Raw genomic sequence first — 143631 nt, 5'->3', positions numbered from 1 at the left:
GCGAGAGAAGGCCCCTGTGTCACGGGGACAGATATCAGAAACGAAGACACGAATTTCAGCCTTCTTGGGACTACCTGATCCCAGAAGTGGAGACGTCCTGCCAGGGGGGAGCGCTGCCAGCGCCAGCAAGTGTGGGGTTCCATGGTGTAATGGTTAGCACTCTGGACTCTGAATCCAGCGATCCGAGTTCAAATCTCGGTGGAACCTGAGTGTTCTCTCCTTTTCAAGTTTCCTTTTTACGGGTAGTTGGCAGTGGACCTCCAGTTCACGTGAACCCAGAGTGTAATCTTTTTTTTTTTTTTCCCCAGAGTGTAATCTTGAAGGGGAAGATGACACCGACTCTGTGTGGACCTGGACACTGACTCGCTGCCCTATTGTTCAGACAGAGTAGAGGACCATCCTCCCTCCTTCTCCCTGTTTTCCTCTCCCACCTAACAGATTTTCTGTGACACACAATTTTGAGTTGAGTTGAACTTTTTCCGAGTTATTGCTTTATAAAATGTAATGAGCTCACTTGGTGCAAAAGGATGCAACAGAATTGAAGGAGAAGAAAGATCCTTATGAATACAATATTTGCCCAGAGAAAATCTGACTTCATAATGTCTATTAGGTACAATGACCTGAATTTACACATCTTTCACTTTCCACTGAGAAACACAGATTTGGGAAAAATCTATTCATCTATTAAATAAAACATTTCTTGAACTGTCTCAGATATTTGAACACTGAACACTGCTGGATGCCCACAGATGTAAATTTGAAGTACTTATGGACAGAGCAAATAAAGATCCAGATACATTTTCTAAGTGTTTCCACAGTGTTCCTTTGGTTATTTTTATGACGTTGATCCACCACACAGAATTGCTATGATGAGTATGTTCCACAGAAATCAGAGCTTTTGAATTGTATCTGACAACATTTCTGTGATCATTTTATTGTCATAAAACTGTTCCAACAGCAAGTTAGTTCATTTTCTGGTAAATGTTAGTATGTGTCAGAACTTAAGGAAAGACAGTTCCTGAGATCCTCAAAAAATAATTCCAAAGTGTCTTCCTTAGTTTTATTTCATCTATTGCATTTCTAAAAATTGTATATTTTTATTTCAAGATACACAGTATCGGGCTATACATTATCTTATGGGTCTTTTTCACTTAAAACCTGAAATTGCTGAAATTGTTACTTTCACAGCAAGTAGCTGCCATTCATTCACTCCTTCATTCATGAATGATGCTCTACTGTGTCAATAAATTGCAGTTCATTCATCCACCTTTTGTCAATGGGAAATTCATGAATTTGGTTTTGGATTATGTCAGCTCTGGGGTTATGGGATATTGAAATTGTTTTAGGGCAGAGGAAATCTGGGATTCAGTAATGACACACTTAGCTGAGGATTTATAACTTTGATCTGTCATTTTTGCCCTCCAAATGCTTGGGCACAGTAATAATCACTCACCCTTTTATATTATACTATCTAATTCTCCAAATTATTCATAATCCTGTAATTCCTAGAGTTAACTGCCAGTTCTCTCTAGTTCTATATGTCCTCCAACATATATGCCATTGCAAGGCCCTATGCCACCACTATCTCTAAAGCTTACATAGCCACTTGAATTTACCTGACCAGGAAGCAATTCTGTGTGGGGCTTGTGCCACCTGTTTCTTCTGAAAGAAGAAATTTTGCTTTCACAGATTTGATTGGCAAAGCTTAGGGCACAGGCCTGCATTCTAGCTGTGCAGAAGGCTAGGAAATTGAGTTATGCCCTGAGCATGCACAATTCATAGCTAGCAACTTCTTCCTAATATATGAAGTCTTAGCCATATTAATCCACTATGTTCATCAATGTGATAATCATCTACAATTCTTTTTTCACATCTTCCCAAACTTTCGTTTCCACTGTTTTTCTCTTGCATTATGATTCACCTACAGAATATATTCTAATGGAAGATAATAAATTATACATATTAAATAGTAAATTAATACTAAAAGACACAGTAAACAAAAGAATTCTATCATTAAGGAGTAAAATATGAAAAAAGATCACTTTTAATAAATAATAACCATAAAAAGAAATAAAATCATAAAGGGGAAATTTATTCATTGACATTAAAAGCTCAAATATATAGTTTGAATAGTAGATACAACAGAAATGATGAATAGATTAATGAACAAGAAATTGGAACTAATGACCGAATGGTATACAAAATTATAAACAACAGGAACATTCAGAAACACACAGGAACATCTAAATAAACAGTGAATGCATAAAATAATGTCATTAGTAATTACTAACTTTTGAGATGTGGAAACAAGATGGAACAAAAATAATAGACAAGAGTAATATAAGAAATGGGATATTGTGATCAGGGTCAAATTATCCTAGAGTTATTAATTGTGAGAAAAGATTAAAAACAAAGTACAATGGAGTCATAATTCATGCAAATGATGAATGACTATAAAATCAGTGCTTGTCTGAGTTCATGGCCAAAGCCACATGATAACCATTGGCAAAGAGGAATATATAAATTCCAGGATATAAAAATAACCGAGAAATATTATTGAAAAATCAATTATTATTAGCAGTATATTTTAATGTATTCTATAACATATGAATATATTAGCATATTATAATTATACTGTAATTAAAATTTTAGTAGTCAGAAGTTAAAATAAGTATATTATTGTGCTTCATTATCATTTGCTAAATGTTTCTTCAGTCACTATACTGCATAGTTGGGCCCCCAAAATGCCCTCTGTCCTCTCTTAACTTAGATGGACCCATTTGTTTCTCACCATTTCTCCTTTTATTCATAGACTTTATTATATTTGAAAAAGTGAAGATTTATCATGATATAACACATAATTTTAAAGTCTTTCTTCCTTGTGAAGTTTAATACAGCAAAGTAAACATTTTACTTTTAAATTGTCTTGACCACATGGGCAGACTTCTCAAACAGAACTTTTTCTTTAAAGGCTTAAAACTAGGGGTGTCCAGGTGGCTCAGTTGGTTAAACCCCTGACTCTTGGTCTTACTGATGCCTTGATCTCAGAGTCTAGAGTTTAAGCCCTGCATTGGGCTCACGCTGGACAGATATTTATAAATATCTATTGGGAGTAAAAGTGTGAGATATTCTTACTGCTAACTATCTAGCTAAAGAATTCTCAATATTTAAATTATCCTTTTAGGAGCACCTGGGTGGCTCAGTAGTTGAGCATCTGCTTTGGCTCAGGTTGTGATCCTGAGGTCCTGGGATGGAGTCCCACATCAGGCTCCTCACAGGGAGCCTGATTCTCCCACTGCCTATGTCTCTGCCTCTCTCTGTGTTTCTCATGAATAAATAAATAAAATCTTAACAATAAAATAAATTATCTTTATACTTAATTTTAAATAATTCTTAATATTACATAAAATAAACAAAATTAGCCACTTTCACATTTATTAGTTATTGAAGCATTTTACCCCAGATAGTGAAAAATCCATTCATATTTCAACAAATTGGTAGTATTTTAATATACAAAGCATATAGGAGATTTTCATTCTGTTCTTAATAGCTAGAATTATTATTCTTGTTTTAAAATAACTTTTCAGGTAGCCACAGTAAACCTGGATGATATGCCTTGCTCATATCACTTGTAATCTCACACTGATTAGATATGACAGTAAATAATACAATCTCATGATTATTCATCAAACTTAAATTTAAGGGTTCCAAAAATGATGTGGAAATAGGCACCTGGCTATTTGGCTTAATAAAGGCAAAGGATGAAGCAAAACCAATCAACAAAGTATTGACTTCAAGGCTGAAATAAAGTTTCATTACATCTGATATTGATTACATTTAGATTTGTTAAGTATGCATGTTAAATCTTTAAGGGAAACTACAATAATAATAGAAGTGGCATATTTAAGTTGATTTTTAATGCATTTTAATTCAAATGCACTTCTTAAGAAATAATACAGAGAGATCTCCTGTACCTTTTATCCAGTTCCCCACTCCCCCCAGGCGGTGACAACTTGCAAGTTATCCTTCAATGTAACAGTAAGTATGTTGACACAAATACAGTGAAGAGAAAACATTTCCTTCAACACAGGATCCCTGATCTCCTTTCAGGCAGCCACACCTGTTCTCCTCCCATCCTCCACTCCTTCCTCCATCTCTGGCACTGATTGGTTCTCATCCCTCTGTGTTCTTATTCCCACCTGATAGTAACCAGGAGGTTTCCCCTTCCCCTGTCCAAAGCAGTGTTAGATGTTCGAGGGAACCACCTGAAACAAGGCAATATATTGGCAAGTGCTAGGGATTAGAACATGGACATTTGAGGATTCCATTATTCTGCCTATCACAACAGCTACTGTATCTTTCATTCAGTTTAAGATCATCCTGGTTCTTGGCATGACAAGGGATTTTCAATGGATTCCTGGACATTTTGGGTATTATGCTATGGGACTTTGGATGTTATTTAAACTTCTGTTTCAGGTGGTTCCCTCGAACATCTAACACTGCTTTGGACAGGAGAAGGGGAAACCTCCTGGTTATTATCAGGTGGAAATGGAATTCCAGGTTTCTCATTCAGCATCTCTCCATATCTAGGTGTAGGTTTCTTATTATTGTGCAAGAGAAGGAGTCCTGGCTCCCCACTAGACTCCCACTGGTACTTCCCTGGGTTGGAAGACTAGGAGAGCCTCATTATTGCTTCTCATGTGATCTCCACTGACAGGGAGTGTGTGGCCTCCTTACAGCTAAGCAATGATGAGAGTCTTGTGTCACCACTAGGCCTCTTCTGATGCCACCCTGGTGGGGAGGTAACAGACCCTCCATTCCTGCCAAGTAGGGGGTGGTTATACAAGATCCCCTACAGGGGCTCTGCCAATAGGGTATGGGAAAAGCCTCTTTAAAGTCTGAGCAATGAAAGTCTCAGCCTCTTGTTCTGCCTTCTCAGAGATACCATGTGTTGGGGGGCAGTGAACAGGGGTGGAGGGAGCACCTTGCTACAGCTTGGTGAGGATGGGGCTCTGGGCTCCCCACTCGGACTTGGCAGCTTGTGGGCGGAGGTGAGACTACAGTTGGTGTTTATGCCCATCTTCCTGCAAGTGAACAATCTCTAAAATAGAATGTTTAGCCTCACTGAATACACAAAGTTGACTAAAAAATCATGGCATGACATATGATTAGGCTAACCATATGATTTTTAGAATATACAGCTTTTGTTTATTTTTAAAAAGATTTTGACACAGAGAAAGAATCCGAGAACACAAGTGAGGGGAACAGCAGAGGCAGAGGGAGAAGCAGACTCCCTGCTGAGCAGGGAGCCCCATGTGGGGCTCGATCCAAGGTGGGGCTCCATCCCCGGACCCTGGAAGGCAGACACTTTAATGACTGAGACACCCAGGTGCCCCTAAAATATACAGCTTTTAGAAAAAGAGGCAAGCTTAGGTCCAGGAACTTGTCAGATTATCATGATTTCCTGCAGGGGAAGTGCTCTCTGTCTCCCATTCATTCTTGCTTATTTTGGTTATTTGAATTATGCAGCACATGTACCAACCATCTGTTTGATCCTTAAGGACACTCTGTTCACAGCTCTGGGTGTGAAGCCTCCTCAACTGAACCTCCGACCCAGTTGGTCATTGTGATAATTGCAAACCTCTGGCTTCTTGACCTTCACTACTTCCAAAGCAGTGTAGTGCTTTGGCATCCTCTCTTTCCCACTGCCATTAACAAGCCAAACTCTGTGACCACGTCCCCTTCAGTGAGCCCCAGCTTACACATAGAGCAACCCGTGAACTTCTCAGTAATCCTAGCGACCTTCTTACCAGCACACTTTGATGGCCTTGGTCATGGTGAGAAATGCCTGGGGTTGGGTGGGAGCTTCTGGGCTGTTGGCTGAGACCTACTTCCATCTGGATCACATGGGTATGTGGATTGTGAAAATCATAAATCCTGATGTTTAAGAGTTGTACATTATTTCTGTGTCCATTTGACTTCAGTAAAAACAAAAAAAAAAATCAGCTTCCTTTGATTGAGATATTTGTTTAGCAAAAGAAATAAAAGCCTAATTTGGCAACAGAGGTTGTTCTATGGATTTTTCTAAGCACATTGCAGCATATTAAACTATGACATCCTCACTTCAAATCATGAGAAACTGATATAAAGATCTTAAGATCACTGAAAATGACACAGGTAGTAAGTGACAGAATTGATGTCTGAGCCTTCCAGGGTTGGGCAGCAGAGTCTGGGTTTAAAGATTTTGATCTCTACAAAAGAAAACAGGAGCTTTGGATAGGATTCTTTCATAAAATAAATCCAAGGCTGAAGATAACGAACTTGGGAAAGAAGTCCTGCCTGTCTCTGGAAGAGGCTGCTGTACCTGACTTATTTTCCTTCAAGTCAAAATTCCAAAAGGTGAGGGTTTTTTTTTTTTTTTTAATTTGTTTGTTCGGCTTTAAAGTAAGTTTGACTCTGTACTAATGATGCTTATGAATGGATTCTTTGTCTCTCAAGACTAGGCCACAACAGACACACCAGGGAACGACTTGTTGATAACTAGAAGTGTGCCTTCTTCCTTTTATCAGCTACAGGATCTTCCACTATGTGGATGTTCCAAAAGTTACTTTGAAAATCGATGGTCATTTCGATATTTTCAAATCATCGCTAGCCTCTGGATTCTGCAGCGAATGCCCGAGCCTGGGCCGGAGTGTCGGGTGTCACACGGGTCCCCAGCAGAAGCTGCCCCAGCAGGAAGCTGGGCTCCCCCAGGTCTGCTCCGCCTCCCTCTGTCAGGCCCTCGGAGTAAGGGGTCCTTCCTTCACAGGCCACGGAGGAAGTGTGGCTTTGCCAACTCGCCATCACAGCTGCTCTCGGTCTGAACGAGGTCAAACAGCAAGAAACACGAAGGGCAAGTACACTTACTTTGTGGTGGGAAATGTGGCCCTTGAGGAGACCGGCGGCGCGGCGGCTATTTATGCTAATGAGGCCCCGGGCTCCCACGTAGTCGTGGCCGAGTGGTTAAGGCGATGGACTAGAAATCCATTGGGGTCTCCCCGCGCAGGTTCGAATCCTGCCGACTACGGCTCTCCCCGCTTCGGGGAGACAGCCTCTTGTCTCCCCGCCAGGGCCCGGCGCTGCTCTGGCCTCTCAGGAGGGACCCTGGCCCCTTCTTTATAGGTAGGGCCAGGGAAAGACTCGGCGTGCTTCCCCCACACAGCCAGACACCAGCGTTGTTTCTCTACTAGTTTTTTCCACAAGTAACTCGACCGCACTCCTCCAAGTGTTTTCTTTTCCGCGAAGAAGAGCCCAGGCTTTGTGATGCTTTCGTGTTTGCTGCAACCAGAGCACCCTTTCCCCAAGGAAATGTTGGCAGCAGTGTTTGCCTCTCCAAGGAATTCCACCTTTACCTGGGCTCTTCTCCAGCTCTGCACGTCCTTGCCACACAGAAAAGGAAATTCCAGGACCTTTTGGATCAAATGCAGGTGAAAGCCCTGACTCAGAGCGATGGTCGCCAAACCCCAATCCACATGTGTATTAATAGGAAACCACTACACAGCTAAAGAAATTAGATAAAGCCAATTTTGTCGTGGAACAGGATGGACGGCGTATCTCTGGGCTGGTTTGTCCCACGGTCCAGGACAGCAGTGATGAATTGAGGCTTTGACTCCATCTAGGCGCAAGCCAGGCCCCGTTCAGGTGCAGAATTGCACTGTATGCATAACAAGCAGGCGTTGGTGTCTTAAATCAATGCCTGAAAGGGACGCTAAGGCTGACTACCTCCCTAGACATTCTTCGAAAAATACAGCCCATCACTGCCCAAGAATGTCTCTAATAATTTTTCATTAACACGGTGCTCACTGCTTTTCTTTTCCTGCTTTCTGCTGTCGCCTTCCAGGCTGAGCTCGAGCCAGCGGCCTTCCGGCCTAGTACAGCTTTCGCCATGGCCCTCAGCGATGCCGACGTGCAGAAGCAGATTAAGCATATGATGGCTTTTATTGAACAAGAAGCCAACGAGAAAGCAGAGGAAATAGATGCGAAGGCAGAGGAAGAGTTCAACATTGAGAAAGGTCGTCTTGTGCAAACCCAAAGACTGAAGATTATGGAATACTATGAGAAGAAAGAAAAGCAGATTGAGCAGCAGAAGAAAATTCAGATGTCTAATTTGATGAATCAAGCAAGGCTCCAAGTCCTCAGAGCAAGAGATGACCTTATTACAGACCTACTAAATGAAGCAAAACAGAGACTCAGCAAAGTGGTAAAAGATACAACCAAGTACCAAGTGCTGCTGGATGGACTGGTCCTCCAGGGTTTGTACCAATTGTTGGAGCCCCGAATGATTGTTCGTTGCAGGAAACAGGATTTCCCTCTGGTAAAGGCTGCAGTGCAAAAAGCAATTCCTATGTATAAAATTGCCACCAAAAAAGATGTTGATGTCCAAATTGATCAGGAATCCTACCTGCCTGAGGAAATAGCTGGTGGAGTGGAGATCTATAATGGGGATCGTAAAATAAAGGTTTCCAATACTCTAGAAAGCCGGCTGGACCTCATAGCCCAGCAGATGATGCCAGAAGTACGGGGAGCCTTATTTGGTGCAAATGCCAACAGGAAGTTTTTGGACTAAACCTTTGGGAGAGGTAGAGTTCATCCACTGCTCTCCTGCTGTGGTGTGGAAGTTTCTGACATTTGAAGAAATGAGATATCTGTGTGGCTTCCTCTTCCCTGTTCTCATAGTCTGTATTTGTCAGTGGATACTCTGTGTAGCTAATGCCCTTATCCTAATTGTTAACAATAGAGAAAGTTTCACTTCATATAATCAGGAAAATTCCTTCTTAGCTTATCTAAAAGTAGCACAACTTTCATCGGCTTGTGTAGTGTGAAGGTGAGGGTATCAGATGGTGGTCACAGGAGCTTCGCCAAGTCTCTGCTCTTCCTCCAGTCTTCCAGTTCTTGAGCCTAGAGGGGATGTGTACGGTGATCTCTGACATGAAGTCTTTGCTCTTAGGCTTAAAGTGCATGGGGGCATGGGGGCCGTGCATTCCTCCCAGCAGTAGTCGCTTCACTGCTAACCTGTTTGGGCCTAGAAGTGTTCCTCATCTGTAAATGTGATTTAAAACCTAAGCCATGAATATGTCTTATTTATTAAAACAAAAGGTTTAAAAAAAAAAAAAACACGGTGCTCACTGTATTGGTGAAATATCAGATCCCTTCCTCTTTCATGTGGGCCTTTGAGGCAAGAAGTATAATTAAAAGCTTTGAGTTTCAAAGTCAAGTGGGGCATTGATACTAAGCTGTAACAAGCCCTCTTTGGTGAGCAGTGCTAGCAAAATGAACGTGACTTGGCTTTGTCTACAAAGGCAGGTTTCTGGAGGATGAATTTGATCCATTTTCACAAAAACTCTTCATCTTTCTCCTTTCCTGCTCTCATATCCAGCATACTGGTTGCTGAGACTCAGAAATTAACAGAATTCTAGAATGTCAAAGCTAATGGAAGGTTAACGTCCTCCTGTGCAAATAATTCTTAATTCTAGCATCAAGGGAATAGAGGGAAGAGAACCACATGAACTGTTTACAGAATTTTAAAATAAAAATGTGCTAAAAAAGGATTGCCTTTGTTTCATCTGTGGGACAGTTTCTGATTGGCTGAGTAGCTGCCTTAGAGCCAAGGTAGGGCTCCTCTGCTCTCAAAGTTGATAATTAGCTTCCTCCTGTGGGCACCTCTCACCCCCAGCTTTTTCACTTCTTAAATCCTGACCCATGTCTCCTACTTGAAGAAGCCTTCAAGTTCACCCCTCATTCACCTGCTTCTATGCCTCTTATGGTGTCTTTGCCAAAATATCCTGTAAGAAAACATATACCTATATACCTATATCTCATATCAAACTGGTTTTATATTTGTCATTTGTGATGCCTACAGAATGTGTGTGTGTGAGTGTGTGAGTATTTGAGGAAATGGATGATCATATTTTAATCCTCAAAGCCCAGGTGATTAATTATTCAATCACCTCAAATGATTTAGACTAAAATGTAGTAGAAACTAACCCCATCTATGAATCTAACTGGTGCTGTGTCCTTTCCAAGTAAGTTCCTTTAGAGTGTACTTTCATCTCTTTTGTTTATCTGGCACCATCTAAAAGTCTGCATGAAGTAGATCAATTAACCCATCATTTCTCCTTATATACTTTAGGAAATGTTTATGTTTCCTTGGCTACATTATCTGGTAGTCCTTCGGAAGCAACAGAGCATCCTAAATAAAATGCTGTTTATGAGGTTTCTAAGACTCCCAAGTAGAAAGTGCCACCTCTGAGTGGCAAATGCAATAAACACTCTGAAAACACAGAATTCAGAAAATTCATTAAGTTTTAAGAGAATTAATGTTGCCTAGCATCTATTTCCCTTTCTGTGCTTCCTTCTCCAATAAGAAATGGAGAATATTACAAAATTTTTAAAAAGATTTCATTTATTTACTCATGAGAGACATAGAGAGAGAGGCAGAGACATAGGCAGAGGGAGAAGCAGGCTCGCTCCCTGTGGGGAGCCCAATGTGGAACTTGATTCCAGGACCCCAGGATCACGACCTGAGCCAAAAGCAGATGTTCAACCACTGAGCCACCCAGACATCCCAGAATATTACAAATTAAGGGCTTCTTCTCAGTGGAGACTTAGGGTTGTGAAGGAGATGAAATAGAGGTTCCAATAATCTCTGGTTAAAAGAGGACAGGGTTCCATTTCACTCTGCTGTACCTACCTGCCTTATTTTAGTGTCACAGCCGTGTGCTCTGAGGAACCCACACCCATGAGCCCTCTGAAAAAGATGAGAGAATTCCAAGAACTGGTTTGACTAGAATCTTAGCTTCAGGCATGGGTGCACTTTGGCCTCCTTAATAAAATTGATGTAATGACTCACATAGACATATTTGAAAGATGATATTTCTTTAGCAACTTTGTATTTAATTCCAGTTTAGTAGGGTGAAGCCCATTGGTTACAATGAGGTTATGTGACATACAAGAGTTTCTAAAGTGCAGACAGTTCTCAGCCTTCCATCTCTGTCTCCAACAGTGTGTGTGAATTCCCTGACAGGGTTTCTACAGTTGTTGGTTTTGTCAGGGGCACCTCTTTGTGAGAGGATGAGTGTTATTTTACACACCATGAGATTTTGAACCAAAAATTAGTTAATCATTTCTTTCTTAATAACTTCACGACCACTAAATGAGAAGAAGAGTTTGTTCACTCTAGTTTGTTGTTTTGGAAAATACATAAAATGACTATGAGGAGATATGTGGGCTCCAAACAAATTCTAACTTATAATAGGTATGTCTGACCTGAGTCCAACATCTGTCCTCCCAGTGCTCCCAATGACAAACTCACACTTGCCCCCACACCAAGGAAGAAAGCTTTACTGGAATTCAAGACACCCACTGCCATGCCCATGTATATTTATGATGCTTACAGACCAAAACAGGCACCTGTTTGCCTAAGGCAAATGATTTTTGAGGACTTGCTTGATCTATGTTGCTAGGGGCATTGACAAATTGATTCTCTTTTTTTTCCCTCTTATATTACGTTATCACGTTGAGGACAAACAGGCTCTACTTTGAGGATCTAGTTCCACAAGCTGTCTCTTGTATATATGTATATAAAACCATGGACCAGTAATTTCTTCCAACCAGCATCTTCAAGTCCCATTCATCTAAAAATGACAGGTTTACATTTTTATTTATGCCTCCCACTTCATCTCTGCCAATATACTTTCAGTTTAAAAATTTTTTTTTCTAGTTTTTATTTTTAAGTAATCTCTACAAACAATGTGGGACTCAAACTCACAACCCTAAGGAAAAGATTCACCTGTTCTACTGGCTGAGCCAGCCAGGAGGCACCCCTGTACTTTCAATCTTAAGCAGTTTATTCATGACCTTCCTATGTGGGGTATATTAATTGTATGTGTATAGAGTATCCCTCCTAGTGGACTCAACTCGCAAGAGCAGGGGCATGTTCTTTGTCTTAACTGTGTTGCTATACCCCAGTCAATAAGATTAAATTCATTCGGAAATGGAATTTTATGACAGCATGAATCATATAAAAGGGAGCTTTTAACCAAAATTGTTCTATGGTATAATGGTTAGCACTCTGGCCTCTGAAGCCAGCCTTTTGAATTCAAAGGCAGTTTATTTCAGTTTGTTTTTCTGTTGTTGGATTTTTAAAATTTTTTTTTCTACATAAGCTATACTACACAATTTTATCCCTGACACCTCCCAGCACTTAATATATATATCTGAGAGGCTTCAGACAACTCATCATGTTTCATAGGAGTGGAACAAAAGTAAATTTTTCCATTTAAAACATCATCAAAAAGAACAAAATACTTGGGAATAAATTTAATAAAAGAAGTGCAAAACTTATACTCTGAAAACTACAAAAGACTGTTGAAATAAATGAAAATAGATAAAGAAACCTCATGTTTATGCATTGCATCTTAACATTGTTATGATGGCAATTCTCACTCAAATTGATCTTCCCTTTCATGATGCTAGCTGATTTCTTTGTAGAAACTGATGAGTTGATTCAGATTCACATGGAATTTCAAGAATTCCTAGAATATCCAGAACAATCTTGAAAAAGAAGAAAAAGTAGGAGGCCTCACTTGTCAAGTTTTAAAAGTAACTACAAGGCAGTGATTATCAAGCCAGTGAGATCAATGGATAGAATTGAGAGTCCAGAAATAAAGCCATATGTCTATGGTCAGCTGGATTTTTATTAGAAGTGCCAAGACTATTCAGTGGGGGAAAGAATCGTCTTTTCAACAAATGGTGGCAGGAAAACGAGATAACCACCTACAAAAGAATGAAATTGGACACTTACCTCACACAATTTACACAAATTAACTCAAAGTGAGTCAAAGACATAATATAAGGTCTAATATTATAAAACTTTTAGAAGGAAATACTGGGGAAATCATGACCTCAGATTTGACAGTGGATTCTTAGATATGACAAAATAGGCACAAGCAACAAAAAAGAGTAGATAAATTACACTTCATCAAGATCTTCTTTTTTTTTTTTTGAACTTTTGTGCCTCAAAAGACACTGTCAAGAAAATAAAAAATGACCAAAAGAATAGGAGAAAATATTTTCAAATCACATATCTGATAAGGGGCTTGCATCTAGAGTTTATAAAGAACTTTTACAACTCAAGGGAGAGAAGACCCATTGGAAATGAGCAAAGGACACAAATAGACTGTTCTCTAAGAAAGATACACAAATTGCCAGTAAGCACAGGAGAAAATGCTTGCTATCCTCGGTCATTTGGGAAATGCAAATCAAAACCTCAATAAGATACCACTTCACGCCCATTAGGATAGCTTTAATGACAATGTTGGGGAGGATAGGAGCAATCAAAACCAGCACCTACTGCAGGTGGGAATGAAAATGGTGCATTCATGTTTGGAAAACTGTGGCAGTTCAAAAAAGAAAAAAAACTCAGGTTATTTTGAAGTATATATGGTGAAAGCTAAGACCTCTCTGCAATCCATAAGCTCAGCTATTCAATTTCTACCCACACCAGCAACCTGAAGCCAGGTCTGGTAGAACCTTCCAGAGTTAAAATATATGCCTGTACATGACCTTTTCACTCTCGTTTTTTAAAATTGTACCTATTACATATAATTCTGGAGTGAATGTAAAGCTTGTTCCAGTTGTGGGATGTATCTCAGGATTCTTCGTGAGAGGCTGCCAGAGCAGGAAGCTGATCTCATTCCAGCAACCCACCAGAATACAAGTGCTTGCAGGTCTGAGGATAAAATGTTACTTGCCAATACAGTGCAACAATAGGATAATCATCCAAATGATGTTAAAGAATCGGAGAGATTGACTACAAATGTACTTTCTGGTATGCAACTTGATCCTATAGAGAGCTGAAATTCAGAATGGCTATTAACTTTAACAACAGGAGGTTTTGTTGTATAGTTGTGGCTGAGTGGTTAAGGTGATGGACTAGAAATCCATTAAGGTCTTCCCATGCAGGTTCAAATCCTGCCAACTATGTATGTTTTGACACCCTGAAGGTGACTTTGAAATTCTACATAGCTGCCAGTCCAAAGAGAAATAGGAGTCCTACCTAAATGGTAAGCGGTGCATCCTCATTTATTGAACATCCCTGTTTTGGTCTTGGGATCAACTGGCCACTCATGGAGTCTATCAATCGGGCCAGAAAAAAAGAAATAATTACTGTAATACCTAGGAGGTTTGAGTGGAGTTCTGATGTTTTATTTTCTCCCAAGAAGAGTCCAAATTTCAGAGATATCTGGGTGTTTCCTGCAATCAAAATCCTGCTTGAAGGCAATTCTTTCAAAAAGAATAAAAGTTAGTGGGAGTGCTTGCTTCTCCACCAGATTGTTAGTTTTTTTAGCAATTTCCTTTCTGGAATACCAACTGTATCCTCAATGTCTCGCAACAGACTCATATTGTCATCTATCTGTGTGAAGCCGATCTGGAATTCCGTGCTTGCCTAGCACAACTCCAGCCTTTTTATGAGGTAAGTAAAGAAATGTCAGAAATAAATGCTATCTGAACACAGCAAAATCATTTGTTTCCATGTAACTGGAAAACAAAGTCTAAAAGAAAGCTGTAATCAACTGACATAAAGTGTATTTTCATTGCCTATTAAGAATATTAATATTTAAATTATTTTAAAAATAATAATCATGATATGAAGCTCAAATGATATTGGGATACATGCAGTGAAAAAAATGTCTTTTTCTATCTATATGCTCTAACTTCAGTTTCCCTCCATAGTGGAAAGAGTTTTTGTATAGCTTTCCAGAGTTATATGTGTATATAATATTCAGGCCACTCTGTATTTTTTAATATTTAATTTATTTATTTGAAAGAGAGAGACAGAGTATGACTGGGGGAAGGAGCAGAGGGAGAGAGAGAAGAGACTCTCTGCTGAGCAGGGAGCCAGAGGTTTGACTCCCCTCCATCTGAGGACCCTGGGATAGGACCTGAGCAGACACTTAACCACTGAACCACCCTTTTAAATGAATGGTACACACTCATAAACAGTATTCATCTTGGTTATTTCTTTCCCTTAAAAATATAAACTGACCCACAGAAATAAGCCCAACTGATTTTTGACAATAGTGCAGAAAAAAAATTCAATGGAGGAATAATTGTCTTTTCAACCAACAGTGCTGGAGCAATTGGACATCCATAGGCAAAAAATGAAACAAAACAAAAAACCAAAAACAAAGCCCAACAAAACAAAAATAAAAACAAACACCCACATTGACCTAAACCTCATTCTGTATACACAAACTAAAATGAATCATAGAATGAAATGTAAAATTATAAAACTTTCAGAAAATAACAGTTGATCTTCAGTATCTAGGGTCAGGCAGATTCCTTTGACTTGATACCAAAAGCTCAATCCTTAAAAGGAAAAGAGATAAATTGGATCCCTTCAAAATTAAGAACTTTTACTTTGCAAAAGACACCATGAAGCAGTTGGAAAAAAACAAGCTACAAATTGGGGGGGGGGGGGGTGTAAACCGCATATGTGACAAAAGTTAGTATCTAGAACATGTACACAGAATTCTCAAAACTGAACAGATTAAAAAAGAAAGCTAACACTTCAGTTCGAAAATGGAGAAAAGACATGAAGAGACACTTTGACATTTCACCCATGATGATACACAGATGGCAAATAAACATGTGAGAAAATGTTCAACAATATTAGCCATTAGGGAAATAGAAATTAAAATCAGAACAAAATATCACCCTTCACCTATCAGAATGGCTAAAACAAAAGTAATGACAACATCCAGTTCTGGTGAGGATGTGAGGAAACTCAACTGCTGCTGGGGGGAAGGTAAAATGGTACAGTGAGTTAGGAAGATGGTTTAGCAGTTATTTACAAAACTGAACAGGAGATTATCAGACAATCCAATAATAAACAGAAACTCATGTCCCCACAAAAATCTATATGTAATTTTTCCTAGCATCTTTACCCCCAAACAGCCCAAACTGGAAACAATCTCTATCACCAGGTGAATGACTAAGCAACCTATGATATATCTATACTGTGGAACAGTATACTCAGCAATACAAAGGAATGGACTATAGGTACATGTGGCAACTTGGATGACTTTCTGGAGGAATTACATGGAAAAGAAGTCAGTCTCCAAATGTTATATTTTGTGTGATTCCACTTCTACAACATTCTGAAAATGACTAAATTAGACAAATGAAGAATCAGTTTCTGATGTCCTGGTGTTAAGGAGGGAGTGCTAGGAGATGGTGGGTATGGTTATTAAAAGGCAACAGGAGGGATGCTTGCTGTGAGAGGTGGACACATGAATCTGCACATGGAATAAAACCACACAGAACTAAATGCCCACCACCACACTAAAAATTGAGTACAGAGGCAGAAATCAGAATAAGACTGGAGGACTATATCAATGTCAATATCCTGCTTGTGATATTCTAACATGCAGAGATGTTACCATTGGGGGAAACTAGGGTCGAGTGTTCTCTATCATTTCTTACAACTGCATGTGAGTCTGCAGTTCATTCAAGTGTACATATATTTACATGTATATGTAATTCACATCAGTACATAGTAACATGCCTCATTCATATTATCAGCTGCAGCATATTCCATTATGTTCCACGGTTTATTTTAAAAATCGAGAACTATTGGTCATTTCGAGTTTTGAAATCTTTTTATTACATATAATCTCACGGCAAATGTCTGTTTCTGCCATCATTTCTCACTTGTGGAGTATTTATTTTTTTATTCAATCTGTCTCCCCACTTCCATCAGAGTTTGTCCTAGTCTGGAGTGTATAGCTCACTGATGGCCATCAGAGGCTGACAAAGTAGGAAGCTGGAAATTAAATCAAATTAAGGAGTCTTGCCAATTCTAGGACACAGTACAATATGCTAATTTTTCATAACACCATGATGGTCATCAATTATGTCAAAGAGTAAGAAATTTTGGCTTCAAATATACATTTTAATGTGTTATGTGTTATTTTACCTCATTGGGAGAGAGACAAAGTTCAAGAAATTGCTTCGTTCCAATAAGTTATCTTGCTGGATCTAAGTCTACTGTTTTGTTTTTTTTTTTTAAATCTAATCTACTTCTTATTTAATTACAGGAATTTCCATCTCCTGTGTTATATATAAAATAAGCCTATATAAGATATAGGCTTCCCCTAAAGCCTGATTTTCCCTGGATCGAGTTATGACTCCAAGTTTTTGTACCTGAAAAGATGAAGACCAAGACAGGAGATCATTGAGTAGAAGATGCACTCACCTCATTGCCAAAAGTGATAGCAGGACAGGGGGACAAATCTAAAGATGAAGAACGCTGCAGGAAGCAGAGAGCAAAGTTAAGAGAGCTTAAGATCAGGGAGAATTGGAGGACTTTAACTCATATTGCCAGTCCTGAGGGAGAAAGGGTGGACTTTTGAGATATAAATGTGTAGGTTGCAGGTCTTCTAGTGCGTTCCAGCTATAGAATCACAGGCAGGAGAAAACCACACTCCTAAATTAGAACTCTCAACAGAAAGCCCCCCCCCCCCAAACTGGGCTGTCAATCAAGCTAAGAACCCATGCAGGAGTTTGACTGAGCTGTATAGCATTGACTGGCAATGGCAAAGTCCCTGGTTGAATTCCCACAAAGCCGTTTTTGAAGGTCTTGGCTTGAAACTTGCTGTTTCCTAGGGCAGCATGGAGAGTCAAAGTGACAGATGCAGAGGCCACAAGTCCTCTCCTGGACGGAGGCCACCTGCCTGCAGGAGAACGTGGAAGCGCTCCCACCCCTCACTCCCCTGCAGCATTCTGAACAGGAGGTCGGCAGCTTCTGTGGCAGGCAGCAGGGAGGAGGATAGAAACACGAGAATCCACCGGGGAATGTGAGTGTCCTGCGGAATTCAGAGGGGAATCGAATAGGGAGGAAGGAAGAAGCCAGTCAGCACCCCCAGAAGTTTGAAGGTGCAATGAGCGGCTCCTGAGCGGCGCCTGTGTCACGGGAAACGTGCCCCAAGTTTGGGTAAAATGACCTCGGAGAAGAGCCTGTCTCTGCTCCGGGAACTTCATTTCCAGTTTCTGCAAGCGCCTGGAGCCTTGGCAACCTGCTGAGTGGCGAGGGCCTCCTACCTCAGTTCCTAAGTGTCTCGGGGTCCTAGGAATAGGACGAGGTAGGAAATCACGAACCCGCCAGACAAGCAGAGCTCTGGAAGCGGGGAGCGGGAGTGAGCGCCTCCAGGCCTGGGTGCAGGGAAACAGCGGTGACTCTGCAGCCTGCAGAGGGGAGGTGGAAATAGGGGGTTCATTTTGGCATCGCGAACAATCCAGAGCCTCAAAGCGTCTGAAGCCTCGCGGACAGTCCGGGAAGGGTCACTGAAGGTAAAACAGAGGCCCCCACGGATAAATGGGGGTGCGTGTTTAAGCAGGAAACGGGGATTGGCTGGAGGACCAAGAAGGAATCGCAAGGGAAGGGCTTTGGTTGAGAAAGGCGACTCGTGAGTGGGTTCAAAAGGCTTTGCCCGACCCTTAGTCTGGAGAGTTGACATCCCAGCCATAGTCGTCCCTAACCCAAAGGGGATGCTTAGCAACCTCGTAGGGAAAGGATCGGAGATCTGTGAAGACTGCGAGCTGGAGGCACTGTGACCAAAGCTGGAGGTGGGTGAGAGGTGAGAGGTGGAAGGAAGAATAGAGAGAGGACGGGGAAACAGCCTCATGAAGCAAGGTGAAAGGTGAGGGAAGAGGCTGACAACCAAACCTTAAAAGTAGAGCCTCTTCCTCGTGTGGAAGCAGAGTGGCGCAGCGGGAGCGTGCTGGGCCCATAACCCAGAGGTCGATGGATCGAAACCATCCTCTGCTAGGGCTTCATTATTGGTGCCCGTGGTCTCGGACCTCAGAGCCATTCAAGGCTACTCATCCACTTGCGGCACGATTGTCTCAGTCAACCTCGCTGCTCCCTGTTCAAAGCGCACAGAATAATGGAAAACGCTCCCGCACATTATCTATTTTGCATCTCCACTGCCAGCTCTCTGGCTGCCGGCTTGACTTGGGCTCCAGCGTAAGGATGAATCTGAGAAACCTTCCGTGACCCGGCGACGCGCTGCACCTGCTCCCCGGCCAAGTGCTTCCAGTCCTCGGACAGTATGAGGTCGCGACCTCCTGCGCAAAGGAAGCACCGGGGACCCAGCTGGAGAAGCGGGAAGGGAATCGGAGGCGCAGGTGTCGGTGGGGCGAGGCCAGAGGAGCGCTGCGGGGGGTGGGGAGGTAGGAGGGTCGGAGGGGGAGACGGCGACTAACAGGCGACAGGACCGGACCCGCGGAGCGGGCGGACGGAGGGGAGGCAGGACACAGTGCGGATTCACGGAGGTGAGCCTCGCCCCCTGGGACCTCCCACAGAAGGAGCTTCCATCTGTTTCTCTGCTTTCGGATAAGGGGCCAAAAGGGAACTGGTGGCTGGGGCCAGGACTTCCCGACCTGCAACCATAGGCCCAAAAGGCATCGCGTGGACTCCTGATCCTTATGTCCCCCATGCGGGGCAACTCTCAGTCCTCACAGGACAACCTGTTCCCTCCGCAGACGTCTGCCCCCTTTCGGCCGGTGCTTCTCTCCCGGCTCCGCTGCTGAACCAACCCCCTTCCTGGGATCGCTCATTCCAGGAACAACGCCCCCGAATCAGACCCGCCCTACTTAACCCAGCCCGACTTGCGTCTCCTCTGTCCCCGCAATTTGACTTATCTGTCGTCCATGACGCTGAGACAAACGATCTGTTCAGCAAGGAAGGCTCTGCTCCCCAAGACCTGGGATGGGATTAGGAATTACCAAGACTGGGGGAAGAGCCATGTATTTTTGTACATCCTGGACCACTGTCCACAGAGGGGCAGACGCTCAATCTGAAGGTCTAGGGTACAAATGCCTGTTTTCTCCTTTTAGTTTCTGACTCACCAGAGAGTGTCTATTCCCTAGAGGATGGCTGCCCATTGGACAATTTCTGGGGACCCAGTAAATAAGGAGTAAGAAAGAGTACCACTTAGATATCCATCTATGGTTTTACATCCTTTACTGCTTTGGGGCTTAAGTGATTTTCATTCCATACTCCCTGGAGGGAATGTCAATAAATTAACCCATCTTCCATTGCTTGGGAAGAGCAACAATGCAAACACTGCTGCCAACATTTCCTTGGGGAAAGGGTGCTCTGGTTGCAGCAAACACGAAAGCATCACAAAGCCTGGGCTCTTCTTCGCGGAAAAGAAAACACTTGGAGGAGTGCGGTCGAGTTACTTGTGGAAAAAACTAGTAGAGAAACAACGCTGGTGTCTGGCTGTGTGGGGGAAGCACGCCGAGTCTTTCCCTGGCCCTACCTATAAAGAAGGGGCCAGGGTCCCTCCTGAGAGGCCAGAGCAGCGCCGGGCCCTGGCGGGGAGACAAGAGGCTGTCTCCCCGAAGCGGGGAGAGCCGTAGTCGGCAGGATTCGAACCTGCGCGGGGAGACCCCAATGGATTTCTAGTCCATCGCCTTAACCACTCGGCCACGACTACGTGGGAGCCCGGGGCCTCATTAGCATAAATAGCCGCCGCGCCGCCGGTCTCCTCAAGGGCCACATTTCCCACCACAAAGTAAGTGTACTTGCCCTTCGTGTTTCTTGCTGTTTGACCTCGTTCAGACCGAGAGCAGCTGTGATGGCGAGTTGGCAAAGCCACACTTCCTCCGTGGCCTGTGAAGGAAGGACCCCTTACTCCGAGGGCCTGACAGAGGGAGGCGGAGCAGACCTGGGGGAGCCCAGCTTCCTGCTGGGGCAGCTTCTGCTGGGGACCCGTGTGACACCCGACACTCCGGCCCAGGCTCGGGCATTCGCTGCAGAATCCAGAGGCTAGCGATGATTTGAAAACCTCGAAATGACCATCGATTTTTAAAATAAGTTTTGGGTTGGATGGGGCTGGGTGGGGTAATGGGGTGATGGGCATTGAGGAGGGCACCTGATGTGATGAGCACTGGGTGTGATATGCAACAGATGAATCACTGAACTCTACCTCTGAAACTAGTAAGACACTATATGTTAACTAAGTTGAATTTAAATAAAAGCTTTACATTAAAAAAAGAAAAAAGTTTTGAGTTCTCCACATAGTGGAAGATCTTGTCTTTTAGAAAACTCGCAACCATTTAATTTAAAAGATTGTCCCACATATTTCAAAACTCCCTTTTTCTGCATCCATAACTATGGAACAGACCTCAAGTAAAACAGTTCCTCACACCAAAAATATGAAAATTTATATTACAAATGTAAAAAACTTATAAAACTGTGCTCTTAGTGTTTTTTCCAAATTAATTTTTGAAAATCCAGTTAAATATCAGAAAGCAAGAAGGGGTGTAAAAGTCCTCACTAATGTTGCCAATTTGCTAACTGACATTGATTATTTGAGAAACAAGTTCAAAGTAAATGCTTTCACTGTGGTGTGCACTGAACAAGACAGACATTAACCTAAGAACCATTTGAAGCAAATGTCAAGTCTTGGGTAACATCAAAAAATAGTATCAACAAATAATAAAATGTACTGTTCTGCTATTCACTTATAAGACTTGATTACTGTAGTAAGCAAACAAATTTGAGTCATTAAATTTGATGATTAAATTAAGTCATTAAACCCCACAACCCAGAACCAGCACTAGAAACATTTTGAAGTATTCCTCCCTTCCTCTCAGTATTCCACAGGCAAAAAGTGTGCCTAGTGGAAGTCATGTTTCATGTATAATATTTTGTCAGTGAATATTGTATCATAAACATCTTCCTAGAACAATTACAGAATCTTCCCAAATCTCGTTTTAGTGGCTTTTTAATGATCTATTACACAGACGTAGCAAAAATACTGAAACATTCAGAATTTTGATTGTATTATTTAAACTACCACAATAGGGCAGCCCGGGTGGCTCAGCGGTTTAGCGCCGCCTACAGTCCAGGGCCTGATCCTGCATACCCGGAATCGAATCCCACATCTGGCTCCTTGCATGGAGCCTGCTTCTCTCTCTGCCTGTGTCTCTGCCTCTCTCTCTCTCATGAATAAATAAACAAAATCTTAAAAAATAATAATAATAAACTACCACAATAGGAAATGGAAAGATTTTTGTGTGGTACATGGTTTTCTTTGTTAAAAATATTTCCCTGGGAGAGTGCTTCTCAAAAGTCACTGGGCATCAGAACCTCCTGGAGGACTTCCTGTTAAAACAAATTGCTGAAAAAAAAAAAAACAAAAAAAAAACAAAACAAATTGCTGGACCGCCCTGCCCCCACTCTCCCGGTTCTGATTCTGTAGGTCTGAACTGGACCTGAGAATATGCACTTCTCAAGAGACCCCAGGTGGTGCACACGCTGCTGATCCGGGACTATATTTTGATAACACTTCTCAAGGACAATACAGTTCAAAATAAATGTACCGTGTTAAATATTATAAACCCTTTGTGAGCCTAAATGGAGGTATACATAAGTGCCATGGTAGTAAGACCAAATAAAACGGACTAGAACACAGAGAAGGGAACATTATTCTTCTTCCTAAAAGGAAACAGATATGAGGGAGCTTTAACTCTCAGAGGAGCATATTCAGCCAGGATCATGGAGGTTACATTCCTTTTGTATCTGAGATTCTGTCTAAACCTACTTGTTTATGCCCTGGCAATGCACTTCCATTGCTAGAATTCAGAGAGGAGTCCGCGGTTTTAGAGGTTCCGATATTTCCATAACTCGGGTTCTGGTTCGAGCATCCCCCTCATCCTCCAACTCCGGTAAACCTTGGGTCTCTGACCCAAGAATCGACCCTATTAATTTGGCTAGATTGATTCCAACATTTGAGTGTTTTTTTTTTCTTTTTAAATTTAAATTCAATTTGACCACATAGAGAGAGTGTAACACCCAGGGCTCATCTCCTCAAGCATTTGCGTGTTTTGCTTGCCTGTCTGCGCTGCTCTGTGCTGGGCGAGGCGGAGCGCCGGGCCTGGGATGGCAGCGCGCGGAATCTGGGCATCCTTTTCCCGGGACCCCTGGTGTCCACCCCGCATCCCCGCAGGGACGCGCCGAGCTACCTCTTCCAGAGGCCCGCAGACCTGCTCGCCAGCTTCGGTCCGTCCACTCTGGACCGGTCCCCGCTTCCCTCTCCACCCCAGTGTGGCTTTATTCTTTTGCAAGGACCGGTAAGTTGATGCCACTGAAGAAGTACTGATTGAAACTCTAGCTCGGTAGGTCAACTCGACGACCCCCACCTCGCGTCCCCTCCTTTCCGTTCCTAGTCCTGCGGGCGTCTGCGCTCTGGGAGCGGTTCAGCGCTAATTTCCAGCGCGGTTCCCCTTCTACGTGACCGTGGTGTCGGCGGCCTGCCGGCGCCCAGGGTGGCTGACAGTCGAGCCTTCGGTCCAGGAGCCTTGAATGGCACCGCAGCACCGCAGCATCGCCGGCTGCTTCTCGCTTCGCTCCGGACGCGCTCCTCATTCTCCACGGAGAGGCCTGATTTAAGCAACTGCTGCCGGACCTACCACTCTCGACACTCCATGCATCCACCAGGGGTTCTCCCCAGTTCTTTGGGGGAGCAGCGAGCAGGTACTCGTGGCCGAGTGGTTAAGGCGATGGACTTGAAATCCATTGGAGTTTCCTCGCGCAGGTTCGAGTCCTGCCGGTTACGGTTTTACCAGGAACCAACCCAAGTTCCCACAATCCAGATTGTTCCCCAACGTGAATCCTCCACCTGCGGATCTGGAGAGGCGAAGCCTTTCCCTGTGCTCAAAACTGGCGCAAGCTATGCAGGGCAGGGCAGTGCATCTGACCTTATTAGATGGATGCCTCAGACCGCAGACTCTAGGAACACGCTGGGCTGGTACTCCCCTTGACCACTCTCTAGTCCAGGGATGTTAGGATTCATAAAAAGTAGTCACATTAACAGATAGTTTTATTGAACACATTGTGTCAAGACCATATGAGTTAAGCAGGAATCCCATAATTTATTTCCATTTAACAGATGAGGAAACGTCTCAATGCTGTGCAATGTCACGGTAACTGAGGGCTTCCAGAGAGGTTTATGAACCAAGGTTTTCACAAGTTCCTTAGGAGACACTCCTGAAATTGTCAAGTTGTTAGCAGATTCAGGGTTAGATTTGTTAATACCCCAAAATAATAGATAGCAAGTCCTATTTTTCAAGCCCTTACTATATACCACCATCTCAAAGACTTGACATGTCTTATTATTTGTAGATCTTTACAACATATTTATTTTTCAGACCACCAGGTCCACAGAGATCCGACCATACATGATTGAGTTTAAGAACCAGGAAGCGTGAGGAATGAGCTTAAAGGTTGATTGGTTTTGGCTCCACACCTTCCCCATTGGCCCATGGCCGTCTTGCTTCTGCCTTTGCTGGGCATTCCTGCCATCTCCCACCTCCATCACTATGTGGGCTCACTATTCTGGATTCATCCTCCGGTGATAAGGCCACAAAAGCGGTACGAAGTAAGATTCTGGATTTAGCCTGACATAGAATATTGCTGCCCGTTGAGTGTTTAGTGCTTGTGTTACCTTTCATGCAGGGAGTATCACTCATCCCTACATGGGCGTTTGCCTATTTTTGCGCGGGCATTGGGGGAGGCAGTGTTTCTTAACAGTTTATAGTTTCCTATATAGTAGACCTTTGCAGCCCCAGAACACCAGAGCTTGACACTAGAAAAGACTTTTTCAGCCGACAAGATTTGGATGTAGAGTCTAAGGCTGATTTGAGAGGAAGGTAAGAGCTATTTCAGCCCCAGAAATGGGGAGACATTGGGATTAAGCATATCTGCTGGAAGGGAGTGAGATTTTGAAAACTCTACAAAGCATCAAACCACATATTTCTTTTTTTTTTTTTAAATTTTTTTTTTTTTTATTTATGATAGTCACAGAGAGAGAGAGAGAGAGAGAGAGAGAGAGGGAGGCAGAGACACAGGCAGAGGGAGAAGCAGGCTCCATGCACCGGGAGCCTGATGTGGGATTCGATCCCGGGTCTCCAGGATCGCGCCCTGGGCCAAAGGCAGGCGCCAAACCACTGCGCCACCCAGGGATCCCAAAACCACATATTTCTTAGAAAGAACTAATGTTTCAATTATGCTGCATAGAGACCCCAGAACAGATTCTTTTGTCCCCACTCTCTACCTCCTATAGCACTTTCAGGGGATAAAAGTATTTCCGTAGGCTTCACAAGTGATTGGAAGAAACAAATTAATAGATGAGTTCTTGTTTAGAAGAACAAAAGATGGAGCAAACTTATGGGTGAGGGAGAAGAGATGGCAAGGAGGGGCCAGTGGGAAAAAAGGTGATTACAAACAGAGGGGGGGAAAAACACATGAATTTCCTTGTAAAATTATGTGACTTTGAAGATAAAGAAATAATTATTTAGAGAACCACTAAAAAATCACCTTGTTACCACAGGGAAGAATCATACTGGGAAACAGCATTCTCTAGAAAAATATTCAATGGTATGAAGAAGTAAGATGAACACCTAAAAGATACTTTGGGAAATGTAATGTAAGTTAAAGATTTTACATTTAGCTAAAACGTATTTTGTATAAGAAGGTGTATTTACAGCAGAAAGTATTAAGCTCACTTAAAAGGAGTATATCCACACATAACTATATAGATGCATCTAAAAAATAGTGAAAAATTCAGGAGCAGAATGAAATACATAGCAAAATATCCTATGGAAAGTTAAATACACTAAAAATACTGACATTTGCTTTGCAGAAACAAACTCTAGTAAAAATGTAAACATTAGGTAATTTTTTATGTTAGATGCTTTTAAAAAAAAAAAGATCTTACTTATTTGAGAGAGAGAGAGAGAGAGAGCATGAGCAGTGGGGAGGAGCAGAGAGAGCAGAGGGAGAAGCAGACTCCTTGCTAATCAGGGAACCAAGCAAGGGGCCTGGATCCCAGGAGCCTGAGATCATGACCCAAGCAGAAGACAAATGCTTAACCAACCCCAACTGAACCACTCAGGCACCCTATGTTAGGTACTTTTAAAGGTAATTTTATGGGAGAGATTAGAGGGAGATGATTATTGAGGTTAAGAAAAATCAGTCAACTAAGATATGGTCTTTATAGATACTGATTTACATCTGCGATTGTCTAAAAATCTGGCAGTGTTTAAAATCACTGTAATCCTTGAGACATAATTAAACAATCTATATCATTTGACCTCTTTTAAAAGGATAAAAGTTAGAATGACAGAATGTGTGCAATAAAGATTATTCTTATATTTTGTCACTTATGACTCCATAAAGTTCCCCACCCTCAAGTTAGTGGTCCTAATCTTTGTTTTCTTAGATCCTAGGGTCCTGAGATCAGGCTCCCTGCTCAGTGGGGAATCCGCTTCTCCCTCTGCCCTGCCTGTGCTCTCTATCAGATAAATAAATAAATAAATAATCTTTTAAAAAGGAAAGAAAGAAAGAAAGAAAGAAAGAAAGAAAGAAAGAAAGGAAAGAAAGAAAGAAAGAAAGAAAGAAAGAAAGAAAGAAAGAAAGAAAGAAAAAGAGTGAGCACTTGTTATACATAGCAGTCCTGGACTGAACGTCTTATATTCGTTGTATGATTTAATGTTCAAAACCTGGGTGAAGATATGGTTAGTTCCTATAATAACGGGGGTGGGGGGTAGGCTTGGGAATGTCTTATCTTTGATCTGCAATTCTGCTCAATTTTAGCCATCTGGTATTTTTCTCCACCTACTCTATTTAATTATCAGGTATTAATTATTGCTTCGAGGCAAACGAACTTGAATGTGTCCATTTCTGACACATTCCTGAAAGGAAACTTTCAAGAGGTGCTGGTTTTCGAGTAAACCGAGCAGGTGCGCTTGCAGGGAAAGGCGGAACGCACCGACACGCCGAGGTGGGCGAGGAGCTGGGGGAGTCGCAGCATTTCACCGTCTAGACCCGCGGTCCGAGCCGCCTTGCTCTTGAGGCGGATGCCCAGGGAGGGCTGCAGAACCATACCCGAGACGTTCTTTACAGCTGCTCCGTAGAGACTTTTTCTTCCATCCTGCGCGTGGTTACGGTCCAGGTTTCTGGGCGCGGAATCTGTTGGTGGGATTCCGGGGTGCAGGCTGCTTTCCCAGCGCGTCCCCCGGACCGCAGAACGGCTTCTTACCCACGGGAAGCAGTCTGTGCCCCGCAGTGCAGCTCAGTGGCTACCTACCCGCGAACCGGTCCTGCGAGGTCAACAATCTGGTCTCCCAGCCGCTGCACTCGCCATCGCCATCGGAGGAAGGCGGCCACAACCAAGTACCCTGAGGACTGGGGCGAAGAGGGTGGCAAAGGCCGTCCGCCTCCCCTTCCAGTGGTCTCAGTGATTAAAAAACCAAACAAACACAAGGACGTTGCAAAACATCAACTCCATGCAAAACACCAATCCCATGCAAAACCTTTATAGGGTCAGGACCTTGTACCAGAACCTAGATTCTGCTCACCCACACAACTGTGTGTCAGCTCCTGCGCGGGAAGAAGGTGTTACCCTGTAACTCTCAAGAGCAAGTGCAAAAAACACTGCCACAGAAAATAGTTTTAAAGGGAATGTAGAACTAGAGCTTGCAAAAAAGCAAGCTGAAGACTCTCCTCCTTTAGTGAATAAGCTATTTCAGGCTTGGGGATAGCCGATGTCCCCTGGAGAACCATTTCTCCATCTAGAGATGTATCTGTCAATCTATCTACATCTGAAAAGTACAAATAAGGAATTAGGAAAAGAAGAAATTAGAACCAAAACAAATCAAAGGATTTAAACAGAAATATATTTTTTAAAGTTCTTATTGTAGGAAAAAAGTCATTAGATTAGCACCTGCTTCAAAATCATTTAGGTAGTTTTTTTTTTCTTTTTTTTATGATAGTAACAGAGAGAGAGAGAGAGAGAGAGAGAGAGAGAGAGAGGCAGAGGGAGAAGCAGGCTCCATGCACTGGGAGCCCGCATGGGATTCAATTCCGGGTCTCCAGGATCACACCCTGGGCCAAAGGCAGGCGCTAAACCACTGCGCCACCCAGGGATCCCTCATTTAAGTAGTTTCATTGAATTCCTGGGGAAGGTCAGGTGCTGTGCAAGATGCTAGAGAGGTTAAGGTAAACAAGACAGAGGCACAATCCCTGTCCTCTAGATCAACATCTAGATCAACCAGGAAGGAAGAAGCTACATAAACACCAGCATAAAACAAAGCTCCTGGGCTGTGAACAGGACAGATCAATTAGGGCTCCCAGCCAGTCAGCACCAGAGCTTCCAAATGGGCTTCTGCCTTTAACATATTGGTGAGCACTGTTGTCATGGGGGAAAGAGATGTGGAGTCCATCTAGAGAAGCTCTCGTACTAGTCAAAAAAGAATTTGTCGGGGGTGTCTTGGTGGTTCAGTGGTTGAACGTCTGCCTTTGGCTCTGGCTTGGTCCCTGGGTCCTGGGGTCCGCATCCCACACTGGGCTCCCCACAAGGAGCCTGCTTCTCCCTCTCTGTGTGTCTGTCATGAATAAGTAAAGTCTTTTTTTTTTTTTTTAAGAATTTGTTGGACCTCATGGCCATTAAGAGGCATATTACGCATTTCTCAAAGCAAGAAAATAAAGACAATTTCTTCTATCTCTTTTTAATGGCTTCTGAAGTTATTGGAGAATACTTCTAAAACCTTTATTGGTGTAGCACCCCATGGCATAAGGAATGGAAGCATACACACCCTCTCACACAAACGTGAACCTAAACACAAACACATCACCTGCACAAACCACTCCAGGGAATTCACAAAATTATTAAAGACTCTGCCCCAGGCTAAGAATTCCCTGCATTTAGGTTTTTCCTTCATATCATGTAGCCTAATTATAACCATTAAATGAAATTATTCAAGTAAGATCAGATAAAACTGCCACCGAAACATCCTCCTTAAGGTTCAGGCTGCATGACTTACTAATCTCTACATGTACATTAAGAGGCAAAAGGGAACCAATGCCTAAAGCTGAGATTCTGATCAAACCAGTTCTGGTTGTCTGTTTCTTACTAGAGTTAGATCTGGGTCAGGCCCTGGGGGTAGAACCAGGCTCATTTTTTAAGCAGAGGAAGATCTGAATCTCTACTGCAACTTTTCTTCAGCCTTTATCTTGAGTTTCCCATGAGAACAATTATATTCGAATTACAGTTTCCTCAGTTCTTTTGAGGGAGGAAACATGTAGAAGTATTTCTAAGTAACAATACTTCTCTTAGGTCTCAATAGATAATGCTAAAGCTTCTATAAATTAAACATTTTTTTCTAGGCTTTTCTTGTTGCAGTTGTTCAGTTGGAGGAAACACTCTGTAGCTCCAAATCATAGTTCTTACATAAACCGTACTTTATCCAGAATGTCTTGCTTCTGAAAGATTAAAAAATGGAGAAAAAATTCCAGGCAGTGATGGAAGTGAAAAGAGACACAGATATAACCACAATCATAGAGGGATCATTTTACACAATATACCTCTCTAAAAACCTAATAGAAAACATAAATGGAGGGACACCTGGGTGGCTCAGCAGTTGAGTGTCTGCCTCCAGCTCAGAGTGTGATCCCAGAGTTCTGGGATCAAGCCCCACATTGGGCTCCCTGCAGCAAGCCTGTTTCTCCCTCTGCCTATGTCTCTGCCTCTCTCTCTGTGTCTCTCATGAGTAAATAAATAAAATCTTTAAAAAAAAAGAAAAAGAAAACATAAATGGAAAGATAACCATAAAACAAAATAATGCAATCCATATACATATAGAGAGAATAGTGCATGTATCGACTTCAGGATTCAAATCTTTTCTAAACACAGATGAAATTATCTCAAATTTGACATTTTACCAGGCCACAAAGCAAGGCTCTGAAAACAACAGGGCTGGATACATGCGATTATTTCATAGCAACACAATTATGCCAGATGTCGAATCATGAAAATGAAAAATTATCTTTGTTTACAAAATAATAAATATGCTTCTAAGTAATTTATGGTTCAAAGGATAGGTCACAATTTAAATTAAGAATTATTTTGAAATAGATAATAAAAATAATACATATCACTACTACACATGTACTGTGCAGCTAGAAGTGTACTTAGGGGGATAGTCTTACATACACATACACAAAATAAATGCCTAAGAATAATGATCTAAGCATTCATTATATGAAATTAGGAATTAACCACATTTTGCTTAACCATCCATCCACTGATGGACACTTGAGTTGTTTCTACCTTTTGGCTATTGTGAATAATGCTGCTATCAAAGTGAGTGTACAAATATCTGTTTAGACTATGTCTTTAATTCTTTTGGGATATACACAGAAGCGGAATTGTTGGGTCATATGGCAATTCTATTTTTTTTGGCAATTCTATTTTTAATTTCTTCCAGCCTTATTGGGATATAATTGACATCTAACACTGTGTAAGTTTAAGATATACAATGTAATAATTTGATATATGTATATATTACAAAATGATTACTGCAATAACGTTAGCCACCACATCCATCACCTCACATATTTTCAATAAACATGAGTTTGCATTTCTCTGGAAATGAAGGGTACAGTTGGTGAATCATAGAGTAGTTTCATGTTTGATTTTGTAAGAAACTGCCAAGCTATTTTCCAGAGTGGCCATGCCATTTTACATCCTCACCCATATAAAACCTGTATTCAATTTCTATAACATTCTCAGAAAGGCCAAACTATAGGGACTGAAAATGTATGTGGCCATCAGTTATTGCATATGATTGGGAGGTGTCTACCAATGGTAACAGAAGGAAAGTTTATGAACTGACACAGCTGTTCTGTATCCCGATTATGGCAGTTGGTTACATGAAAATATGTATATGCTTTCAAAACGCCAATTTTATTCTATGATAAATTTCTAAATTAAAATAAAAATAGTTTTCCTTTAATGGCATAAATAACCTCTACAATTTATCTGAGGGATACTTTCACCAAGTTGTCTCATTTCAAAATAGCTTACTTAGAGCAGCGTTCGGGGAAGAAAAAAACTCAGAGACATCCTAAGATTTTGCAAAATGTGGGCACAGGTGTCTTGGTGCAAACTTTTTGAGAAAGTGATTGTACTCACTCTGATTCCTGTGCAGCACAGCAGCAGTGGGGTTTTGCCAGGCAGAAGAACAGGAGACGTTTAGACAAGAAGCATACCCAGCCCCACACTGAGGAAGGTCAGGTTGGGAACAAAGGCGGCGTCTCCTCCAGGAACAGGAAGGACAAAAAGCTCAAACGTAGTTGGCAGGATTCGAACCTGCGCGGGGACACCCCAATGGATTTCTAGTCCATCGCCTTAACCACTCGGCCACAACTACAGCTGTGTGATGGTGTCTTAAAAGCACAGAAAGAAATTTGGTAGATTTACAGGTAAGATTACTGTGTGGACAAGATTCCTGGTGTTTAGTGAATCGGGCAAAAATCCGCAGGTTAATGAAGGCTTGGGGAGGGGAGTCAAACGCTCCGCGCACCCCCTGACATTTAGGAGCATGGAGACGAGAGTGCTCCCTACAAGCATCTTTGTTTCCAACAAGTTGAGCTAGATTTATAAACTACCGCCGCCTCCCATGCGGGTGACCTGGGAGCTAGCTGGGTGCTGGGGATTCGGAAACTGGGACCAAATTTACTCTGCCACCAGGGGGAGTAGGGTAACCACAGGTTACGGCCTGCCCGGGAGCAACCCTTCTGCTAGAACTCCCAGGCCAGCGTCCTCGCTGGAGGGTATTGCGCTTGATGGGTTTCACGGAAGGAAATACTGTCGCTGATTTGTCTCCACCGTGCAGGGAGAGAGACCCGATGCTGCAAACCATCTGGGTCTCCTCACTCGGTGTCCCCAAGCTCCGTCCGAGGCCAGTACCCAACCTATTCATCTCGCTGGGTTCAAGAAAGTACTTGGCAAATACCAACTCACATTCACTTTCTGCATGGATTAAAAGAAACCTATAGGTATAAAAGTTTCATTCCCTGTGAGATGCCAGCTGCTCCCTAAAACAAATGGATTACCTGATTTGGCTTTGTTTGGCTTTGGCCAATGCAAGGGCCCATTTTCTTTAAATGTAACCAACACAATGCATTCATTTTCTGTTCTCCTTTTTACATTTGTAACTTCCTGCTTCCTTCAGCAGAATTTTCAGAGGCTCTACAGGATTGATGTAGAACAAAATGGTTAAGTGTAGATGCCAGATAGATGGGTCCCCATTTTCTGACCGTCTAAGTGTCAACGGGCAAGAGGTGAAAGCTGATGGGTATGATGCTCCTGAGAAAGCTGAGATAATTGCTTGGATTTAACACATTAAATTTAGCCAGAAGTAACAAAAGTGTTCTTTAAATAGAATTCTATTCAATTCAGGTAACACTGGGAATGGGGTGGGGGCTAGATCTAATTAAAGATCAAATATTTTCCTTGTATTTATATTCAGAAAAGATAAACCTCACTTATAAACAGAAGGAATGTGGTCATGGAAAGTAAGCAGGCCTCGCTGACACTCTTTGGAAAATTTCCCACTATTTGCTTTAAAAGAGTGTATGACATATTCTAAATAATTACTTTCTGCCTCTCTCCATTGGAATATTTTTGGGGCACACCTTTGTCTTGAGCTTTCCCAAAACATTTTTTTTAAGTTGTAACTTTTTGTTATTAACACAATAATCCCCAAAGAGTTCTTCATCAGAGTATGAATGTAAAATAATTCTTAAGGTCTAATTAAGGGACACCTGGGTGGCTCAGCAGTTGAGCATCTGCCTTCAGCTTAGGGCATGATCCTGGTCCTGGGATGGAGTCCTGCATGGGGCTTCCTGCATGCAGCCTGCTTCTCCCTCTGTCTGCGTCTCTGTCTCTCTCTCTGAGTCTTTCATGAATAAATAAATAAAAATCTTTTTTTTTTAAAAAAGGTCTAATTAAATGTCAGCCGGTTAGTGGCATACAGAAGCCTCCATGAATTCTGCAAACCTCCAACTACCATCAATTAGTCAAGAAACAAACTCAAGGCCCATGTCATTGTGAAGGACATTGAAAAAGTCCATCTAACAGGGACTATTAAGGAACATTCAACACCAAAGTCCTTGAGTCTACGTGAAGAGAATTCATCTTTTTTGTGCCAAGTAAAGTAGGTATTTCTCCTTCTTGATTGGAAGAATCTTGGGTAATGAGGACTGTCTCATACTGGGATGGAGAGGGTTGGAGAAAACAAAGAACCCACAATCTACCTTCCAGAAACTAGCAGTAGCAGCACTTGGGTATATCTTCCTTTTCCCTCATCCCCCAGGATTTTTTTTTTTTTTTTGAGTAACAGAAGTGGGAAGTTTATTAAAGCAAAAAGTAAACTCTTGGGATATGAGAGTGGGTGAGCTTAAGAGAGAGACAGAGAGACAGAGAGTTGGGTCCCCTCCCCCCAGTATTTTGAGTGCAAAGGAAAAAATAGGAATAGTTGAGGTCATACAAAACATAAATTGTGCTAATATCTTCCAGACAAAAACCACCAGGAATACATAAGCAGCTGAACAAGATGGGTTATTACTCCTGTAGCAATCAAGAGCACACACCACGGGGACCCCTGGGTGAATCTCAGTAAGAGGGTGTTAGAAGGATTTTTTCTTGTGTTAGGTGATTTGGGGGATTCTAAGAAGCAGGGCTGTTCTGCAGTGGATACTGTCTGGAAGCAGGGAGATACTGTGATTGGGTAGCTTAATAAGTCCTATCCTGAAAGAAGGAAGAACAGAGCAATGCTAAAACTATTTTTGGTGGGGATCCCTGGTGGCTCAGCAGTTTAGTGCCTGCCTTTGGCCCAGGGCGCAATCCTGGAGACCTGGGATCGAGTCCCACATCGGGCTCCTGGCATGGAGCCTGCTTCTCCCTCCTATGTCTCTGCCCCCTCCTCCCCTCTATCATAAATAAATAAATCTTTAAAAAAAAATAAAATAAAACTATGATTGGTAAAGAAGCTGTCATCACTCATACTGGACAAAATGAGGAGAATTGGGGTCATTTTTGTGGCCTAACAGTATTTTTGTCTGTTTTTGTGTGTGTTTCATGTCTGTACTTATGTTCAGAAATGATGGCAGTGTGATCTTATTTTCATCTTGATCCATCATGATCACTGAATTGTCTTGTCTGACATCTGCATTCTGTGAAATTGTTCATGTTCAACAAAAGAACATCAAGTCCCAGCTAATAACACCAGGTCAGCTCCCACCTGGCAGGGGCTACTTTTATCTTTCTCAATTTTGTACTTTACTAATTTAATTGAATATTATATCATCAATGCTTTTTTTTCCCCAGGAACTTTCCAAATGTCATTTTAGTGGCTTTCTAATGTTCCATTGTTCAGATTAGTTAAATATTCCCCCTTGTTGGACATCTATGTTATTGTGGTCCATTTTTTAAAATACCATAACTGGTTTTGTACATGAAATGTTTTTCTATAGTTAGGATTAATTCCAAAGCACAGTGTTTTGCAAAATGAACTATCAATTCAAGTGTTTTCAAGCTTCAAATGAGCTGAAATATCTGTTTGTTAGGTTGTGGCAGGAGCAAAGAACCTCTTGTGAGAATATAAAGAAGAAAGTATTCCTGTCACCACAGAGGAAGACAGAAGCCAGTGACACTTAACTACAAATGAGAGTTTTTCAGATAAGGGCTTGAGAAAATATGTCCCTTGTAATCTGAACACGTGTCAGCTCTCCTCGTGTACATCCCTGCACGGGCACTTCTGTTCCCAGCACTGTGATCCAAAATCTAAGTTACAGTTAAAAGGAAGCAGGCTCAACATCCTTCCCCAGGAACCACAGGATCTCTAAGCCCAGAATCAACCCACTTGATAACAGGGCTCCACTGTGCCTGATACTTACGTGTTTCTACCTGTCCTTTTAGCTTTGCACAGGACAGAACGTCACTGGGTTGGGGACTTTGGAAAGCTCTTCTCTGGCATGGTGACCTTGAGGCAGTGGGCCAGAGACCAAGCAACCTGGTGTAACCTTCTAGGGAGTCCCAGCTACTATTCAGCTGTGAAAGTACCACAGGTGAGTGCCCTTCACGTAGGTTGCTTTCCCACCTGCAAGTTGGGGGCTGCAGGAGGCATGGCACAGCTCCAGTCCCACTTTCTGTGGTTTCCCTGATTTAGACATGAATCACCACATCCTCACAGATCAGTGGCTGCAGGGTGGACTATGGTCAAGGAAGCTCAAATCTCACCATCCTCGATTGGTTCTTGATTTACTAGATGTGCATTCTTTAAGCCAAGAAGCCTTAGATATGCCATGAAATTCTTCCCTGCAAAACTAAATGTGTGCAGATGCTCCATACACCAGGCATCTGTCACACTAACTAGTATCTCACCTTAGCCCATGTGGCCAGTGGTGCGCCTACCGTGCACTTTCATTAAAAGTTAATGTTCTGAGGATGCTCTGGTGGCTCATTTGCAACTCTTGATTTTGGCTCATGTCATGATTTCAGGGTTGTGAGGTCAAGAGCTGCTTGGGGCTCACGCTGGGCCTGGAACCTGTTTAAGATTCTCTCCTCACTCCACCCCCCAAAAGAGTCAACATTCTGTGGAAGGGCCCTGTAGGGTGGTTAAAGGATTTGAAATTCTTTGGGGTTTGCCTGCAGAGGTTCCAACCCTGCTGACTGGCTGTTAAGGGGTAAGACAGTGAGAGATTTAGGTAGTTTCAACATCAAATATGTTTATTTAGAGCGAAGAATCAATTATTCAGGAAAGTTAGTACATGGATCTGCTGTCAGAAAGGTCTGCGAATAAAGGTGCAGCAAATAGTATCCATATGACTGATAGTATCAACCTTTCAATATGCTCAGATTGGAGAGGATGAATCACCTATCACTGATATTGTCTATATGAGTAAAGGTGGATATACAGTCTGTGTGTACCAAGATTGGGGAAAAACAAACTCGATTCCTATATCATTTTTCCATTTTTTTAAATTTTACATTTCTTCCTTCTTTTCTGCTATTGTTTTTTTTAATATTTCATTTATTTATTCATGAAAGATACAGAGAGAGGGGCAGAGACACAGGCAGAGGGATAAGCAGGCTCCATGCAGGCAGCCTGATGTGGGACTCGATCCCAGGACCCCAGGATCACGCCCTGGGCTGAAGGCAGGTGCTAAACCGCTGAGCCACCTGGGGATGGGGGGGGGGAGTGGGGGGAGTGGGAGCGAAGCAAGAGGGACCCACAAAGTGTTAGGAATGTCTCCCCATGCCCGCTTCCTGTGAGCTCTCAAACCCCTTGTTTGCCAAGCCCAAGGGCCCAAGCCCAAACGGGCCCATTGGCCAGATGAACTGAGATGTGGTTTTTGATCTTTGATCAGACTACTCCTTATCTTGCAGAAAAGAATGGCAGTGGTCGCTGGAAGGACCAGAAACTCCCCCATCAGGTATTGTGTATCCTTGGCATTGTCTTGTTTCCCTATTTCTTGAACTTTTGCAGTAAGGGGAACAGAGTAAATTTCCAGAAATGGATTATATTGATAACCGAATAAATAATCAACAATCTTAGAGTTCGAGCAAAGCCTAGCTCCTCATAGGCTCTGTGGCACAATGGATAGTGCATTGGACTTCTAGTGCTGAGATGAAAAAATTCAAAGGTTGCAGTTTGAGTCCCACCAGAGTCATTAGTGTTTTGCCATCAAGCGGATTCCCTTTCAATCATTTCTCTGTTCCCGTAAGAACTGGAAGACTTGTCCACAGTCAGCTTTGTCACTACTGGTTATTTCAACTCCTTCATAAACAATTCCAGGTGTGCCTACAGGGGTTCAATGACCAAACAGAGGGAAAGGGAATGGATGCACATAGCGATGGTTAAGTATTGAAATAAATACTAGTAACTCTTCGTCATGAAAAATAATCTCCAACTTGCTGTTTTCCCGGCTTGACTGGAGGATCCCAGGTGGGTCTTCCACTCTATGCGCAAGAATCCTGCAGTGGCCCCTGGAAACCACCCCTGGGGCCTCCAGCTAGGGATACTCAGCGGGCCTGAAAGAGGCTGAAGCACTCTGCAGAGGTTTTGGCTCAGGAAACTTAACTAAAATTCAATTTGCTTTGAAATGAATGGTGGACAAGATCAGTAAAATTATCCCCACTCCCTCTTAACTGTAGAAATGGAGATCGAACTGAAAAATAAGTGTCCTTTCTATCCTAGAACACTAGTTTCTTAATTCTGTCCAGTGGTGCCTAATTGCAAGTATCCTTCAGAAATTATGTACATATATATAAACATATGCTGCCATAAGGGAAAGAAACAGAAGGACCACAGTCCCATTGTATTTCTAGCAGTGCTTGCATCTGGCATACTTCTATGGGCTATAAAGGGAGAATTGTTGACCTCTACCTCTGCTTGTTGAACATGGGCTCATAAATCTTCAATAAAGCCTTCTTCTTGAACCATATCATGTGATTTGGTGGGTTTTCTCCTCCTCAACTTGTACAACAATTTGGTAATGACACATCCTTTCACTGTGATCAGCTAATATGATGATTAACCTTCTTAGAATATCACCCAGTACACACTCCCCATTTAATGTATTATCACATGTTTAGCAAGTCAGGCAATGGAATGAGGTGATGGTTTCACAGCCTCTAACCCTATTTATTCCTGCATAGATTTCTCAGTAAATTACCATGTCTTACTGTAGCTGAAATGCCACTTTTGTCTAACACGAAATTTACACATATGTGGATGATTTCTGGATTCTCTATGCCATTGCATGTTTTCTTTGTTTATCCCTGCATCAACAATGGATGCACTTAATTGGATGAGTTTTCTAATAAGTCTTGGTAACTGGTATGGTTAACACCACTATCTTTTTCTTCTTCAAAATTCTCCTGACTAGCACAATCACAGACTCACCTTCACTGCTTACTTTCCCTCAAGGATCACAGTCCTGCACTGTCTCCTAAAGTCTGGTGGTTATTTTATACATTCTAGTGGTTATTTTATACATTTTTTTTTCTGATTTCCTCATTTTTGTATAGCCAGAGGACAACTCCCCTAGCTGTTAATCCTTCAGGGATGGAAATAGAATTTTCACTTAAAAAATAATGTGCCAGAGAGAACACCAATTATTTTCAACATTTTATAGTACTTTTGTTTGATTTTTAGATTGTCTGATCTATACATGGGTCTGTTTAAGGACCCTCTTAATCAAATCATTGATTTCTTTTTATCTACATATTCTACTCCCTATATCATTTTTCCTCATAGGGAACCATTCTAATCTATTGTTTACACTTTTATTACCTTCGAATATCACAAGTTTTCTTATAGGATATGTAATAATATTTTGTGCATATCCTTTTTGTATTACAAAAATTATACTTTATATACACGTCATTCTACTTCTGACTTTTTCCATAACCATCATTATTTTATTTATATATCACTTGAATGCTGAGCTGTTGCTTCCAAGTCTAGCTTGGAAGGATCAGGAACTGAAAGTGCAATGAGCCTGAGGATTAAAAGAAGAGACAGACACAAAGTAGTGTGGGGATCAGGGACCAATGCAAAGCCTCAAAGGTCCCTAGCTCATAAAGGCTGCTGTTTTTATTAGGTGCACTGCTTAACCCTGCATGTTCCAGAGAGACCTCTCTACATTAGATAAGTTGGGTAATACAAAGAGGCAGGCTGAAAATAACTTCTAACAAATATCCTTCCCATATAGAGTGCACAAAGAAGTTTCAAGTGAGATGAACAGTTGGTTGTATCCTGCATTCAGACTTACTGTTCTTCTATACGTAGAAACTTCTCTTTGTCACGCCATGGGATGAATTTCTTGGGATCATATATTAACAGCCTCTTTTCATGATCTATTTATGATTCAGCAGGCCTGTTTCCCACACTGAGCCACAGCTCCTCTGGTGCATCTACCATAATTTATCTTTTTAAATGATTCCAAGAAGGTGCCCTCTTAGTTCCTGACTCTACAAGTAACTCCATCCAAACATCCTCATACACATCCCTTCAGGGACTTGGGCAAAATCTTCCTTGGATATATCCCAATAGACATAGAAGTTAGAGACCATGTTACATATATCTTGATTGGGTTGACTGGCACCAGATTGCTATCCAGGAGGCATGCATTTTCCACAAAACTGAGTAGCCACAAAAACCTATCTGTGGCATTAGTAAGCTTAGCAACCTAAGAGTTGTAAAGTGATGCCACATTGAGCTCTAATCTCTCATATAATCAATGACTCTGAGCACTTCCTGGTTTTTAAGGTTATTAAGTTTTTCCTATAAACTGTTAACCTCAAATGCCTGCTCCATATTTGTATCTGCTACTTTTAATGGAAGGTTAACAGGCCATTCTCATGTATTGATACCTTACCAGTCTCGAATAATTTTCTCATGATTTAGCAATATCATTTTTTATTTTCAGACCTGATATGAAGATCAAAGGCTATTTTGCTAATGTTAAACTATTGACATCAAGATTAGACATCTTCAAAGATCAGCACAGGCACAGGACATGTGACAGAAACAAGAGCCAAAGGCACTGCCTAGATGTCCAGCTGGAAATTCATCCTTCTGTCTTCATGTCTCTCTTTGTGCATCCTCACCACCTTTATTGCCTTTTATATGCAAGAACATCGCCCTTTATAAGTCAGTACAGAAGTCCCATCCAGAAGGTCTCCAGCAACTGAGGTTGCGAGTGCTGTCTTCACCCCCCTGGTGGCCCCAGACCAGTAAGCCCTCCTCTTGCCAAATGGGGAGAGTCCTTTCAGGGCACATGCATAACAGAGTGGGGGGAATAACGCAGAGGATGGGGGAAAAATCTTTCCTCAAATTGCTTTCAGTCCAGTTTCCCTGCCCTCGCTGGAATGAAATCCAATTTTGACCAGTTTAGTTTAATATGTGTAGATGAGCTCTATTCCATAAACCACCATGGAGCAAATATGGCCACTTTTTTGGTTTCACCAAGCGGTTAGATTCACAAATGAAGGCATGGGATTTCTCTGTAGGACACCAGGCCTTGACTCTTTAGATGACAGCAGGAGAAGAAAGAATCAGATAGCCAGATATCAGGGAGAATTGGGGCTTAAATCATCCTTGGAAACCTGGGGTGGGGGACAAGTGGATTCTGTCACTCTCTAAGTTGAAGTGTCCCTCTCAGCCCTACAGTATGTACACGGAGCTGTTACTGGACCCCAGGATTTCCAGCTTAGAACTTTAAAGCAGGGGCACCTGGTGACTCAGTGGCTGAGCATCTGCCTTTGGCTCAAGTCATGATCCCAGGGTCTTAGATCAGGCTCCTTGCAAGGAGCCTGCTTCTCTCTCTGCCTGTGTCCCTCCCTCTCTCTCTGTATCTCTCATGAACAAATAAATAAAATCTTAAAAAAAGAAAGAACTTTAAAGCAACTGCAAATGGGTCAGTGGATAGACAGGTGTGCTGGTGCAGTGAGAATGCAAAAACATGCAGGCGTGGAAATGGAAATGTGCCTGCTCACCTCTGGGGTCCAAAGACAAATAGTCACAGAGGGGACAGCCACAAGAAATCTGGTCTATCACACTGAGAAAGAAAATGGCTTGAGGCTTTTGCTCACTTTTTGGGAGTTGGCCCTATTCATGCTGGGGTTCTAGGCCATAACTTCGTCTTATACCAGTTTCATGCCCTGCTTAGGAAAGTGAAATTATAGTAAAAGTGACTAATTGACAGGAGAAGGGTCTGGTGATACTTTCCTGGAGGGGAAGCGTGAGGTGCCTGGATTTGAATCCACTGTGGGAGAGATGGCCCCTGGCTTCCGCATCAGGAGAGCAACACAAAGTCCACACTTGTGTGGCAAAAAATGGGGAAAAGAATAGGATTCTCTTGGAGAAGAGCAGTACCCTGCAGAATTCAGTGGGAAATCACAAAGAGATCAAGGATGGCTTCCTAAGAAGTTCCATCGGCATCTTCTCAGTTTGGACAGGGGCAGGCACCCTGGGTGCTGGAACCTGCTCTAATGTCCCCATAACACCTCAGGACTTGGGGAGAAACACAATATTATATTACAATAAAGCTTGCTAAAAGACCAGAATTTAATTTTTCCAACTACTAAAAAGAAACAATAATTATGTAAAACGATAAAGGTACTAATTTATCACTACAATAGCAATCATATTGTAATATATAAATGTATCAAATCTTTTTAAAAACTTTTGATGAGCATCTACTATATGTTAGTCTCTAAACTATATTTTAAATATCTAGTAATAAGCGAAAGAGATATAGTCACTGCTTACATTCCCAACTTGATTTTCAATTATATTATTTTCGTGTATTTGCATATTCAAGGTAGATCCTAAATAAATAAATAATCACTGATAAACTTTAAGATGGGAAATTAAAAAACAATAAAATAAAAAATTTTACTATAGCTAGGACTAGGTGAAACAGATCCCTTGATATATTGCCTGACACATGTCATTGATACTGCCTCCAGGCTTCTCAGTGTCTTTCTTTTAAAATGTATATTCTATAAACAGCAAATGATTAGATCTCCTTTTTTTCGACCTAACAACTTCTTTTTTTAATATAAATTTATTTTTTATTGGTGTTCAATTTTTCAACATATAGAATAACACCCAGTGCTCATCCCGTCAAATGCCCACCTCAGTGTACCTGACAACTTCTTGATTTCAGGTTGGGATTTAAAACACAATAAGATATTTCAGAGGATGTTGTAGAAATATTTCTGGTACCTGTTGAATATGAGACTGTGTTCTGTGTATGCCTTTTGTGATATTTAGCTGTGATACTCTGTGATAAGGCAGAGACCAAGTCTAGAGGCAGCATTCTCAGATTCATGATATTTGGTCATTGATTTGTAGGTAGAAAGTCAATGGACACCCAGAGGAGTTTATCTCACTGTTATAGGCCAAAATAATACTTTAGGCTAAGGGAAGTTTAAGAATTTCTGAAGGTTTGGTAAGCTTATGTTTGATATTTGATAAATCAAATACCAATATATAGGTGATAGAAATGATCTGGTCTATCACACTGAGAAAGAACATGATAGAAAGATTTATTCTTTCTGTCTTACTTGAAGAACAAAGATGGTGCAGGCAATGAAGAATTTGAGTTAGCATTAATACTCTACGAAACTCTTTAGTAACAATTCTGGGTAGTAGAATATACATCACTAAATAAGTAATGCAGATTTCACCAGGTAGGGAAAGATGAGTCAAACAACATTTTTGCTATCACTAAAATTGTGGCTTTTTGACAAGAAAATGCTTTGATCCATACGAAAATTGTTTTTGTATGCATTTTATACACATTTTCATATACACAAATACACATTTTTATATGCATTGTTTTTATAAACATTTTTATATCTGTTTTTTGGTACAGTGGAGTAAAATTAATTTTAGAATATGTAAAGAGGTATTGAGGCTTGATTTTTAGTGTCTTTACAGTTTTGAGAGGATTACAGTGTCAGATAAGCATCAGAAACATCCTTGGCTTTACCTTTAATAATGTCTTACCAATTCTCATTTAAGATTGTAGTCCGCTTATCTTTGGAATAGTAGTAAGACTATAGCTCCAGCTAAGGTATTCAGTTAATCAGCACTAGAAGAATGGAAGATAGAGGTATCCTTTCCTGTGGTATAATAAATAATTTGTGGAGTGGAGTTAAAGTCTATCCTGTATGTAGAAACATACTGTAGACCCTGAGGGTGTTGACAAATCTCCAGGACCTCTGTTTTACACTACAAACTATACTATGATTGTCCTTGATTGACCATCACTTTATAGACAATTTTTATACCTCTTTATGCTTGACCATGAATATGTTTTCCATAAGATGAGAAGTAAAAGATCATTGAAGTGTATTTATATTAACATATTTTACTTTCTTGTTATGAAATTGAATTGTGCCTCACCACCCAAATTCATAGGTTGATGTCTAGTCCCAGCACCTAAGAATGTGACCTTATTAGGAAATAGGGTCATTGCAGGTGTAATTAATTAGATTAAGTTCAGGTCATTAGGATGACCCTTAATCCAATATGACTCATGTCTGTTTGAAATGGGGAAATTAGGATGCAGAGACATATATGCATAGAGGGAAGACGATATGAAGAGATAGACAGAAATAACCATATGAACATGAAAATGGCCATCTACAAGCCAAGGAGGGAGGTCTGGAACAAATTTCTCCCTCACAGTCCACAGAAGGAAACAACTCTGCCAACATCTTGATTTTGGACAACTAATCTCCAGAACTGTGAAATAAATTTCTGTTTTTTAAGCCATCAGTTTGTGTTGTTACAGCAGCCCAAGAAGGTTAATTCGCTTTTGAATTGCAGTCTTTTTTTTTAATCCTAAACTTGCTAAATAAAATAATTCTTATAATATTTCTGAGTTAAAGTCTGAAAAATGACAAAGCAAACCTAATTATTTCTATTATTCTTCCTTTTATCTAAAGCAGAAGAACAAATCTTGGTGTTATTTGGAGGCCATTCTAGGAAACCTAAAGAATTCAGTCATAAAAGACATCTTCATGGTTTTTACTATTCTGAATTTAGGGCCTAACTTGAGAAAATCAAGTCAAGATGAATTGCCATGAGAAACAAAACATAAACACAAGTCATAATTTTGTAAAAACAAGACATGTTAAACAGATAACATGCAAAAACCACAACAACACAATTACAGTGATTTTTATAAACTTAAAAATAAGTAAATTTTTAAAATTTTATTTATTTATTCATGAGAAAGAGAGAAAGAGAGACAGGCAGAGGGAGAAGCAGGCTCCATGCAGGAGCCTGATGTGGGACTCCTGGGTCTCCAGGATCAGGCCCTGGGCTGAAGGCAGCACTAAACTGCTGAGCCACCTGGGCTGCCCCAAAATAAGTAAATTTTCTTAAAATTATTTAAAAATATACCAGGAGTACAAAGAGGTAACAGAATGTTTTGGCAATTAGAAAAGAACTTCGATTAACTTGGTACAAATAACTCTAATTTTGCAAAAAAAAAAATTCAATTTTTCTATTTTACACATATTTTCATACAAGGATTTGTATGTTCTTTTCCTATAAATAAATTCAAAAAGACTATCTCATACTTTTTAAAATCGTTTGTACACTGCTTTTTAAATGAAGCTTACTCTGTCTATGTGTGTATTTAAATATACACAAATACAGAATCAGATGTAACTCCAGACTTTACCAAGTGTCCACGGAGGGTGGGACAGGTGCAAAATCGCCATGGTTGAGAACCACTATTCTAACCCTTCCACCTTTCACATGCCTCTAGATGATCCTGTGCCACAGAATAGATCACATCCAAACTCTTCACAGCCTACGCCCTCAGAAGTGATGGGGAAAGGTCTGCAAGAAGGGAAAGAAGAAAGTGGGTAGGAAAAGAAAAAAAGAGGATGAGGCAAGGATGCTGGAGAGTGAGGGACACATAGGAGACGGGTGGAATAATGCTCAGGACACCTGCCACTTGTTATCTCAAAACAGTTAAAATACTGGAAACAGGAGCTTAGAACCCTCATCTCCTCTATGGTAAGATCTACATTTTTTAAAAAAAGATTTATCTACTTATGATAGACAGAGAGAGTCAGAGACACAGGAGGAGGGAGAAGCAGGCTCCATGCCGGGAGCCTGACGTGGAACTCCATCCCGAAACTCCAGGATGCCCTGGGCAAAGGCAGGCGCTAAGCCGCTGAGCCATCCAGGGATCCCCAGATCTCCATTTTTAAAAAAAGATTTTATTTACTTATGAGAAACACAGAGAAAGAGGGAGAAACAGGCTCCCTGCAGGAAGCGAGAGGCAGGACTCGATCCTGAGTCTGCAGGATCATGCCCCGGGCTGAAGGTGGCACTAAACCGCTGAGCCACCGGAGCTGCCCGAGATGTACATTTTAATATTGATATATTGCTATTATTCCATATAGGTATTTATTAACATGATAAATATCTAAGGGAAGAGAGAAAGAAAAAGAAAGGAAGGAAGGAGGGAGAAAGGGCAGGCAGAGGCGGCTTAGAGACAGTGAAATGCAGGTAGTCATAGGGAGGCTGGATAAGATTCGGTGTTGCTGCCTAAAAGGAGGTTGTGATGTAATTTTAGAAAGTTGCAGGACCTGAACACGGCCAGGGTAAAGACACCAGCATGTCAGAAATGAGACTTGAACCCACGCCTAGCGCAGGAAGCAGGAAGCAGAAGGTTGAATCGGCCCTTAGCTCCCTGGGAGAGCTAGCCGCAGACAAGTTGTGATGCGCAGCCCGGGGACGCCTGCTCCGCCGCGGCGCCCTCAGCCTCGGAGCCTGCGGTCTGCGCCGCACGGGAGGTGGAGGGGTGGGTCTGCAGGGGGGCGGGGGCGGGGGCGCCGCGCGGAGCTGCGCCCGCCGGGCAGGTGGCGATCGCCCTGGTACCCCGGTCCCCCTAGCTTCCCTCTGCTCGGGCATAGGGCGGGGGCCAGGGGCTTTCACGCCCCTCTCACTCCCCTTCTACAGTGTTCCAGCTGGCTTCCTGAGAGCAAGCTGGCGGGCTGGCTTATTGTGTAGGTTAAGTCAAAGTGACTAAACGTCATATCCGCGGGAATGTGATTGTCTCATTTTTTTATTTTAAAAATTTTATTTAAATTCAAATTGCCAACATGATAAAACACTCAGCGCTCGTCTCATCATGTATCCTCCTTAATGCCCGTCGCTCCGTTACCCCATCCCCTCCCCTTCCTCCCCTTCTGCCACCTTTCGTTGTCCCATTTTTTTTTAATTCCTGAAATTCTGTGTGTCATTGATGTAATAAAATAGCACACATTATTATTTCGTGGTAGTTGGCACCATGGGTACTGCATGAGGTTTACGCATTATTTTCTTCGTATTTGGTCAACATTGCATTTGTCTTCATGCATAGAAAAACCAATAAATAACGTCTTAACTTAATGAAAAAACAATCACTGACTCGATAAGAACTCCTGGCTTGGACTGTGCAAGGCAGGTGCAACTCCCCAGGGACTAAACAGTGCTGCCTCCTTCGGAGTGGGATTTTGTCCCCATGGACTCTCCCTACTGGGCTCCAAAAATGTTTGATGAGCCACGAGCACTGTTTCCTTAACTGCAGGCCATTCCCGTCTCTGAATGAGTTGGATCACTTTGAAATGTGGAGGAGAAAGCAAAAGGCGACCTTGCACCCTCCCCCAGGCGCCCCCGTAGCCCTCAGGAACCCAGACACTCCATTTCTGGAACTACTGGGAAAATCCCCACGGAGACGTCCAAAGTTAATTCCCCGGCGGGGGCCAAGGTTATAACCTTCTCCTCTTTCTCCATCTCCTCTTGCATCCTCTTGGAGATGCTCTTCGGTGACCCCGGTCGTTCCTAAAAGTCATGGCCGGGCCGGGTTTCCCCCGCCTGCTGTGCGCGAGCCTGCTCCTCGGCTCTTCAGCCATCTGTCTCCGGGGGTGCTTCTGCCCAAACCCGCGAATCCCCCTCGGCAATCATTGACACTAGGAATAATCTGCCTTCTCCCTGGAGTCGTGCGTGGGAAGCCGCTGTTGGGTGAACATACACTGCGACGGTTACGCGATCCGCGTAATGATCAGATGACCCAGGTCATTGAGCCACACTTTTGGAAGACCCTCGAAGTTCCTGAAACCCTGGATCACTCCTGCCTTTCCTGGTAATCCACGTTGTTCACGGAATTTAGTTATTTATGAAATAAATTAAGCCCTCTTTGGTTAGGGCCTGGGTAGCTCAGTCGGTAGAGCATCAGACTTTTAATCTGAGGGTCCAGGGTTCAAGTCCCTGTTCAGGCGAGAAGTACTTTTCTTATTTGTTTATTTTACAGATTCTTTTTTAAATTGGAGTTCAATTTGCCAACATATAGCATAACATCCACTGCTCATCCCGTCAAGTGACCCCCTCAGTGCCCCTCACCCAGTCACCTCCACCCCCTGCCCACCTCCCTTTCCACCACCCCTTGTTGGTTTCCCAGAGTTAGGAGTCTCTCGTGTTCTATTTCCCTTTCTGATATTTCCCACTCATTTTTTCTCCTTTCCCCTTTATTCCCTTTCATTATTTTTTATATTCCCCAAATGAATGAGACCATATAATGTTTGTCCTTCTCCGATTGACTTACTTCACTCAGCATCATACCCTCCAGTTCCATCCACGTCGAAGCAAATGGTGGGTATTTCTCGTTTCTAATGGCTGAGTAATATTCCATTGTATACATAGACCACATCTTCTTTATCCATTCATCTTTCGAGGGACACCGAGGCTCCTTCCACAGTTTGGCTATTGTGGACATTGCTGCTGGAAACATCGGGGTGCAGGTGTCCTGACGTTTTACTCCATCTGTATCTTTCGGGTAAATCCCCAGCAGTGCAATTGCTGGGTCGTAGGGCAGGTCTATTTTTAACTCTTTGAGGAAACTCCACACAGTTTTCCAGAGTGGCTGCACCAGTTCACATTCCCACCAAAAGTGCAAGAGGGTTCCCCTTTCTCCGCATCCTCTCCAACATTTGTGGTTTCCTGCCTTGTTAATTTTCCCCATTCTCACTGGTGTGAGGTGGTATCTCAGTGTGGTTTTGATTTGTACGAAATGTGCTCTTCTTATTTCAGCCACTAGTATAAGAGGGACTCTGCACATGGCCCAGATAAACTCTGTTTTTACCGACTTTTTAAGAGCCTTTATTTCTTTGATTTCTGGGGTTCCCCAGCTCTTCCACCACATGGTAGTACATAAGTCCTGCCCACTCTGCAAAACATAGTTGATAAACTAAAGTCCAAACACACTTTGAAATTGTGTTAGCCAACCGCTTTGCATGTTCATTAAAAAGCTTCTCAGGGGCACCTGACTGGCTCAGTCGGTAGAGGATTTGACTCTGGATCTCTGGGTTGCAAATTCGAGTTCTTCATTGGGTGTGGAGATTACTTAAAAATAAAATCTTGGGAAAAAATAGCACCACTCTCTCTTTGGGATTTAAATGTGTTATAAAAGCTCTGGAAATGGGGTTCTCTGCATTTGTTCTGTAGACAGTACCATGGATTTTTGTAAGATTTTAACTGAGTTTTGGATAAAAAGTCAAGGTTTTCACCTGATTGGTACTATGTGTGCGAAGCATGACTGTATTTGCTTCATCGTTGTTTCACTTGTTTCCACCATGTCATATACCTGCAGAAGAACACCTTGACTGAAAAGCTGTGTGTGGGGAGGGGGGGGTGGTGAGGGGGTTTCCCCACCTTAAACTGGACCTCTGAAATCCTTCAGCAGACAGGGCAGCAGGAATCCTCTTTATCTAGATGGGCCTGACACAAAAATGTCAAATAGCTCCTCAACAGAAACACATACTAAGAGGTCAAAAGTCTGCTGTTCTCCAGACTGAATTTCTGGCCTGCCCTTAGGTCTTAATTCAGACAGAGAAAAGATGAGATCACCTAGATGAGCTGAAGGAATCTACAGCTTCAGTAGCTCCCAAAGTTGTAGATCAATTACCTAGGGTCTTGGACTGATGTCAGAGCCCTTTATCACTGAGAAGATCATTTAATCTTCATGTGGTACATTTGTTAAACAGCTGATTTATGTACACAATTGCGTGGGAAATGAAGGAGAAATGTTGAGCTCAAGAAAGCAGGTTCCATTTAGGAGTGTTTTCACTGGAGTCAATCAGTGATGGCAGAAAGCGGGTAGATGGGCAAAGCAGAGGGACCCCGGGATATCACTTATTCTTCCAGGGCATGAAGAACAGGACATGGGCTTGAGGAGAGGTAAGTCCAATGGCTGAGTAAGTGAGGAGAAATCTCAGGACAGGGAAAGATAGGGAAAGAGAGCTGAAGGTCAAAATTACAAGGCAGGGCATATGAGTCTGTTGCCCTCTTTGGAGTTTTTGCTGTACTTTCCTAATTGGGATTTCGTAGGTTCTTTAGAGCCAGGAAAAAAAAAAAAAAAGAAATGTGACGCCCACTTGAGAGGGCTTCTTCAGATGGAAAAGATCACCTCCCTCAAAACCCCCTTCTCACTTTTCAGTAGGTGTTTCCTCTGTTCATTTCCCCTCTCCTTCCTTTTCTCCACCTCTACCAGACCCCTCTCCTCCTTTTCCCTCTTCTCTGTATCCTCCCCACTACCCCTCATTTGACACTTAAAGTCTCTAAAGGCAAAGCGAAACCAAATTAGAACACACTATCCCTACTGTGCCCTTGGGCATTCTGTGGTAACTGTATGATTTGGAGGAGAAACAAGAAGTTACTTTTGTTGGTATATGATGGGTAGGCAGGTACATGATGATCTATGCTAGATCACTAGTGGGTTTTGTTTTTTTTTTAATGCTGTACAAATAGTTTAAATTTTATATTAACTAACATTTAAATAAGTTAGTAACATAATCAGAATAACCAATGGCAAAGAAATGATTAATGGCTCCCAAACTTTGAGGACCACTGAAATCGCCTGAGAATTTCCAACACCCATGGGAGGCTGGCTCCCCCTCCAGACATTCTAATTTAATCGGTATAGGGTGCCACCCCCCCATCAGGGATTTTAAAAGCTTCCAGATGATTCTAATGTACAGCAACATTCTAAGGTACATTGAGAGCTTTCCCAACGGTGGTTGGTTCCTATACCACCACCACCATCTCCATAACCAGACCTTGTTAGAAATGCAGGATCTCCAGACATACACTGTATCTACTAGAGGAGAATGTGCTTTTGACAAAATACCCAGGCAATCCTGAAGCACTTAAAGTGTGAGAAATACCGGCTTACAACACCTATCTCTGCTAATACTTCTGTATTCACTTGGTTTGAGACACCATATAACAACTTATGTAAAGGGTCACCTGTGTCAAAAAAAAATAGTCGAAGTCTTGGTAATGGACGAGAGAAAAGTATTGGGTGTTCTTTCACGAAGTGTTGAACATTGTCTAATAGGCTTTTGGAAGTTATTTGGTTCTGAGTGTGCACCTTTAACTGAATTTCTAGTTACTAAACTATTCTAGAGTTTTGCAGGGTAAAAACTGACTTGTAGAGAATTGCTAGTAATGCAAATGACGTTTGTCCATAGCAATTAAAGTAAATTTCATTTTCTTGCCAGATCCATAGAAGCTCGTCCTTTCCAGCTGCTTTGGTTCTGAGGCAACTCTGAGTTGCTACTTCGTGTAGTCTTTTTGTTTGTTTGTTTGTTTGTTTTTGTTTTGTTTTGTTTTAAATCTATCTTTCCTGAAAGCGATTTTGATCAAGTATTACCTAGAGCTTTGACCGCATGGCTAGATAAATTATAGAGCAGGATAATCCTTGCCTGCGGCGCCCCGGAGTCGGGGTTGCTGCAGGGAGCCAGGAGGTCAAGTCCCACTACCGTCAGCAGGTGCGCGGATCACCCTGGACACGCTTCCCCCGGGTTTCTTCTCCCACCTGCCTCTTGGCCTCCACTCGGCTCTTCGTCCCCGGGCGCCTACCCCGCTGCGTCCCGCGCTCCGGGTGCTCGAGGGCAGCGGCCTGCGTCGCCTTACCAGTCCTGGCAGGTGTGCTTCGCTCCGGGCCGCAAGCATCTCCCGCAGCACTGCCGGCTGCAGCGCCCGGACAAACCGCCGCGGGGAAAGACGCACCTCTCCCACCTGGGAGGGTCGGCAGATCAGAGGTCCCGGTTCAGCACCCCGAAGAGCTCCCAGGGCGTACTTCGCATCCCGGAGGGAAGGCGGCCGCGGATTCCCTGAGAAGGCCGACCGTAACCCACACGCCGGAATTCCCTTAAAACGAGAGAGAAAAATCGGAGCAGGAAGATCACCTTTCTAGGGAGCGGCCTCCAAAAAGTGTGTTAACCGTGAGAAGGGTGGAGTCAAAAGCGTTGCCTGTCATCTCCCCGTCGGGGAATCGAACCCCGGTCTCCCGCGTGACAGGCGGGGATACTCACCACTATACTAACGAGGAGAACGCGAGTCCTTCCTGTAGGGGCATTCATACTGTCGGTTCTGACCCTCCCCCCGCACCTCCACCCCCCCTTCTCCTCCCCACTCCCCCACCCCCAGTGGGCACAGAATTCCCAGGATTTTCATTTGTCTCTACAAGAATACTTTGTTAAAGATTCCAGAAAACAGATTTTTCCCAGTGTGACTTTGAAAATCCAAACACGACAGCCCACAAAAGATTAGAAATGGTTGTACATAGTTTTATCACTCACAGCAAAGAAATGTTCCTAAACAGTATGAAATGCATTCAACAGTTTTAAAAACCTCCCCCGCTCAAAATTACTTTCCTCCTTTTTCACTTCAAGTTCATTCCGTATTTTAGATTTGGCCTCACGGGTCCCCTTCCCCTGGGACGTTTTCTCAGACCGCTGTGAGTTAGCTGTATTTCCTCTGTTGGTTTGTCACCCTAAGAATCGCATATGTTCTATAGGAATTTCTCCATGGAACACAAGGAAGAGCTTACTCCTAAAATCTAGACCTTAGATTTTGCAGCATTGGCATTAAATGAGTTCTTATTTTTGAATATAGCCTTTTAGTTGTAGAAATTCCACTCTCAGGAATTAAATATTCCTCAGTGAAATTCCAGCTCAGTTATGCATAGGGGGCTTCATAAAGGATAGTCATTGTAGCAATTCCAGGTAGTAGAGAACTGGAGACATACTGGAGGTCCCTCAATGAGATGAGTGTCTGTGCTGAGAGAAAAAACAATGTGATTCCTGTGGCCTAAGAACAAATCACTGCAAACTGGGTTGGCTTAGAACCACAGAAATGTGTTCTTTCTCAGTACTGGAGACGGGCAGTCAGAGATCAAGATGTCAGGGGCCAGGCTGTCTCTGAAGGCTCTAGAAAAGATGTTTTCTTGGCCTCTTCTAAGGCCCTTGTGGCTCTGGGCCACCCTCCCTGCTCCTTGGCCTCTAGCTGACCATCCCAATCCTTGCCTCTGCCTGTGTCTCTATGTGTCCTCTCTTGCAAGGATGCAAGCCACTGGATTTAGGGGCTGCTGTCATTCAGTACAAACTCGTCTTAATTTAACTAAGTATATTGGCAAAAACTTTTTTTCCAAGTAAGGTCACATTCTGAGGTTCTGGATAGACACAAATTTCCAGGGGATGCTATTTAACCCCCTACAATTAAGAATAAAAGATAAAGTGTTTATGCATAAACTTGGTTGATTGCACCAAAGTATATCCTAAAATCTGGAAATGTGCTGATTAAAATTGGTTGTGGGTGAAAGGGAAGGGAGGTGGGAAGGAAGAGTATATAGTTCTGTTATTGTTGCTCAGACTAGAATGCAGAAGAGATTATAAAAAGAAGGAGGAGGACAAAGCTCTTAAATGACATATGATGACCATAACTAACAGATAAAAATATAAACTTTCTAAAAATATTAGAAAAGGTAAAATGACAAAATAACCTATTTTAAAAAGAGACATTAAAAACCTAAATAAATGGAGAAGTATATCATTTTATGGATTGGGGGACTTAATATCTCAATGATGTCATTTCTCCCTAAATTGACCTATGAATTCAATGTAATTCCATTATAAATTCCAACAATATTTTCCAAGAACTTGATAAAATTTCCAAGACCTTGTTGTAAAGCTGTATGTAAGTATATAGGGCCTACTATAGCAAGGAAAATAAGGAGAGGATTACCAACAGGCTGGCAGAACTTATTAGACACTCCAAGAATTAAAATATTATTACAATACAGGCTTCGATATTGAACCTCTAATTGATTAAATAAGACATAAGGCTCAGAAGAGATTTGTGTTTATATAATTTGGTATATGGGCACTGGTGGCATGTTAGTACAGAGGAGAGTTCAAACAATTAATAATGGAGCTAGGAAAAAAACAGTATTCCCATGAGGGAAACATGAAATTGGGTAAAGATTAACACTAAGAAGATTAAGGATATAAATGTCAAAAACAAAATTTAAAACTCTCAGTAGCCATATATAAAAATCAACCAGGAACCTGTTTATACTATTCTAGGTAATGATGTGAGAAATTTAATATAATAAATTGGCTAAATTAATGATAGAAGAGCTAATGTGATCAGTGGGACAGAGACTATCAACACAGAAAGCCAGAAGGCTACCTGGGAGAACTTGAGGCCACAGATTTGCCCTAGAAGGTATTTGATGCTTGGAGGAGATACAGCCAAGGCCAAGTGGTGGTGAGTAAAGCCTGCTTTCACTCTTGCTTCTCTCCTCTCCTCTCCATCCAGTACTGAACACCAATTTAAACCTAACCAAAAGCCACCTGACAAGGCAAGTTGGGGAATGCGGCTTACATGGTCCAGGACAAAGGAGCACGGGACATGAACCAATCAGCACAGACATGGCTATTCAACATCCCATTTCAGCATTTTCCTAAATTGTAACCTACATTCAAAAAGTTAATGCTCTGTACATATGAAGATATTTTCAAATGCTTCCAAAAAATAGGAAAGCAAAGTACCTACCATCATACCTTTAGAAAGAGAGGGGAATTGGAATTATCCAGATCCCAAATCTAATCAAACTAGTCCCGTTCACTGAGAACTGAAGCCAAAGAGACTATGCAGCTACTTCAGGATATGGCACCCAAAGTAAAGAGAGGTGGAAGTTATCAGGCTACTCTGGCCCTTTTGTGCTCTATTCTCCCACCAGTGCATCATATTCACTAAACTAAATTGCAGACAGGTGGGAAGTTAGTTTGGGAAATGGAGCCTGAGGAGTGGAGCCCTCTTGATCTAGAGTAGTGCAGGAGAAGGTGGTGGAAGGAAGATGAGCATCTCCAGACAAGTGAGTGCCACCTCATGAGAATGTATATTGCAACAGCAGAGATTGGGAAGACTGGTTGAATACAACACAGAAATGCTACAAAGAAAACTTTGATGGGTATGTGTGTATGAAATTAATAGTTTCTTTTAATCAAATTATAGTTTAAAAAGAAAACACAATTTACACTGAGAAAGGTTAACTGCAATTCAAATAACTGAATTGAACTGTAAGAAACTAAAGAAAAAAATATCAAAACTCCCACATATTGATAAGTCAAGCACATCAACACAATGGATAGATGGGCAGTCAAATAAATAGATAAACCAGAATTCAGGAGAAAATTCAAATGTTTGGATTTATGTTGGAGATATTCAACCTTCTTGTGATACAAAAATGCAAGCCATTTTCTCAAAAAACTTACTTCCACTTGATAGGATAAAAATTAAATGAACAAAAATAACAACAGTTGGAGAGGATTTGAAAAAACAGTAACACTTCATACATTGCCCAAAGAGCTACAGCAGTTAACTATGATGTTAACTTGCCTGGATCACAGGGTACCCAGGAATTTGGCTAAACATTGTTTCTAGGTGTGTCTGTGAGGGTGTTTCTGGATGAAATTAGCACTTGAATGAGTGGATTCACTAAAGCCTTCTGCCCTCCCCCAAGTGGATGGGCATCTTTCAAACCACTGAGAGTCTCAATAAAACAAAAAGACTGAGAAAGAATTCAGCCCTTCCTGCCTGATTGCTCAAGCTGGAACATGGATATTCTGCCTTCGGCACTTCTGATTCTCAGGCCCTTTGACTCAGATTGAATTACGTGGATCTGGATGTCATGGACTGAATGTTTGTGTACCCCCAAATTCATATGTTGAAATCTTGATCCTCATTATGATGGTATTAGGATACGGATCCTTTGAGAGGTGATTAGGTCATGAGTTAGTCCCTACTGAATAGGATTAGTGACCTTTAAAAGAGACCCCAGAGAGCTCTCCTGTCCTTCTGCCCTGTGAGGACACAGTGAGAAGACAGTGGTGTATGAACCAGGAAGCTCCTATCAGGCAATTGAAGCTGCCAGCACCTTGATCTCAGACTGCTCAGCCTCTAAAACTACTGAGAAATAAATATCTGTTGTTTATAAGCCACCCAGTCTGTGGTCATTTGTCATAGTAGCCCCAGTGGACAAAGACAGAAGCATACATTTTTACAGCTTTGGAAAAATAGTTTACCATAACCTCAAATAGTTAAGCATTTATGTAACCTAATAAATCAACAGTCTGGCTTCTAGGAAGGTACTCACGAGATATACATGCATTCTTTGTTTTCTTGAGCTTTGCTTTATTCCTTTTTTAGTTTTTTACAAACTGCAACCCTGTGTCGAGTGAGTTTGCTGGCGCCATTTTTCCAATGGCACTTGCTCATTTCATGTCCTGTGTCACACTTTGGTAATTTTGACAATATTTCAAATTCTTTCATTACTGTTGTATTTGTGATTAGTGATTTGGGATGCTACTGTTGTCATTGTTTAGGGGGGGGCATGAACTGCCCAAATAAGAGAGTGAATTTAATTCATGTATGTTATGTATGTTCTGATAGCTCCATCCACTGGCCTCTCCCTCCCCTTGGGGCTTTGTATTCCCTGAGATTCAACTATGTTGAACTTAGGCCAATTAGTAACCCTACAATGGCCTCTAATTGTTCAAGTGAAAAGGAGGAATGGCATGTCTCTCTCTTTACATCAAAAGCTAGAAATGGTCAAGTTTAGTGAGGAGGGCACATCGAAAGCCAAGATAGGCTGAAAGCCCAGTCTCTTGTGCCAAACGATTGGCCAACTTGTGAATGCAAAGGAAAAGTTCTTGAAGGAAATTAAAAGCGTATTCCAGTGGATACACAAATGATAAGAAAGTAAACCGGCCTTATCGCTGATATGGAGAAAGTTTGAGTGGTCTGGATAGAAGATCAAACCAGCCACAGCATTTCCTGAAGCTGAAGCTGCATCAGGAGCAAGGCCTTGACTCTTCAATTCTAGGAATGTTGTTCCTGAACTATTTATCACAGGGATCCCTGGGTGGCGCAGCGGTTTGGCAAAGTTTGATCTTTCCACCTGTGGTTTGAAATGCATTCTCTATCATATGCTAAATGTCCTTATGTGATCTGGTTTCTTTCTGGACTTTGTATTTTATTGCACTGAGCCATTTGTCTATTCATTTGTGAGCACCACAATTTGATACATTCAAGTGTCTAAAAATACTTAAAATTCAGAAAATATGGTAAGCAAACAAAAATACCTGACAAATTAGGGGGAAGGAGGGGAGAAGGAAAGAGTATTTGCAATACTTATCACAGATAAAGGTTAATATCTCTGATATAGAGAGATAAACAATTAATGATTGGGGGAAAAAAAGCCAAAACTTCATAGTAAAATAGTCAAAAGATGTTAATAGATAATCATTTTAAAGATAGAAAAAAGCAATTATACATATGAATATGTGTCCAAACTCTCTAATAGATAAAGAAATGAAAATTGACAGCAAACTGAGGTGCCATTTTTCTTCTATCAGATTTGCAAAAATTAAAAAGTATGTCCATGCTCTGGGGAACAGGCATTGATTTCTTGCTGGTGGGAATGCAAATTGATACAACCATTATGGAGGGGAATTTGTTTGTTTGTTTGTTGTTTGTTTTTTGGAGGGGAATTTGGATATATCTAACAAGATTACATAGGCATTCATCACTTCTGCCAACCCCAAATCTAGTGATTTACCCTGAAAATCTACCTTCAACAGAATGAAAATACACATGTTCCTATTTATTTGTTGCAGCATTGTTTGTAATTGCAAACAACCTAAAAACTCATATTTTTAGGTTGAAAGTGGTTAAATAAATTGTTACTTCCACACAATGGAGTAATTATGCAGCTGTAAAAATATTTAAAAAGAACAGAAAAGATCTCTAAGAACTGACAAGCAATATCTAGGATCTGTCATTAAGTGAAAAAATTAAATGCAAATCAACATCAATAGTATGCTATGTTTAGCCCAAGAAAGAAGAGGACATTTAAAAATTATGATCCTGCTTGTTTATTCAAAAGGAGATGCGGGAAGGATAAACCAGAAACTGCAGAGACTGATGACCTGCAGAGAGTTGGTGGGGTGAGTGGAGAGAGACAGCAGGAAGAAATAGGAGAGAACCACCAGGGTGAGTGACATTTCTCCGAGTATATCTCTTTGCATAGTTTTGACTTTTAGAATGGTTTTTCATTTTCATGTGTGTACAAAAATAATAAGATACACAAGGACAGGGTAGAGATTAAAACTGCACACACCTGATTATTTCAAATTAACAATATAACAGCAAAGAAGGAAAACTGATATGATGAACTTCAGTGCCATATTTATACTTCATATCATCAGACTAAAAACATGCAGAATCACAAAAACTGAATTCTCAGGACCTTTGTTTCACAGCCAGGTGGTTTAACACTCTGTCCATGGAAATCATACACTAGGAGCCCATGATCAGGGTCTTTAACCATAATCCAAATCCCTGGATAACAACAGAAATTTTTTAAATGTAAAGACAAAAAAGGCAGCTAAAACCATTTCAAAATGTGTTTGCACATTATGTCTTTTACTGAGGCTTTGAAGATGCCACGGATTTTCTATGTAGGAAGAGTGCCTCCAAACCGTGGGGAGCCTCAGAGCCAGACTGGGCAGAGCCACTACTCCCTTAAATTCTTGTCAGGCCCACCTAGATTGCCACCCCCACCCCCCACCTCCGTCACTCCAAGATTAATGAATCACATCAAGGGAATTTTAAAATGACTGTCTTAATAATTGTGTCACTTGTGTCCTATTTTTACGTTATGCCCTTTTCCGGTTCCTCTTGGAAATCTGGGAACGTGATTTACTTAATATTGAGAAGAGGTCATTAATGAAAAGCTAGAATGTAAGCCATTTTGGGGATGTGCCTCTGTTGGGCTGTGATGGATACCCCAACTCCGGAAATGTTCTCAATGCGCTCCACTTACCTAGACGGAACTGAAATAAAATACCTGGTTAACGCCTGAACAGGGACTTGAACCCTGGACCCTCAGATTAAAAGTCTGATGCTCTACCGACTGAGCTACTCAGGCCTCATGTTGGGGCTGCCGCATTCACTTTATAAAATGACTAGGAGCTCCAGGAAGCACGAGTTGCACTCGTGCTTAGAAGCTACTGGTGGTCTTTCAGGTGCGCGGGTCGACGCTGCAACGGAGCTCGGAGGCACTGAGCACTGCATTTCCTCCTTGCACGATTATTGGGTGGTATTTGCCCAATTCCTCCAAGGAGGAATTACAGGAAAGTGGCTCAGAACACGGTGGGATTTTTCTGGGGGAGGGAATGAATATTCCTGCAGGTAATGCTTGCAGAAGGAGCCCTTAGAGCCGGCCTTTCAGTGGACTCAGGTTCCGCGCCAGCTCAGCAGCAGGAAGAAGTGCCACTTCCACCAATGACTTTGGCAAGTGGGAAGAACTTCAGGGCAGCCATAAATTGGGTAAAGGATGAAGGTTGAGGCCCAAGGCAGGGGGTTCAATTCTTGCCGTTTTTTCTTTCGGAGTTAGGGGTTCCCGGGATGTTAATGGAAGAGCAACGGACAAACGTGACGCCCTCCCTTGAGAGGGGCTTCTGTCCCCCAGGGAAACGAACTCCCTGCAAACCCACCATGCTTGTCACTCCTCGCCTTCCGCCACGCTCCTGTCCTCCGCCGTCTCCCCGCCCCTCCCCCTGCACTCCCCTCTCCCCTGCCCACCCCACTTTGGCCAGTTCTGCCATTTCTGCCCACACCTGTCGGTCCTTCCAGGGGCGTGAGCCCTATACTGCGTGCCGCTCCCCGCCAACACACGGAATCCGCTTGTACCCACTTGTTCTATTTTTTCATTCCACGTTTTACCTGGAGCTGCATCCTGTTGTTGAAAGGCAGGATGGACCAGGTAGGTGAAAAGGCCTCTGTCCCTGCACATCTTCATTCCTTCACGAGACACGGTAGCAGCTTTGAGAAGGTGAAGGAGCCGGGAGTCAGTGCATATGGACAGTAAATAAGATGGTGCCTCGTTCCCCCAATATGTTATGAGATTTAAAAGTGTTGATGGAGACACAATTTTGAGGATTGCTCATTTTCAACGAGATCCGAAAGAGAAAAGAAATGTAAAGCAGTGGTATCGGTGTCATGAACGTTTGGGACTTGGCTTCCTCCACCTGCTGCTCTGCGGGATTTTTGGAACGTGAGAAAGGCGAGCTGATTTTGCGTTGTGAGTATAAAACGCTAGCAGAGGATGGTTTCGATCCATCGACCTCTGGGTTATGGGCCCAGCACGCTCCCGCTGCGCCACTCTGCTGCCTGCGAGGGAGGCCGCTTTGAATCTTACAAATTTGCATATGCACAGTCACCCCGGGGTGTCCACATCGCTTCCTCTTTTCCACCCTCCTCCTCTTCTGTCTTCCGCCCTAGGGCTGCTCCACATTTCCCTGTCACACGCTGCCTGTGAGGCATCTCTAAGACGTCCGCGCCTTTGCAAGCTGCTCGAGAAAAACCAGACCTGGAGCCCTTCCTCGGAAGCTCGGCGGTCACGGGTTAGGGCTTCCCGCTCGGATTTCCAGGGGCGGATTCAAAACTAAAATCTCCCGCGCCTCCACCCGCGCACTCGCCGACCCACAGCTCGGCCGCCCGGCCCTCCGCGACCCGAGCAGGACCAGGGCGGGGCAGAGCCTGGGTCCCGAGCTCCGTGGGGGCGACGGCCCGCGCGGGGGCCGGGGGGCGGGGTGGGGATGGGGCGATAGCCCCGCAGGACAGAGGGGCGGGGGGGGGGGGCAGGACAGAGTGAGGTCCCTGCGGAGGCGGGGCGACCGGGGCGGGAGGTGCGGGGAGACTCCTTGCGGCAGGCAGGACTGGTGGACCCGTCACTCGCAGGGGTGCGGGGAAGTGGGCGGTCCTAGACTCGCGGGAGGCTCGGTGCCCTCCTCCTCGGCAATGGGACGTCCTGCCTCCTAGAAGTCTCCTGTTTCTAGTCTCGACACTGAGCAGGTGTGTGTGAGAGAGTCTATGAGTGCGTTGTGACCACCTGATCTAGGGACCTTCGAGGAGGAAACAGGACCAGGTCGCTTTCTAGTTATGTCCCTGGACTCGCTTTTGTCAGCGAAGCCGGTTTCTTCCGGACAAAGAATTCTACAAAGCTGTTCTAAAGCTTTTCCATCTCCTCGTTTCTTAGCTAACACCTGTTGCCTGCGCCTTCCTAATTGTCCCGCTCAGAGACTGTCTTTTCTTTCTCCCGCCTTCCAAAGGTAGCCCCAGGGCATCCTTGAAAAAACTAGCGGTCTCTTACGCAAAAGTATCTGAAACAACCTCTCAGTCCGTGCAGATAGTTTCCATTCCTCCTCCGGGCACTTGGCCTTACAGCTATTAGATCCCCAGATGATCTTACCTTGCTGGAATCTTTGTTCACACCTGAGCCCTTGGCCACCTGTTGCCTATGTATTCAAAACCAGGCTTCTCTCCTTTCAGCTTCATGGTTATCCTTCATATTCATCTATATGATTCGATTTCTCTAAAGTTAAAAAGAAAAAAAAGTCTTGAAGGCAGAAGGTGCTCTGTATTGGAGAGGTAATATTTTTAAATGGATTTTACAAAGACAAGTTATCAATATTCCACACTTCAGGAACCAGATATCATTGTTCTCCCAAGGGCAGAGAGAACATCAATCTCTTGAGATGAACCTGGCCGCCAATATTCCGAAACCAGAAACGTGATCTTCATTGCATAAAGTCCAGCCTCAGGAAATTCTGATTGATTCTTTTTCTGAGCTGTTCTTCCCTTCTCAATCTTCCCTCTGAAATCTGTGGGCTACATCCTTCTCTTTTTCACTTTCTCTGCTACAGAATCTGCAGAATTTGTGTTGACCTCCTAAGACAGAAGCCATGGGGTCATGGCTTCCCCCAGACGGTTTCACTCCCAATAACCCCCCAGCTGCACTAACAGAACAAAAGAGAAGCACTGGCCTCTGGTCCTGTGAGCCAGTAACCTCAGTTCCTGGGAGCCCCCCCCCCCCCCCCACCCAGGAACACCTAGAGAGGGAGGCTGGAAGTGCAGTGAGGCAGAGCTGTGGCTCAGGTTTGTGGTCTTGAGAGCGACCCTCTACAAAACCTTCAAAAACTCACGGCAGATGTTCCTATTCCAGAAAAATTAACCTGAGTCCTTGTGGGTTGCTCCCTCTTTGTGGGCATTTATTTAGCTGGAGTTGAGGCATATACCACAAATTGCTCATTTCTATCGCTCACTCCTCACTGCCTCATCTTTAGCTTCAAAATTGTCTTTCAATTTCTATTCAGAAACATAAACATCTTACTTTATGTAGAAGGCCCGCTGCTGGAGGAGCCATAGAGGACATTCCATCACCAGAAGGACCAAGCTGTTATTGGTGAGATATATGAAATCTTTGACATTGTGTTCATATTATATTTTTTAAAGTCAAGTTTTTAGCTTTTTGTCCTATTGATGACACCAATATGTTCTGAAAGCTTAAAAGACAGAAAAAGAAGTCCTGACTGAGATGTCAAGTGCGTCTTGACAGAGTACATGACCCAAGGTGGGCTGGCGATTGTGAAATTTGAAAAAAAAAAAATTAGTTAGCCAAAAAGAAAAAAAATTAGTTAGCCAAAAAGTTAGCCAAAAAGCCAAAAAGACTGAGAACACATTTTCTAGGTATTTGGAAGACAGGATACCATAGTTCAGAAAAGGCAATGGAGCAGGGAATTTGGGTTGTTGCAAAACTGTAGTGATGTCAGGGGTAGTAAATGGAAATGTGAAGGCCAACAGTCTCTTGAGCAGCTGTAACTTGTTGCATGGTTTGCTAGGGAAAGTACCTACATAATTCTATGTTTTTGAAGATTTATTTATTTATTCACGAGAGACTCACAGAGAGAGGCAGAGACACAGGCAGAGGGAGAAGCAGGTTCCCTGTGGGGAGCCTGATGCGGGACTCTGTCCCAGGACCCCGGATCATGACCTGAGCCAAAGGCAGCTGCTCAACCACTGAGCCATCCAGGAGTCCCCATAAATTCTTTTTAATCCCTTGAGAATCTCAAGAAAGGAATTATTCCCTAAACTTACAGATGAAGGAAATGTTCACAGATGGCCAAAATACTATAAAACATCACATACCACACTTTTGTAAGTGATGGAGCTTGAGTTCAGACATACAAAGCTGATTAAAGGCCCTCACGTTTTTCTACTACTTTGCAGGGCCTTTAAAACAGTATTTTATGTTGTCAGTATGAAGACCAAACCAAAACAGAACAATTCCTGCTGCTGGCAGTGCATACAAACTGTTTGCATATAGCTGTTTGCCAGGGCCTACCGGTTTGGATTGTCCTTGTGGGAAATGAAAGGGTTCTGAAAGTCATTAATTTAGGGGAATAACTGAGAACGGTTCTATGGGGCTGCATGGAGCATGAACATTGGATGAACGCCTGTCCTACACCTTAACCAAGGTAGGAGAGATTAAAACACACAGAGACACAACTTTTTTTTTCTTGACTCAGTAGAGATATTAAACCAAGTCTTTCATGCTGCCATGTTATATCTTATGTCCTATAATAACGCCTGCCCTTTCCCTTCACATCACTGGTCCCTCTGCAGGCCGACAGAATGGAAGGGGGAAGAAGGTGAGAAAGAGAAGGGGAGGGGAGGAACAGGAAAGGAGAGGAAGGAGGGGAGGCAGAAAGAAGTGATGGAAGTGGGGAGACCTTGGCTTGCGTAGTGATATTCAAGACTGCGTGGTGCCCTTGCAGGAACCATCCAGATGCTGAAAATACAGGTGTATACTGGGACTATTTCAGGCCCCCCAGAGTCTGATCTCACACTAATAGAACTTGTTGGGATGAAGTACTGTGAGGTATCGTGGTGGGAGGGTCTGTGGCTCTGAGGGGAGAGGCCCAGAGAGGCGGTGGTGCCACCCAGTGCCCACCAGACCTGCATCCCTAGCCCCGCACCCCTCAGGCCAGTCTTGCAAGGCCTGGCCCGCAGGGATGGGAGGCAGTGGGAAGAAGACCTCAGACTCCAGGGCGGCGACCATCCCATCGCCAACTTGCAGTTTCCCTGCAGAGGCTGTTAGTCCCCACCTGTGGGTTTTGCAGGTGGTACAGGATGCTCCTGGGTTGACCCCTGGACCTGCTAGAATGACTCTCTGCTCTGCTCCTGGGTGGATGGTCTCTGATTCTTGACAGTTGTTACTGTACACAGGCCCCAAGTGTCATGTCAGGATGGAGCCAGATTCAAGCACCTGTTTACTGCCCTAGGGTTCTGTTCTCTGTACAGAGGTGTGGGTTCAAATCCCACTTCTGAAGGAGCTGTTTTGTTCTTGCCAAACTCCTTAAACGTGTTCATCTTTTGGTCCTAGGTCTCAGTCCTCCCCCTCCAGACTCCTCCCGCTCCCCTCTCCACCCCCCCTCTCCCAAAGCCCCATCTCAATCTCCCCTACCAGGGCAGCACCCTCCCCTGACCAGGCCCCTCCACGCAAATCCTCATCCTGCCCGCAATACATCAAGGGCATCTCTCATAACCCAACCCACAGCCGACAAATGAAAATCCTCCCCTAGAGAACCTGCGTGTGTCCACAGTCCTTCGGGCACATTTAACCATCTCGGAGCCACCGGTGACCCCTCTTCCTGGAGAAGAAGGCGGCAACAATTTCCATGGGAAGATCATGCCTTGCTCTGCCAACCTTGGTGACCTTAACAAAACCCAAAACCTGGGAACTCATCTTAAAAACAAGCACAACACAACAAAGATACAAGGTAACCAGAAAGGCCTCCCCTTGCTGGGAGAGACATCAGCCAGATTCTCTGGTCAGGAGGAAGATGCTACATTGTCCTCCTGGCCGCGGGGAAAGTGAAGGCCTGACCACGAGCAGGTGTAAGACGTAGGCTTTTTTGGGTGGTAGGTCAGGCGAAGAGGCTCCCACACATCTGTCCAAGGCTTTTCCACTGGGGAAACTCTTACTAGAGAACTGGTTCCCAAGTCAGGCTGGCTGCAAGCTGCTGAAAAATCAGTAGTCAGAGACAAATGATGGTGGGAAGGGAAAAGTGGCTTTAGTCAAGAAGCCAGCAACCTGGGAAGATGGTGGCCTAATGTCTCAGAGACAATTGCTCTGTCCAGGTGAAGCAGAGGGCAGTGAAGGGGCAGGCATGGGGATAGAGAGGAGACTACACGTAGGAAAAGTGGTTGCCCAGACTGCTACATATGTGGACGTGACCCTGCACAGACTTGCTGGACTGGAGGCAGCTGTTCTTGAAGACAGCCAGGCCTTGTCTTCTGGAAAAGCCTGGTCCTTCACTCCTCAAGCCAGTGGTCTGCAGATCCCAAGGAAAGTACGTGATTTCTGCTATAGACTTAGGTCAGCATAAGCTTGAATCAGGTTAATCGTTAAGACTGGTTGGAGTGGTGACAAAACTACTGGGAAATTCACTCCTTTTCCCCACAGAGAGAAACTGAAAGAAGCAAAAGAGAATCAATAATACAACCAGTAAAATCAATTTGCAGCATTTGTGTTTTTATGTTAGTGAGAAAGATCCACTGTAAGAGTAAATATATACATTTTCTGTTTTTTTTTTTTAAATCTTTTTAAGATTTTATTTATTCATGACAGACACAGAGAGAGAGGCAGAGACATCAGCAGAGGGAGAAGCAGGCTCCCTTGGGGGAGCTGGATGTGGGACTGATCCCAGGACCCTGGGACCATGACCTGAGCCAAAGGCAGATGCTCAACTACTGAGCCACCCGGATGCCCCTCATGTTCTGGTTTTACCTTTTGAACTTAAAAGTTGTATCAAAATACCTTATGTTGCCATCATCCAGGTTTGGTACAACCTTTAGTACATCCAGGTTTAGTATATTTGGGGAAGGGGGCAAATACTAAGATCATCGCTTCCACATTCCCATTGAGCTCTATAACAGTTTCCTGGCCAGAGGGAACCTCAGAGGCCCATGCTCCTTGTATTAAGCAGGTATTGGGTACTTTACAAAGGGAGGCAAACTGCAAAAGGATTTTTATTTTATTTTACTTTTTACATTTCTCTGTCTAGGCCAAAATATACCGTGGATATTTGATAGAAAGTAAAACCAGTAACAGAAAAACAAACAGTCCCAACTCAGAACAATGATTGAAAAAGATAAAAATGGAGATATGGAGAAAAATAATTTACAATTTCATTATTTCAGAGGAAAGGTAGAGCAGAAGGAGTGGTAGGTGGTTATAAATTTGTAGAAGTGAGAAGGAGACTGTAAGAAATGGAATGGAATCATCTTTGGAAGGGAAAGGGAGGCTTTGAATTCAAAGAAGTAAAATTTTTAAAAAGATTTTATTTGTTTGAGAGAGAGAGAGATAGTGAGAGCAAGCATTAGCAGGGGGAGAGGGAGAAGCGGGCTCTGCGTGAGCAGGGAGCCCCACATGGGCCTCAATTCGAGGCTTTGGGATCATGACCTGAGCCAAAGGCAGATGCTTAACTGACTGAGCCACCCAGGCGCCCTCAAAGAAATAAATTAATCACACCTGGCTGTCCATGACTCACTTTGATTAGTCCATAAAAGATCACTCTCAGTTCTACTTTGATGCATTGTTTTTCCTTGTTATGCCTGGTATCAAATCCTTTCATCTCCATCAACATATAGATCCTCTGTAAAGTGTTTAATATTATTCTTTAGAAAAAAAGCTATTCTCCTTCACAACAAAAGAAACAGTCAACAGAATAAAAAGACAACCTACAGAATAGGAGAAAAATTTTGCAAATAAAGTATTGAATAAGTGGTTAATATTAAAAATTTGTAAAGAATTCATACAACTTAATAACAAAATAGCAATCTGATACTTAAATGGGCAGAGGAATTAAATAGACATTTTTGCCAAGGAAGACATTCCAATGGACAGAAGGTACATGAAAAGATGCTCCTTATCATTAACTGTCAAGGAAATGCAAATCAAACCCACAATGAGGTATCACCTCATACCTGTCTGAACAGCTATCATCAAGAAGACAGGTGATAACAAGTGTTCAGGAGGATGTGGAGAAAAGGAAACCCTGGTACACTGTTGGTGGGAGTGTAAACTGGTGCAGCCACTGTGGAAAACATTATGGACGTTCCTTTAAAAATTAAAAATAGAACTATCATATGATACAGAAATCCCACTTCTGGGTATTTATTTAAAGGAAATAAAAACAGTATTCAGACATATGCACTCCCATGTTTATTGCAGTATTATTCATGATAGGCCAAAATATGGAAGCAACCTTTGTCATCAATGGATGAATGGATAAAGATGTAAGATACATTGTATACACATATGTATATGATATATAGTATATATATATATGAAATTATATATATCACTATATATACTCTCTAATTATATATAGAATATAGATATAAAATTTTATATGTATATATATAGAATGGTATTTAGCTATGAGAGAAGAAGAAATTCTGCCATTTGGATCAACATGGGGGAACTCTGAGAATATTAGGCTAAGTGAAATAAGTCATAGAAATACAAGTACTACATAATATCTCATATGTGGAATTTTTTTAAAAAATAGTGAAAGCAAAGTAAAATGGTGGATAGCCAGAGGTGGGAGTGGGGGAATGGGAGAGATATTATTCTAAGGTACATCTTTGCAACTAGTAGATAATAAGCTAGTAGAGATATGTAGTAGTTCCTGAAAACCTAATACACAATATAATGATTATGGACAACAAAATTGTGCTTATAAACATTAAACTTATCAAGAGACTAGATCTTAACTGCTCTCAGCACTAGAAGCAATGATAATCACGTGACCAGACAGAATTATGTTGTACATCTTAAATTTACACATTGTGTGAAATGTATCTCAATTTTGAAAAAAGAAAAAAAAATGCTACAGAGACTATATTAGGCAAGGCCAGCCATGGAGCTGAGCTGGAATTTCACTATGTGCATCCCCAGGAGACGCACTGCTGAATAGCCATTCAAAAGCTATATGATACAGGAAGACAAACTCATTTAAAAGCAAAACTGCAAATATCTAAGATCTTAATTTTAAGACCAAGATTTTAGCCTCTGTAAACTTCATACAATGCATTTTTTTTAAAAGGTTTTATTTATTTGTGAAAGCAGAGAGAGAGAGAGAGAGGCAGAGACACAGGCAGAGGGAGAAGCAGGCTCCATGCAGGGAGCCTGATGCAGGACTCGAATCCTGGACCCCAGGATCACGTCCTGGGCCAAAGGCAGGCGCTAAACCGCTGAGCCACCCCGGGATCCTCTATATATATATTTTTTACCTTCAAAAAACGAAAGACGTCTAAATCACATCATCATGAGATAAAATCTCAGAGGGAGCTATCGATTTAGTTTATTTTAAGAGCATGGCCATTTCTCTGCTATTGCTGACCTAGACATTTTCAAGTGTCATCACTGTGAAGGGCTTCCTTCTCAGGTTTACAGTTAGCATAGAAAACTTTGACAGAGCTTTATAATTGATTCTTTTTCGCTGATGAAAAAGTAGTGAAGATTTCGGTCATTCTCTCCATACTAAAAACTGGTCTACACGTTGATAATGGCTTTTTTTTCTGGGAAGAGGGGAGCTCTAATGGCGCTGGGGGTTGCGTCCAAATGTCCCTGAAAGCATCCCAGTATTCTCGAGTTAGGGACTTTTCATTCACTGGAAGCCAGTCGAGGCCAGAAATCTCCAGGGGTGTTAAGGAGGAACAAAAGTGGAAGTGTCAGAAGTGGGATTCGAACCCACGCCTCCATACGGAGACCAGAAGTCCCAGCGCGGGAAGCCTCTGCTTGAGTCTGGCGCCTTAGACCACTCGGCCATCCTGACACCGCGGCGCTGCCCCTGGCGAGTCCCGTACTACAGACACTTAGGCTTCCGCGCTCCTGCTTCGCGCCTGCAGCCCGGAAACCCCATATCCTTGGGCCAGGCGGACCGGGCGAGAGTTCTGAACTCTGACGGCAGGAAGGCTCACGGGAGCACGGCGTCAGTGCCGACCCGAGCCGTTCCCACAGGCCTGGAGATCAGGGTGCCGGCGTGCTGGGGGCGCCCCTCCTGGTCCCCCCACCCCCACCCCCGTCCCCGCCGTCCCCGCCGTCCCCGCCGTCCCCGCAGCGGGGCCTCTGTCCCCACAGCGACCTCACCTGGGACCTCTGTCCTTGTAGCGACCCCACCTGGGACTGCAGGTCGCCGTGTTCTTTGCGACTCGGACCCCCATTCTGTAGCCCAGCCCGAGGCTGCTCCAGGGTCACGGAGACTCGGTGAACAAGCATGGTCCCCACTGCCCTGGACCCAGGGGGCCGGAATCAAGAGATCCGTTCAGCGGATTTCGAGGCGTTTCTCCTCGTTCTCAACCGATCCAGATTTGAATCCACAGCCGGCAGCACCGTTTCATCTTTGACTTCGGCACCCAGTTCGGGAACCACCCCTGTCTCCTGGCCCGCGGGGTCCTTGGGCGCTGCAGGATAATCCTGCCCTCCTTTCTCTAGAGCTCTCAGATGCTTTTCGGCAAAATGCAAGTAATTATTCCGAAACATAACGGCTTTTGTGGCTGAAAAAAAAAATGTTTCTGTGACTGTGAAAATGAAGTAGTCAAAAGAAGAAAAAGAACCCTGTTGCGACTAGTATTCATTCTAGGGTTAAACTGTGAAGGAGAGAAGCAGTGTAAAATTCCAGCAAATAGGAGTATCAACAGGTTTCTATAATTAGACTGCAAGGGTCTAAATCTACAGGACACTTAAATTTGTAGACATCACTTTAAAATCTAATATAAAATTAATTTTAATTTCTTCATCTGTGACTCTAGCATTGAATGGGAAATATCTTTCTTTAAAATTAGGTTATTTGTAGATGTTATTCTTTTCAATGTGACTATATTTCAGCAGTGCAATTACAACAGAATACAAAATTGTTTATTTTGATATATGCAAATGTTGAATTTTTGCATAATACTACCTATAATACCAATTTGAGGTCTATGTATATATTTTCTGTGAAATGAAAACTGAGTATAGGTTTAAAATATACTTGAAAATGAATATTAATAAAATGTATTGTGAATATGGAATCGCAGCTGAAAATATGCCATAATCCATTTGTCTTTGATAGACTGGTTCCTGCACAGCACATTCAATATTTCATGACCTCCTGGATGGAATATTTCCAAATGCCTCTTTATTATTAATTTATTTTCTCAAGTTTTTCTTTACAAGTTCAGGGGAAATTGGATGAGTGAAATCTGAGGTAGTAGGGACTTCTGAGTCCAGCCATAAGAAAGCCAGTGACAGATTGCATTTTCTGAAAATGGCCATACCAACATATTTCATCCCACATACTCTTCCTTTAAAATGATTTTGACACATTTCCTTCCAGAGGTAGGGATCCAAGTTCCCTCTTATTGCATCTGGATAGATCTGTGATGGGCTGGAATTGATGCTGTGGGACTCCCAGTGCTAGCTCACAAGAGCTCCCAACAGCTTTCTCTGGGAACGTTTGTCCTCAGAGCCCAGCCCACCATGCTGCAAGAAAGCCCAGGCGAGGCCACAGGGACAGACCCTGTAGAGAGGAGCTGAGGTCTCCAGCCCACAGCCAGCAGATGATTTCCTGCCCCCAGCCTTAGAGTTTTCCAGCTGGGTCTCCAGAAATCAGGACAAGCTGTATTCTGCCCAAATTCCTAACCAAGTCTGTGACAGAAAAAATGACAATTGTGTAAGTTAAGCCATTAACTTTTAATATGATTTTGTATCTTAAAATATTTAAAAATAAAATCTCTTTTAAAAAAAAGCTGAAGAGAAGGAGAACACTGTTATCTCACATCTGATGGCAGGAAATTTAGATACATCATTAGTGTACTCATGTGAAAAGTGGAAAATGTACCTAATGAATTTGGGGATTCAGTCAAGGACATGTCCAGGCAAGGTTGTGAAGGTGTCACCCGGATTCTCCCAGACGCTTATGGTAACAGGAGAAACAAGAGCGATACACTAAAGAAAGGATTGTTCGTTATAAAGGAACCATGACCTGCTGGATATTCAGCCATAAAACTGTTCCTGGTTGCCAGCCTCTCCAGATGACAGGCAACATTACAATTAAGAAAAGGCTTCTGGGAAAACATCAGGAAAACATGATCTAAAGATGAAGCCAAGGATGCACCTGTAAAACCTTTGGTCAGGTCCCAGAAAGATGTCAGGCGGCACCTCAGCCAACTTGGGAGTCAGGGGGCACTCAGACTCCAGCCCCGGCTTCCAGCCAGGCACCCACACAGCGATTGGTCAGAGTTCTGCAAAAATGACATATTATTTATCATATATGTTTTATTTTATATATATGTATTTATATACATATATATAAAATAAAACCCATGTAGTAATTGTTTGAATTACCCCTTTATTTTGGGGGTAATTTGTTATGCAGCCTAGTAGCTGGGGCAATGATAATGGCAAATATAATATATTGCAATTGAAGGAAAAAGAGAAAAACGGGAAGAAAAGAAATGCAAATAATGGTGCTCAAATGTTAAACCAGACTTTGAGATGTTGCATACACCTGTATTTGCCAGTCTATGTTGTATTCTATTTCAGGGTCAACAAAGTACCCCACTGGCCAAATCCCACACACTGCCCATTTTTGCATGGCCTGTGAGCTAAAATATTGCATTTTAAGATGTTTGAAAATATTGAAAGACTATTTTGTGAGCTGTGAAAATTATATGAAATTCTAATTTCGGTGTCATAAATAAAGTGCTGGAAGAACACAGCCACGTTTATTTGCATCTCTGTTATCTATGACTGTTTCTGAGCTACAGTGGAGGAGCTGAGAAGTTTGACTGAGACTACAGGCCCGGAAAGCCTCAAATATTGATCTTTACCGGCCCTTTACTGGAAGAGTTTGCTAACTCTTGCTCCAGTCTGTTTTTCTGTGTTTTTATTCTGAATGCACTGATAACTTTGGGTTCTTTGTTGTTCTTTAGGAGGAAGCTTAGAGCTTCTATTTCTTTTCAGATGTTTGTTGCTCATGTCCTATCCAGGCTTCTTGGGCTAATGGTTTCTCTCTATTCTAGATTAGTTGCCACTTATGAAGAAGCATGAACTGGGGTGGGGCGGGGGTGGTGTGTAAATCTGGGAGCTAGAGATTTGTGGAAGACAAATCTAGCCACCTTTCTCCCACCAGCCTTGCACTGGAGGTTCCATCACCTTCTCAGCACTAGGGTACACTTCATTCCCTTTCTGTACCCTAGCTCCAGATTTCCCATACAGGTGGGCTTGGTGAACCAAATGTATTCTTCTGTCCTGACTCTTCCTGGAACCAGCATAGAATTCCTGGCTTTTTTGCCAGGGAACTTCCCTCCCATGCCCTTTGGACTCATTTCCAGTTTAATTCTGTTGATTGTTTGTAGTGAAGATCCTTGGTGAAGGGAGGAGTGCATTTAATTATATTCTGGAATAAGCTTACCTCTCTGTGGACCAATCAATAATGGCTCCTGATTGGCACATCACTGGTATTAGAAGAGCATTCCAGCACTGAAGTGTAGGGCAGAATTGTGCATTTTAAAAAGAGAATTCATTCTACCAGTATAATCAAAATGAGACTTCCAAAACATTATTTATATAGATCATAGAGTCTCAAAGAGAAGCAGAGGTGATTACCCCTCCAGCAGGACTAAGGGAGTCAGGAAATATCCCTACATTGCAGCCATAGTTGCTGGCCCTTTGGAATGAACTGAGCTATTGCCTGAAATCAGAAGCTCCACTACATTTTCTCCAGAACCAGACACCTCCTCAGCCTTATCTGGCAGAGAGCTGCCTTTCACATACCAGTCTCACTGGGATGCATCTACTGGGAAGAACCTATACTTCATGACTTCTTCCTCACTGCATGTCAGTTAGTGGCAAACATATTCATATTCCTCCTTGCAATAGCTGTACCCCCATTGTGGGATGATAAAAATTGTTTAGAAATAAATATTACTTATCAGCTGCTCAAGCTTCAACCTACCCCATTATCCAAAGTTCATACAAGATGGAAGTTCAAGACTCAACCAACTCTACACAAACCCTATCGCTACAGTGCAACAGCAGTGTGTTGATCATTCTCCATTTGCCCATCCAGACACGTTCTCTACCCTGCTTTTCTGCCCTGCATCAGTCGGGCTCTCTTGCCTCCCAGCCCCTGTCTGGATTCGCAATGGAAGACACTGGCAGATGGGAGATGGCAAGAAGAGTGAGGTAGAGGTCTCAGATGTCCCCTCTTGAATATAGCCCAAAATTTGGAGATCAATCCAATGCGTGTTCTGAAAACCTTTGCTAAAACAAATACCAATGAGGCAAAGATTTCCTGCCTTAGAAGGAGATGGAAATTAGTGACAATAAACAGTAAGGAAAAGTTAATTGTCTAGGTTAGCATCACAGAGTCAAAGGCTGGTCCTACATTTACTGAATTCTGAATCATTTGACTCCTCAAATCACATTCATCCTCAGTAAAGCTAAGCCAAATACAAAGAAAATTAGTCTAGTATCGTTTTATAATGCATGGTATTCTGTATAGACATGTAGTGCCTTAGTGTGGTGTCTGTAAGTGGAAAACTGGACCAAAATTCAGAGTCACAACCAGAGACTCAGGCCTGGGAGAGGAGCGGTTCGGGGTGTCTTTGGGACTATTGCCTACAGATTTGGTGATTAGGCATGGGTCAAGGTCACAGGTGGGAGCAGGTGCCTATCCTCTCTTAATTCCCGTCCTTCCTGTCTCCCTCCCAACTGTATTCTCTTCTTCATTTCTGGTGCCCTCACCACCCCTTCCCTCTTTTTAAAGACTGTTCATTCATGCCTCATTTATTCAGAACCTGGAGGTCAGCCCTGGCTTCCTGCCTCTGAGGTCCCATGTATGAGTTCCATGCAAGGTTCTACTGACTTCTGGAGGTTGAAGTTGGGAGAAAGCGAACTAGCTACCTGGGCTGCTACCCTTCCAGAACCGTGGGTCTTTGCAGGCCCTCACAGAACTGCAAAAGCATTTGCAATGTAGCTGTATTTGTAGGTAAAATAGTTTGCCAAATGAGCCTGACGTGGTAGAGATTTGAATGCATGCCAGACAGTCTCTTAACTACTGAGAGCTCCATAAGCCAGAGAGGTATGCTCCACAGTGTAAGGATTGCTCACATGCTAGGAAATTCTAGATTGAATGAGTGCACTGGAGGATCAGAAGCCTTTGTCTCTGCAGACAGGGGAAGAAAGAGAGCTCAGTGAGATCATTTAGGATCGTGAAAACATAAAACACACACACAAAGTCCAATTGATTCCTCTGAACCTAACAGACCTGTATTTCACAGAGGTCATACGTTTCTTTAGGTGCTAGAAACAGGAGGTGAACACCATACCTAAATATGGGATGAAATCTGAAAAAAATCTGCAAATCACAGGCTTGTTGAAACTTCATAATCCTCCTTGGGCCTGCAATCCCCCTCTTTGAAACTCAGGTGATAAGCAGTCTCAGTCGATAGGGTCCCTGATGCAAGGAGGCTTTGGATTTTGGAGAATCCGAACACACTGGCTCCTCCAGGCTGCAGCAGGCCCATTTTTAATCCTAAGACGTTCAGGAAAACCCTGATGAATAAGTGATGAGATTATCACTTATAAGATTCACTGCCCTCACTCTCAACAGATAAGATTCACTGCCCTCACTCTCAACCTCAATATGACAACTCCTTGTTTTGCTTAGTTTTCCTATCAGGTGCGTTTGTGACACTCCGGGTCACAAGGGCATCATCATGCCTGTGTGTGACCACGGTTGTTTGACCCAGTGGGTCCCTCTGCCGAGCTAGCCGCCCGCCACTGCAGGGTCGCACCGCCTCTCCTCTGCAGCACCCGGAGCCGAATCCAGAGTTGGGGCAGGCGCGCAGTAGACTCCCCACTTCCCACCCTGTGAATATTATTTTTCTGAGTCGTTTTAATCAGTGGCTTGTATTCGCCAGCAGTCGAGGTGTTAGGGTTTGTATTTAAGATAGCTACTGTTTCTACAGAAGCCGGCACCCCAGCCGTGGAGGTCGGAAGGAGAGCGATTGGGCTGCAACTGCGCTGCCTGGGGTCGGCAGACCTGCCCTTTCCAGAGGTTTCCTTCCTCATCCCGCCTCCCTACTTTGTGGGCCTCCCGACTTTGTGGGGTCGCTTGTCGGAGCCGAGTCCCCGGGCAGCCTTTTTGATGTTAAAACTGTGACGGGGGAAATCGAAAAGGATGGAAAATCAGATTCTCAGAAACAAAAACAGAGAACTGAATATTTGTATAATCAGCTTTAGGACAAGGCGTTACGGCCCAACCCGCCGAGGCTCCGTAGCTCAGGGGTTAGAGCACTGGTCTCGTAAACCAGGGGTCGTGAGTTCGAATCTCACTGGGGCCTCCTACTCTTGGCCTTTTCCCCCCCCCTATGTTTGGCAGAAGGAATCTTGCCTTGACACCAAAACCTGAAACTGAAAACAACATCTACCAAATCTATCTTCTGCGCTCTCAGAAAATTACTGCTAATATAACTGAAATTCGTCATAAAACATGGGAATAGAGCTGCTACACCATCTTTAAATTATTGGTGAAACCTGAAATTCAGGTGTAGGAAACCTTGAAGCGCCACCAATACAACAATTAATGTCAATATAAGCCAGGAGATAAGCTAATTTGTATTGAGTCTTGATTAGTTTAGTCACTGTAGGCCTAAAGAAATTATAATTATTGATTTTATCACACTTACCTAGTGCACTCTAAACTACCGAGCACCCAAGAATCCTATCTTACTTGCTATTGCATCTCAGAGCCTTGCAAAGACTAGGGTCTGTGCTCAATGAAGGTTTGTTGAACCAAGCCCAGCTAAAGAAATGTAACCAGAGTGTGGTGAGTATATAATATAATATAATATAATATAATATAATATAATATAATATAATATAATATATAATAATATGCCAGGATTTTTCTTTCCCAGTTCAGAATAGCATCTGTTCAAAAGTTGCTCTCTGAACAGGAAGCTGCATGATGCAGCTGGGCTTCAGAGTGCTCTGATAATCTCCTAAAGACAACAGTCTAGTGGAGCAGGGGGTGATGAGAAAAATCTCTGGCCAGAATAAGGACTAAAATTGCATGACAACTAAGCATCACACATAATCCTGGGCCAGACACTTTTTTTTTCTTCTTTTTTCTTTTTTGCTTCAACAGACATTACTAAATTGGGATAAATTTAAATAAGACTTGTAAGTAAGATAATAGCACTGTATCAACTTTAATGTTCTGCTTTTATTATATAATTGTGTTATGGTTAGGTAAGAGAATTTCTTTCTTTCTTCCAAGAAATATACACTGTTTGAAATATTTATGGGTAAAGGAAAAATCGTGTCTGCAGCTTCCTCTCAGGTAGTTTGAGATAGAAATAAAATAATAATTATGCTACATATGCATACACACATTCATACATATATATCAAGATGGAGAAAATTATAAAGCAAATATGATAAACAGCTAACATTTGGTGATTCTGGATGAAGAGTAGTTGGAAATCTTTGCAAATACAATTTGCAAACTTCAATCTAATCCAAAATTATTTTAAAATAAGAATTTTATTAAAGGATACCTTGTAATGATCCTGAACTCTTCTTTCATGCTCAATTCATCAACTTCAAAATTTTCTACTTCAAAATCGAACCACTTGCCACCACCCTCCCCACCCCCACCCCCATCACTCTGGTTCAGGCCACTATCATTTTCATTTGGGTGATTTCAGTGCCTCCTGACCCATCTCTCTCCCTCTGCTCTTGCCCCTCCTCACCTCCCTCCAGTGGAGCAATCAGAGTTACACTAATGAAGCATGAGGGATCCTGTCATCCACTCATTCACCTGCTCAAACCATCCAACAACAAACTCCATTGGAGTAAAAATCAAAGTCCTTGCTACAATCATGATGACCACTATTAATCAAACTGGGACTCTTGTGAGCATGAAAACAGCATCATTAATCATCACATGAGAATGTAGTCACCCCGATTAGAGAATCCAGTATAGTCTACATTGCTTCTCTGCTCTCGTATTGCTTTCCCCTGATTCTGCTGCTGCAGTCTTAGCATCCTTACTGCTCCACTTGGAGCAAACCAACAGTCTTCTATTTCAGAGTGCTTATAGGGGTTACATCCCCACCTGGTATGCTCAGACTACAAATTTCCTTATTGTGCATGTTTTCATTTCTTTGAAGTCTGCACTCTCCACTTTTCTCAGGGATGTCTTCTTTGGCTATTCCATCTAATATTTCATTATCCTCCAACATTAATGTCTCTCTTCTCTGCTTACTATTAACACTTATATACTTACCAAAATATAATAGAACATATGTTTTAGTGATTTATCTCCTATAGCATCTGTGTTCCATATTAGAGTATAGGAGAGCTGAGCACAGGTATTTTTGTTTGTTGGATATGATCATATATCCATAGCTTCTACAGTAATGTCCAGCACCTATTAAGCAATTGGTAAATATTTCCAGAATGAATTAAAGAATGTATATTATTTTAATTTAAGAAATGTTAAATTTAATGAATGCTTAGGAAATATAAATGAATTAGATGAAAAAATGCAGCACACTGGGCAAATTAGACACCTGTTTTGATATAAAATGTCTCATTAACGTGACTTGTTTTGGAGGAATGGCTATTACTTTTGTTGTCACGTTTATTTTTAGGTGTGATATTTTTCTTAATTGCTAAGAAAGAGAGTGGAAGAGGGAGGGAAAGACAGAGAGAGAGGCATTCCATTGATGATGGCAGTGAGTGGCAAATATCTCAAGCATCCATTGGATAGACAGTCCTGATAAGCAAACTTTGTTTTCCCCGTACATGTATCTGGATATCCTACTACCCATCTCCCCTTCCTGGTGCCTGAGGTCAAATCTAAAAACTGTGACTTTGATGATTCTCTGATTTCTAGATTCCATCTTCACAATAAACTCTTACTCTTACTCATGGGGCTGAAGAAAAATGAAATATAAAAACTAATAGATTGAAAGGAACATGACTTCCATAGATGGAATAGACACATGTCTCCTTATTCCTTCCACAAAGTACAGCTACAAATCTTAGGCATTACATGTGAGACAAAATGTAAGAAGACTCTGAAAGGTGTGCAAAAGGCAGAAGATCAAGAGACCTTGCGACCCAAAGAATGGCATAGTGATGAACTCCCTGGGTTTTCTTTATGGGTTTCATTTTAGTACCAGATTGGGTACTATAGAGGTCTGCTGTGTAAAGTTTTACATATAATACAATATTTTATATATATAGTTGACCCTTGTACAATGTGGGAGGTTAGGGCACCGATCCCCATGTAGTCAAAAAAAATGTAACTTTTGAATCCCCCAAAACTTAACTACTGATACCCTACTGTTGACCAGAAGCCTTACCTATAACATAAACGGTCTGAAGCAGGAGAGCTAGGTTCTTGTCTCAGAGAGTTGAAGAATGAATCTCGCAGACAAAGGAGAGTGAGTAAAGTGATAGAAGTTTATTAAGTGAGGATACAGAGAAAGCTCTTAGAAGTGAGAGGGGTCCCCACGGGGTTGCCAGCATGGGTCCCCACTGATTTTTTATTTAGAACTGACCAGGGAGCCTGTGGCCTTATCTTTCTTGTGATGTCCTGATTTGAGTAAGGCCAGGTGATACTGATGAGGGAACAGAGGACTAGCTGAGGATAAAGCACATTGACAAGTCCTTGAGACAGGGAAAGGGACATTCCTCTGTGGACTCAACATCCTCAATGTTCATACTTTGCTAAGGGCAAAAGGCAATTTTAGCCCAACCCCCAGGAGCCTGTTAAGTCTACTTTAATATATAAAAATTCCTTTAGAAATTTCTTTTATCTCTAAACTCACAAGCTACGTGTTGGCAATCATCCCCCAAGCACATGGCCCACTGATACACATCTGAAGGGTCTCACGACTTAGTTTTTTTTTTTTTTTTAAGATTTTATTTATTTATTCATGAGAGAGAGAGAGAGAGAGAAGCAGAGAGACAGGCAGAGGGAGAAGCAGGCTCCATGCAGGGAGCCCGACATGGGACTGGATCCCTGATCTCCAGGATCATGCACTGGGCCGAATGCAGGCACTAAACCGTTAAGCCACCCAGGGATCCCCATGACTTAGGTTTTATTAGATAGTAACAAGTGACCTTTTCCCAACAAAGCTAGCCCCCTCAAGGTCCTGGAAACCTTGCTACCAAAATTCCTTAGAGAGTACGCTCTCCTCATAGCCCTCCCAACTCCCAGGTATTTAATCTGCCACCCGTCACAGGCCCCAGGCAGGAGCTCTTCCTGTGTCCAGGTCCTGTACCCAGGCTTTAATAAAACCACCATTTTTGCACCAAAGACATCTCAAGAATTCTTTCTTGGTCGTTGGCTCAGGGCCTCACCTATATTCCAAAACTTCATCAATACCATCCTTAATGGCTTCCTTTTCCTTTTTGGTCCAGTTATTCTTTGTTGGTCACAGGCAACTGTCATAAAAAACATCTTTCCTACCCATACCGAGGGCAGGGTGGCCCGGTTTGTTCCCTTATCTCTTGTTTCCTGACATCTCAGAATTTCTGGGACTTTGTTTTGTGAGCCTGATTCCATGGCCCCCTACCTACCTCTCCCTACCTAGACCTGCCTGTCCCTTACTCAAGTGAATTGACACCTATTTTGTATACTGTACTCTTAAAGTAAGATAGAGAAATTTTATTAAGAAAATCGCAGGAGTGCCTGACAGTTTCCTGCAGTAGAGCATGCAACTCTTAATCTTGGGGCTGTGAATTCAACTCCCATGTTGGGCATAGAGATTATCTAATTATCTAAAAAAGAAGGAGGAGGGGAAGGGGAAGGAGAAGGAAGAGTACTATGTCTGGATGGCTCAGTGGCTGAGCATCTGCCTTCAGCTCAGGGCGTGATCCTGGGGTCCTAGGATTGAGTCCTGCATCGCACTCCCCACAGGGAGCCTGTTTCTCCCTCTGCCTATGTCTCTGCCTCTCTATCTCTCTGTGTCTCTCATGAATAAATAAATAAAATATTTTTTAAAAAGAAGAAAGAAAGAAATCACAAGGAAGACACAATACATTTACAATATTGTGCTGTATTTATTGAAAAATATCTGCATATATGTGGATCCATGCGATTTAGACCCATGTTGTTCAAGGATCAATTGTATATACATATTAGCCTCTGTCCCTGGTTCCTGGCACAAAGATCCTAAAACCCTTGTAGTCATAAGAGCACTAGGAGTGTCTTTTGCCCTCATATTTGGTCTTTGACTCCGGTTTCTGGCACAAAGCTCTTAAGTCCCCTGGAACTTCTTCGGTGACAGGAATGTCTTTTGTTCTAATGGGGTGGGCTCCTGGGTGGGCTCCTGGGTGGGGGCTGGTCACCAGAAGACTGAGCCTCAGTCAGGAGCTTGGAATTTTCAGCTGCACACCCTTCCCTCCATCCTCCAGGAAGGGGAGAGGGCTGGAAATTGAGTTAATGACCGTCATGACTATGCGATGAGTCTCCATAAAAGTCCCCAAAGTACAGGGTTCAGAAAACTTCCAGGCTGATGGCTAAAAAACCATCTAGAATCAAGAGTCTGAGCAGCTGCTCTGATGGCAGAGTGAGGAGTGAGATACAGAGAGGGTGAGCATTCCGCCCCCCTATCAGGAAACGGTGAGTGCTTCCTGGTGACAGCGGTACTTCCAGTGAGGGACTGGGGGAACCCTCCTGTGGGAAGGAGCGTGTGCAGGAGGGGGGGGAAGGGGGGGACCAGCGGGAGGACAGAGTCTGAGCGGGGTGCACACAGACGAGCCAGGTCGGGAGGACCATTGCTGCAAGTGAGCCAGGAGTTTCCTCAGGGAGCCAGGCTTCCCATGGACGCACACTGCCTCACAGCTGTGGGCCACTTCTGTGCCTTTTAAAAGCCAGGACACAACAACCAGCAACACAAGAGGACAAGTGGCTTTTTGTCCTCCCTTCCCTCTTCTTTCCTCTGCTGTGACCTCCCCCACCCCTGCTCCACACAGCCTGATCTTGGCTGCGGGCGTGAGGAGGGACCACTCAGAAGACAAAAGACAGGAGTACCTTCTCACCCAGGGCAGCTCCAGGAGCCTAGAAAGGCCTGAGCTGGGAAAAGAGAGAGTTTTAAATTTGGTGAGAATTTTAAGATTTGACGTTATACTGCACTGGAAAATAAGACCAGTTGTTAGTATTGTTGCAGAGAGATTATTGTGACACTTGTTAAAGACATGGGGACCTTGAAGGTGATAAGAGAGCAGAAGGTCAGCTGAGGACAAAGCAGAAGCTGACGCCCCACAAACCAACCACCCGTACCCCCAGGTAGGATGTTGTGTGTGTCCTTTCTCGGGTGCTCCTGGCGGGAAAACACATAGTTGACTTACAGGAGTCTTACCTCAGTTTACAAATGTCTTAGTAATTTACAAGAACAAAGCATTTTTATCAATAACCTAGCTTCCAGAAGAAAATGTAGATAAATTAAATGTCCTTATAACCTGCAGACCGTTTACACTCACTTGAAGCAGGTAGAGTGTCATCTTGCTCCAGGAAGCTTCCAACTGCCTTCACATGAATGCTTTGCTAGAGGGAAAAACCACCTTGACAATGGCGAGGCCTCCAGTATCTGTAGCATACGAAAGTGCCTGTAAAACCTCCCTTTTCCTTACCTCCCCCAACTCCCAGGTATATAGTCAGCCTCCCCTCCCAAGCCTGGGACTGCAGCTCTTCCTGCCCTCAGGTCCTGTCCCCAGGCTTTCATAAAACCACCATTGTGCACCAAACACATCTCCAGAATTCTTTTCTTCGGTCGTTGCCTCTGGATCTTACCCCACCAACCTCACCTATCTTCAAAAATTACCTCAGAGTAATGCAGTCATTGTTAGGAAGGCTCGGTTTCCGCTCTCTCTGCAAGGCCCCGATTTACTCAGATTCTGTATTTCCCCTTGCATCTCAGTAAACCGAAGAAGCTCTGTTCCCACTCCAAAGGGGAGGCATGAAAGTTCATCATTCTGAGTTTCCTCCTAGACTCCCATATACCTGGTAACACGTAAGAGGAACCAGATCTCGATCGAGCGTGTTCCAGGATATTAGCTTCCAACAGACCTTGGCTAACAGCATCAGTACCCCCGACCTTCTGTGACTTACAGGATCACACTTACTGTCAACCTGTCACTAGCCTTAAGGAACCCTGGAACCTTTCCAACGCAAGTCCCTAATCCCAGTGATGACAAGACTTACTCTCTCCTTCTTGTCTTCCAAACAGTCTGCTATACTCTATCACTTACAGTATTCAGTAAACTCTGCTTTCCTTTCCTTCTGGCTCCTGTTTGATCTCTATCCTGCTCAAAGCCAAGGACTCTGTTGGTTGGCCCTCCAGACCCCCTTCTGGGTCCCAGGACCCAGCATGCCTGCATCATTAAAAATGATGAGGTTTTCCTCAAGACCATCGTAATGGGGAGAGAGACAACTCAACTCCAAATACAGCCAAGAGAGCTGGAGCATTACAGCCCTGAGCAGGGTGAGGGGTCCCACGGAAGGGGGATGGACAGACAGGCTTCAAACAAGGATTCTTGCAGAACCGGGTTAACAGGATTCTTGTGAAAGACAGGCACTCACTGAGATTGTCAAGGACAAAGGCTGACTACCTTGAACCTTGATTGAGGCTGTGAGGATTCTAACTAGGATGACTGCAAGATCCTTCCTAAAATGGGTGAGGCAAGCCAAGGACAAGGCCTGGGTCAAGGCCACACTGGAGTCTTTGTCAGTCTGAGCAGAGACCGGGAAAAGATGGATCTACCTGAGTTTTCATCAGGAAATGAGGAGGAAAGGTCTCCCGAGCTGGTTTGCCGAGGCAGTGTGAGGGAGCACGAAGGTTGTTCCTGCTGGTACTTTTAGCTCAGCTGAGGTAGTAAACTTCTGGTGCTGGATTATTCAGTGCTTAATATAACTGATGATATTTTCCTATTAAGTAGAGTCGAACTCTGGGAAACGAACTAGGGGTGGTAGAAAGAGAGGTGGGCAGGGGGTGGGGGTGACTGGGTTACAGGCACTGAGGGGGGCACTTGATGGGATGAGTGCTGGGTGTTATTCTATATGTTGGCAAATTGAACACCAATAAAAAATAAATTTATATTAAAAAAAAGTAGAGTCAACATTTGTTTTAAGAAATTTTATAAGCCAGAGTTCTAGATTGCAAAAAAAAAAAAAAAAAAAAAAAGAACTAACACCGGAAGCTGCTTTAGTTTGTTTAAAATGAAATGGAATTTATTTAAAAAATTGAACATCTTATAATAGAAGACTTTAAAAGGGCAAAAGGGATTAGCAATCCCTTCATCAACTGGATTCTGGGGCCTCCTACCCAGCAGGTGGGGTTTTGTTCCTTGGTAGGTAAGCTTTCTTATAACTGTGGAGAAAGAAATTAAAGGGTAGAAAACTAACAGTAACGCAGATCACTTCTATGTGTAGAAATACACTTTACGGCTGGTGCGATGCCATTGACAATGAGCTAGGAGGTCAGCAGTCTGCCAGTGCTGGTGTCGTTTGTAAATTCTTCCCAGCATTTCTTACCTGACTGTATCTGTGTGTTACTTTGAATTATCTCTTGAACCAATTATAATATCTTACTCCTTAGTTAATGGTTCCCTCATAAATTAATGGGTTAGTGAAAATACTTGAAGTGATGGGGTTCAGATTACATTATCCCAGAATATTGCACATTGGCATATTGAGTGTGTCAAGCTGAAGGAATCTGAGATAACACAGAAGCAGGGGGATCACTCTGATGTCTCCTTGCCCTTCTTCCCTGAAACAGGTCACAAACTGGGAGGATGACCACATTCTCATCCCCAGGGCTGGGGAGCTGGGGGCTAAGAAATCTGTGCAAACAAGTCTTGCTAAGCCAGCCGTTTACCACCTCTAACACCAACCCCTTGTCTTGTCAGTTCTCTGCAAATTATTGTCATTTTGTCTAATGCTACAAAAGCTTCCTCCCCTGGTCACCCGGGGTCTTCTTTCTCTGATGAAGGCTCCCATGTACGTGTAAAAAATTCAGTAAGGTCTGTGTGCTCTTCTCCTGTTCATCTATCTTCCTCGTTTTAATTTTTAGACCCAGCCTGGGACTTCATGGGTGGCGAGGAAAACTTTTTTCTCCTCTACAGACATATGTTCTTTTCATATTTATAGGAGAGCTTATTTATCCTCTAATGTTCCAAAATTCTTCCTTTAACATACCAAGTATATGGATATCCCGAGAGTCAGGCTTGGAGACGGATGTCCAAAATACATCATGGGGCTGCTTAAGTAGATATCCCAAGGCCACTGCCACCAGGTCTTCCCCCTGGCACCTGCTCCTGCCAAGACTAGACACGGAGCCCCACCTCTTCCCGAAAGCAACACTGCTGCCTGGTGAAGCAGGGCTATCCCAGGCCCTGAGGCCTCCACCCATCCCGCCCCAGAGAAGGCGCTTAATGCTCTTGGTCTCTTCAAGGAAAAGAATTTGAGGACAGACACAGCACAGTGTATGGTGATACAAACCGGAAAATTTATTAAAACGAAAGTACATTCTTGAGATGTAAGAGTGGGTGAGCTCAAGAGAGCTGCTCCCCTGGGGTTTGGGTTCCTTTTGTTGACAGCTATTAACAAGGGGGTGGCATATTCATTACTTGAAGCAGAGATTTCTTGGTAAGAGGGTTTTGAGCCTTTTTTTCCTTACTTGACCAGGGGGGTTCCTATGGTGGCTCTGCCATCTGGGGTCTGTCTGGTATGATCCGGCTCCTCATAGAGTGCTGCCAGGACAGGCCTGGACCTTCTCCACAGCTGGCCACTGCCTCCTCCTTGCTGGCCTCCAGGCATCCCATTAGGTTACTAGGCCTAATTAACTGCCTGCTCTGACAACCAATGTGTCTCCATCAACATCCTGGAAAAAATCAACAAAATCTATCCAATGTTCGTTCCTCTCATTATTATCCTCCTAATCACAGTCCCTTAATAAGTGTCTATTGGGGGAAAATCTAGATCAATCGCTGCACTCTGAGTTCCAGGGAGACTGAGTACATAAATTTCTAAATTCTGCTTTGAGATGAATGGGTCTTTTAGTAACATAGGATGACTCCTCAAAAGCAGTGTTCAAAATACACATGATACTTTATGAATTTTATTTTTTGAGAATTCATAGAATTTTGTTCAAGTTAATGCTTGCTGTTGACAGGGGAACACAGGTCTAGCTGAGGACAAGTCACAAGCGTGGAGAGCACATTGAAAAGTCCTTGAAACAGGTAAAGGGACATTCCTCTACAGACTCAACTGCCTCGATGTTCATACTTTGCTAAAGGCAGAAAGCAATATTAGCCCGACCCTCAGGGGGCTGTAAGTCTACTTGAACATATAAAAATTCCTTTAGAAACGTCCTTTATCTGGGTGGCTCAGTGGTTTGGTGCTGCCTTCAGCCCAGGACCTGATCCTGGGGACCTAGGATCGAGTCCCACATCAGGCTTCCTGCATGGAGCCTGCTTCTCCCTCTGCCAGTGTCTCTGCCTCTCTTTCTCTCTGTGTCTCTCATGAATAAATAAATGAAATCTTTTTTTAAAAAAAGAAATTTCCTTTAACTCTAAGCCCCCAAGAAACATGTTGGCGATTATCCCCCAAGTACATGGCCCACCGACATCCATCTAAGGGTCTCATGACTCAGGTTTTATTAGGCAGTAATAAGTGACCTTTCCCCAACAATAGCTAGCCCCCTCAAGGTCCTAGGAACCTTGCTTCCAAAATTCCTTAGAGAACACGCTCTCCTCAAACCCCTCCCAACTCCCAGGTATATGATCAGCCACCCCTCACAGGCCTGGGGACAACAGCTCTTCCTGCCCACGGGTCCTGTCCCTGTGCATTAATAAAACCACCAAAGATATCTCAAGAATTCTTTCTTGGTTGTCTGCTCTGGATCTCATCTATATTCTAAAACTTCATCACTGTCACCGTCAATATTATTGTCATTACTAGTTCCCTTTCGAGAGGACCATGCTTATTAAACATCTGGGCTGGATTTCCATGATGTTTAACTCTATGATTAAAAATCTTTTTCCTTACCAAAAAGCAACCCCTAATCACAAGAAAAACAAGAAAGACTGAAATTTACTTGTAGAAATTGATCTCCACCAGAGACCATAGTCCAACTCATAGTTCCTTTCAGGATTATACTTTTTTTTAAAAAAAAGATTTTACTTATTTCTTCATGAGAGACATACAGAGAGAGGCAGAGACAGAGGCAGAGGGAGAAGCAGGCTCCCTGTGGGGAGCTCTATGTGGGACTCGATCCCAGGACCCCGGATCACAACCTGAGCCAAATGCAGATGTTCAACCATTGAGCCACCCAGGTGCCCCTCAGGGTTGTATTTTTATTCAGGGTCTCTTTTTTTGAGGAGGGGGCTGTGTCTCATAAATATTTGCTTAAAACAGATGACATGCCTCACTGTATCATAGAAGGAAAATAAGGTCTAGTCCCTAGAGAACAGGCAGGTGGTCCCTCAGGAAAGGAAACCTAGTGGCTCTTGGAGGTGACAGCATCATTCTGCTAGGGTCAGGGGACAGCGTTGATGACCCTCCTGCCCTCGTCAGTCATAGTAAAAGGAGAGGTAGTAACTAGTATCCAGTTAGAATCTCTAACTCACAGGACTGTTTGAGTAAGTGGAGCCACCCGGGTGTCCTAGTTCTGCAGTTTTCATAGAAAACGTGGAATATACGGAACAAGTGGAAAGTGGAATCAGAATTTCTGTCCTTTGTTCAGAAAGCACTGATGGACACCTGTGTGCAAGGCAATGGGACAGGAGCTGGGGATGGGGAGCTAAGATGTGATCCTGGCCAGAAGGAGCAATTTTAGAGTGTCCATCAGACCCCTACCTACCCCTGTGTCCGCAGGGCCTTGTGGACAGAAGGATTGCTTCCCACTGGCAAGGATCGGATCCTCTCTTCTGGGTACTCAGCCGGACCTTTGTGTCTCGATGTTACTGCTCAGTCTGGCCCATCCCAGGCACTTGCTTATCTTCCTTCTCTTTGTTGGTGTAAGAAATGGTAGTTTGAGATGGTAAGATCCTGCACCACAGGTACCTAGCATGTGTCAAACTGCTGTGTCTGTCTCAGTTCAGAAAGGCAGAAAAAATTGGGGGAGAAGAGAGATAACATGGGGTGATAAGGGTAAGGTGTTTAAGTCTGATGGTGGACGCAAAGTTATACCAATTAGAAGTTTTAGTACATGGCTTAAACCAGATGATAGAAAGAACACTAATTGTGCCAAGGATCTCAAGAATGTAGCAGGAAACCCTCTGCCAGATAGGGTAATCTGCAGAATTGGAAAGCTTAAATGCTCTCCTATTATCTAATTGACTTCAACCAGAACATGTGAAAAAACAATGAATGACTAGAGCATCGTAAATTACTGTAAAATAGAAGATCAAGTAAATTCAAATCCCCTATCCTCACAAACAAACAAACAAACAAATAAACAAACCATACCAGTGAAGTTGAACGTTAAAATGTAGAGAAAGATTTTGGATATCTTCTTTGATTTTGGTGTTTCAGTCTGTAAGAAATCAAGATGGAGAGAGATGCTACCCTAAATAGGAAAGCTTGTGGGCATCAAAGTAGCTGAGCTAAACCATTCATGATGCCTTTAGACATGCACAAAACCATGGCATCCGAGGACTGTCCCACATGAGTCAGCCAGGACTGTCCCACATAAGTCAGCCAGAAAAGTCAATACCTATTGTGCAAGAGGGCATGATGGTGGTCCACCAAGTACTGAGTGAAGGGGCCCAGGGGTCCTAAGCTGTCCAATAAGGGATACAGAGGCCAGAAGATAACCCACCATCCCCATCCCTGCAGCGCATCCCCCAGAACACAAAACAGGGCACTCCACTGTGCACCTACATGACATTTTAATCATATATCTGTTGGGAAATAAGAATTTCCTGTCCCCTTCAAGGTCCTTCCAACTGGAGTAAGAATCAAATTGACATGAAACAGATTAACAGGAGAAAATCAAATGTAATAACATATGTACAGGGAATTCACACAAACATGGAAATTCTAAAAACAGGCGAAGTGAGGCTTATCTGTCATCCTCAACCAGGGAGTAGGGGTCAGGGACTCAAAGGGAAGAAATGCAAGTCATGGGAAGATGAAAAAGAGTCAATGTTTATTTATGTAAACAAATAAATGTTTGCTAGTTTGCTAGGCCACTTAGAAACAATAGACATAGAGGACCTTGCTAGGTGGCTCCCTGTCCACTATACCTAGTTCATACCATAACGTAGTTATCCCTGGTGACAGATCTCTTCCCAGAGCAGGACCTCTACCTATATTCTTTTTAGCCAGTTGAGGGGATGGTAAAGAGCTTTTCCTAAATCTGCAAGGTATTGATGTCTTTTAACTCAAAATAATCTTTATGCCAAAGTGGCCCACTTGGAGCAGCCTGCCCTAGGCCCTACATATCCATCCAGAGTTATTTTTAAGAGCTTGTTTTTATTCAAAAAAGTGTGCTGAATATACCTACTCCATATTTGGCGTACACCCTCAAGACCATGTAACTTTTTTCATTTGACCTATAGTTGGCACATTGCATTAATGAATAATGTAGTATTAAATCAATTTTACTTTCTTTTTAAAAGATTTTATTTAATTATCTGAGAGAGAGAGAGAGAAAGAGTGAGAAAGCATGAGCAGGGGTAGCAGCAGAGGGAGAAGCGAAGTCTCTCCTGAGCAGGGAGTTCTATGTAGGACTCCATCCCAAGACCCTGAGATATTGACCTGAGCCAAAGGCAGATACTCAACCGACCGAGCCACCCAGGTGCCCTAGTACTGAACTAATTTTAATATTGAAATGATCACCTTGATTTTTTTGCAAGTACACTTAGAAAGTGTACTGTTAGATTTGTTTGTGAATACCTATTGCAATGGTATTTAGTAAACTGAAGGGTAGCAGAATGTTCCACACCAGAATATGCCTCTTTGGCATTAGGATTATTTTAAGCTGGTTATTTTTGATAAAAAGCGGACACAGAAGAAGCTCTAAAAACAGAGTAGAAGTTACCCTTTTTTAAGGGTAATTTATAAAGGAAATCTCCATTTGTGTCTCTTTCTTTGTACTGGACAGAGAAGGATGACTTCAAATCATGAGAAAATCTATTTCTGACAGCCCTACAACTGATCTTAAGGGTTTGCTAGCTTCAAGTCAACTCACTTTTTTTTTTTTTAAGATTTTATTTATTTATTCATGAGAGACACAGGGGGGGGGGGGGGGCAGAGACACAGGCAGAAGGAGAAGCAGGCTTCACACAGCCCAACGATTCCTGATCTCCAGGATCACGCCTGGGCTGAAGGTGGCACTAAACTGCTGAGCCATCCAGGCTGCCCTAACACTCTTTACTCGCTGACCAGGGGCCTTGGATCTATTACAAAACTAATTTTCTCTCTTTGAGATCTGTAGACTGCTGGCCTTGAGGAGAGAAGGACCAGAAATTTCCCAGGCCGCAGAGGCCAGCCAGGCTGTCTGAAGTGGTCCCAGCTATTGGAATAGCCTAGCAAGTTTTTAGCAGAAGATTTTTCTTTTTCAGGTCACACAGATGATTTTACTAATCTCCTTTTGTGTTTCTGTAGATCTTGTCCACCAAACGGGAACCTAGGAACCGAACTCCCTCCCTGAAATGATGTCTGTGGCATCATGGAGTGTGCACAGAAGTGAGAAATGTTGCGGGCCTCTGCACTCCATCGTTGATGTACTATCCTAAATCCTTTAAAAACTCCTAGGCCAGGCAGAAACGCAGGAGTGGGCTTTTGGACAAGCGTTTGACTCCTCCCCAGTTGGCTGGCTTCCTGAATAAAGCTCCAAGTACTTTCCAAGCAAAATTCCTCTCTTGCTTAATGATCTTCCAGGGATAGGCAGCCAACCTTGGGCTCCATATAACATTATCAAAGGAGAAGGCACAACTTTACTTGACATGACAACCATGATCCATGTTTATCTAGCTTTTCCTGATAACTTCTTCAAAACTAGCCTCCCGGCACCTTTCTCTTTTTCATCTTTAACTACAGATGGTGTTTAGGCTGGAGTTGGAAGTGACCAGGTGATACAGCTGTATCTGTTGTACATATAGGAGCTTCTTTTGTCTTTCTTTTGCTAATTGTTTACAATTAGGGATCTCTGGTCGAGCAGAGGGGAAATCATTTTCCTTACTTTACAAAGCAAACTTAATTTGTGTTTTTTTTAAATTAACAAACTTTATTTTTTAGAATAGCTTTAGATTTTTCAGAAAAATGAGCAGAAAGTGATGTGGGAAACAAAGGCAGAAGAAAAATTATTAAATTTCCAAACTACCTACAGCCCATTGACAAGTCCTTGAAACAGGCAAAAGGACATTCCTCTAGGAGTTCAGCTGCCTCCATGTTAATGCTTCTCTAAAAGCAAAAGGCTACCTTAGCCCAACCCCCAGGATCCTGTAAGTCTATTTTAACATATAAAAATTTTTCTGGAAACTTCCATTATCTCTAAACCCCCAAGATATGTGTTAGAAATCATACCCCAAGCACATGACACACCAATATATGTCTGAAGGGTCTCATGACTCAGGTTTTATTAGATGATAATAAATGACTTCTTCCCAACAATAGGCAGCCCCCTCAAGGTCATGGAAAGCTTGTTTCCAAAATTCTTGAGAGACTTACAGTCTCCCTGACCCCTTCGCGATTTGAAAGTATATCTTGGGCCACTGTTCGTGACCCCGGTGCAGTTCTTCCTGCCCACAGAGTCCTGTCCTGCTTTAATAAAACCACCTTTTTGCACCAAAGACGTCTCAAGGATTTTCTCTTGGCCATTGGCTTCAAACCCTAAGTCTTTCATACATCAGAAAGTACAGAGGATTCCTGTACTGATGCTCTTTTATTATGTTACTTTTATCTGTTGCTGATATCAGAGTACTACTGGTGTTATAAAATAAAAAAACAAAGGGACTTCTTCCTGTAGGATGCTATGATTTGCATATTTGAATATTAAAAGGATTCAAAACATTACACCCCCAAATATGCCACTTTGCATATGCATTATTTTTAATGAACAGGAGAACCAATACAGGCAGGAAAAGCTCTTCACTGACCACCCCCCACCATGCCCCTAACTGCCTAAAATACAGAATAAACATCCCCCTTTGTAAAGGAAACTTAACACCTCCAGGGGAAACCTGCTGTTAGGAAAAGCATCTGTACCAAGAAGAGAGCTATCCCCAGGGACAAATTTATCCTGGGAGACACTCTTCCTTGGCACAAGGTGACATTAACTCACATGCATTTCTTCCTGTATCTTCCCAGAATTTGTCTCCCAGACTCAGAAACTCCAAATCCCTATTTCTCTGTGTTACCCCAGGATGGTATGGAAGTCTCAAAGATCTGTGAACTCCCATGCAGACATACATAATTAAGACTCAATTTTTCTCCCCGGATGTTTTATGGCGATTTCATTCTCATGCTGTCGCAGGACCTAGACAGGTTTTCCTCTCCTGCAGTATCATTACACACGTGTGATCTGTGAGGATGTGAAAGGCTTTCTCCTGTGAAACCATCTGGGCCTGGGGCAGCTGAGGCCTGACTCTGACCAGTCTAACTGCCGCCGGGGACGTGAACCTCCATGGCTTCTGGCTTCCGCTGAATCAGCCTTGGTAATGATGAAGTTTTGGAATACCGGTGAGGTTTGGTGGGGTGAAGTCCAGAGCCCACGACCAAGAAAAAATTCTTGAGACATCTTTGGAGCAAAATGGTGGTTTTATTAAAGCACGGGGAGGAGACCAGGGGACAGGACCCATGGGCAGGAAGAGCTGAGGGGAGGCTGGTTATATACCTGGGAGTTGGGAGGGGTTTGGGGAGCCTGTTCTCTAAGGAATTTTGGAAGCAAGGTTCCCAGGACCTTGAGGGGGCTAGCTGTTGTTGGGGAAAGGTCACTTATTGCCGGCTAATAAAACCTGAGACATGAGACCCTTCAGATGGATACTGGTTGGCCATGTGCTTGGGGGATGATCGCCAACCTGTATCTTGGGAGTTTAGAGATGAAGGAAATTTCTAAAGGAATTTTTGTGTGTTAGAGTAGGCTTACAGGCTCCTGAGGTCGGGCTAAGATTGCCTTCTGCCCTTAGCAAAGTGTGAACATGGAGGCAGTGGAGTCTGTAGAGGAATGTCCCTCTGCCTGTTTCAAGGGCTTGTCACTTTGCTGCCACTGGCTCGTGCCTTGTCCTCAGCTAGCCCTGTGTTCCCTCATCGATAATGCCTGTTGTCCTCGAAAACTACCAGTTTTGTCCAAGTTCTCAATTTTGGTGTTAAATTAGACAAAGAACTCTTTGATGATTTTTAAAAATTTCTTCCACGTGCATGTTGTAATTCCCAGTTTTACGTTCTTATTTTTAATAACTGAATTATCTATTTTTTTTTGAATTATCTATTTTTTAAATACATATTTTATCTCTTTATATGTTATCTATGTATTTTTCTCTTCTTTTCTTTTTCCTAAAAATAATCTTTGGGATCACATTTTATCCTTTTTAAATTTTGTTTTCAACTATTTTAATTCCTTTCTGATGCCTGCCTCAGTTCTTTCATTGTTCTATTCCCAAAATTATGTCTCAAACACTTAATTATTTTATTTCTTCTTGTTTCATGATGTGAAATTTCTAGGTTCTGAGCCTACATTTACCTGTAACTAAAAGTGACCAAAACACACCTGCAGGATGTCTAGAATAATGTCTCTCTTATCTCAAAATCAATTTTATTTCATCTATATAGTACCATCCATGAAAACATGCTGAACAACGAGACAGATCTCACCTAGTTATAATTTATTTATTCTGGGATGGTCATCTCCCTACGTGGTCCAACCATCACCCAGCTCCTGGTTTACTCCCTTTAGCCAGTTATTTGGCCCAAAGGGGATACTCAGTAGATTTACTGAGAAGGTACTAACTTTTCAAATGGTTGGATCTCTCACTTGCATTTCCAGATGCTGGGGACACTCACACAAGGTGTTCATAAGATTATATTTTAACTGCACTTAATGTCACTGGAGACACATGATCTGGTTTCTGCCCCCTTCCCCCACCTCAACCCCACCCTGTTGGTCATGTGCTTTCTTTCTGTATTTTGAAGTTTGGTAACTATGAGAATGTATCTCTGTTTTGGTGGATTTGATATCTGTTTTTCCCGGAAGATGGTTTTCTTTATGCACATTCACAAATATTTTTATTGAGATTTTATTTCTTGTTTTACTTAATTTTTTTTTTCTACTTCAGACACTGGTTGCTGACTTTCTTTAGATCTCCGTTACCTTTTATGTGTTTGTCTTTTTCCTTTGGAGTCTATGAAACTTTCACTCAGCTTGTTTTGTCATGGATTCGGTTTGGGGGAGCAGGGGGTCAGACTCCTCTGCTTGTTGCTTCTCCTCTGTTAATGCTGTAAGGTGATCTTTACAGCTCACTTTTTTGTCTTTGCTCTACAATCATCATTGTCATTCAGTTCTGTTAAATTCATTTTGTTTCTGCAGCCAGAGCATAATAAGCATGTGACCAAGCTGCCACCCACCGGATTCACACACTGCAGGCTTCCATCCAGGAGCTGTGGACAAAGAAAAGCACATTGTGCAAGACATCCATGCTGCTGAGAGTGTCAGAAAATGGGTTTCTTTATCAGAAAAACCTCATCCTGAAGTCCCACAGTAACGGAGCTGTTCTCTAGGGTGATTTGGGGTGTTCATGGTTATATAGCCTCTGTGCCGGGTCCTCTGACCTTCTCAGGCATTCTTGGATTCTTTGGTGAATTTCTTACCTACTTACTGCAGAGCTGGGTTTGGCCATATATGGCTAAGAACTCTGAGAGATACAATGAGTCTTTGAAGTGTTGTTTAAAGTGCCCTAACAGGGGCAAACTAACTTGTCAGTTTTAGGCTGTTTTTCTGATAGGGGTGAAATTGGTTAGTTTGAGGTTGTCAGAGAGAATTAGTTTTAGGACCATATTTCTCCACCAGTCCTGCCTCTCCCTACCTCCATCCTCATCATCCTTATGAGGAAGGAGAGAGAGGGGGAAGGAGAAGGAGGTGAGCAGATAGAGGCTGAGAGAGGGAGGAGAGAACAGAGTGACCGAGAAAGAAAGAGATACACACACACAGAGAGAGAGAGACAACCTTAGGGTTCTCTTGGTCTTGTGCATGCCTCTGCTCTCTCCCCAGTGCTGGAGGGGGCTATAGACTTTCTGGGCATCTTTTTTGGTAACTGACCCACATTTCTGTGTTATTTTCCGTTGTTCTTTGTGACCTGCCAAGGTATTCTAGGGGGTTATTCATTCTGGATAATTCTACCTCAAAGATTCTCTTAACTTTATCCTGCAGAGAGGATGGGAAAAGAGTGAGGTTTGGCAGTTCTTTCATCTTGTGGGAAGTACACCTTATTGGTGATGGGGGAGATGGGTTTGCAGTCTAGAAGGATATTGTACAAGTTTTTCCTGGGCTGCAGCCCCCATGTGCCCCTGCCAATCTACCTGTTTCCAAATTGGAGAATACTAATGACTGTTTTCAGGTTTTGCCTAATAAACCCATTCTATGAAGTACCCTGGGGGTGTGTACAGAGAGAACCTGGCCATTGGCTTTAATTCTTGAACTTGTCTTTTGCATTGGTGCTCTAAAATTATTCATTCTTTGGGTGACCCTTTTAAAACGGATGTATAATTTTAGCCTTTTTTCCAATTGAGCACGAGAGATCCATATTTTTTTCCTTATTTTTATTTGTTTCCTTAGATTAAGAGACAGGAAGAAGCATCTATGATTATTATAACCAACTAGGAGTTTTTTTTTTTTTTTTAATATGGGTTTCTGGGATCTATCCCAAACCAATAAGCTCAATCTCTGGGGGTGGGAACTATTCATGGGTATGGTTTTAGGCAATTTTCCAGTTCTTCTGAGGTTGAGAACCACTGTTCTAAAAATACGGAGTGAAAGGTGTTGGAGAGTTTTATGCTCCAGAAGCACATAGCAGCCAGTTCCTGAGATGTTTAAAATGCTATTTCAGGGGCACCTGGGTTGCTCAGTCAGTTGAGCCACTGACTTTTTTTTTTTTTTTAAGATTTTATAATTTATTTGACAGAGGGAGAGAGAGAGAGAGAAAGAATACAAGCAGGGGAACCACAGAGGGAGAAGAAGCAGACTCTACTGAGCAGAAAGTGTGACATGGGGCTCAATCCTAGGGCCTCGGGATCATAACCCAAGCCAAAGGCAGATGCCTAACCAACTGAGCCACCTAGGCACTCCAAGCCACTACCTCTTGATTTAAGCTCACATCATGATCTCGGGGTCCTGGGATTGAGCCCCAACTTTGGGCTCCATGCTCAACAAGGAGTTTGCTTTGAGGATTTCTCTCCTTTTCCCTCTACCCCTACCCCCCTCATGCTTGTTCTCTCTCTAAAACGAATAAATAGATCTTTAAAATGCTATTTCAGCATTTTCGTGTTATTAGTATGGTTTTAGAGATCTGTGGAGAGAAAATACACTACAGGTAAATGACATTTTCCTCAGGTTATAAAGAGACATCATTTTTCTCAAGTGGCACAAAAAGCCATATCAGATTTTTTCCAGAGCAGAATGATGAGAGCCTGGAATCATAGATTCTTCAGAATCATCTTTTTGAGACAGAATTTGAGCATTCTCTATAGTTACTGTCTGAGATGACCTTAATAGGACATTTCAGTCATTACCAAAACTCCACCGTTTTCTTGAAAATTAGGTTAAAGATCCAGTGGTTTCCTTGTATTTGGATCACTATCACATAGGAAAGGGAAAAAGTTTTCCCTGACTGTCTTAGGGTCTGAAAATTAAAGTCACAAAGACAGGTTAAAAATTGACTGGGTCCTAAAATTAAAGTCACAAAGACAGATTATGAAGAGGAAAGCATAAACGTTTACTTGATAAAAGGTTTAAGTGAGATGGGAGCCTTCATAAGGAAATGAAACCCTGAGGGAGTGGTTAAAGCTGAGTATTTTCATGCTCAGTTGGACGAAGATTGGATGGTTGTGGAGAAATATGATACAAAGGGTACAAGGTAAGTTCTAGTAAACCAGGAGGAACTGTTTGTTTGGATTCTTCTTGGAGTCCCTTTGTCTTTGGACATAAGGATGCTCCTTTCCTCAGGGTACCTCTCACACAAGTTTTATGGCCTGCTTTGGCGGAGAAGGGCAGGGGGTGAGTCACAGTGATCTTCCTGCTTCTCACATTTTCTCAAACTCTTTCAGCTTAAAATATTTAATTTGCCCAGGTGCCATATTTTGGAGTAGCATGTTCTGAACCCCATCAATTACAAAAATATGTTTATTTCTATATTATTGCCCCTCCCATTCAAAACATAATATTATATACTATCTCCCAAACGCCTGCCAGCCATTCATAATTGTCAATTCCATCACAGTTTCTAGCAATCAGGAAATCAAGAGGGTACAGAAGGTGCCTTCACAATGGGATATTTTTTGGAGGATTTCAGAAAGGGGCTATTTAATAAAGGTGTGGGCAGGCTGGGGAAGGATGGAGTAGAAGGCTACTGGTATCAGCTGCTTAGCATCCTGAGGGCCTGAAGGAGGGAGGAAAGGAGCTGCTATTGGACCATGGAAAGGTCCACTCTGATGAACTAGACAGAGTTGACCCCCAGAAAAGAATGCAGAAAAAATGAACCCTCCAACCTCTGTGTGCTCTCTCATTCTGGTCTCCTTCTAGTGCTTGCATAATTAAATTCCAGCTGAAGTCAGAGGGCAGGGAGTAGTCCAGACAGACCAGGCTTCCATGGAAGTGCAGACAGAGGTCAGAAGATGGTTATTATTTTTTAACATGAATTATTCCAAGTTTTTAGCTTTCTCCTTTTTCCTCCATGAACATGATTTCATGCTTTAATGCCTACATTATGTCACAGACTTGTCTTCTCTGATGAAAGGCAATTTAATAGCCAGTAATACTGGGAGTGACGTCAAGTTTTCATCCCTTAAGAACAAGCATTCCCTAGATATTGAATCTTCTCTAGCTCCAGACTTCAAACACCACACCATGAGTGTTGTTATGAGATTTGCATAAATCACTTAGAACAGTGCCTGGCCACTGGTAAGCTCTAGACCAGGGGCCATTGCTATGGCTGTTAATTAGATGGGATGACCTCTAGAAGTTCAGGCCAGCTTGGTCTCTCTCCCTAGGACTGCATGCTGAGGATGTTGGAGGGAATTCTCTTTTTTTTTATTTTTATTTTTTATAATAAATTTATTTTTATTGGTGTTCAATTTACCAACATACAGAATAATACCTAGTGCTCATCCGGTCAAGTGCCCCCCCTCAGTGCCTGTCACCCATTCACCCCCCCCCCCCCTTCCCCTTCCACCACCCCTGGTTCGTTTCCCAGAGTTAGGAGTCTTTATGTTCTGCCTCCCTTTCTGATATTTCACACACATTTCTTCTCCCTTCCCTTTATTCCCTTTCACTATTATTTATATTCCCCAAATGAATGAGACCATATAATGTTTGTCCTTCTCCGACTGACTTACTTCACTCAGCATAATACCCTCCAGTTCCATCCACGTTGAAGCAAATGGTGGGTGTTTGTCGTTTCTAATGGCTGAGTAATATTCCATTGGATACATAAACCACATCTTCTTTATCCATCATCTTTCGATGGACACCGAGGCTCCTTCCACAGTTTGGCTATTGTGGACATTGCTGCTAGAAACATCGGGGTGCAGGTGTCCCGGCGTTTCATTGCATCCGTATCTTTGGGGTAAATCCCCAACAGTGCAATTGCTGGGTCTGGACGGAATTCTCTGCTGAGGTGGTCATCTACCAAGAAGCTTATGGTGCTTCTCCCTGCTTCTCATGTTCAGGTGTTAATTTACAGGGAATGATAGGCGTACAGCAGTGCAACAGACACCGAGGCACCTTCTCTCTCCTCGCTGACTTCTTCGTATGTCTGGAAGGAGAAGCCTGGACGCTGCTCTATTACCTGCAGTCCTGTGTGTGAGGCATTATGTGGTCAAGAATAGGCAGGCTATTCCACTCTTTAGACAATTTTCCTTCTACTTCATGAGAATTATTCCATAAAAGCCCAGATGTGCGTGTATGTGCGCGTGTGTGTATGTGTACTCTGAAAGCTGCAATTTCCCCAGGCAAAAATCAAATACTCAAGCAAACAAAAAAGCGCACACAACTGGCCTTTCTAATGAGAGGCCCCCGGAGGTTGGAAGAGGGTCACGGGTGGGCACGGCGTCGCAGAGGTACACTATCTGCATGGAACCTGCAGGATCGAAACAGGTGGAGGAGCGGAGTTGGGGGTAGGGCTCACTGCCTTGGCCGCTGTAGCAGGCCGCACAATTGATGAGTCATTACGACTCTAGCAGGTTTCCTGCAAGAGACGCCAGAGCAGAGGGCTCCGACCTGGGACGCGGTTTTCGGGCGGCCTCGGGAGGACATGGGGAGGGGGGTGCGCAGCCTGCGGGTTGCGCGGACTCTAGCAGGGTGCGGCCCGGGGACGCGCGGGGCCAGGGCTGGCGGATTGGGCTGCTCGGGGTCCCGGTGCTGTGGGAGCGTCCGCGAGCAGCCGGCTGGGCGCCGGGAGGCCGCGCCTCGGCCAAATGGCTCGGGTCTTCCACGGGCATCGTTCCCTTTTCGCAGGGAAGGCGGGAAGGAGCGGGAGTCCGCGCGCCCTCCCTCCTCGGCGGCAGCTCGGGGCTCCCCAAGGGGGCGCGGTCCTGGGTCCCCCGAGGCGTAGAGGACGAGGCGCCTCCCTCTTCCAGGAGGGAGCGAGGCGCCTGGACCGCGCGGGCAAGCTGGGAGCGCTCGCGGCCGCGCGGGCGAGCGGCAGGTGCGGGGGGGCGGCCTCGGGGCTCGGCGCGCTCCCGGAGGCGGTGCGCGGACGGCGCGCCCTGGCCCGAGGCTCTGTAGAGCGCGCGCCGGCACTCGGGAGAAAGCATGCTCCAGTGGCGCAATCGGTTAGCGCGCGGTACTTATACAGCAGTATATGTGCGGGTGATGCCGAGGTTGTGAGTTCGAGCCTCACCTGGAGCATGTTTTCTTCCCTTCGCGATTTCAGATTCCTTTTCTACGAATGCATTTTGCCCTCCCCTCCAAAGAAAAAGGATTTTTTTATTTTCCACGGTGAGCCCGCGGATGTTCCCACGATGAAGGAGGGACATTTGAGAGTTTTCGAACGGGAAGAAACCACAGACCAGAAGGAAGCAAATAGTTCTCCTTCTTCTCCTCCTCTGACCTTACAGCCGTGCACAGCTTCCAAGGAAGCCCCCTCATCCTTTCCCCTCTCCTTTCTTCGAGAAATCCTGAGCTCTCTGGGAACTGAGCCGGCGAGCAGAGAGCCTGGGTCCTGCGCTCTGCGGCTTCGTGCGCTCCTGGGGGCTCAGCTTTGTAGGGGAGCCCCCCTCCCCGCCCTCACCCCCCACCTCCCTCACCCCCACCCTCACCCCTACCCCCGCAGCACCACCACCTCGGGCTGGGAAGGAGAAGCTTTGCTCTGATGCCACAAGCCGCGTTGAGGTTGCTGAATTCCACCTGTGAAGTCTTACGTGATTTGAGCCACATAAGCCAGCCTCCAGCAGTGAACAGCGGCCCAGGAGGTGGGGGGGGGGGGGTGCTGGGTATGTATCTTTTTTCACCAGGCATCCTGCTGACCAGCTGCGCTTTTCTGACGGAAATCCCTGCGGGTCTGTCCCATCAACATGTGAGAAAATCATCTAGCCTAAATCCACTCCCTCTCCTGTGCTCTTTCTCACAAATGCAGTTATCTAGCAAATATGCAGCGCCTACTTTTCTTGTCAGGTCCATCCTAGATGTCGAGGCTGCATAAAAAGGTGAAGCCTCTGTGCTCTGGATGCTAAGTTCTAGTAGGGAGAAATCCACAGTGACCAATAAAAAGTGAATATACAAGTAGATGAAGTTTTATAGAGAAAAATAAAACAGGATAGGAGGCAGAGGAGATACCAGGATATGTGATGGGAGTGCAGTTATATGCAGGGTTGTTTGGATGGCCTCTCTGGGCAAGTGGCATTAGGCAGAGGCGGGGAGGTCAGAAGAAAGTCTTGGATACACACAGTGATGGGGTTCCTCAGGGTCAGGCAAAGGGAGGAACAAACACAAAGGCTTAGCTGGGGGTGTGGCCCCAGAAGCAGAGTCAGAGAAGAATGAAGAAAAGAGCTCATGCCAGCATATTTTTCAACAGAAGAGAATCTTCCATAATTTTTAAAAAGCTAATACCTGATGCAATGACCACACAATGTTTGAGGAAACAGTGTGAAAGTAGAACAGCCAGGGGATGGAAGTGTCCCCGGGGGTTACAGCTGTTTGCTCTCCCGGTCTCCAACCTATCAAAGGCTGGGCTGTCTCTTGATTTTACGACTGATCACACTAACTTCTGTGGAGTTGTTCAAAACAGAAAACAATGAGGGAGTTTTCTTTCTAATGTCTCCTTTTTAGTAAGATTTTCACCAAGTTAGTGGCTTAAAATAGCACAAAATTGTTGTCTTACAGTTCTACAGGCCAGAAGTCTAAAGGGGCTTTCACTGCACTGAAATCAGGCTGCTGGCTGGGCCTGTGGTCTTCTGGAAACTCTGGGGGAGAGCTTTCCTTGCCTGTTCCACCTGCTACAGCCTGCCCACATTCCTTGGCTCTTAGTCACCTTCCATCTCCAAGGCCAGCAAGTGAATGACTTTGATCTTTGCTTCTGTTGTCACATCTTTTCTGACTCTAATACCTCTTTTCCACCTTTTAAGGACTCTATGGTTATATCGGACTCTCTGGATAACCCAGAATGATCTCCATATTTTAAGATCCTGAACTTTTTATTTATTTTAATTTAAATATTTTATTTACTTATTTGAGAGAGAGTGAGATAGAGCATGAGCAGAGTGAGGGAGCAGATTCCTTGTTGAGCAGGAATTCCCCCCCCCCCCCCCCCCCCGCAACGACTCAGATGCTCAATCCCATGACTCCAGGATCATGATCTGGACAGAAGGCAGACACTTAACCATGGAGCCACCCAGATGCCTAAACTTAAGCACATCTGCAGAATCCCTTTTGTCATGTGAAGCAGCACATTCCCAGGTTTGGGGCTTGTCATGTGGACATCCTTGAGGAACCCCTACTTTGCCAGAGTATTCACAAAGCATGTGTGTACTCCACCAGGTTCGAGATGAGAACAGGACAGTCCTCCTAGAGTTTCCTCCTTCCCTGTGTAGTCCATCCTTTCTTGCACACCTGTTCCTGGCCACCATTGATCTGCTGTCCATTGCTATCATGTTGCCTTTTCTAGAATTTTGTGTACATGGGACCATACAGTTTGTGGGCCTTTTTGTGTGTTAGACTTCTTTTACTTAGTATAATGCTGTGCCAATCTGTGGCAGAGATTCATTTTGGATTCTTGGCTTCTTCTCTCTGTTCCCCATATTTACCTATTACTGAGTTTTCTTGATTCTCTCTTACCTCCTAATGTCTCTCAAGATTTCCTTGCTCACAGTCCATATCCCTAAAGGCCTCTATGCCTTGAGAAATACCCTCATTTGCCCTGGCTCATTTCTTTCTCTTTGCATACACTTCTCCACTGGTGACCATGCAGCTGCACCTCCCGGCTTCTCCTGTGAGTTTTGCCTGCTCTGCCAGGTCCATGATGTGTTAGCTTGGGCCTCTCTTAGCTTCACTCCCTCCCTTATGGGATCTTCTGCTCCTGGGGGGGACAGGGGGAACAAGGACTGTATTTTAAGTGCTTTTGTTTCTTCTGTACCCCACTCAATTCCTGATTCTGAGTAGATTGTACCTCTCAGTGAACTGCACTGTCCACTTGCACTGTCATGGAGCTCTCTGCTCCTTTGCTCCCTCTGTCTCCCCCACAACCCCTTAGGATGAGAGTTTCTTTTGTTTTATTGGCTTAATTCATTTATTTTAGCAAAATGAAGGTTAAACGTAGATACTAAGAGATAAACAATATTAACAAGAGCGTTTTGTTTTGTCTTGCAGTTTCTTTCACTAAAGAATATGAAGATGAAGTCACAGGTTAAAGAAGGGATTTCGCACTGTGGATAAAAAAAAGCATGAGTGCTGTGGCCAATTTGATTCCTTTCTCTACCTACAAGGCTCTTATCATCTGGTCTACACAACAGATTCCTGCTCATTCATCACAGCTCAGAAAAAAAATCTGATGGTTTTTTCCTTCTTACTAATAGAGAATTTGCAACACTAAATTCACATTTATCTCATTGTAAAAAAGATGTATTTATATACACAACCATCTTTCCTACTAGTTCACTTATCAAGGACAAGTTTTTAAACTTTTAATTATGTGGTCCATTATGTGATGTGTAGAAAATTCTCAGAAATATTCAGAGTCTCAAAACAGTATAGTAGTGTAAACTCAGAATTTTGGGGAGAGAAGCGGAAGATAACAAAGGAAGGAGGAAAAATTGAAGTGGTTTGGATGGGAATGATGAGGAGGAAAAAAGGTGTTTCTTTTTGTTGTTCCAGGTGAAAATACTGAATATTTCAAACACTACAACTCAGGGTTTTTCTAGAGTTGACATATACTTCTGCCAAATGAAGATTCATATACATGATCAGCTGATAAGTAGAATTGGTAGAGTCTGTCTTAGAGCCTGTGTAGAGTCCTCCCCCAAAGAACTCACACTGCCATCAGAAGGGGCCAGAGATTCTACTTTTTTTTCCCCCCAGAAATTCTACTTTAAAGATTTCCCTCTTCATATGTGTCCAATAAATTTTTTAAAATATTTTATTTACTTTAAAGATTGTATTTATTTATTCATGAGAGACACACAGACAGAGGCAGAGACACAAGCAGAGGGAGAAGCAGGCTCCATGCAGGGATCACCATATAGGACTCGATCCCAGGACCACGATCATGCCCTGAGCTGAAGGCAGACACTCAACTGCTCAGCCACCCAGGTGTCCCAAAAATATTTTATTTATTAGAGAGAGAGACAGAGAACAGGGAGGCAGAAGAAGAAAGAGAGAGAATTCCAAGCAGACTCCACGCTGAGCAGAGCTAGACATGGGGCTGGATCCTAGGACCCTGAGATCAGGACCAAGGACCAAGGAAAACCAAGAGTCCAGCACTTAACCAATGCTTAACCAACACATCAGCCTGTGTCTAATCATTTTTTAAAACTATTTATGGAATGGCAGAATTTTAAATTGTTGAATAAGAAACTTTTCTAACAATTTTGACCTTTTGGGTCTAACAATTTTGACTATTTGTTTATTTGTCCCCAGTTTCCATTTCTTTTTCTGGTGCAAACTGAAAAGATCCATGTCCTTATAAAGCTCTGAAGTGATTTTATCCATTACATAAATATGGCTTACTTTTGTGTCTTTCATCACATCCAAATTATATTTCATATAATAATTTTGCTAATTTTAACTTTTTATTTTTTGCCTAGATAATCTATTCCTCTGGTTCCAAATATTTGTACATATAAAGGTCCTCCCTAGTCCTATCTCCGTGCCACCCAATTCCCCCCTGCATGAGTCATTGCTTTGTATTGTCCTCTCAAATTTAACAAGCTTTTTAAAACATTTTAAAGAGAAAGAAAAGAGTTTAATTTAAGCCCAAGTTAGGTGAGCCACACAGGATACACAATCTTCACAAAGAAGAGAGTGTTCCAGGGAGGGAACATTTGGTACAGGGTTATATATGTTTTCTACATTTTAAAAAATTACAAAATCATCATGGTGAAGAGCATTCCAGAAAGTTACAGACTTCATCTCATGTTTTTAGTATGTGTGAGGCTGTATGGCTTTAATGGGAACCAGGGAGGTTTTTAAATTTTTCTTACCTTTATGCTTGGAAAGCTCTTCTTTGGTTATTATTTTTAATGAAGCAGGTATACAATATGTGGTCAGGGCAGAAATAGAGGTTTTGCTGAGTCATTTTAACCTTGGTAAATGTTAGAGTATAGCTTCCCCGGAAGCCCAGGAGAATGGTCCACAAATATGAAAAGTTGAAAATTTCCTTTGTTTTATCAATGTTGTTAGTTTCTTCCAAAAATAGAATTATTGGGATGCCTGGGTGGCTCAGTGGTTGAGCGTCCGCCTTCTGCTCAGAGTGTAGCCCTGGGGTCCTGGGATCAAGTCCCACATTGGGCTCCCTGCATGGAGCCTGATTCTCCCTCTGCCTATGTCTCTGCCTCTTTCTCTGTGTCTCTCGTGAATAAATAAATAACATTTTAAAAAATAGAATTATATATATTCTCTTCTTTGCCAGACACCATTCTGGGTGAGTGTATGGAGAGGAACCCATCCCAATTCATGTGGTGAAAAATTGGACTGTGCCCAAAGTGAGGTTTGGCCTTTGCTTCAGCTACTGGGAAATGATTTATGTCATACCTAATAGTAGGATATATTTTTAGGGTGGGTCTGGCCACATATTGTAGTCGTGTTGGAGATACCAACCATGTGATTACAGGTGAGGGCTTTGTGACTCTACCAGTCAGCCTGGCACACCGGTGATCGATTGCTTATGATAATGAAGCCCCCAATAAAAACTCCGGACATGGAAGCTTAGGTGAAGTTCCTGAGCTGACAATGCCCTGTATTATCATACATCGATGCCAGGAGGGTAGCTTAACTAGAGGACAACAGAAGTTTCATTTTGAATCTGCCCTATGTGTATTTTCTTTTGGCTGATTTAAGTCTGTGTCTTTTCCCTGTAGTAAGCTGTACCCAGTGAGTAGAATAGCTTTGATGAGCTCTGTGACTACTTCTAGCAAATTATCAAACCCAAAGGCATTTTGGGGAATCCTCAAAACTTGCAAATAGTGCCAGAAGGGAGGGAAGTCTAGGGGACTGTGCCCTCATATTTTGCTGTTTGACTAACTCCAGGTAGAGGGCTAAACATCTTTTCTTTTCCTTTTTTTAAAAAATATTTTATTTATTTATTAATGGGAGACACAAAGAAAGAGGCACAGACATAGAGGGAGAAGCAGGTTCCCCACAGAGAGCCTGATGCTGGACTCTACGCACGACTCCATGCAGGACTCGATCCCCGAACCTGCCCCCTCTCCCCCAGGATCACGACCTGAGTGGAAGGCAGACACTCAACTGCTGAGCCACCCAGGTGTCCCATAAACATTCTGATTTGACAATGTTTCTCATGAAACTGATCAGTATAGCAAATAAATTTAATTATTTCTAACACCTCTCCTTTTATAATATTAAAGAGCAAGTCTTTGCTGATTTCCTAGAAGCTCTCTGGGAAATCCCAGCTGCTTTTAGGTATGAATGACATTAGGATTTGATTTGAGGAGGAAATCCTTACCAAGCTACCACAGATGAATGTCAGGAGCATCTGGATCAGGCACTGGGCTCACTGTAGGATCCCACCAGAAAAGGAGCACAGGAGGCTTGGGAGGACTCAGTGTCTGGGTGGATGAGACAGTGTCCCAGCTGGGCTTTTACTTCTGTATGACTCAGGACACCAAATTGTCAAAGACAAAACCAGATAGATGAGAACATAAACTTTATTTAGGCTCTTGCAAAGGGGAGAGGATCAGAAGGATCAGAGTGTCCTCTGCTGGGTATTTCGCCTTAGACTTTTACAGGAAATAGAACACAACTTCCAGATGAAGTATTTGGAATTGTTTTGCACTGGAGAAACTTCGATCAGATGAATGGGAAGTGTCCATTTGTATATCTAACCACTTTCAAGGGGGTTGCTACAGAAAGAGTTAACATAGCAGCCCTGAGACTGTTCTCCTTAGAAAGGCCTGCTTGCAAGGTTGACCCTTGGTTGGCACCTGGGAACTAAGAATTTTTTTTTAAGATTTTATTTATTTATTAGTGAGAGCACAAAGAGGGGGAAGAGGGCGAAAGAAGCAGGCTCCCCATGAACAGGGAGTCCAATGCCTGGCTCAGTCCCAGGATTCCTGGGATCATGACTTGAGCTGAAGGCAGATGCTTAGCCCACTGAGCCACACAGGCACCCCTGGGAATTAAGATTTTAAGAAGAGAGTTCCAAGATGACAGGAATGGCTTGCTGTGCCTAAGCTATTCACGCAAACCATATAGTTCGTGCTGAACATCTGTTTTCTTTCTGCATCTGGAGTTTTGATATATGCTAGGCAGCCTCCCTTAAATATCTTGGGAAGCAAGTCTTTAGTCAACTTCCCTGGTGGACATTGTTCATGTGTTGTCACAATTCTTGGTTGAAGGAATTAAGCCCCTCCTGTGTGACCTGTACCTACTTTCCGCCAGACTTTCCCCTATGACCCTTTTCCCTTTGCTGACTCTGTTCTGTATTCTTTTGCTATAATAAAGAATAGCTGTGAAGACAACTATATGCTAAGTCCACTGAGTCCTTCGGGAATCATTGAACCAGAGGAAACAGAGACAAACAGCTTTCATCTTAGCTAATCACTAATGTGACAAAGACAGAGAACTCAGCTGGGAGTGACAGTGTTTGGCCTTATCTGCAGGTTTGAGCAAAGGAGGAATGATTTGTGTTTGACCTTGTCCATACCTAAATACTATAACATTTTGCATTATACAGGAGGAATATACTGTGAATAGCTCATATAATTTTTGATATAGGATATGCTAAATTATTAATTTTTTCAATTATCCAAATAATAGCCCCATAATGTAAAATATCTTTAAAAATACAGAGAAACACAAAAAATATCTTTTCTCCTCCCTTTGATAATTAAATAATATCACTGTCATAAAAAAATACAAGTTAAAAATCACAAAGAACCTCCACTACATCGTGGCCTGAATAACCAAAATTAAAATGGCTGATGATATCCTGTGTTGGCTAGTCTGTGAAGTGACCAGAAGCCTCATACATCGATGTTAATAGTGTACACTAATATGTTCATTTTGGAAAATGGTTTAGCAACCTATAATAAAGTCAAACATACATATATCCTATGCCCCAGCAATTTCATTCATTTATCTCTGTATCTATGTATCTACCTATGTATGTATCTATTTATCTGATAGTTGAGCACTTATGTTCACCTAAAACTATGCACAAGAAGGTTCCACAATTTTTGTAACCTAAAACTGGAAATCAAATTCCCATCAGCATTAGAATGAACAAGTAAATTGTGGTATTACCAAATGGAAGTTGATGAAAGGAAGAAACTGTTTTCACAGATAAAAACACAGATGAATCTCAAAGACAATATTGAGTTACAGAAGTCAGATAGAAGAATGCAGATTCAAGTTGATTTAATGTATATGAAGCTACAAAATAAATGACAGCACATATAATGAGAATTCAGATCAGTGGCTAACTTTGGGAGTATAGCAAAGGAGAGGGATCCTAAGGAAACTGACATGGTCACACAGCGATGTAAACTTGTAGAAATCATCAAGCTGTGCACTTAAGACTTGCGTACTTTACTGTATGTAATTTATACCTCAATAGAACGACAGGGAAAAGGAATAAAAATAACTTTAAAAGAATAAAAAACAATTTAAGGTCCAAACTAGAATTTATTCCAAATGATGTTGTCTTGAATTCTTCTAGCAGGAAGCTTTGAATCACCACAGCCCTATGGCAGTCTAATTCATATCCTAAGAAACCATATATAAAATTTTCTTTAACCTGTTTGTTACTGTTGTTGTTCTTCCTATAATACTCAGGAAACTTCGAATATGTTTCCTGTTGTCTAATTTTTATGTTGGTACAATTATTTTTGAAATGGGCAAAATGTTACATTTGCAGAAAACAAGACTTTACTTATTTTTCCTGAAATGTAGCATACAAAAAAGAAAATAGGCTGTTCAGAGGAAGTTATTTCAAGAGTAATTGACAAGAAATGTTCCCAAGGGTTAGCTGAGATAGCTCAGTTGAGAGAGCGTTAGCCTGAATATCTAAAGGTCCCTGGTCTGACCCCCCCTCCCCCGCCTCAGCGGGTGCCCACAATCCTTTTGCAAACGTAGTTTACCTTCCGGTTTACTGACTGGCTGCGTAAACCGTGAAGACCCACCCATACCAAATGTCAATCCCCTTCAAAAAAGTTGAGGCCACAGTGCTATTTATGCGGAAAGGAGCTACAGACTTTTAACCGCATCATGGAAAGAAAGGGCTTTTGTAAATTCTTTGGCAAAATGCAATTCTACTGCTTCCAGCAATTTCTTGAGATAAAGAAAACTTCTCCAGTGCCTTTTTCAGAGCACTTAGGTGTTATCAAATGCATTTATAAGTATCACACATTGGCATTTTCAATTCTTCACTTAATTACCTCTCTTTCTTCACTTAGTGTTCAGCCTTACAAATCCTTAGATTATTGTCAGCACTTTGAATCCTGTAAAGTCTTGCTTATATACAGCATTTTGGTGATTTTCAGCTGTGGGGAAAGGCCTAGTGTGTCATTCTACTATGAAGAAAGGCAAGAATGATAGCATAAACATAAACTGAATTTTAGTAGCATTTATTAAGATTATATGTGATGATGTATATATACATATGTATATGCTATAAAATGTAATAAGAATTGTTAATATTGAATTATTATTTTTCCTGAAACAGTGTTGGATAATTAATAGACTCTAATCTGGATTATAACATACATAATTTGAAATTCTCTTACAAGACACTTGCGGCAGATGTTCCCTTGTGTATTGCCAATGATGGCAGGTGGAGATATTAAAGGTATGCTTGACTATGTATAGAATATTTGGGGGAGGATAAACAAGAAACCAGGTGCTCCGGTGGCCTCCGAGGAGGATTTGGGGGTAGCTGGAGTCTAAGATCAATGAAGATTCACTCTGTACTATTGTGTAATGTTAAAGGTCAAATCTTTTAATGAGCCCTCTTTTGATCAAGAATCACTACAAGTAATGTTCATGCACAATATTTCTTTCGAAAGCAGCCTACAGAAAAATACAGTTATTGGATCTCGGTCCCTCAGTCTGAAGGCGGGGGTGGAGTGAGGACAACAGAGCTACATCGTAGGTTCTGGCAACTGGCAGGTTGCTGGTTTTTCAGGACAGCGAGGCCCGGGAGCTCATGGTCCTACCTGAAACCCTAGGGCGAAGTCGTTAAAGTCAGGGAGGTCGGCCACCCAGGAACTCCGCTGGTCGGGAGGAGGAGGGAGTCCGAGCAATCCTTTTGGGGTTGAGAGGTGCAGAAAGCAAGCGAAGTGCGCCGCAGTGGCTTTGCCTGCGGACCTCGGGGTCGGTGACACGGTTGGGGATGAGCTGAGCGCGACCGGCTCCGAGAGCGCCCTTTCCTGGGGGTGGCCCTGCCCCTGGGACCGGAACCCCGGAGGACCCGGGGAAAGTAAAGGGGGAAACCCCGCTGGCCTCGCGCCTTGGACCTTGAACATTCCGGAGGGGACACTGGAGGCTCAAGCTTCTCTCCTGCGCCGTCGTCGGCTTTTAAACCAACAAAAGTCATTACTTGCTGATTCACTTAGCTCCAAAGATTCGCTGAAAATTTTACTAGGCTTGAGTCAGCAAGAAAGTTGGAAAGGTGAACCACGCCAGGAACGCGTGGAGGGGCGTCTCCTGAAGCGCCGCAGGTGCCGCCCCCCCTGCAGTCGGTGGTGCAGCTGGTAAGCTTCCTGCGCAGCGCAGAGCGCACCTGCCCGACTCGGGCCTCCCAGCCCAGGGCCGGGGTCCCTCCGCTCGCACCCCGCAACCTGAGTGACGCCTAGAACTTGCAGTTAGGTGAAAACTTTACCACTCGGCCGGAGCCGCCGCCACCTGGTCTCCCACCCCCAAACAGAACTACGAATTACCCCAACTTAGAGTGTGGCTGGTGCTGCTGGGGGGGAGGGGGTGCGGTACAGCGCGGGACCGCAATGCTGATGACGTCAGTGCAGGTGTCTGCGAGTCTTCCGCTACGCCGAGTCACCCCGTCCTTTCCTGCACCGCTCCTCTTCGTTTCCTTGCCTTGAACGTACCGACTTTAATGGGTCATCACGTTAGGAGTCAAGGAAGAGACGTGTGCCATATGCGATCCAGTGCTGCAGACATGCTTCTAAAAAGGGGAGACCCCCTTCACCAACAACTGGAAATCCGACCGCAGGGCACTCTTCGCCAATAGACTAGACTCAGCCCCTGCACAAAAGTTCCTTCGTGGGTTTTTTGCTCCATATCCGAAGAACTGAATGAATGTAGACTCATGACAGTCTGTGAATATGGTTTAAAGTTCTCCTTAGAAGGAAAAGAAGAAATTCTCCCTTAGTTTTAGACAAACAAAAATGTAGAGGAACATTATTTTTTTAAAAGGGCCAGCTCGCAGGTGGCCGGTTAGCTCAGTTGGTGAGAGCGTGGTGCTAATAACGCCAAGGTCGCGGGTTCGATCCCCGTACGGGCCACATGGAGTGTCGTTTTGGCCTCCTGTCTGCCCAACCCAGACTACCTATGACCCCAAATCACACTGCTCAGAATGGAGGATTCAGACATTCTCCTTATCAATGAAAAGGCGAAGTATTTTCTTCTCGCTTTGCTTGTTTTTAATACAAAGTAACAGACACCTGCGAGGAAGGCTTTACCGAAGAAACGAGGGAGTAACGTGGGAGCCAGGCGGATGTATTTTAGCAAAGAGGGCGTTGAGAAGAGTTTTCGAAATATGCCTGCTTAGTTTATAGTGAAAGTCAGGAGACAGTATTATTTGGGCGCGTCAAAGAAGTTCCAGTAGAGAAAGAAAAGGAGGCATACGCTGCCAGTGAGGGGTAGGCCAGAGCAGCGGGGCACCGGCTGTGTTCCCGTCTGGTCTGTGCTCGGTTCCTCCCTCCCATCGCGAACCCTCCCTCCCCGTTACCTGTGCTGACACCGCACCGAGTGCGCCGCGCAAGGCTGCGCACCTTTCTCTGGTTTGGTCTCCGTACCCGAAGGGCGCACGCGATGACTGCAGTTCACCTGCGATGCACGCCGACTAGACAAGCTACACATTCGGAGGCCGGTCCACATAGGAACACGATCTTTTGGGTTGGTTTGAGGAATATTCCCCACTTGGCAGTCTCTACGCACGCCCTCGACGCACTAGAGGAGGCAGGTCTGTTCCGAGAGGCATCCCTAAAACTGCCACCTCCCAGATCTTCCTTACACTCCCGTCTTTTCCCTGGCTGTTAACCTTTGCAAAACAAGGGATCCCTGTGGGTTCTCTGTCCCCCGAGGGCCTCTGCCCCGACGGAAGCTCGGCCGGGCACGTGGGGGACACGTAGGGGAGGAGTGGCCACCGCGGCCTTCAGGATCAAGCTGGCCGCTCGCTCCAATATTCCCGCAGCTGGACTTTCCCTGACTGCACATTTCCCCGGGGGATGTCTGTCATCTTTCTCTTTGCTGGTGGCGAGGGAGGAGCTACGCAGGAGAGACCTCTGCAGTGAGGACTCTTTGCAACAGGAAAAAATATCTACGGAGAAGATACTGGAAGAAAAGTTTTTGGTAATTTTTCTTTAGAGCTTCTTTGATTTTCAAACCTTCCTTCAAATGGTCACTGTCAGCCAATCTCCTATCCCTACTTCAAGAAGAGATAAAAGAAGAAAATCTTAGAGGATCGTTGCTTTGACGCTTCTGACGTCTCTTTTGGACTCGACTGACAGCTGATGTAGGAGAGCATCCCTGAAAGTGAAAGATCAGGCCCAGGAAACTGTGTTCGAAGGACTTTAATGATTGCTTCAATGGTTTGCTTAAAAAAAAAAAAAAAAAAAAAAAGTACCTAGAAAGTGGGAAAAGAAAAACAAGGTCAGCGAGCCAGCCAGGAGTCGAACCTAGAATCTTCTGATCCGTAGTCAGATGCGTTATCCATTGCGCCACTGGCCCATACCCGTTGTGATACTATCAATACTAGTATTTTCCATTAGTATACACAACTCATAACAAATTAGTGGCTGTGTGTTTTGTTTTGTTTTGTTTTTTTTAAATTTAGACAGGGATTAGGAACAAAAACTGTGCCAATTCTGGGAAATAATAATTTATTCTGAGACTTGCTTGCATGATGTATATTTACATAAAATGTTCTCATTGAAAACAGGTCAATCTTCACTTATTTTTCTGACTGCACTGGAAATTTGTTTGGGGCTTAGTAGCTGTTTTGCTGTTTTGCTTGAACAAATCTCCATGGACTCAGTTTTCACTTCTCTCTTCACTCCTTACCCAGCTTATATATTTGTGCCTAGTTTTTAGCTCTTTATTACCGCCCTCCCCCACCCATCATATTCATCTGCCCACAACATTGCAATAAACATGTAATGCAACGAGGAGGGAAGAATTCAATAGAAGTATGCATTTTAAGAATCGCATTTGACAAAGAAACTTGGAGACCAGGAACTCATTTAAAAACAAATACAAAATTGGCTTAAATTCTACTTAGCTCTTCAAAGGAGACAAAATAGCTGAAAATGCAGAAGTGCTTATAAAAAGAGGTTTAGTCCACTGAGGAGAGGAGGTTTCACATGGGCTTGAAAACGCAAAGTCAAAAGTCAAAATATATCCTCTCTGTGCCTCAACTTCCTCCTTTGTAAAAAGTGCTTTCAAGAATGTGTGGCAAATATGATGGAGTATTGTCCTAAATTTTTTATGGTTTTCCACCAGCCTTTGATGTCAGTACAAACACTAAAGATTGCTTCCTGAGAATGTCTTTCAGAAGCTGCTGGCTCTCTATAATCGGAAAGGGCATCTATTCCCCCAAATTTCCTGTGCTCTTTGCTACTGGGATCAGGCACTTTCCAGACTTAACAACTTCACCTCTTCGCAGCCAGTATTTTCAAGTTGCTCCAGTCCGCAGCTCGTGGACAGTGAGAGATGGAGTTTTGGCAGTTCACAGATGCCCAGACAGTGGAAGAAATTGATGGAGCTCATAACCAGCTTGCGCCCGCCCTCCTAAAAGATTTGAGTTATAAACTGGAATTTCCGCCTAAGATTTTTCTGCAATGCTGGGCGGGGAGCCATCCAATTTTGCAGAAGCCTCAAGATGTGAGGCACCACACTAAAAAGAGCAACGCTGTGAGCAGGATTTGAACCTGCGCGGGGAGACCCCATTGGATTTCGAGTCCAACGCCTTAACCACTCGGCCATCACAGCCCCTCTCTCACAGCCTTTACTTGTGACACAGAAGGCAAGTATGTGTCATTTACCACACTGTTAGAAGAGATAGGATGACTGATGCTTCAGTGTCCCCTCAAAACCTTCTCCAACCCCAGCTTTACATATTTCATTTAATGGCATTTTCAACTTTTCAGATATTTGGGCAAAAATCTTGGCAATACCTTTTGACTTCTATTATTATTTCATTCCACCTATGTGAAGGAATTCATGAATTCTCTCCACTCAAAATGCATCTAGATCCAAAAAAACTTCTCACCGCCCAACTACTATCACCCTGGACTGTGACACCTTCATCTCTAACATGGGCTGTTGCAAAAATCTCCTAATAGGTTCCCCTTTTTCCACCCTTTCCAGGCTTATTCAGTGATGAGCAACCAGAGAGATCTTTTTGAACCCAACACACTTGGAGCACAACTTCGCTTAAAACTTAACAACGTCTCTTCATTTCATCAGAGTAAATGCCAAAGGCCCCACTTAGGCTGCTGAGCTGCCCAAGATCTCTTTTCTCCCACTGTGCCCCTTGCTTACTCTGCTGCACTTGCTGTTGGCCTTCTTGTTCTTCATGGCATATATCAGGCACATTACTGTTTCAAGGACTTTGCACTGACTGTTCCCCCGCTGGGATATTCTTGCTTAGATAGATGTATGACCCAGCCCCTTACCTACTTCAGGTGTTTTCTCAAATATCAACGTATCAGGAAACCCAGTCTGAACATTATATCTAAGTCATACACTTCCCTCATTCCAGTGCTTCTCCTCATTCTTTGCTTTATTTTTCTCCATACTGCTCATGATCCTTTAACACACCATGTAACTTATTTATTTTGTGTGAAACCATGTGAATTATGGTTCAAATGCAAGTACTCCTGGCTCCACATTACATGCTATTCCTTAACATCTTTTTGGATATGTGTGTATTTTATTCAAATTACCCAAAGCCCTGATCTTCTCACAATTTCCATAAGTAAGGAGAAAGAATTCTTCCTCTATTCTGGGGAATATGAGTCCAACTAACAAAGGACAGTGTAGCAGGAGAAAAAGTTTACAAATATTGTCAATGTGTATATTTTTTATTTTAATTTTACATGCATGAAGTCTTCACAGAAAAGAAGTGAGAACCCAAAGAAGTTAGAATTGAAAGCTTTTAAATCATTTTAGTAAAGGGTGATACAAAGGGAAGTGGGTAGACAAAGAAAAGGAGAGTTTGGACTTGTAGGGGGAACATTTTATGGGAAGGTAAATATATGGGGAAACTAGTGGAAGCTGGGTTATTTTAGCAGGATTTGTTTCTCTGGTAGGAGAGCTGGGAGGCAACACCTTCACAACTGGGCAGGGATGCCCTGCTTTTCTGCAGAGAGCCCTTCCTGCTTGCTCTTCCTCAAATGCTCTCAGCTCAACATCATTCTTAAGCTAATGTGGCATATTTCAGGGCGGCAAATATTTGTGTTTGTTTTTATGTGTGAGACCCCAAAAGAAAGGACCAGTTCATGTCCTAAAGGAAACAAATACAGAAGCAAAAAGGACAACATGTTTCTGCCTGGCTTCAAACCAGGGGCCTTTCACGTGTTAGGCAAATGTGATAACCACTACACTACAGAAACCAGATATAAGATGAACATTTAGATAAAAGTAAATATGTCTTGATGCCCCATGTCTTTTTTTCCTGGAAGGATTTTTTTGATGAAGTTAAACTTCACCTTACCACAACACTACCTTACCAGTAGAAATGCATTCGCCAAATATATCTACCATAATGTTCAGAGAAGCCTGTTTAGGACAGCCGGAAAATTGGAGGCTACCCAGTGCCCTTGAAGGCCCTCTAGAGAAAATGACACCAGATCTAAGACTTCAAAGATTAATAGAGAACAATGGAAGTATAATGCAGAGAGTTAGAAAGGGGGCTTTGTCATTGGGAACTGAATGGAGTGGGCATGATGTTGGTAACAGCAGGATATCCAAGGATTTGAAGCAGGGCATGGAAATAAATCAGATTAAATGAGAATATGTGGGCCAGGTCAGAGAAAACATGGGATGTACCTTCCAAAGAGGGGAAGGTATATTTTAATCTGAATATGAGGAGAGGAGTTGGAGCCTAACCATTAATTTTGGAGTGTAGATGTCATCAGTGAAGATTTCTTTTTTTTTTTAAATCAAAGTGTAATTTACATAATTAAAATGTACTAATCTTAAGGACACAGATCAATGAAAAAAAAGTCACATCAACTCATTGATTCAATAAACTCAGCAAATGGCAGCCAGGATAACCATGAAGAAAATCATAACTACTCAAATTATATTGAAATGATTGAAAACCAAAGATTAAAAAAATCTTAACAGCAGCTGGAGGGAAAAGATAATACATTTTAGGTCAAACAAAGGTTAAATGGAATAATAAATATTAATTCAAAGAAAAGCAGAAAAAAAGGAACAAAAAGGTGGGATAAATGGAAAACAAGTAACTTGATGATGAACTTAAATCCAAATATCAATAATTGCATTAATGTAAATGAAATATATACATAATTAAAAGGCAGAGATTGGCAGGCTAAATAGTAAAATAAAACAAAGAAAAACAGGAGTCAATGGTACCCTGCTTACAGGAGACACATAAGAGGATTAAAGATGACAGGTTGTAAGTAGTATGGTAAGGGAAGATATACCTTGAAAACACCAACCATTAGAAAGCTGGTGTGGATATATCAATATCAGACAGAATAGACCCCAAGGTAAAAAGACCAAAGATAAAGAAAAACATTCAATAACTATAAAATGATTAATTCACCAAGAATTATTAATTTTTATGAAACAAAACTGAGAAAATCAAACAAGAAATAGAACAACCACAACTATGGTTGGTGATTTTAAAGGCCCATTTGAGTAGCTGATGAGAAGCTGAAAGAAAAGGGGAAATAAGTTGGATACAGAAGATTTGAACCATAGCTAGTAATTAATCAACTTAACCTAGTTAGCACTTATACGACACTACGTAACTAATGCAGAATACACATTATTTTCAAGTTCACATGAAAAGTTCACCAAAACAGAACCATCAAGCAAGTCTCAAAACTTTTTAAAGGATTAAAATAATTTAAAAAATATTTTCTGATAACAGAATTAAACTAGAAGTCAATAACAAAAAGATAAATAGAAAATTCTCAGATATAGGGAAACTTCAGCATCACACTTCTAACTAACCCACAAATCAAATTAAAAGTATAATCGAAACTAGAAAATATTCTAACTAAAAGAATGAAAGGACAACATGCAACTAGAACAGTGCTTAGAGGGAAATATGTATGGTTAGATGTATATGTTAGGAAAAGAAAGAGAAGGTTAAAAACTGGGAAATTTTAAGGAGGAAAAGATGTTTTATATTTTAAGCCATAAACTTCGCTGTATTGAGAATGCTTTGATGGCCAATTTTGAAGACAAGGGAACTAGAGGAGGCTCTTATAGGTTATGGACAAGAAGAGATATTGAAGACCCAACTAGGGACCAATAGAAGGATAGAAGGGAAAGACATCTTACACATGTTGAAGGCAAAGTCAACAAGGCTTCCCAAGGTGGGAAGAATCAAGGTTAACCACAGGTTTCCAACGGGACTGATGTCAGTTGAATTTCTGGTGCATTGTGTTGGTGGTGTCTCTATGAAATCCAAGTGGAAATGGAAATATGAGTTTGAAGCTATGGAGAGATCTGTCTTACATGTGGATATTTAGGGAGATCAGCTCCAGCCAGGCAGCCAAGATGTTTAGAGTTGAAGAAATTCTGAAGGATGAAGGATCAATTCCAGAGACTCTACAATGACTCAAGATGTGAACATCAGCCCTAGAAAGCCAAGACACTTGAGATTCTTTCAGTTGCAATCATGGCGTAGGTATAAGACTCGAGAACTTAAAACTGAACCATCTGAGAGTGTTCGATACTCCTGAGTTTGGTGCACTGTTCATGTGGAATTGTAGACACAGACTCAGCACTAAGCAATCCCAATACAGAGGAGAAGTGTGGTAACAGGTAACAGGGACAGATGAATCCAGATGATCTCAGCTGCGTCTGCAAAGTAGTTATCCACAGTGTGGTCATCACCAAATTCATTTCATACCTAAAGTTTCCTGGTTAGACACCACGTGGATATATTTCCTAATCACTTTTCTTTCCCTGACATTTCTCATCGTCACCATACTTTACCTTTCACTTTTTAATGCACATTTCATTCAAATGAATTCACCAAACTACCCAGGGCCCAACTTAACCAATGAATAGCTGGACGTGAAGAAGAAAGAACTACAAAGCTGGCCTAAAGGGGAGGCAATTTGAATAAAAAATAACTTATGTCTGGAAAGAAATAGTATTTCAATTAGAGAACTCCCTTCAGCAAAGGCAAAACTGAATGTCCAGGACATGGTTAAAATTGTCTTATAGAGTAGTCACTTTTTGTCATTTAGTACTGTTAACTACGCAACTCTTCCTGAGTTACATGATGTCATCCATTAGATTCAAGGCCACTTTAAGGAGTTTTTAAAAATATTAGTCTTCTAACACTTCTGCATTCTCAGATGCTCAGCAATTGACAAAGTTATTAATCCCTTCTTAGTAATCAGTGATTTCTTGGTAATGCAAAGAATATCTGAAAGGGCATGTTATCAAAGTGGTTGAATCTCTATGTTACCTGATCTCAAAAGCTAGGGCTAAGGGGCAAACCTCAGCTGGGTTGGCTATAGTCTCACCCACTGCAAATATCAGGTTTAGGACAAATACCCTGAGTCCTTAAATCACTCTTGGTATAGGTATTGGGAATGCTTCTCCAAAGGCCCTGAATATCACAAGATTCATCCTAAGTTCAAGTTGGTTCCTATTCACCCAAAGAAAGTACAGGGGTTTAAAAAAAATCACAAAAGCTAAGAAGAAAGTAGAACAGGCCCCACTGGGATTTGAACCCAGGATCTCCTGTTTACTAGACAGGCGCTTTAACCAGCTAAGCCACGGAGCCAGACACAATAACTTTCCTACTTGTATCTTCTTTGAGTATGATTTCATACCCATCAACTATAATGAGCTTAGTAACTAACTCACTAGATGTTTCAAAACAAAAAAGAATAGACATGCTTTGATCAAAACCAAAGAAGGATGTTCTTTTGGGAGGATGAACATAGGGACTGGATTGAGATGACTGTCCGTCCCTTCTTGGATCAGTGTTTCAATGTGAAACCACTAAACTCAAAGCTATAAACTCTGGTGGCAGGGACAGAGACCTTTTTTGAACCCAAAAGGACAAATGAATTGACTTTCTACTAACCATCATTTTGTTTTAATGACACCTGTTCTCTCTGCTATTAGTGTGGAAAAGGATACGTTACTGGTCAAAGATGAGCACGTCTGATACATGATTGCCAAAAGAACTGTGAGGACATGTTTGCAACTGTCATATGGTGCTCCCGATGCTGTCGCTCATTTCTCAACCTCAGAAATGTTGACTGCCAATGGCTCACAACTGGGTTGGTGTCTGGAAACTGTCCTCAACAGAAGAGGCACCTTGTTCAAATTTAAACCCACTACTGGGGGTGCTCAAATTCAAGACTGGTTGATGGAAGAAAATAAAGGCCTCCCTCTCCTATTTGTTTCAACGCAGGACATTTCTGAAGGGCCATTCCAGGCTCAAATATCCCTGAGATCAGCTTGAGGCTTCTGTTAAACCACATCAACCTCAACTTCTGCCTCCTTCTAAGGTGGCTTCCCTTACCCTTTCCTATTTGTTGATTCTAGGAGCATTCCCAATAAAATTGCACACAAGATCATCTCCCTGTTTCCCAGGGAACTGACCTGTGACAAAAGGCAAGTGACTGATGCCTACTTCCATCTCCAAGGGTCAAAGTAAGTCTGAATGTGGCCCAGACTCCCAAATCACTTACCATAGCTGGTGCCCTGGTAAAACAAGAGCGATAGTAATTTTAATATTCTACCTTATGAACTTACAGAATTTTCACCACAGAACCATCAAAACAAAAACAAAAACAAAAACAACAAAAACCCCGCAAACCCCAAAAGCATGAAGATACTTACTGGTTGGTTCAATCCATGTGTAAAGTTAGTTAAAACGTGCTAACGGACCAGAAGAATAATTTATGGTATTAAAAGCAAATGCCTGAAATGGGAGGTCAGAAACTAAATGGCAATTTTAGCTAGTCAAAGAATATGTTTTTCTAGGGAATAAACAATGTGCATATCAAGTACTAAACATCTTAGGGACTCCAGTGCGTATCCCAAGAAGACCGGATAATACGCAGATGCATGTGCACGCATGTACTTGCACAGGGAGGGAAAAGGCTTTTAGAGTGTGCACAAACCGATCATTTCCTGAGAATACCCGTAGCCCTAACTGAGGAAGAGGCGTGGGGGGACGCGAGGAGAGGCAGGAGCTGGCAAGGAGAGCCGAGCCGAGCCGACTTGGCGGCGGGCCCGTCACCTGCTGCAGAGCGCGCGCGTCCCGCCGGGTATCCTGCCCGCCCCGGGCCTCGCCTCCTCCTCTCTCAGTCCCCGCGATTCTCCGAGGCCAGACCACGTCATACTCCCTGCCTCCCACATACCTCGTCACGGTTCTGGGTGGCAGGGGGCTCCCGACCCGGTCAGCGGCTCCTCCGACGCGGCCCGGCGGTCCTGGTGTCCCCGCCGGCGCCGGCTCCGCACTCGGGCGCCACCACGCGTCCGGTGAGCTGCACTGCAGCTCCAGGCCTGCGGCTTTCCGCGGCGGCCTCCTGGGGTGGGGGACGTGGGGGACGTGGGGGGGCGGCTGCAGGGTCCCGGGTTCCCAGCGTCCGGGCAGAGCTGACCTGCCGCAAGCCGTCCCCAGGAGCAGGACTGGATCTTCTCAGGTTTTCCCGGAAGAAACATGACACCTTGAGGCAGAATGTGGAATGCTTCCATCCTCTTCCCCACCTACCCCCAGAGGGGAAGGACGTGGAGAGTACACTCTTCCCTTTTTCTCAAGAGAAACGTCAAGAAAGCAATGCTCTTTCAGTGCCATTAACAAAATTCCTCCCGTGTCCTAGCCGGTTCGCTCAGTTGGTTAGAGCATGTTGCCACTAGCCCCAGGATTGTGGGTTCAATTCCCCGAGCCAGGCTACTCTTGATTTTGCCCTATTCCAGGACGGAAATGGTAGGTGTGGGGTTGGGAGTGTACAAGGACCCACACACCTGTCTGTTGTGGGTCCTGCCCCTCAGGTGGACTCCCGGTGTGTACATATGTATATATGTATATTGATTATTATTCTTTTTCACACAAAAGATGCATAAGTATTTACTCATTGTTTTGCACTTGCACTTTCTCTTAGTATATCTTGAGTATTTCTGATTGCAATTTCTACTTTGTATACCGTTAAAATTAAAGCTTATTTTCAAATGAGTTGGTCCTGCCAGCCAGGAGTTGAACCTGGAAATTTCTCAACATTGTACAAAGCGCAGGCTTTTCCAACTCAGGAAAGAAGGTAGTGGAAATAATATCCTTAATTTTCTCTAATGTGAACAAAGCACTTTTTTTCTTAAGCCATATCACATTTAGAGGCTTGAATATGGACTCCCAAACTGCTCATGATTAAAGGAAATTATGTACAATTTTAACAAAGATTTCTTTCTTTGTGGAAAAAGCTTTTAATTTTGCTCATTACTGGGTCCCTATGTGTACCTAGTTAAATGTTGGGGTTTTTCCTCCTGTGGATCTGTCTCGTGTAAATTTGATTGTTAGATCAGCTAGAAGAAACTTGAAGGGTAAAGGAAATTCTTCCTCTCCATCATTAGAGCAACTGCAAAGGCCTAAAACCAAGTGAACTTGCAATACTGTGAAGATAAATGACCAGTGTGGCTGGAGGAAGCTGGCAAGGAAAAGGTGTTGTGCTCTGGCCTCCCCTGGCCATTCCAGTCTATAAACAATCTCTAGCTTCCAGTGGTCCAGCTGAAAATTCTGCTTCTGTTAGGTAGGTTGGCTGATTGTGGGCTTTGCCATTAAGAAATAAGGAAGAAGATGGTGAAGAGTTGCAGAATGTGCCAGCCCCAAATATGCCACTTTGGCACAATGATCATTTTGAGCTCAACGCTTTGGAAAAGCAGTAGAGAGAAGAAAAACAGTCCGGACTTTCTTCTTATTTTTAAAAGTAGGAGATAGAATTCCCATGTGAAAGAAGTCTTCCTTATACTAGGAGAAGAGTCACATTCTTATTCTCAAGGATAGGAAGTTGAGGATCAGAAAAATCTGTACAAACAAACCTAGTTAACACTTATATTCCTAGTAACTTCACCAGATTAACTACCCTACCCCCAGCCCCATCGCTTCATCACATTTTCCTGATTTTACTGCTCTTTGTCCAGTTTAGTTGCATGTGCAACTCTGCTTCTTTGGGTCATTTACTTATGTGGGCTCCCCTGTTACATCAAACATGGTAAATAAAATTGCATGTTTTGCTTTTAATTCGTCTTATGTTACAGGGGCCCACCTCGAGAACTCAGAAAGGTAGAAGGAAAGATTATTTTTGCTCCTCTTCGCTGGTGTGAGAGACTGGGGTTTTCTGATGTGTGCATTCTTGAAATTCCGTGGGAAGCACAATTCAGACTGTGGAAAACTTCAAGTTTCTTCTACAAATAAAAGGACAGAGAAACTATAGATTCAAAGAACTTAAGAGACATATATGTCCAAAGACTTGTTTTTTAAAAAGTGTATGTGTAATTTATATATATGTGCTTTTTATAATATATTCTATCGTATACAGATTATAATATTTATATATAATTATAGAACACATTTATAAAATATATAAAACAAGTGGCAAAATTTGAACAGTAATTGAATACTTGACCTTATTTTTTAGATGTGATCATTGTATTGTGATTATGTTTTTTTAAGAGTCCTTATCTTTTATTTTTATTTATTTTATTTTAATTTCTTCCTTATATTTTAAAGATACATACTTAAGCATTAGTCTTGCGCCAGTTATACGGAGCCTGAGGCAAAAGGAAAAATCAGTAATACTGATTCCCTGTGAAAGACTTTGATACTGTATTCATTACGGATCTTTTGCATTGATTTTTATTTTTAAAAACTATCGTTTTAAAATATTATCTCGTTTGCTAAGCTTTTTGGTAAGGCTTCTAAGTTTTGTGCCTGAGGCAAGTGCTCACTTGCCTTACCCTAGCACTGGCCGTGCTAAAGTCAAGGATGATTCACGACTTCTCAGTGAATGAATGAGGCGAAGGAGGGCTAGGGTTATAGATGAATGAAACTGCTCTGAGTTGGAAATTATTCAAACTGTTGGATGTGGTTAGCGATTCCTTGTACACTGTGTATTTGTATGCATGCATCTCTGTCAAAGCCGGACCCCTCCCAGCTCATCTCCAAGGCCGCTGGTGGAGAGCGCCGGTGGAGCGGTCACCTAGAGAACCAATCCGAGGCTCAGAAACCTCCCAAGCTCCTAGAGCGGACCGGAAATGACGCCGCAGAGGGGACTCCTCCCCCTCCCCCCGCGCGGGCCTAGGCAGGCAGGCTTCCTGGGCCGCAGCTCCAATGGGCTGGGTGGGACGGCGTCTCCCGCTGTCCGGAGGCCCAGGCCCCCGGCTGCAGGCTAGGAGGCGGCTCGGCGCGGCCAGACTTCGGAGCCTGCAGCCCGACGGAGGCGGGACGTGGGAGACGTGTCCGGAAACGTACGTCTGCGGCGAGCGCAGTGCCCGCCGCGCGGGCGCTGGCTCCCGAGGCGCCGGGCGGAGGCGGGGGCGGAGGCGGAGGCGGAGGCGGAGGCGGCGGCGGGGGCGGCAGTCGCGTCTGGCCTGCTTCGGGAGGGAACCGGGTGGATGCGAGGGCGGGAAGACGCCTCGGGCCCGGGCGCGTTTGGCACGGCCTGGCCTTGCGGGCGGTGGTCGGCCCCTGGTGGTGCCCATGCTGGCTTGGGTGAGGGGGCACGACGGGCGGAGGGGTTCGGGGGCCAGAGTCCACTGCTCAGGATAACCGCAGCTTCTGGAGCCCGTTCCCGGGAAGGCACACGCGTGGGGGCCCTGTGCGGTGCGCCGGCGATTCTGGGCAGCAGGTAGGTAGGAGAGGGGTCCTGTCGCGGGCCGGGGTAGGGGGGCAGGCGGCCTTCGGAGGTCGTCGGACGCGAGCGGCGCGTGTACCTCAGCAGGCTGCCTCTCCCTCAGAACCACGTGGACAATACAGAGGTTCGGCGGAGTTGGTGTGCAGGTGACGTCAGACCCCAGACGTGCGGTTCCTTCTCGCCCTAGGCCCCCAGCCCCGTCACCCCTCTCCGTTCTCCTCGCCCTCCTCTCTTCCCCCTCCTCTCCCTTCTCCTCCTCTCCCTCTTTGTTCTGTCTGTTGCAATAGAACAACACACGTGGAGGAATTCTGTGCCAGCTACTACTACACAGCTTTACAGATGTTTTGTTGTATTGTGTAAACTTGGGGCTCAGAGAGTTTAACTTGGTAAATAGTCCAGGGTCACATAGCAGTAAGTAGCAGAACCAAGGGCTTGAATTCGCATTTGATTGACATCAGAGCCTGTATCTTTTTTTGAGCCAGTAGGGATGCTTCTTCTGTAGCCTCTCATTTTTTGAAATGCCTTTATTTACTTATATATTTACCTTTTAAAAAAACATAATATATTCATGTGGTTCAAAATCAAAATACTAAGGAAGGTACCCAGTAAAGTCTCACTCCTACCTGACCTCCCACCCTCGCTCTTCCCTTCCCACCACAGCACACAGGTAACCATTTTTGATAGTGTGCTTAGCTGGGTTTCCAGAATTTCTTGGTGAAAATACAAGCAAATACAAATCTATGTTCTGATTTTCACTTTTTCTTATATGTTAGGTGGCATCTTACACTTACCTTTTTACACTTTATTCTGTATCATAAGAAATTTCCATCTTGGTATAATAGCTTGTGTATTTATGAATAAACTATTATGATAATAAAATAAGTATGTATTTTGGTCTTTATGCATGGTTCTTGGCTCATAGCTCCCAAAATCTTTATAATTTCCTAAGAGACTAGAGTAAGAGGGGCATCTTTTGTTGTAATATTTGCTGTTTACGTTTTGGTTCCTGGAGTAACTTTAGAGTGATAAATGTGAAAAGAGTATCTTGTTATTCATTACAAACCCCTTTCAACCACATCGGAGTTTATGTTAATAAAGTGATTTTTGGGGGGAAAGCTCTAAAAAGTAGAGTTAGGAACCAATTTTGAGGATTGGAACTTACAGCTTTACCCCTGACCTCCAACAAGGGGAGAGGGGCTGGACGTTGAATTAATCACCAGTGGCCAAAGTCTACAGGCTGATGCTGTATATTTTCTATCCAAATCCCTTTCTTCTTTGGTGTCTTCCACCATAATAGCTAGAGAGCCAAAAATTCTTCCTTTCCCTGACTCCCTTATAGTTGGAGTGGCTGGCATGTGACCTGGGTCTGACGAGATTCAAGTGAAAATCACTTGTGAGGGGCTTCTAGAAACCTGTTTCTAAAGGAAGTGACTTCTCTAAAAATAATAAATTATTAAATAAAGCTTTTATAAAAAGTCCAGGGTGTCTTGGCTAGCATGCCCCGTCAGTCCTTACCCTGAACTTTCTTCTCTCCTAGCTGGAATGCAGACAAGATTCCTGTTATGCGTCTGTGGTGATGAAAGCTGCAGGACAAAGACAGTTAAGCAAGAAGACAGGAGGTGCCTGGGAGCTTCATGACATTCTTGAACAGCGGGGCAGCCCTGGATGCTTTACCTCAGGACCTCTTCTTTTTTTTTTTTTTTTTTTTTTAATTTTTTTTATTTATTTATGATAGTCACAGAGAGAGAGAGAGAGAGGCAGAGACATAGGCAGAGGGAGAAGCAGGCTCCATGCACCGGGAGCCCGACGTGGGATTCGATCCCAGGTCTCCAGGATCGCACCCTGAGCCAAAGGCAGGTGCCAAACCGCTGCGCCACCCAGGGATCCCCTCAGGACCTCTTCTTAAGTGACATGCTCACTCCTTTCTGTGTAACCCACTGGAGTAGACTTTTCTGTTAGGGAAAGTCCTATCCTGACTGATGATATCTGCTGGTAAACATCAGCGTCTGTTCTGTGCCAGTGCAGTTCTAACCACTTGATGTATTAACCCTTAAGTCCTCATAATGACCTTATGAGATAGACCAAAAGTTCTTAAAACTGTGGTCCCTGAGCCAACAGCATGAGCATTACCTGGAATCTTGTTGGAAGGGCAAATTTGGGTTCCTGGCCTCAGACCTGAATCAGAAACTCTGGGAGTAGGGACCCAGCAGTCTGTTTTAAGAACCCTTCCAGGTGATTCTGATGTATACTGAATTTGATAGGTTGATCTCTGTAGACTGGGTACTGTCCCCATTTTACAGGTAAGTAGACTGAATTTAAGTCATCCAAAGTCCTACAACCAGTAAGATGAACTACTGATTCTGTGTCTATAATGACTGCATTACATCACATGTTGAGAACTACGCTAGAGAAGTGGTCTCCAAAATTTGAAGGCATATGCTTTTGAAAAATAATGTATCTCTCTGCATGTTTCTAGATTGGCATATAAAATCTTACATTATAAGTTTAAACAATGGTACAGAATGTGATTTCCTATATGTTACAAATTGTGACAGTTAAAAATATGTTCTATCCCTTCTCTATCCAGTGGAATCTAAGTACCATACTGATTAGAATTTTAAAAAACATAATTTCCTCCAACATTTGAAATTTTACATCCTCTTTTCTACCTGAACTTGCATTTTCATTCCCCTACCCCACAAAAATAAATTCTCTGTAACATGGCTGTTTTTGGTCTATTCTGTCATATTTTTCTGCAACAAAGAAGTCTAAACATTAAATTTCATTTTTTTTTAAGTTCCAGGGACTGAAACAGGTTTAAGAGTGAATTTGTTTTCTGTATTAAGTTATTATAATTTTTGTTAGTTAAAATCAAATCATTGTGAATGTATTATGTATTTTGATAAGTTAGCAGATAAACATATCGAATTACAAATGCATCTCTTAATGGGATGGATGTGACTAAGATTTTCTAATTCATGTATCTGTGGATAAATATTCCTTATTGCAAGAAAGAGACAAGTTCAACATCAATATTTGTATTTTCATTATAGATATGAGAGATTATATTAGTTTACAGAGATAGAAAGGAGTTCAAGGATTTTTGAAATAAGAATGCAATTCTAATTTTTCAGACTCCTGTATTACATGCCAAAATCACAAGTATGTATTACAAAATTTGTTAATCTCTTGTTGACAACTGAGTTAGGCATTCTTTTTGTTGAAAGTAAATGTAATAGAAAGCCCCTGAGGTGCAGAAGGCCATTCACTTGCTCACTGACATTATTTTAGATCCCTTTGAGGAGGCTTTGTGTCTTGGGGCAATACAAAGGGTGTGACTTGGGATAGTTGAGAGTTAACTCCTCATAGTCAGGGAGAGGGATTATGACAAAAGGGTAAGTGGGAAAGCAGACAGTTTGAGGCAGATCAGTCATAACTAATGAGTCTACGTGGAAGCTCAAGATCAGCAAGTGGATTCCCTTTAAAGTATATCCATGTATTCCCAGGAATGCACATACCTCATTTTGAAAACTAAAGGATATTAGGAGATATCCCTTAGAATCATCATCATGTTCTACAAAATTCAAATAAATAGATTACTTCAGTTTAAGTTTCTTACTTGAAAAGTGGGTATATCTGCAAGGAATGTGGAGCTAAGCTGCAGGTTGCAAACTGTACTCACAGTGTCAATATATACTTCTGAGAAGGGATTATTTGAGTATCTTGGGTCAACTTCAACTTTTCTTTATGTATTTTTAGGTAAATATTCAAATACTCTGAATATGTCCTAAATTCAGTAGATACCTTGTCCTGGTAGCAATAGTCACAGCCAAATTCTTGAGTTCCAAGAGATTAGCCTTCTTGCTACTTTAAGACTCTTTTTTTTTTTTTTTTTTTAGATTCTATTTATTTATTCATGAGAGACACACAGAGAGAAGCAGAGAAACAAGCAGAGGGAGAAGCAGACTCCATGCAGGGAGCCCAATGTGGGTCCCAGGATCACGCCCTGAGCCAAAGGCAGACGCCCAACCGCTGAGCCACCCAGGCATCCCTACTTTAGAACTCTGGGGCTCATTCTCAGAAGGCAGCTTCTGTGTACTCCATACCAGGGGGGAATGAGTTTAGAATCACAGGTATTCAGCCTATTTTCATTCTTTGCTGGCTCCATATCCTGTAATTTCTCCTGTGTCTGCATTTTAAATTGCTTTTCTTCTCTTACCTATAACTTCACTGATTAGTTTTTCTCTCCTTTTTTTTTTTTTTTTTGTTGTTGTTGTGAGATCTACCCTTTTAACAAATTTTTAAATGTACAGTAGATTATCAGTGACTTGGGTAGAGTGTTGTTCAGCAGATCTCCAGAGCTTATTCATCCTCCTTGACTGAAACTGTGCCTGTTGATTAGTAACTCCATATGTTGTCCCCAGCCCCTGGCAACCCCCATTCCATTCTTTGCTTCTGTGAATTTGACTGTGTTAGATATCTCAAGGAAGTGGAATCATACAGTATTTGTCCTTCTGTAGTGACCTGACTCAGTATTATATCATCAAGGTTCATCCATGTTGTTGAATATTGCTGAATTCCATTCTTTGTTTAAGGCTGAATAATATTGCATTGTATGTATAAAACCATGTTTTCTTTATCCAGTTGAACATCTAGGTTGTTTTCACATCATGGCTATCCTGAACATTGTTGTAGTGAACATGGAAATGCTAAGATCTCTTCCAGATCCTGACTTCATTTCTTTTGGATAAATACCCAAAGGGGGAAGGCTGGAGCATAATAGTTCTGTTTCTGATGTTTTGAAGAAACTCTGTACTGTTTTCATAAGTGCCGCACCACTTCATTCCTGCCAACAGGATGGATGCAAAGCTGTTTTCTCTACATCTTTACCAACACTGTTGTCTTTTTTTTTTTTTTCTTTTTTAATAATGACCATCATCACAGGTATGAGGTGGCATCTCATTGTGGTTTTGATTTGTATTCCCCTGATGATTAATGACACTAAGCATCTTTTCATGTACCCGTGGGCCGTTTACATACATATCTTCTTTGGAGAAATGTCTGTTCAAGTCTTACTCCAATTTTTTATTGAACTGTTAGTTTTTTGGTTTTGTTTATTGCTATTGAGTTATACAGTTCCCTGTATAGAAGATTATTCCTTATCAGACACCTGGTTTGCAAATATCTTCTCCCATTCTGTAGGTTTCCTCTTCACTCTGTTGATGGTTTCCTTTGCTGTGCAGAAAGTTTTTAATTTGATGTCATCCCACTTGATAGTTTCAGCTTTTGCTGCCTGTGTTTCTGGTGTCTTATCCATTAAATCATTGCCAGGACCAGTATCATGAAGCATGATTTATCTTTCCTGCTATGTTTTCTTGTAGCAGTTTTGCAATTTCAGACCTTACATACAAGTCTTTAATATATTTTGTTTGTTTACATATGGTATAGAATAAGGGTCTGGTTTCATTCTTTTGTGTGTCAATATTCAGTTTTCCATCACCATGTGTGGAATACACTATCCTTTCTCCATCTTGTGTTCTTTTTGAAGATCAGTTGACCATAAATGCATGGATTTATTTCTGGGTTCTCCACTCTGTTCTTTGGACATGTGTATTTTTTATGCCATTACTATACTCTTAATTACTGTATCTGTAATATTTTTGAAATCAGGAAGTGCGATGCCTCTGGCTTTGTTCTTAAGATCGATCTGACCATTCAGGGTCCTTTGTGCTTCTGTATGAATTATAGAATTGTTTTTTCTATTTCTGTAAAAAATGCCTTTGAGATTTTGATAGGAACTATATTGGCTCTGTAGATCTCTTTGGGTGGTGTGGATAGATTAGTAATATTAAGGTATCCACCCAATGGGAAGTCTGTTTGTGACTTCTTTGTTTCATCAGTGTTTTGTAGTTTTCAGTGTACAAGTGTTTTATTTCCTTAGTTAAGTTCATTCCTAAGTATTTTATTCTTTTTTGTAGTATTATATAAGTGGGATTGTTTTCCTAATTTCCTTTTTGAATAGTTTGTTGTTAGTGTATAGAAGTGCAAATGATTTTGGGGGGCTGATTTCATATCCTGTATTTTTACTGGATTCCTTTATTCTAAGTTTTTAAAATGGAGTCTTTAAGATTTTTCTCTCTATAAGGTCATGTCAGCTGTAAACAGGGATGATTTTACTTCTTCATTTCTGATTTGCCCACTCTTTCTTGCCTAATTGCTCTGACTGGGGCTTCTAGTACTATGATGAATGAAAGTGGCAAGAGTGGGCATCTTTGCCTTGTTTCTGATCTTAAAGGAAAAGCTTTCACTTATTCACCTTTGAGAGTGATGTTAGCTGTGGGCGCATATTTGGCCTTAAATTATGTTTAGGTACATCCTTCTATACTTAGCTGGTTGACAGTTTTTTATTGTGAGAGGTTGCCAAATCTTGTCAAATGCTTTTTCTGCACCTAGTGAGATGATCTTGTGATTTTTATCCTTTATTCAGCTAATGTGGTATATCCCATTAATCGAGGTGTGTTGATGATGATGAATATCCATGCAGAATCAGCAAGAGTGTGACCCAAATCTACCAGTTTGGGCAAGTCAAATTTTGTGTTTACCTGGGATGCAGAGGCCTTTTAGTTTTTGATTTCTCAGAAAGGGAGTTTGTCCATGAATTGTTGCTAAATTGGTGTCTTTGTGGAAATAAGGAGATCCAGGGCTTCCTACATCACATCTTGCTCCAGAGATATCACTGATCTGTTTTTCTCAGTGTACCTTGACCAATCAACCAGCTCTTAGAGTACGGCCCAAGTGTTCTTGGTGAACTTTTATCCCTGCCAGCACCATAATTCTAGTGACTACTTCCTGAAAGTGCTGTGACAGTCCTGCAAGTTTAACTAGTTCTGTGATAAAGGAGCTCTAGCACTTGACCATTCCAAATTTGAATATTCCACTCATGACTTATCATTTACTGAGCACTGGTGCCATTTTTCTGTGACGGGCTCATCATTCAACAAATATTACAGGTGACTACATGCCAGACTGTTGTAGGCAATGGGACAACAGACAAGGTCTCTGCGAGGGACTTTATGGGCTAGTGGGAGGAAACAAAGAATAGTATCTCTGATAGATAAGAGCTATGAAGAAAAATAAAGCCAAATACACAGAGAAAGAGGATTGCTCTCTCATATGGGGTAGAGAGTAGAGGTGGCCCTTGAGCAAAGAACTGAATATTAGTTGTAAGTTACTCTTGCACAGAACTGCTAACATGGTAGGATGGACACTTAAGAGATACTGTTGTTTCCTCAGCCTTGTATTTTTTGGAGGCCTGAATCTCATTTGCCTAGTGGGGAGAGAGAGAAGCTGGCAAAGTGATTGGCCTGTCATGCTATCCACCCACCCACAGTTCAGGGGCTCTAGAAGTCTTCCTCACACCCTAATGTTATTACACCATTCCCCTCCCCCAGCCCAGAATTGTTCAGCTGCTTGCCACTCACTCAGCAACACTGACCTCTCTCTTAGGCGCCTCTGGACTTTGTTCCTGAGCATAGGGGTTCTTCCTTCTACAGCAAAAATAAAAGGTGGGTGGGGGAAAGACACAAAGGATGGCTTTGTGTTGAGTGCTAAAAGAAAGCAAGCTGAAAACATTTGCTGTGTGAGCAAAGGCAGATTGAATCATACCCTTGGTCCATAAGAATTTTCCCACTTTTATGATGTCACTAAGTGGTCCCACCAATGAGCAGGCAGGATAAATTGCCTGTATTCTCAGTCTCTGACTGTTCTTTCATATTCTTAGTCTAACTGAAATCTGGTTCTCTCCTGTTGACCCTGCTGGCCTTGTCATCCTCCTGACTAGTGGCTGCTTTTTCTTCCCTACCCTTTGTTACCGCTGGGCCTGGAGATGGGTAGGTTTCCCTCGTGTTTCTCATTGCCTCTTCTGGACTCCTTTGTCCTCCCTCCTCCATGAAACTGCCTAGCCTTGAAGCTTTTCTCCTAGACTTGACCACTCTCCCTTATTTTTGTTGCCATCTACAGACTGCTGGAATGATTCCCCTCATTCCTTGAAAATTTAAGCCCAGAGAGCACTCTCCCTCTCTGGGACTACTCCTATCATAATTCTTGGTAATGTTAGTATCCAGGAAGGTGATTTTTCCAGTACCCTTGACCTCCCAATTCCCTAATCCCTCATGCAGGTATCTTGTTTCCAGTCTCCTTTCAACCCCTTCATGTGGCCCAAACTTAGACCAGTGCTTTCCAAGTTCTTTTACGTCAGCTCGCAGTAATAAATACATCTTATATTTAGATTGTACATGTTTGTGAATATTTTTAACTGGAAGTTTTTCAATCCATTACTTTCTTTTTCTAATACTACAAGCAAAAAGTATAAAATTAGTACCAAATATGTGTCCAATGTCCCTACAGTCTTGCCCATCCCCCTTCACACCCTCATTTCCCTCCTGACCAAACAAGATTCCATGGCTCACCATTGCAGCCACTCTCTTGCCCATGCCCTCAACCCATTTGCTTCCTCAGTACTTGTATAAAATGCTAACCCTTCTAAAAGTCTGCATACTTATTTATTCATTGCCTACACCCATACAGGTGAATAAAACTGTTAAAAAAAAAAAAAAAAAAAAACAAGCAGACTAACTCATCCAGCTGTAAAATCATGACATAAAGTTTGAGTGAGCCTTTCGTGCTGCCATGTGATCCCAGCATTCCCCAGCCCATTCTAGGTAACTTCTCACCTCTCCACAGATCTCCAGTACCTCCTATCCCATGCTCACCTCAGCTATGACTTTGCCTTTTATTCCTTTGAGAAAACAGAAGCAATCAGAAGACATCTCCCACACATTCTCATTACCTCATCTATCAAGAATGGTATATATTCTACCATTCTTCCTAATTACTCTGCAGAATTTGCTCATTCTTTCCTCTGTGGCCAGCTGTAAGAATGTTGACCTCTCAATTATCAGTATCTCTCCTGCATGTTAAAAACAAAAGAGCTTCTGATCTCATATTTTCCTCTAGCTACAGCCTCTTTGCTTTTTCTGCAAGCTCTTCAAAGAGAACATCCCCATCATTGTTACTATACCCACCTCTCCTCTGTCTGTTCTTCTTTGGGACTTCCTCTTCTTTTTGATAGGCTCTACCTATGTTCCACTAAAAGAGCTTTTGTCAAGGTTGCAGTGGCCTTCTCATTGATGAACTGGTGATCAGTTTTCATTCCTCATCTGATGGCTTTTGGATGGATGACATTTGACACAGACATTTCCTCCTTGAAACATTTTCTTCTCTTGGATTCCGGGACTTCTTCCCAGTCCTCTTTGTGGGATGCTTATCATCTCTGGGTCTCTAAATCCTGGAAAGCCTTAGAGATCAGTCCTAGGACCACTTCTCTCTTTGGGCCACACTGAAACTCATTTACTCTCAGTAGTAATTCTCATGTATTGTGAATCTTTCTCAAATCGAAATCCTGTATCTTTAGCCTGGACCTCTTTCCTAATCCCCACGCTAGTATATACAATTACCTAACATCTTCTTTGGATATCTGAAAGGCATATCAAATGTAACATGTCTAAAATCAAACTGCTTCTCACTCCTCAGTGCCTCCAGCTTGGTTTTAGCCATATCAGTAAAGATCAACTCAAACTTTACAGATCTGACTCCAAAAACCTTGAGGCTGTTCCTGACTCCTGTTTATCTCCTACCACATGTAGAATCCATCATTCAATGGTTCTATCTGCAAAGTAAGCCCAGTGTGAGGCTTCTAATGTCCTCTTCAACTAAGAACATGCTCCAAACCACCATCGTCTTATATGGCATCACTACTACGGTCACTACTGAGTTCCTTGCCTAAACCCGTGCCCTATAGTCTAATCGTAATATAGCAACTGAGTGAATCCATAGAAATATGAGTCTGATCTTATTTCTCTGCTCCAATGGCTTCTCAGAATAAACAACAAATTCTTTGCTGTTACCTGAGGGATCTTAATCTGATTTCCATCTCCTTTCTGACCTCTGTACTCTCCCCTCTCACTCCACTCCAGCCATTGTGCCAGCCTCCTTGCTTGAAGTGATACATGACTGAATATGAAATGGGGCAGTTAGTCATTTGTCCCCTCTATCCACACAGGGTGAACACAATTTGGACATTGTGGTTGGGTAAGCTTCCAATCCAAGCTTGGGCCTTGAAAGATAGATTTATACTGGCTGATGAGAAGAGGGAAGCAGGAGAACTTAGCAGATGGTGATGAGCAAGGCAAAGGTTTGTACCACTCTAGGAACAACTCCATATGGTAACCCTATTTGTTTGCAAACCAGCATCAGCCACCTAGAACAGTATAGGGATCACAGTACGTGGTTGAGACATTTATCTATTGAATGAATAAGAGATATTTGGATAGTACTTAGTGGACAATGAGATAGAGTTTTAAAGGGAGCCCATTCAAGGAACTCTTGTTTATACAGAATTTGGGAAACAGTGTAGTGACCTTTTTTTTGGCAGAGAGGTTGAGTCTTTGGAGGGAAATAAAGCTGGAAAGATAGGTTGAAGCTAGATTAAGGATGGGCTTGGATGTCACTCAAAGGATTATGTTAGATGTGCTCAGGGAGATGTTAGGGAGCTTCCAAGCAGGGGGAGAACCTGACAGTTATTGGGGGTAGGGGCTATTAGTATGGAGTCTGGAATGGAGTGGGGGATAATCGCTGGAGCCTGGGAGAGACATTAGAAGGCAATATTACAGAACTTCAGGTGTGACACACTGTGGGCATCCAGTACTTGTTAAGGAGTTAAACTGTAGACAGGATATTGACACTAGAATGGGAGATTTAAGAAAGTTAGGAATGAAGCATCATTAGGATTTGTCTTGAAGGATGAGGAGTAAATTTGGAGGGTCTGGGGACACTCCTCCCTACCTCTTCCTTCTCTTAGGTTGATGCCTTTCCTTGGTGCTTTAGGATGAAGAAACGGAACAGACATGATCCTCACTTGTCATTTCCTGGCTACCACCCTGGTGAGCCGGTATTTCTTTGTCTCCTCCTGGGTGGAAATAGAACTGCCTGGGGGTCTCAAAGTCCTCGTCAATGCGCTCCTCGAAGACTGCGGTAGGAAAATGTGCAAGGAGCCCAAACACAAGTGCAGTGAGTCCTGGTTTACGCAGCCTCACGCTTTTACCTCTCCTCAACCCACTTCTTCCCAGTGATACCCACCAGCATGTGCTGTGCTCCCTGCATACCTGGGGACTTCGAAAACTGGGGAGTGGACCCTAAAAAAGGAAGAACTTCTCAGACTCTCTCCTGTTATTTTTTCCTGGTTCTAGCCTACTCCATACCAGGTGATATTTCCATGATTGGGGCCCTTCTCTAATTCTGCTTTGACTTTGTTGCTGACCTTCCCTCAGTTATTTGCAGAGACCTGGAAACAGTAGGTTCCCTGTGCTTTTATCTTCATTATCACAGGTAAGAAGAGGCAGGAATGACCTCGGAATGTCTTGGCTTTGGGTGGGGTGGAATTTTCACTTGACTGGCTTTTAAAAAACTGTCCAGGAGAGTGCAAAGGAAAAAAACAATCTAGGAGAAACACATGGTCTCAAAGGAGGCAGAACAACAATGAGGGGCAGTCACAATGACATGATTTTGGTTCATCGATCATGGCCCTATACTCAAACCTTAGAGTACTGGCATAGGCTAATCAGGAGGCCTGTCTCTCCCCTTTCTTGGGTCAACAGGTACTTTGTGTTCCTCTCATTATTTATTCACTACATGCAAGTTTTGGAAGTGTCTTAGGGACCTGATTCACAAAAACTCATCTGTAAGTTTCCTTGACTTCATAAACGTGTCCAACTCTGCCATGTTTCTACTGTCTGGTGCGTGATCATTAGATTCTGACTGACGAATATGAAGTGAATCAAGCTCATTTCTTTGATCTCCCCTTTCTTTTGTCTTATAGTCTCAAACATGTGGAAGTTATATCAACAACCAATTATCTTTCTCCTTTTCCTCTTTGGTTTCTGGGCATGGGTTTCTCTTATGATGCTTGTCCGTGACTTCTTCCTACTGTCCAGTAACCTATATTAAAAATTTTGTTCTTGGGGCAGCTGGTGGCTCAGTGGTTGAGCGTCTGCCTTTGGCTCAGGTCGTGATCCTGGGGTCCTGGGATTGAGTCCCACATCGGGCTCCCCACAGGGATCCAGCTTCTCCTTCTGCCTATGTCTCTGCCTCTCTCTCTATTTCTCATGAATAGATAAATAAAATCTTAAAAAAATAGTTTTTGTTCTTTCTTGATTTCTTTCTGTAATTCAGTTTTGCAATATAAACCCCAAAATTGAGATTGAGAAGCCATCTCTCCGCACCAAACATACCTTGAACAAGGGGCAGAATACAGAATATCAGAAAGAATCATTTCCTTTTCTTGACAATGGAAAATAGAAGACAACATGTAGGACCAGTTACATAAGTTGTGAGGCCCAGTGCAAAATGAAGATGTAGAGTGTCTTATTTAAAAATTAGCAATTTCAGGACAATGACGCCAGAGCATTAAAACAAGTCTGAGGCTCTTTTGAGTACAGGGCCCTGTGTCTCTGCCCAGGTCACATGTCCAGGAAGTCAGCTGGGACAATGTGTTATGAGGTGATAACAAAAATGTGTATGGGTAACCCACACTTTAGTCTCTGGGCCTGTTATGCTCTCTGAAAATGAGAGATTGTCCTCACCAGAATCATCAGTATAGTTCTTTTCTTAGGAGCTCTCTGCCTTCACAATTCCCAGTGTTTGGGAGCTGTTGGAGTTTTAAAATCTCGACCACACTACATGGAAACCATCTTATCAGAGGACACAAAACTGAGCCTAAAACTAAGCAGAAGGTGTAAAAATAAGAAGACTCTCCACCCTCCACCCAGGGATTTTTCAGCCACTCACCCTAAAGGCAGTGTCAATGATTCTGGAAAGGATAGACTTCTTCCCCTTGTTTTATTCATTTATCTTTCTGGAGCCCAGGACCACAGGTATGTTTCATGGCAGAGGAAGTGAAAGGGGTAGAATTGTGTGTGCAGAGGAAGCAGAAGGGTGGTCTTGTGTTTCAGCCCTAGATTACATAGGTGCCTGTTTTATGGGCGTATTTCATTGTCCTTAACAAAGCCCTTTCCCCATCTGTGAAGTTTAAGTTTTGACAAAACCCTCTTCCCTCTGGAAGTGTTGCAGCCAGTCATTTTCTCCCACGGTGTTATTTCAGTAAATGTTGCTGGTCGGCAGAGTTTCTATATTTGGGGGTGAGGTTTTCTTCCTCACTCTGGTAGCTGGTCATCTGATGTCACTAGAATGGCAGTAATCATTTAGCCCCACCACATACAAAGCCATTGCTGAGGAAAGGTACAGCAGAGGGGTCCTAGGGACCAAGGTCAGACTGCCAAGCTGGAGGCAGTCTACGGTGACATGTTGCCTGTTCCACAGAGAATATCTAACACAGGTGTTTGACTGATAGAGGTTGATGATACAGGTTTAGAGAAGTGAGAAATTCTAGACAATCTTAAAAGCTACAGAAATTAACCAGGAACATTTTCATTAAGGACAGTTTATAAAAGAAGATAATGCTTTTCTTTTAAGGGGCAAAGGAACGGATATATACTGAGCACTTACTACTGACAAGGCACTGAACTATATACAGTGTGTGTGTGTGTGTGTGTGTGTGAGAGAGAGAGAGAGAGAGAGAGAGAGAGAGGAGAGAGAGAGTCTCCTCACAATTCAGTGGAATAGGGGCTATTATCTCTAAATAATGAAGACACTGTGTCTCAGGGGAGAAAATGTGGCAAAGCCAGAACTGTAAGACAAGATTTTTGGGCTGCCATGTCCATGTGTCCATGAACTTTTCCCTTATGAAGGTCTCAGATAAAGGGCAGACTTAACTAGATTTAGGAAATCTGCTCCAAAGACCTTGTTCTGAACTATTATACTCCATAGCCCCTGAAGAACAAACTTATCTTTACACCAGGGAGTGAGCTGGTGAAAAGAGGCCTGCCCTGCCACCTCGTGGTGAGAGAAGGCATGGTCCCCACTGCTGTTGGCAGTGTTCTGAAGGAAAGAGGAAAGGCAGGGAGCAGAGGTCGCCCTGGAAAACCACATGCTTCCAAGGTAGTGGTAGACCAGCCTCTCCTAGACACTAGGTCACAGGCTTCAGAGAGGCCAGGGTCTAGCCCCAAGAACCCTTCTCTCTCCCAGTCTTAAGGGAAATGCTTCCTAATGCTGGACCCAAAGTCAACTCCCTCAATCAAAGGGATCCAGCTGCATCTACCTCTTCTAGCACCTGCCTCTTCAATTGATTTAACTTTTTAAAAAAAAAAAAAAATCAAGTTAAAAAAAAAAAAACACTTTTGTAGGTATCCTCCTGTCTAGGCTATTGAATTCATAGAATTCTGACGATAAACCAGAATATTAATTGTACGTTTCTATCATTTTGACACTCCTCATCACTAATACCAAATATGGACTGTAGGCCAGCCTATTCCTATCCAATGTAAGGAACCCTGAGCGTCAACCCTACGAAGTCAAGGTAAGCGATTCTTTACCAAGGTTTAAAGTATTTCATCTTTTCTCCATTGTGCTGGGTATATCTTTGGTATAAAGAGCCAAAGGATTGAAAGCTAAACATTTGCAACAGCGTGGATAGAACTAGAGGGTATAATGCTAGAAAGACAATTATCATCTGATCTCAGTCATATGTGGAATTTAAGAAACAAAACAGAGGATTCTAGGGGAAGGGAAGGAAAAATAAATAAGATGAAATCAGAGAGGGAGACGAACTACAAGAGACTCTTAATGTAGGAAATAAACTGAAGGTCGCTGGAGGGGATGGGGTAGAGGGATGGGGTACTTGGTGATGGGCATGAAGGAGGACACATGATGTGATGAGCACTGGGTGTTATATGAGTAATGAGCCACTGAATTCTGCCCCTGAAACTAATTTTTAAAAAAAGATCCAAAGGATTGATTTTTTTCATTACTTCTTTATTTTTCTCCTCTTTTTAATTATATAAGTGTTATATAAGTGTTAAAACACACAAAAATATGGCTAAAAAAATAAATATATATTCCCACATTCCAAAGTCAACACTGTTAAGCACATTTTATTATATATATATATTTATATACATATGTGTATACATTTTTTAAAAGGATTATCATCCTGGGAAAACATTTTTGTGCCCCATTTTTCTTTACTGAATTTTATACCTCTTTTTTACTGAATTCTATGTCTTGAATATCTTTACTAAAAAATAACTAATTATTACATTCTGAAGAAATTATTTGTTCATTTCAAGTATTTGTTGGGTGAATATATAGTTTTTCTTGATCACCAGCTCCTTCCAAACTACTTCAAGTATCTTTGGGCACTGTATTGCTTCAGGCAGAAAATATTTTGTCCCTAAGAGAGAGAAAAAAAAAAAGGAAGGATGTCATTTCCTCCTTTTCCCTCTATCCCAATAAACCTGCACTTTGTTCTCATCCCCTTCTCTAGAGGGCAGTGGGAAAGTTTCAGATCCAACTCCTTCCTGGTTGGATATACTCATTTGAAAATAAGCCACACTTGTGCAGTATGCAAAGCTATTCGCAGGCTAAGTACTGATAAAATAGAGATCTCCAAAATCTATTTTTAAAATTATTTATTTATTTATTCATGAAAGACACAGAGAGAAGCAGAGACATAGGCAGAGGGAGAAGCAGGCTCCCTGCAGGAGCCTGATGTGGGACTCAATCCTGAAATCCTGGGATCACGCCCTGAGCCAAAGGCAGACCCTCAACCACTGAACCACCCATGCGTCCCTCCGAAATCTATTAAATGAAAAACAGAGCTCAGAACAATGGGTAAATATTTTACCTTTTATGTAAAAAGGTAGGTAAACTAAGACTATGTTCATATTTGCAAATATTTTAAAAAGTCAGGAAGGCTGCATAAGAAGCTAAGGGAAAGGTGCTGGTGAAAACTGGAGAGATGGGGGGAGGGAGACCCAGACTTCTCAGTTTACCTTCTAATACTTTCTCATTTTTTTTTTTTTTACTTTCTCTTTTTTGAGCCATGTGAATATACTACTCCTGCAAAAATATACATATTGCATTGTTTTTTCATTCTTCCTGTGCTAAGAGTGGTGAAGACTATTATTCCTTATGTTTAGAGCATATCAAATTACACATATGATGGTTAATTTTATGTGTCAACTTGACTGAGCCATGGGGTTCCTGGATATTTGGTTAAATACGATTCTGGGTGTTTCTGTCAAGGTGTTTTGGGGTGTTTAACATTTAAATCAGTAGACTGAGTAAACCATCTTCCTCTCTAATGTGGGTAGGCCTCATCCAATCAGTTGAAGATCTGAATAGAAAAACTGGCTGGCCATCCCCTGAAGAGGGAACTTGTCCTACCTGACTGCCTTTGAGCTGTGACATCACTTTATTCCTGCCTTCAGCCTCAGTCTGAAACACTGGCTCTTCCTGAGTCTCAAGCCTGCTGGTCTTCAGACTGGAAGTACACCATCCGTCTCCTGGCTCTCCTGGTTGTTGCCTGCAAATCTGAAAACTATCAGCCTCTCTAATCACAGGAGCCAAGATATATATTCCATCCTATTGGTTCTTCTTCTCTGGGAAGGCTGACTAATACAAACCAGTAAAAACAGGATGGCCCAGAGTGAGGTGGTAGGAGTGTGGCGGGCTTTACAATTTCGGTATGAAGACAAAACCATCCAAGTAGTCTCATTTTCCCCCTTCCCCCTTTCAATTTCCTATTGAAAATAAAAGATACCTGTGAGTCTCTTCCTCTACCCAGAAAGCCTGGGAGGTAAGAGAAAAACTTAGTTTTTTACCCCCTCAGTTGTTGCATTCCCAGTATCAGGATGGATGTTGAAAAAAATTAGTTTAAGGGATGAATTAGTAGCTATTGTTAATTATGTATTAGATGAAAATTACTACCTATACAGGATTTTACAGGGCTTATACAGCAAGGGAGGGCACCTTGGGAGCCGTCATAAAATTCTGCCTGTCTCAAGAAACAACAGAGGTTAGAGTTGAGTAGAAATTGCCAGTATCACTGATGATTGGAGGAATTTAATAAAATCAGACACTTGATACAACAGGTACAGAACTTCCCAGTGACAGAGATAGGTGTGGAATGGTAGTTTCAGATTAGTTGACTCTGGTGAGGAAATATGACATGGGATAACTTCTATATGGATGGAATCTGGACATTAGTGCCATTGGCACGGCAGTCTGAACATCTCCTACTGACCACTCAGAGACTTCTGCGTTTTTTCTCTTTAGCAAGTTTCAATTTGGGTAAAATCTTTACCATCTGGAGTCTCATTTCAGAAAAAAATAAACCCTCCACTTCCACTCATCCTCTCTCTTTTCCCCTGATCCACAGGAAAGAAAAAAGATGATAAAACCCATCTTGGTAGGGATGAGTCTTGCCTTGCCATGGGAGTTGAGTCTTTGTCAAACCAACTTCTTTCTTTTTTTCTTTTAAGATTTTATTCCTTTATTAATGAGAGACACACAGAGAGAGGCAGAGACTTAGGCAAAGGGAGAGGCAGGCTTCCTGCAGGGAACTGGATGTGGGACTCAATCCCAGGACTCTGGGATCACACTCTGAGCCCAAAGCAGACGCTCAACCACTGAGCAACCCAGCTGTCCCTCAAACCAACTTATTTCTGATTGTGAAGACACAGATGAACTCTTGGAGGAAAGAGAGGAGCAAAAGGCCCAGAAAGGCCAGGAGCAAACATGAAGCTCAAGGCTCAGACTTGAAATCCAAGGCCGCTCATGTAAATGATCCATTGAGCTGTCCCCAGGATCAGAGATTCAATGTGGAATCACTGAGATTCAAATGTGGAATCTCAGTGTTTGATCTCAAAACATAGAAGCAATTTAACTATCAGGACAAATATTTATCTAATTTTTAATCTGATTTCGAGGTTTCTGTTAAGGACTGCTATAAAAGAAGAGTGTGAGTTTCTTCTAAGGGGCAAAGGGACTAACCTACATAGTGGCAAAGAGACTTCTAAATTTACCAGATACTTAATCCTTACAACTGCCTTTCATGAAGTAAGGATTATTACCTCCATCTGACAAAGAAAGAAATCAAGATTCAGAGTCAGTGGGAAAGCCAGAATTAGAACACTGGTTGTCGAGTTCCAAAGTTCACAGTCTTTCAAATTATCTGGTCCTATACATGTTAGCGAGAACCAGAATTTAGTAGTCTGGCATTTCAATCGATGGGGGTCTCTCCATGCTAACACAGCATTAGTATGCAAAACGATGAAACTGGACCACTCTCTAGAACCATACACAAAAATGAACTCAAAATGGATGAAAGACCTAAATGTGAGACAGGAATTCATCAAAATCCTAGAGGAGAACCTCTTTGACCTCGGCCACAGCAACTTCTTGCTAGACATGCTTTTGAAAGCAAGGGAAACAAAAGCATAATGAACTATTCAGACTTCAAGATAAAAAGCTTTTGCACAGCAAAGGAAAAGACAACCTACAGAATGGGAGAAGATGTTTGCAAATGACATACCAGATAAAGGGCTAGTATCCAAACTATAAACAACTTATCAAACTCAACACGCAAAAATCAAAAAGTCCAATCAAGAATTGAGCAGAAGACATGAACAGACATTTCTCCAAAGGAGACACACAAACAGCCAACATATACAAAAAAGTGTTCAACATCACTCATCATCAGGGAAATGCAAATCAAAACCTGAATGAGATACAACTTCACACCACTCAGAATGGCTATTATTAACAAGTCAGGAAACAACAGATGTTGGAGAGGATTTGGAAAAAGGGGAATCTTGTTGCACTGTTGGTGGGAATGCAAGCTAGTACAGCCACTCTGGAAAACAGTATGGAGGTTTCTCAGAAAGTTAAAAATAGAGCTACCCTATTACCCAGCAATTAATTGCACTACTCACTATTTATTCAAAGAATACAAACATAGTGATCCAAAGGGGCACCTGCATCCTAATGTTCATAGCAGTAATGTCCACAATAGTCAAACTATGAAAAGAGCCCAGATGCCCATAGACAGATGCATGGATCAAGATGTGATATCAGCCATCAAAAGAATGAAAACTTACCATTTGCAATGACCTGAATGGAGGTAGAGGATATAAGCGAAATAAGTCAGAGATAGACAAATACCATATGATTTCACTCATATGTTGAATTTAAGAAACAAAACAGATGAACATAGGAGAAGGGAAGGAAAAGTAAAATAAGATGAAATCAGAGAGGGAGGCAAATCATAAGAGACACTGAACTCTAGGAAACAAACTGAGGGTTGGTGGAGAGGAGATAGGTGGGGGATTGGGTAACTGGGTGATGAGCATGAAGGAGGGCACGTGCTTTGATGAACACACACATGTTCTATGCAACTGATGAACCACTGACCTCTGCCTCTGAAACTAATAATACACTCTAAGCTAATCAGGTTGAATTTAAATTAAAAATATGGTGTTGGGATTACTGGCAGTCTTCTGGAAATAAGGTAGAGTTAGATATATATCTCACATATTAAAACACAGGAAAAATCAGATAAATCAAAGATCTAAATACAAAAAAGAAATCATGGACATTCTAGAAGAAAGCATGGCATTCCTCTGTCAACACTTGTTGACCTTGTAGTGGAGAAGGTATGTGTAAGTCAGAATGGAACCAAGAGACTGACCACTCAAGCTGCATAGTCCCAAATTGTTGCCAAGATCTAAGGCAAATAACAAAGTGGAGTATCTGTGACATATCAGAATAAGGCTTCATTGATTCATATTTAAAGAGCTCCTACAAATCATAAGAGAAAGACCTAACAGCTAATAGAAAAGGAAATACAGGTGGCTCATAAACAGAAAGATACTCAACAACATTCACTGGAGAAAGGCAAAAGGAAACTGCACCGAGGGAGCATTTTTATGTTTCAAAACACTCATGTTGTGCTGGTGAAGGTTCAATTCTGCTTTCCGGAGCCAGCTGGAGGGGCAGCCCGAGCATCGTTCTGAGAACCACCTTTGGAAGCAGTAAGAATCCCCTGGCAGGTAGTTCTCGCTTCACAGGGGCCACAGAGGAGGGCTCCTTTCCTGTGGCCTCAAGGCCAAAGCCTCCAAGGTTCCATTCCCCTGGAACCCCAGGGCTGGAGTATCAATCTCATTAGGAAGACTGTCGACTTGTCTTCCTTATGTTGGCAATTTGATGGGGTTGGGACAAAAAAGAGCTCCGGTACTACTGCCTGAAGGCAAGACAGGATAATGTTTTTGCGGAGGGTCAGAAAAGCGGGACGCGCGTCCCAGGAGGCCAGCCTCCCCCCAGGAAGGGCTGCCGAGACGAAAACTTGCTCTACCGGGAGTGGGGTTCGAACCCACGCGGGCACATGCCCATTGGATCTTAAGTCCAACGCCTTAACCACTCGGCCATCCCGGTGGCTGGGCACATGCTCTTTGCAATTATTTTTTTATCGGAACTAGTGTATTTGTGCCGTGCACGAAATACCGAAGGACTTCTGTTTCTGTGGAATTGCACGAGGAGGGTTTTGAAAGAGAAAACACAGCACACCTTTTGTGCTTTCAGAAAGCGCCCAGGCTTCCCGAGCTCCCCGGGCTAGGTCACCCCCCGTGCTTCAGAGAAATCGCTGTTTTTATTTGATACAGAAAGAAAAACGCATGGAGGAGGGACAAAGAGTAGCAGAAAGCCCCGCAGGGGTGCACCTGCTTCCTCTGCTCCCTGCAGGCGCCGCCCCAATCCTCCCCGAAGAGGCCCAGCTTTTCCCGCTCTCGTCCTGCGGCGTCTCCGGACCGCCCAGCGCTGGCGGCAGCAGGGCCGGGCCCCAAGGGACACGCGGGAAACCAGCTTGCCCTGCGGGGACATTTGGAAGTCCGCAGTGGACACAAAAGCAGTTCAGATTCGTGACTTGGATTGTAATGACCGGACGCTGACCCTGGCAGCCCAGGAGTTCACAGAGGAGCACAGCGAGCTGGGTGGGGGCCGCAGACAGTAAGAGCCCCCGCCCCCAACTCCGACGTGGGGGGTCCCTAGAACCTGAATTCTGCCAGGCACTCTCAGGGGACTCACCTCAACTGTGCTGACTACATTCAGTCAAGTGTGCTAAAAGTTGTCATGGGGGAATTTACGAATCCGTGAAAGAAGCTCCCTATGGGACATACGGGGTCTCTGGAGGACACGGAGCTGAAATGAAATCCTGGAGCACAGGCTGGAACGTAATGAATTTATATAACGACATTGAACACCGAGTGTGTGACATGTCCCCCAGGTAGTGGAGGGAAAGCAGGGCAACATGAGACATGTCCGCTGGAACAGGACAAGCAAACAGGGTCTGATGATGACTCTTCCCAGAATCAGTTGATGAAGGAGCCCAGCCCTTATTTTGAATGTTCCGACTGTCTGGGTTCACATCCAGATCTTTCTCTTTGCTTGATAAATTCATGTACAAGCAATGGCCTCCTCCAGTCCTTGTTCTGGGCAGCTCTGGGTTCTGTCTCTTGCCAGAGCTAGGGTCAACTCCTTGAAAGCAGCTACAGCCTAGGAGAGTCCTGCATCTCCCAAGCTCTGAAAGAAACCCAGATCTCTCAGAGCTGGGGTGAGAACTGGGCAAGCACTGGGGTTGGACATGACTCCGGGCTTCTACAACAAAACAGATCCA

At 42.8% G+C, this 143631-nt stretch overlaps 1 protein-coding gene, 1 long non-coding RNA gene and 20 other non-coding genes across 23 annotated transcripts; 11 read left to right on the top strand and 11 right to left on the bottom strand.

Annotated features, from left to right (window-relative positions):
* The first annotated feature begins 135 nt into the window (after positions 1-135).
* Positions 136-207, top strand: TRNAQ-CUG. Its single transcript has one exon. It is a non-coding gene; the product is annotated as a tRNA-Gln (tRNA).
* Positions 208-6984: 6777 nt separating this feature from the next.
* TRNAS-AGA lies at positions 6985-7066 on the top strand. The gene has a single exon. It is a non-coding gene; the product is annotated as a tRNA-Ser (tRNA).
* A 782-nt stretch (positions 7067-7848) lies between these two features.
* LOC121500085 (V-type proton ATPase subunit E 1-like) lies at positions 7849-8999 on the top strand. Of its 2 annotated transcripts, XM_041771540.1 has the most exons (2): positions 7849-8291; positions 8361-8999. In XM_041771540.1, the coding sequence occupies exons 1-2, from the start codon at positions 7925-7927 to the stop codon at positions 8603-8605; spliced, it is 612 nt and encodes a 203-aa protein (XP_041627474.1). In that variant the 5' UTR covers positions 7849-7924; the 3' UTR covers positions 8606-8999. The 2 variants fall into 2 exon arrangements, with proteins under 2 accessions (XP_041627474.1, XP_041627473.1); XM_041771539.1 differs by having other exon boundaries at positions 7849-8999.
* Positions 9000-13940: 4941 nt separating this feature from the next.
* TRNAS-AGA lies at positions 13941-14022 on the top strand. Its single transcript has one exon. It is a non-coding gene; the product is annotated as a tRNA-Ser (tRNA).
* Positions 14023-18796: 4774 nt separating this feature from the next.
* On the top strand, positions 18797-18868 carry TRNAM-CAU. The gene has a single exon. It is a non-coding gene; the product is annotated as a tRNA-Met (tRNA).
* Positions 18869-20461: 1593 nt separating this feature from the next.
* Positions 20462-20543, bottom strand: TRNAS-AGA. Its single transcript has one exon. It is a non-coding gene; the product is annotated as a tRNA-Ser (tRNA).
* A 3044-nt stretch (positions 20544-23587) lies between these two features.
* TRNAS-UGA lies at positions 23588-23669 on the top strand. The gene has a single exon. It is a non-coding gene; the product is annotated as a tRNA-Ser (tRNA).
* A 7572-nt stretch (positions 23670-31241) lies between these two features.
* On the bottom strand, positions 31242-31323 carry TRNAS-AGA. The gene has a single exon. It is a non-coding gene; the product is annotated as a tRNA-Ser (tRNA).
* A 15364-nt stretch (positions 31324-46687) lies between these two features.
* Positions 46688-46760, top strand: TRNAK-UUU. The gene has a single exon. It is a non-coding gene; the product is annotated as a tRNA-Lys (tRNA).
* A 4037-nt stretch (positions 46761-50797) lies between these two features.
* On the bottom strand, positions 50798-50869 carry TRNAD-GUC. The gene has a single exon. It is a non-coding gene; the product is annotated as a tRNA-Asp (tRNA).
* A 6872-nt stretch (positions 50870-57741) lies between these two features.
* TRNAK-UUU lies at positions 57742-57814 on the bottom strand. The gene has a single exon. It is a non-coding gene; the product is annotated as a tRNA-Lys (tRNA).
* A 1170-nt stretch (positions 57815-58984) lies between these two features.
* TRNAM-CAU lies at positions 58985-59056 on the bottom strand. The gene has a single exon. It is a non-coding gene; the product is annotated as a tRNA-Met (tRNA).
* Positions 59057-67468: 8412 nt separating this feature from the next.
* On the bottom strand, positions 67469-67574 carry TRNAL-CAA. Its single transcript has 2 exons — positions 67537-67574; positions 67469-67514 (listed from the first exon to the last, which is right to left on the bottom strand). It is a non-coding gene; the product is annotated as a tRNA-Leu (tRNA).
* A 6483-nt stretch (positions 67575-74057) lies between these two features.
* Positions 74058-74130, top strand: TRNAT-CGU. The gene has a single exon. It is a non-coding gene; the product is annotated as a tRNA-Thr (tRNA).
* Positions 74131-97775: 23645 nt separating this feature from the next.
* On the top strand, positions 97776-97869 carry TRNAI-UAU. Its single transcript has 2 exons — positions 97776-97813; positions 97834-97869. It is a non-coding gene; the product is annotated as a tRNA-Ile (tRNA).
* An 11205-nt stretch (positions 97870-109074) lies between these two features.
* Positions 109075-109148, top strand: TRNAI-AAU. Its single transcript has one exon. It is a non-coding gene; the product is annotated as a tRNA-Ile (tRNA).
* Positions 109149-110522: 1374 nt separating this feature from the next.
* Positions 110523-110595, bottom strand: TRNAR-ACG. The gene has a single exon. It is a non-coding gene; the product is annotated as a tRNA-Arg (tRNA).
* A 1178-nt stretch (positions 110596-111773) lies between these two features.
* Positions 111774-111855, bottom strand: TRNAS-CGA. Its single transcript has one exon. It is a non-coding gene; the product is annotated as a tRNA-Ser (tRNA).
* Positions 111856-113407: 1552 nt separating this feature from the next.
* Positions 113408-113480, bottom strand: TRNAV-AAC. The gene has a single exon. It is a non-coding gene; the product is annotated as a tRNA-Val (tRNA).
* A 3315-nt stretch (positions 113481-116795) lies between these two features.
* On the bottom strand, positions 116796-116869 carry TRNAT-AGU. The gene has a single exon. It is a non-coding gene; the product is annotated as a tRNA-Thr (tRNA).
* A 9032-nt stretch (positions 116870-125901) lies between these two features.
* LOC121500127 lies at positions 125902-136477 on the top strand. Its single transcript, XR_005990306.1, has 4 exons — positions 125902-126082; positions 132070-132201; positions 132894-134938; positions 136423-136477. It is a non-coding gene; the product is annotated as an uncharacterized LOC121500127 (long non-coding RNA).
* A 5834-nt stretch (positions 136478-142311) lies between these two features.
* TRNAL-UAA lies at positions 142312-142394 on the bottom strand. The gene has a single exon. It is a non-coding gene; the product is annotated as a tRNA-Leu (tRNA).
* Positions 142395-143631: the final 1237 nt, after the last annotated feature.

The sequence above is a fragment of the Vulpes lagopus genome, chromosome 10 (assembly GCF_018345385.1).
Source record: "Vulpes lagopus strain Blue_001 chromosome 10, ASM1834538v1, whole genome shotgun sequence".
Taxonomy (NCBI): domain Eukaryota; kingdom Metazoa; phylum Chordata; class Mammalia; order Carnivora; family Canidae; genus Vulpes; species Vulpes lagopus.
The sequence above is the reverse complement of the archived record's forward strand: the minus strand, read 5'-3'. Positions and strand labels throughout refer to the sequence as shown.

Bases quoted from the DNA above. Each gene is read 5' to 3' on its own strand.
- LOC121500085 (XM_041771539.1), top strand. From the start codon at position 7,925: ATGGCCCTCAGCGATGCCGACGTGCAGAAGCAGATTAAGCATATGATG.